Source organism: Lytechinus variegatus, chromosome 16 (assembly GCF_018143015.1).
Source record: "Lytechinus variegatus isolate NC3 chromosome 16, Lvar_3.0, whole genome shotgun sequence".
Taxonomy (NCBI): domain Eukaryota; kingdom Metazoa; phylum Echinodermata; class Echinoidea; order Temnopleuroida; family Toxopneustidae; genus Lytechinus; species Lytechinus variegatus.
Genome location: NC_054755.1, coordinates 5,302,082 through 5,405,498, shown reverse-complemented (window position 1 = coordinate 5,405,498; position 103,417 = coordinate 5,302,082). Strand labels below are relative to the sequence as shown.

Below are 103,417 nucleotides of genomic sequence, written 5' to 3'. Positions count from 1 at the left end.
ATGTAGGAAAGTAACATTAATTCATCTAGATTTCAATCAGCATTACAATACAGGAAAAACAGCCCCCCCCCCCCTACATTTCAATTATATAAATTAAGGTTAATCAGTGTGATTGCTACTCAATGTGAATAGTACATACGCAAATTTACAAGTGGAAACATGTATTGCATCTCCACTAACCCCCGGGAAAAATATCTACGACGAAAATCTGAGAAACTATTCTTCCTCCCAAAGTTGGGATCACCTGGATGTTTGCCCCTCCCCCCCCCTAAAAAAATTTGGAGGTGTCTTGGGCTACGACTCATGTCTTTCAATATGAGGGACGTGGGTTCGATTCCTATTTAGCCATGGTGTATTTTCCTTCAGCAAGAAATTTATCGGCTGCACTCAACCCAGGTGAGATGAATGGGTACCCGGTAGGAAGAAATTTCTTGAATGCTTGAGCGCCAAGATAGTCTGGCTAAAGCCGGGGTAATTGTAACAGGGCCCGCAGAGAAAATAATTTTCATAACTGAAGTGCATGGCTAATTATATTATGACTAGTGAACATTATTATTAACGAGCCCCTATCCTCCTTATGCTTAGCGACCCACTTGCTAAATTGTGACTATAGCGACCATCTTCTTTGATTATAACTAGCGACCTCGATGAAGATAGGCCCTTATGAATAGTTAACCTTATGACTATTATGAATAGCGGTCCTTATGACTGGCGGGTGGGGTGGACCACTGAGCCAAAAAGGCTGTGTGGGCGGTTATTGTATATCACGATTTAGTCGACTACCATTCTGTCGATGGTCGCAGCGGCTAATCAAAACGATATAAGTGATGGGAAAATTAATAAAATAAAATCAAATAAATGAAAATAAGAAAAGCAGAAGATGGAACCATGAAATATGATAAGTATCATTTTTCACTCTACATTAAAGTCGATTTAAGGTTGTTGTTTACTAATAAACTCAATAATAGTACAGCTGTAATAAAGAAGAAAATGTGGCCTACTTCATACCTGGGATTTCACCCATTTAGAATGAAGAGCGCCAGCTTAAGTTTAAACAAACGCACGAGTTGTTCAGAAACTTATCCAACAAAAAGAAAAGTTATAAAAAAGTAAGTAGTAAATATAGCTTTTCGAGAATTTAAAATGGGGTGAAAAACTAATGCACACTGAAAGAAAACCACTACACTTGCTCCAACTCACCGCATCACTGAAAGATAACTTACTCGGAGTTTTCTCTATTCCCAACAAAACATTGATTTGAAGAAAAAAAAACAGCATTACGCTGAAAGAATACATCAAAATTAAATGTAAGAATAGGTCTTGCTTCTTTATATGCACATTCTTGTTTGTATGCAAAGGATATAAACCAAATATGTCACCCACTCATTATTTATTTGTATTTTATCATATCAATATGAAATATATCGTTTTCTTCATTACACTCTAAATTACAGGGATTTAAAATAAGTCCAGATGGACTGTATTTAGGGACCAATCGATTTCTGGATTTACTTTTAATCCTAAAGACTTAACTTTAAATCTCAAATGATTTAAATTTAGATCTTTCGAGATTCAAAAATGAATCTTAAGGATTCAAACTAAATCCGGAATACGATTGGTCCCTAACTACAGTCCATGTGGACTTATTTTAAATCCCTGTAATTTAGAGTGTACGTAACAAAGTATGGTTCCTCTTTGACGAGTATCATTTTCGCTTCTATTGTGATTCAATTTAGAGTTTTCTAATTTTCAAATCTTGATAAATTAAGGGGGAAAAATAAAATTGACATAATTAAATACAAAATAGATAGTGCGCGTGTGAAATAATCGGCTTTCTCATTTGCATTATAGCGCACAAACTGTTTAATAAAAATTAAACAAAACTTTGAAATGTCATTACCTTCCTTTTACATCATTTTTTTTTCATGATATTAGATTTTATCAATATCCGCTACACATAAACAAAATATGAAAAAAGTCGAAGGTGAAAGATCAGGCCTTAATTTAAATTAACAATGACCTTATATAGCTGTCGTGAGTGGACTTGACCTTTAACGGTTAATCCAAGCAAGCCAACAAAGAGTCACGAACAGCCTTTACACCCTATCAAAGGTGTATAAGACTGGTACCTGCAAATGTGCTTCAAAAAAGATGGAAGAAACACGTAATGCCAAACAACATGTTTTAAAGGAGGTTTTAGTTGTCGCTGTCGACTGACAGTTAAAGTCCATGGCGTTACTACCTAAAGAAATTTGAGTGATTTGATTTTATTTATTTCTGCATTCAAGATAATATATGCAACATAACAATAAGGTGATACAATTCAGTTTCACAAAGTAATAAAGCAATAGTCATAATAAAGCAATGAAAAATAAATATCGACAAGAAGCAATATTCAATCGAAAGAAAATAACAGTTTAAATGAATGCAGGAGACCGCCATCGTGAGCGGTTAAGCTTGAAAATGATGGCGGCCTCGTAAATAACAGAGGAAGGGGGGGGGGTGGGGGAGGTGACTCAGGGGAACATGAATGAGAATTTATTACGTCATTCTCTCCGATCTGCCACAAATGATTATTACACCATCATATTGATAATGGTATCGTAATTAGGCGAGCCACCCTATATTTAATCTAGATTGTCCCTACAACAGTCTTTCGCAATCGACGATCACTTTTTTAATCTTATGACCAGGATGTGATAGCCATTGAATAGATGCCAAATAAGGCATTACATACCTAATCCCTCAACATAAAGCGATTCCTGATGGTTTCAATTGAACCCCATGAAACCCTTGTGGTAAATTGGCTAAGTAATGACGTGTTTGACGTCACAACAGCCGGCGGACGTAAGGTAGCCAATGAACGATTAGTTACCTAATAATAACTTTTTGGCAAAGTTCGTTGCAACTGGCGTCCAATATATAATAGGATATCTCTTCGTAAGTTACTATAACGTGATATAACGAGCAAGATCTTTGCTGTTGTTTTGGGTTGATTTTTACATTTTTGTGTTGAACTTGAAGAAGAGGAAAAAAGCAACAACATCAAGCTTGGTAGACGGTGTGACAATTAGCCATTCAGTCTAACATATAGGAAACTGAGAATTCAAAAAAGTAACAGGTAAGTGAGATAATTACGAGCAGTTATATCAAGTCAATCACTTTACTGGATACACATACGATTTTGGTAGTTTCATTTAATTCCCTTAACACATGGTCAAAGCATGAGCTGATGACGCTAAATATTAAGTGTGTACAATAGGTTATAACATTTATTTCATGGCGCTTGTAATTTTGTTACATCGACTGTATTCGTGGGATTAGTGGCAGGACCCTGGGAACGATTTTTTTTACTGGGGGTACTGATCTGTGAATTTGAAAAGAATATAATAGTTGTCACTACAAAATGGAGAACAATTTGGTCCCAATAAATTTGAGAAGCAAAGAAAGAAAAAAAAGTTTCGCTACAGCATTAACGTCCATTTCCTTGCATTTTTACCTATCTTCCAGAATACATGGGGTGCTGCCTATGGAGAATAATACACGCAGCACCCCAAGGAAATTTTTTGGGGGTGCTTCACCCTATAGCACCCCCGCTTCCCAGCGCCATTCATATCGTTAAAATAATCAAATTCAACAATATGAAGATATTTTCACACTGTGGACACCTCGACAGTGTGACTGTTCACAGCATGTTCACATGTTCACATATTCGACCATCACACTGTTGGAATGCTCATATTTAACGATGTGAAGATATTTTCACACTGTGGACACCTTGACAGTGTGACTGTTCATATGGTCAACCATCACACTGTTGAAACGCTCAAACTAACAATGTGAAGGTGATTTCCACACTGTGGATACATCGCGATCGACAGTGTGACCGTTCACATAGTCTACTATCACACCGTTGAAATGCTCATATTTAACGATGTGAAGATATTTTCACACTGTGGACACCTTGACAGTGTGACTGTTCATATGGTCAACCATCACACTGTTGAAACGCTCAAACTAACAATGTGAAGGTGATTTCCACACTGTGGATACATCGCGATCGACAGTGTGACCGTTCACATAGTCTACTATCACACCGTTGAAATGCTCATATTTAACGATGTGAAGATATTTTCACACTGTGGACACCTTGACAGTGTGACTGTTCATATGGTCAACCATCACACTGTTGAAACGCTCAAACTAACAGTGTGAAGGTGATTTCCACACTGTGGATACATCGCGATCGACAGTGTGACCGTTCACATAGTCTACTATCACACCGTTGAAATGCTCAGATTAAACTATGTGAAGATATTTTTACATTTTTGACACCTCGACAGTGTGACTGTTCATAGCGTGTTCATATCGTCGACAATGATCATATTATTGAAAGGCTCAAAACAGTATAAAGGTACTTTCACCAGGGACGTGAGTCCCTGCTTTCACTGAGTGCCATGTCTGATTTATATATTATGTTGAATCGTATGATGGTTTATTGGCTTCTTTGTGTATTATGTTCACATGTGGAATATGTAAGTAAAGTAATATTCAGATTGAAATTTAAATATAAATGTTTATCAATAAACCAGTTGATCTCATCAAAGCCTGCGAAATTGGAACAGCTGGATTTTTTTTACTGGCCGAATTCCATCTCGAAATTGATATATGTCTCTATTAGTATTACTGCAAGTTATCATTTCTATTATGGTATTTTTTGTTGTTGATTATCATTTTTATTATTACTACTATTACTATAAACATTGTTATGATTTCCATTATTATTATTTTCATCATCATCATTATCATCATCATCATCATCAGTATTTTTATCAATTATCTTGATAATGATCGTCGTTGCCATCATCTTCGTCGTCGCCATCATCTCTACCATCGTCACCAGCACCAGCACCACCACCACCACCATCATCATCATCATCATCATCATCATCTTCTTCTTCATCACATCACCACCAGTACCACCACCATCATCATCATCATCGTCGTCGTCGTCGTAATCATCATCATCATCATCACCATCATCATCATCATCACCTTCATCATCATCCTAATCATCAATACATCATAATCAGAAGTTTACTGTATTATTCTCAAACTCTTATCGAATCCAGCAGTCTGCCAGCTTCAAATGAAACATGATTAGCCTTCATGTAACTTGAAAACAAAAGTCTAAAACAATGAAATAATAATTGTAATCGTTTGTTACTGTGCAAACCATGTTAGTGTTTAGTGCTTACAATATCCGATATCTGGTCCTTGATTCGGCGGAGTTAAATTTTTGGCAACACTGGCGGATTTTTTTTTTTTGGGGGGGGGGGAGAGCAGTGCCCTCACAAAGAAAGGTCTAATTATTGTTAGAATTTCAGATTGAACTCCCATAAGAAGAAATATCCGGCAGTATAGGTCTGGACAGCGCCATGTGATTTTCCGTGTGATCATAATAATCGAGCAAATTAAATAGTACCATCATCGTATATCATGAATGATTTACATGTATGTCTACAAGGTTTATTTCCAATTCGTCCAATTTTTGCCGACTCGTCTACTAACATTTGGTCTACCATCAGTTCGTCCACTCACCACATGGTCTACTTTCATTTAGTCTAATGCAATTCCGTTTGATAACCTGTTGGTCCAATAGCTATTTAGTCCATATACCATTTGGTCTAATTGGACTGAGTGTTAAATTGCGCAAAATGAATGAAAATTAAATGGATATTAGGCCAACTGGTTATGAGACGAAATGGTGATTAGACGAAGTAATGATGGGACCAAATGGTTAAAGGACCTAATGATTTTTAGACCATGTGTTAATAGCTCCATGGTTAGACGAAATGTTGATCTACGAAATGGCATTAGACTAAATAAGAGCAGACCATGTGGTGAGTAGACGAGTCGGCAGTAGACGAATTGGCAATTTAGCATCCACAATTACTGAATTATCGTTTTGAAAGTTAACGTGTGGGAAAGGAAGAATAAAATTCAGTTTATCTGCCATTTAGCATTTTTATAGTGGAGTTAATCTTAATAAATGCCATCCACAAGTAGATATAATAAAACTGAAGCTTTGTATACTATAGAATAGAATATCCGGCATTTTAGACCCATAGCCTAGATAGAACCATTGCTTCCTGTTGCAGAGCCATGGTACTTCGTTGACCTCCGGACTTCCGACACTTGGTTCCTGGACGTATATACACAGTCAAGTAGTTTTTTTCCTTTTTAAAAGAAACTATAACACACAGTTATTCTAATACATTACCCTTAATAGTCATATCTTTGAATATTGTAATCTCATATGATTTTTATTCATCCGGGAAGAACGGGTTCAAATCTACCAGATTGTAACGCTTTCTTCTTAATTCGGTCCGGTCGAATCTCGTTGCTAACCGGACCCGGTGTATTACGTTGACACGGGGATGTCAAAAACATTTTCAGGAGAAAATAAAATGGTACTCATTGCCTAAAACGAAACAATTGCCAGCACGATAAATTTGGCGAGTGTACAAGCGAAAAAGTCCAGTCTCATAAACAAATGCATATTTTTTCTTAGGGTAAATATAGGAAATCCCTAGTTCTCCATGCGTAATGCGCTGCAATGACATATAATATACTTATGTCAGAAAGTATAAACTTGAAAACTGAATAAAAGAATAAAAACAGAAATAGGGTAGGCGGCTACGGGGGCCCCAGCGGTTAGGTTACAGGGTGAGCGAAGGCAGGGATGGTGCTACTGAGCCTATTGAAGTTGCCTCTAACCTGCGACGGGTTACTCAAGACGTAGTTATTAATTACGTAGACTATTCTAAGAGTGACTTTTACATGCCCTTATGATTTTCACCTTTTTTTATTTTGGATTTATCGTAGGATCAAACACCATGTCGTCGACGACATCATGTAGACAAGTATTCTTAGCAGTCTTGGCCATGTCCATGGTCATCGAGGCGTTCGCGGGACGAACCGACCCGGCGGTAACTGCACTTACCCATCGGGTAAATTACTTACAGCGTTATATGACAAGCACGCTGATGGGGAAGATCTCGAATTTGGAGAGACAAAATATAGCACAGGCCAAGTAAGTTTTTATATTTTTGAAAACAAATTGTGCAATTATTACTGTAATAGTAGTAAGAGTAGTATTATAGTGGTAGTAGTAGTAGTAGTAGTAGTAGTCGTAGTAGTAGTAGTAGTAGTAGTAGCCGCAGTATACTAGTAGTAGTATTTGTAGTAGTAGGCCTAGTGTAGTATAGTATGATAAAATATATTATTTTGAGAGTAAGACAATAAATAAGATGAAGAATCAGCAGCCTCATGTAGTTTTCGAAAAGTGATTTATCTCAGATTTTCTTTGAATCCTCCTTATTATGCACATCGCCATAACATTCTTCCACTTTAGTCACTCCTTGTAACATTCGATTCTTATTCATGATTATAGCGCCATCACCAGGTTGACAATGGATATGAATGAAACTGTGACGGAACTGACCCAAAGCAACGTTGAACTGAGACAGAAGAACGCAGAGCTTCAGACAATGGTTGGTACCTTTGAAAGGTTCTTTTCCTCGCTCTTGGTTGATAACCCTGATGCCTTTGACCCGACAAGAGGAGTTGTCGAACGAATGGACAGTCTGAATGCTTTCCTCGGGAACAGACAGGCCATGTTGGCAGGTACGTATAATGATTGCAGACCTTTCTTCCAAACAATATAAAAAATGATAGTTTGGTTGGTTGTCAAACAAATTTACCAACTACTGCTCCAAAAAATAAGCATGGGTGATTCCCCCAAATAGTTCTTAGAATAGTTTTCGAACTAGCCTTTTGATTTTAGCCACCTTTTCTGAGGGTACAGGCGTAGGGTGAATCTTTAATGACCCCAACCTCTTCTGTATTTGTTCATCCCTCGCCACCCATCCCTGAATGAAAAAAGTGAACAATTCAAGAAGGAATATGAAAAAGGAAATTATAGAGCCACCGAGAATTATAGTTACATATTTTAAGTGTCACAGTCTTGCTGAAAAGCAGTCTGTTTGACTGATTGTGAGTTTTATATTGGTTATAGTTCAAGCAATATTCCTCCTTTTGGCATATTGTTTTTTTAATGACAGTGCTATTAAAGAGTCCCAAAGACATGAAAGAGTATCTCTACCTATTATTAGCTCTAGTTTTAAAGGAAATGTTACATCTATTTCTACAGGACTGCGACCCGACCCAGAGACAGTTCCGACCAATGACACTGTTGACCAGGAAGAACTTGGGCGAGTCTTGACACAGCTGTCGGAGGTGAACAGTGGTCTTGAACAGAAGGTTGATAAACTTCAGAGGAGGGTGGACAACGGGGTTGAAGCGGCAGGAGACAGGGCATTAACCGGAGGAGCTAATGATATCCTGACTCTAAATCAAGTAAGAAAATCATTTTAAAAAGTTCTATTCGTTTTATTAGCTGTGGTATCTTAAGCATTGATAACTATTTTGTTTTGTATAAACCAGAACAGGCATGAGATATTTGATATAAATGAAATATGCAGAAGCTGCTAAGCTCGTAAACACACAACCATAGATAATGAGGAAATATAGAATGAACCTTCCGAATATTTTTCTCAGGAAAACCTTACATGGTGCCCGGCCTGTACTAAGTACTAAGTTATAAATAAATTATTTATCTCTGATACTGGTAAACCTGAATGGTGTTTTGAAAAGACATTCGAAAGATATTTATACTCTATTGGAACATGGAAATATTCAGCACAGGAATGGGCAACCAGTCGTGGGTAAAGCCATATGTACCTTCATTCTGGACAGCCTTACATTTGGGGAGTGTTCCATGAAAGGACTTATTGGTCGTTTTATCATGTTTATCCGACAAGTCCCATTTTATCCGAAAGTTACCATGGTTACCATAGGAACAGTGCCTCTCAGCCAATCAACATCAAGGGACAAATATCAGACCTGACAACTTGTCGGATGAAAATGTTGATAAAGCGTTCCAATGGGCCTGACCTAAATGGATTTCATTTGATTCTAATTAAGGATTCATCTCATGCTATAAATTTCTTTCATTGCTACAGGTTGGAGACAAATTAGTGGCTTTGGAAGCAGCCATCAGTGCACTTACAGCAACACAACTAGCTAAGGACGATGCTGACCGTCAATCAGGCTCACGGAATGTAATTTCAGAGACTGACCGAGCAATTCTTGAAGGCGATTTATACGGAACAGCAAGGGGTGTCACTAGTGAGTATAGAATCTCTGAACCTCCCCAAAAATACATATACTTACTATATTCTTTTAACCAAAATCAAAACTCTTGTCCGGTAAATTGAGCCTTAGTAAAGTAAAAAAAGGGACATAGGAAGTAAATCCAGTGGTCCGGACTAGAAACCATGTACATGACGTAAGGTAATAGTAAGGTTTGGTGAATCAATAGACGTATAGGACCACCAGCTATTTAGAAGACCTGATACTACAGCGATTTACTTTCAGTGTAAACACACTGTTTAAAACTTTAAGCACGTTGTTAAGCCTGTCACTCTAACAACTGCTGTTCACAATTTCAAACAAGCTGTTTACAGTTTTTAACAAGTTATCTAAAGTTTTAAACATGTTATTTAAAAAGGTTAAACAATTTTTAGAAAGTAAAACAATAGTTTAAAAGTCTAAACAACTTGTTGTTCGAGTGAAGGGCTAAAACAACATGCTATTTTTGAAATACGTTGTAGCTATGTTGTTAACATTCTTTTTTCTCTCAATCAACATTACCCGATGGCGTGTAGGTGTCCGGAAGTCTGTATTTTCAGTGGCCTTAGATCACTCTGTACTTGGAACTACTAGCGCCCAGAAAATGCCTTTTAACTTCCCTTATGTCAATAAAGGGAATCACTGGAATGAAACATCCAAAACTTTCGTCTGCGGTATCACCGGTTACTACTACTTTCACTTTTCGTAAGTTTTCATTTATCTATGAGTATTAAGTCCATTGTTTTAAGTTTTAAGTCCATTGAAAAAGGTCAAACGTCACCAGCATTTCAAGAAGCACCATCCGTCGAAAAAAACATCTGACAAGCAAAAAAGTATCATCAATATACAAATTCTGTCAGAGGGTACCCTGCCTAGGCAAGAAGTAGGCTGCCGCCTTAGCCTGGTAGGGATATCAACCTCTAAAAGTCTTATTTCACTAAAAAAATTGTTTGCTTGTTTGATGTAATGATGAAAAACTCTATTCTTTTGATATGCTTACTGACGAATATTACATTTGTCATTCGGATTACATATTTTGCGGAGTCTGAATACCTAATTTAGTTTAGGATAGAGCACATGTAGTTATAATCGTCAAATCATTTTCAAGTGAAGGAAAAGTAACTGAGAAAGTAAAGAAGATAAATGGCACAAGGAGATGAAAGGATGGGTATAAAAAACTAGTAAAGAAAGAAAGAACAAAATATTTGTTCGTGTATACAACATTTTTTTTATCAAACTGAGGAATTCAACTTACTTTCGGCCCGCCCTTTCCCCCACCTTTTCGTTATCGTCCCGTAATAGAATCTTTCGTATCCCATCACAATGTCACTGACAACACAAACAATGTGACAAAGTTACCATGGTTATAAACGCTTATGGTCTGGTGTTTACAGTGAAATACAAACTATTCAACTGCACTTTGAAGTATATTACTTTGCTGAAATCTTTTTAGTTTAGTGTGATTTTATATTTCGTTCTTTTCCCCAGACTGCGATCGTACGATTCTCACTACATGGGGGTGCATCTGATGAAGAATAACCAACCAGTCACGGCTGTTTTCACAGAGAAGAGCTCCCGGAATGTGATGGAGAGTCAGGGAGTCGTGCTACCTCTCGAGATCGGTGACGAGATCTACCTCCGTCTCAGTCCGTCTGAAGAGTACGCCGTGCATTCCGATACCTACAAGTACTGCACCTTCTCCGGCTTCCTCGTCTATAAAGGTCTCTGAAAGAGCGACGCTGCATGTCTCGGTCACGCCGGCGATACCTACTCCAGCCTCACAAAGATTTGCGATTTGATCCGATCAACCACAATTATGGAAAGCCAGCAACGCCAACATCTAAGACGCATGCTTATTCAAAATGTTGTTCTAGATGATGACGTTGTATACTCGATTGTCTATTTGATCCGGATGGTCCGCCTTATGCCTTATCCGAAGCCTTTGATAATTAAAAAAATCGGCAGCCAAATGGTTAATTTTCAGATTTGTAACGCTTGATGGTAACATCGAGGTCGGAGGTGCAACTCAGTGGAGCATTTCATCAATATTTTGATCCGACAAGTTGTCAGATCATACAACTTTCCTTGATTTTGATTGGCTGAGAAGCACTGTTACTATGGCATCTGTAGGATAAACATGACGTGTCGGATAAAAAGTCCACCAAGTTCAACGACGCCCCCAGATCCCCGGTTTTGGATGATTGTGTTCAAGAATTTTCTTAACATATTGCAGATCTGAAAACTTGATTTTATATGCGACTGATCGACGGATGGAACAGACTTTGGTAGTTCTCTTTCAGAGTTCATTTTAATACTTTATTTTTATAGAGTGTACAAAAGGCTTTATATTTACAATTTCATTACTCCATTAATTCTATGTAACTCCCACCATCGTTCATAATCCTATGGTAGTTACGGTAAATCCAATAGATTATCATATCTTATGCTATAGATGGGCAAACACATCTGATCATAAACATGATAAAGGCATTTTAGATAGGATTGCATCCCTGTGTGTAAGGCATGTACGGATGGTATAATACCTGTAGTTTCTTGTAAAAAATATTATATGGCTATACCTTGCCTTACATCTACATGCCATTCCTAGAATTAATGATTTATAGATATTATTAAACTCTCTGCATATAAAATAATCTACAGTCTACAATATACGTCAACCTAAAGTACATCAATGTCATTTGCGTTTGTCTTCTCGGAACCTCTGAGAGAAAGAAAGAGAGAGAGACAGTGAGAGACCGCATCTCATATACAAATATAGAAAAATTATCCTTTTTTATAACAGTAAGTTAGAGATATAATCTGATCCGTATTGTATGATGTAAACATTATCCTCTTCCAGATTATGCACGGCATATATCAGTGCCCGGTAACACAAAGATCAATCATTGAACTAATTTACGATTGATCATACACATTGAGCCTTAGAATCAATCGTAGAAATCGGTCTAACGATCAATCGCTAAGCTTCGTGTTACACACCCATGATGTGCCTCATATCCTCAGACTTGCTCTGCATTGCCTTTTCGGTCATACATGTGTATCAGCTCATTTGTACAAGATAAAATTTAGAAAGCTTGTATATCATATTATTGATACGAACGGTTTACAGTATATTCATTTCTTTTTCAAGGTTTTGACTGTAAATGCCCTTTTCTATCTTCTCTGTTTATAATAAAAAGATAAGAATAAACATGAAATAAAGTTAAATTAAAATAAAATCATTAAATGTTTCATTGTGTTTAATAAGACTAGTTTCTTGTCTTCCATTGTGAAATTGAGTCTATTACGTAAGATCCGATTTACGTCACCATCGTTAAGCCGCAAAAGACCCAATGAGTACATTCCCAGGCATGATTAATATTCAAGAAAGTGGAAATGTCCAGAAGTTGTACTTTACAAATTTGAATCAGGCTCGTAATATTTAAGGAGTCTACTAAATGCTCATGCATCGTCGACATCCACACTGTTATCGTGGTGCCCCAAACTGAAAATAATAATCACAAATAAATGACAGTGTGAAGTATTTTGGTCACCATATTGATAATTTTAATGAATCATTTAATTTTTCTATATACATACCATAATTACAAATACATGCAAGTATCGAATCCAAGGCCAACTGAAACATCTAATAATAGTAATTGGATAAATCTAAATGAGGGTTCATTGGGCAAATCTTTGAGTCTGTGTATGCTTCAAAGAAGAAGTCGCAGCCAGACTCGCATCCTATTACACTAAGGGAATAAAGTTTTGAACAAAAGCCGAGAACATCAAGAACCTCTCAAATGCAAGAATATTGAAATATGATATTTCTTTCATATAAATTGTCAGAGTGAGAAATCAGATACAAATCATGCAAATTGCTACCTTTCTTGCACAAGATATTTGAAAGTGCATATTTATACACTTTGCTTAACATGCGAGAAGTACAAGCGAATTTCTGAAACAAAAGTATTGCTACTTTTATTATTTTTCGTTTCTATCTCTCCGGAATGACATCAGGGGCCCGTTGCATAAAACTTTTTACCTGAGAAAAATCAGGTTGTTTTTACCGGAGTTTTTGCCCTGTGACAATGGCAGAAATCAGACTAACCTTAGTTTTCAGATTTTATTACAGTTTTCTCAGGTAAAAAGCAACAGGCCCCATGTGTTCGCACCTGCAGTACAAATATATAAGTATTCAATATTCAAATACCTTTTGATTAAAAGAAAGGTGAATTTTCCTCTTTTAAAATGGTTACCCAATGTTCTGGTGGAAACATTGACACTGTTGAAGCAAGTGTTCACATGATTAAAGGTTTAATACTGGGAGTATATCTTGAACAGAACTATCGTGTTTTCATGTACACCGATATTGATTTTTACAACATTGTGGGAATGGGGATTGATCTCGTGAATATCTGATGTATAGAACATTGTTTCAAAGAGCGAGATTAAGTCGATAATTGCTAACAAATCTAAATCATAGAAGCTACAACGTGCGACAATCATAAAATATCACAATTGGAGTGAAAATGTTTCTTAACATGATAATGGGGCAAGAGAACCCAAATAATGCTTTAAGTGCCTCGCGTCACGGAGACGTCATAAACCGTTCTTTATCACTGTAAGAATGAGTTCTCACGACATCTGGCACTTCAGAATTTCGTAGCAATTTGGGATATCAGAAAAGTTTATTAATTTTACACCATGCCGAGGAAGACACTTGGGATAGATAATCTGCAACAGGTTTCGCTTTTATATGCCGTTCGACTGACGCCGATTAAGTCTACCATTCTGCAGTAATCATACGTCGCACTCAATATCCACTGCGCTCATTCGGAGAGCACTCTTATCCGGGCGTCCGTTAGAATGGCTGTAACGTCGTTTCACAATCGAATATTCGGCATGGTCCAACGGGACGATCTCCCCAGGATTCCTTGAGGACCCGTGCTGATGCAAGCTCCTCGGCGCACACGACCAGCAGAGTATCCTCTTCAGATGACGGTTAAAGTTCGCGTCCGTGAGACCGTAAATGAATGGGTTGATGACGCTCGTCGCGATCACCATCAAGTCCGTGATGTCCATAGCGATTGAGTCATGGATACCGATTGGTTCTCCCTTGTAATTCAGGTATGCAATGTAGACATTAAACCCCCACCAAGCGCCCCATGTCAGTGAGAAGAGGAAAACGACGTACGCAACCATGCGCAGTACGCGGATCTTGCGTTTGAATTCCCAGCGCGTAAGGTGGTTTGATTCGCCGCTGACCTCTTGACCCCGTCGAACAGCGATGATGATGAAGACGTAACAGATGCCGACAGTGGCGAGAGGGAGAACGTAAGCGACCGCTGTGTTGACGATCACGACGAGGAGCCAAGATAACGGAGAGTTGGGGGTTTTCATGATCGGGTGTACGATGGGAAGAATGAAGGAGACTGCATGAAAAGAGAGAATAATTATCAATTGTGAAATAGGCAACAGATCGATTAGAACGAACAATAGGGGCACATTCAAGGTGAGTATTCCCGTCAGCATCTTTTCATTCAAGACAGTTTCATTTGTTATGATTGTAGTAGACGAACATCTGACTTATAGCTTATTGTATCTGTAAATTAGGTAGGCCTTATTGAATTTGTTAAGCTATCATAGGATCCGCCGAGGTGGCATTAATAAGTGTTCAAATTATATGCTGTCTTTGGCTTATCGTGTACATTAACATTTATCAATTATCAGCCATATCAGTTGGTGAAACGGGGGTGGGGGTGGGATAGCCCTATTTACCCGAAGTTGTAAATAACTCTCTTGCCCCTCTTTCACCTTTGTGCAGACATTTTCCCATAATTATTCTCGCTTGTCATATTGCTGGTGAGAATTATTGATAATCCACGGGAAGGGGGGGGGGGTATTTTTTCTCTCTTTGCTTGCCAATCATTTCTTAGTCATCATAGCCATTTATGGCGACAATTAGAACCATTTGGCATTGCGGACATTTTTTCTCTGTTTTCGTGTCAGATATATTATTTGCCAAAGAAATACTCCCAGATATAGTATATTTTTATTCGATGAGGATCGCCTTTTCGGTTTTGCTTGTGAAAATGTATTTGCCAATCTAATGGTGCAATCATCCTCTGTACACTTACCTATCCAGATGACAGCCGTTGCAATATGAGCTTTGTAAAAGCTTTTCTTCGAACGCGATTGCAGAGGATGGCCAATGGATTGAAAACGATCGATAGCTAGCGCCACCAAGAGTCCAGATGTAGCCAATATTGTCACCTGAAAAAAGAAGTTGGGTGTAGACAAATACGATTCAGTCAATGTTGATTCACGAAATGCGCTAATTCTTCCTTAAAATAAAAAAGGCCTTTACGATAAGTTAGGTCACTGCGCTTCCTCGCAACTAATGTTCCCACCCTGATAAATAAATATTGATTCAAATAAAGAAGGAAGCTAATATGAGAGAAGGTGAGACATTTCTGTATATTTCATTTTGCAATAATATTTGTCATCAAGAACCTAGTTTTGTTTGGCAGTCGCAGAACATTTTAAAGATAATTCAGTTTCAAGTTAATGAGGCTTCATAAAAAGTTTTCAATAACAGCAACGAAACAAGCGAAACAGAACAAACAAAGATTTTGCAAGCAACCATTAGACCAACAGAATCAACTTCAACACAACTCACCGTAAGGGCATAAACGGAGATCAAAGGCATAACTCTCAACTCACTTCCCATTCTGATAAATACTCCATGGTCAACGATCACGGCCAGACCGAATGTTGCCAGGAAAATGATATCCCGGATGGCTAGATTGGCGACGAATATATTACACACACTGTGCATATCCTTCTTGGGTACGATGTAGACGATGAGAGCGTTGCCGACCACGCCTAGTAGGACACATATACATGAAACGACTAGGACGGCGACCTCGAACTGTTGTATATGGGGGTCGATATCGTAAAGCGTGTCATTGCTTGAACATTGGAATATCGTGGCGTGCATACAAGCCATTGTAGATTTTTGAGACAAATGCAGACGGTCTTAGAAGAATGTTCTCAACACTTCCAAAGCACGGTGATCAACATCCATCAATATATGATCATGATAAACTTTCATAGAAAAGGAATCTAAAAAGAGAGTCTTGTTTGCGTCATCCGCTAAAAAATGCAGTGAGGCCAATTTTTATCAGATGAGTAAGTCCATATGCAATAAGATAATTACAATCGACCGTAAATAATAAATGAAAGCAATCTAGTCGCAGGATATCACTGTTAAATCCAACTAAACTTACGTCAACCAAACATCAAGCACGGATGTTGAAAACTCACTTGTGAGGGTAGGTAGGTATGTATAGGCCAACAATCAAACTCGAATCTCGCGACAAAAAAATGCTTAGGGTCTCTTTCGGTAGATCCGTCTTAAGTTGTTTATTGCGCATTTGAATCCACAATGTCATCACTTTGTTTACAGAATACAACATTCACGTGTATGTCGTGTATGTAATAAACTTTTATATATCTGTTGATGGGAGTAGTTACATAGAGATACGGTACCCTCACATTTTCAAAGGCTGGGTATCGATTACTGGTACGAAAAAAAAAAGTTCACCTCCGCTGGTATAGATCAAGGATGTGCCTTAAATTTCCTTGTATCAATCAGAAGATTATCCATGAATACGAAAATATTATAATTAATTCCAGGAATACGAAGGAAGGAACCACACCCTTAGAATACATCAAAACAGGACGTTCATGGAATTAGCTTTACCGTCTAAACCATCAGGTGTCGTGGCCACGTGGTCTAAGGCGCCCGAATACACCATGGAAGTCTGCGATTCGATTTAAATGCAGCATGAACATGTTTTATGCATTATTTAAACAACTTGTGGACGTGTTAAAAAACATCAAATTTTTTTCTGGCGTTTCCAATGGACGGAGCAGGGAACAATCATACTTTAGTTTCCTTTTCTTGGGGGCATAGTTCTCTATAATGTGAAAATTGAAAACAAAAATGATTTTCAAAACTTTTATATATGTCAATATTCCCAACAGTATTCTTTTTTCCATTCTTAAAATAATCAAATGATACTGTTGACGAAGAAAGAAAGATACATTGTTGACGAAGAGAGAAATATATATTGTTGACGAAAGAAGAGAGAACTATTGTTTGATATGTTTGAAATACTGATGCCAAACGAAAATGTAATATCATTGAAAGAATAAATACATAATGCATGTTTTCTTTTTTTTCTTCGTCAGCAATATTTAAATAAGTTTAATGCCGTCATCATCTTTTAAGCAATGTGTCTTTTTCCTTTCGTCACAAACCCATTAATCAATATTTTTCTCTCTCTATCCATCATCAATCTTTTGTCTCTCCCTTCGTCACCAATCTTTTAAATAATGTTTCTCTCCCCATTCGTCACCAATCTGTAAACAATCTATCTATTCGTCACCAATCTTTTGAGCAACATTAATCTCTCTGTCCCTTCGTCATCAATCTTTAAACAGTATTTTTCTCTCCTTTTGTGACCAATACTTCAAACATATTCTCTCTCTCTTCGTCACCAATATCCCCTTCGTCACTAATCTCATGAACAATATTTCTCTTCAATTTCGTCACTAATATTTCAAAAAATATTTCTCCCTATCTTCGTAAGCAATCTTTTAATCAATTTTTCTCTTCCCCTTCGTCAGCAATTTTAGAATGAACGTTTTCTTCCATTTCGTCACCAATCTCTTAAATAATATTTCTCTCTCTCTTCGTCATCAATCTTTTGATAAACTTTACTCTCTCTCCCTCTTTTCTCTATTTGTCACCAATCTTTTGACCAATATATATCTGTAGCTCTCTTCGACACGAACAGTCTTACTGTATGAATTAGACTGACAAACTTTCCGGACAGCTTGCACGTAACTTTATAAAGTTTTCTGTGAAACCTTCATCTATTCGTTACACATGAATCTCAGTGAACATAACGTTTAAACACTGATTGAATTGCGTCTTCAACGTAAATGTCTTTATGCATATATTCAAAGCAGAGCGAAAATCGCAAATCAAATTGTTGATTAATAGAATCTTATAAAATTGTACACTGTACCAGTGCTACATTTGCTCTGGTCATGTGACTTTGAAGTAGTAATTATCAGCTGATTATTACGATCGGAATATCACGCAGTCTAAATACACAACAATTATATGCAATAAATGATAACTAATTTTCTTTCGAATATCGTTTTGTTATCACAACCTACATATTGTTAGAAACAGATGAGTACATTCACACTATGCAAATATGCCTACTCGATTAATATTAATTTAGATTTTGTAGTTTGAGATGTACGGCTGTCATATGGCTCATTGTATGTACAAATTTCAAACTTTTGTATATATATATATAATGTTATTAGTGTGACATGTCATGTATTATCATTTCGAAATCTGATTGATTGATAATTTTCTTGATAATGATTGTTTTGAAGTAAAGAAAACATATAAAATTAAAGCTGTAAACATTGAAACTTATCATAATTAATGCTGCTTTTAGGATGTCCTTACAAAGAGTGGTGTTGTATTGTGTGTTAGGGCATGTACATGCCTTCAAAATCTTTCCTTGAATATTTTGTGTGTTCTACATATTTTCTTTCAAGCTTCACACTGAATTATAACACCATAATACCACTCATGGATATACCATACAGCAATACAATGTTTTAATGTGATTCGTGAAAGTGAAGGGGTTAAGACAAACACTTTCGGGTCTCGAAGTGGATATTTAATCCATACATGCCAGCAATAAAGACCATTGCCTTGGTAGCCGGACACCGTCTTACTGGTACACAGGGCAAACAAATTGTTTGAAACAACAAAGATACACGTACATAAGGACTGGTGGCGACAATGTATTCATACTGCCATCGCTGACGTCAGTCACACGAAATAAAATATATATGTTGTTAGTTCAATGACTCTGATAGACCCATGTCAAATAATTGACAACCTTTATGCAAATGGACTTTCAAAACTGTCAATTTTTTGTAAAAAAAATAAATTAGAATATATTTAAAGTACATTGTTTTATATAGTTGGTTAAAAACAACAAGTGCACACCTAGTTACCAAGAATGCAAATAGCATTTTCATTTATTTAAATGCAGGATAAAAGATCATTGTCGATTAAATGCCTTGGTCAGGGGCATAAGTGCCGCGGCCGGGAATCGAACCCCGGACTTTCCATGAATAATCAGGCGCCTTAGCCCCTTTGTTTCTATTACTTTGAATCGCTTTCACGCATAATACGAATGCGGCTTTGAGCAAATATTTTCCATTCGTATTCGAATGGATGAAACAAAAACCAATACATAACAGTAAAACTTTTGACGATTTATTTTCAAGACCAATTTTGTGAATATTTGTTTTTAAGAATGAATTTTATCTATAAATATTCGTGTAGCAGTATCATCTTGCATTCCCATTCCACAAATATGCATTGACTGTCGAGTCGTTTTTACTTCTGGATTTATTTTCTTTTTTTAGCAGATTTGAATTTCACCGATCGCCCTAACTCGTTATTGCATTTAAAGAAAATCGAACATTTATTTAAAGGAAATACATTAATTTTGTAATTGCAATTCGGAAAGCTTACAAGCAAAGAAAATACCCTGAAAACTCCAACCCAGGCCACAAGCAGAAAACAAGGAAAGGAAATGCAGTTATTCTTATTTTGGTATGGATCATGGCCAAAAAGTTTTTCATGTAAAATCGCCAAAACATCTCCAAAAACAACATTTTATTTCATATCGCCCATACCGTAGCAGTTTTTACATGTTTAGAACATGCACAGTCATATGAATCAGTAATAAAATGGAATAGCAAACAATACATACGATATATGAAGTACGACTTCCTTTTTTTTGGTTGGGGTTCTGTTAATGGAATTTTATTACTTTTCCATTTTGTTTAATGTTCAGACGTATAAACAGATTTCGCCAAACAAAGTGCATCCGTATGACCCGTCACAATTCTTTTAACGACTTTGGACAAATTATTGAAAAGTAGGAAATTTCAGTGATCATTATAAGAAGTAGGAATTCGCACCATCATTAGGCAGAACTCACTGTATTAGCAGATGATGACGTCACAATATAAGTGCTATCCCTGTCCATGGTTCCTCGTCTTTGTGGCGCCGAATCTGCGAACGGATGGAAAATTATTTGGATCAGATGCCGATGAAAATCCGGCGTGAGCATTCCATAAATGACCGGATTCAACGCGCTATTGACCGCGCACCCGATGCGCGCAAAAATTTGCACCATGACGTCATGGAATAACTTTTCCACGTGATCTTCTTGCGATCGAGGGCTCGTGTGATTGACGTACAGGCCGTAGATGAGCCAGAATCCGCGCGCGATGAGAAAAGTGAACACTAACATATTGACCATTCTGAGCATGCGCATGTTGCGTTGTTGCTGCCATCGCGCCACGCGACCGCCTTCGACCATCTCACGCTCGCGCACGGATCGATAGATGGCGATATGACAGATAGCCATGGCGACGATGAGGAGAGAAAAGAAGAACGCAGCTTGGTACAGGGAGATGCCCTCGGCGATGACGTGGGTAGTGAGATCAGATTCCAAAACAGCAACGATGACACCCCAAAAGAGAGAAACTGTTGGATGAAAAAAAGAGAACGATCACTTTGTAAACATTAAACGCATTTTGGCAAAATAATAGTTTCAATATTCAGGATGATTGTGATTAGAATTTTTTCCATATTGCTATTACCCTGATTACAACAGTATAAATCGTGGAATGACGTCATCGACATGTTATCCCATATTGATTGGTAGACAATTATTTTTCCGATTGGGAAATAAGATACATCAAACATTATGCCCGGACAATAGTTACCTTCATTTTCTTTGCAATACGTTCTAATAATACGCAGACATGAAACAAGTCGCTACTGATTGTGCTCGGGGTATAAGATCGCCAATTCAAAGTCTTTTGGGAGTGATGTATATTACCGTCACTTGCAATGATTTTAGCGCCATTATGATAAAGCATATGATATCTGGAGTATGGCAGGAATATCTACTTCTGCTCTTTCGGTTGGTGGTAATTCCTCTCGATGATTTACTACCAGTGTGAAATCACAGATAGGCGAATATTGTTGACCATGCCTCCCAAAGCAGTCGATGTACTAAACTATACCCAGTCAGTCAATAACGGTTTAAATTATTGCATTTGTGACCAATAAGGGCGCTGTATTACCCAGGTGAATTGCAAGAGATATATGTTCAATTAAACTATACTGATACATTCGCGGATTATACCACTTTAAATCTTTAAACATTAATTGAAAGGTAGTTATATGAACTGAAACATGTACCTGCTTCTAATTAAGAACAATAAGATATGCAGATGTGCTGCTATACAGTGCGTCCCACAAAAAACGAAACCGAGATTTATCGATGATTTATCATAACTTAATCACAAATACAATAGACAAAAGACCTACCATTTTAAAGCTTAGAATCTCCTCTTTCATCTGGAATTACTTAAATTATTTCTCATTCACGCATTAGAGATCAAAAATAATTTGAAAAGGGGATTCCAAAAAGTCACTTGGCGGGCCGTATCTTGGTTTTAAAAGAAAACCACATTTTTAAAATGCTCAATATCTGCTCTTTAATTTGATACCTCAATTACATAAAATGGTCAAAGAATAACAAAGTTATGGTTATTTGAAATAAGGCTTGAATTTCAATAATTTCATAAAATAAAGAGGTTTTACATGCTAGCGTTCAAACTCACTCGACGCTCCGTTTTGTTGACGATCAGCCATGCATTAACTCTTTTGTTACCGTGCGATAGCTTCTGTGGGAAACTGGTGAAAACACATTTATTTAATAAAATTATGGAAATAAAGCATTGTTTCGAGGGATCATAACTTTTTTACTTCTTGACCATTTTTTGTGATTAAGGTATCAAATAAAAGAGCAGATATTGAACTTTTTAGTCATATGACTTTTTTTAAAATTTAGATACCCCCGCCAAATGAGTTTTTGGCATCCTTTCTTTGAATTGTTTTTGCTCACGCATGCGTGAATAGAGAATAATTTAAGTAGTATCAAATGAAAGAGGGGATTCTAAGCTTTACGTTGGTAGGTCATAAACCATCACTAAACCTCGGTTTCGTTTTTTCTGGGACGCACTGTATAGGTGCTGGGACACGCACCCTAACACGATTTTCATGTATTGAAAAAAAAAAAGATTTTAAAAAAAATATTGAAAAGGAGGTCTGGGTCATATGCCCCTTTAATTTAATTGAGGACAATTACGTCACTGCTTGGTCATCTATCCCGCCCCATCAAAATACCTTGGCGCCGTCATATGCATACCTGTCCAAACAATAGCTTGCAGAATATTAGCGTTCTTGACTGTGCGTCGTTTCTTGTTCTCCAATGGTTTAACTATCGCCAGGTATCGCTGGAAGGCCAATGCCATCAGGGTCCCACAAGAGGCCGTGAATGTTAGCTGATATAAAACAGCAGAAGAAAAGAAAAAATGTTTCGTTTTGAAAAATATAAATTATGAACTATTTTGTTTCAGCAATAGAGAGCGAGTTGAAGGGGGGGAGGGGGTGAACCCAAAGATTGACACATTCAAGATAAATGATGTGTTTTGGAAAGCCAGATAATCAGTAATTATAGAGACACCAAGATCACGAGTTATTGATAGTTGGATTTAATTTCATCTTTTGGCGTTTTAAAGCCACCATCCTGGTGGCAAAATTCTTTATCTGCGTCACAGACTGTGAATGAAGCATCCCGGATATTGTTTTCATCTATTATTTTATTTAAATATTGTAAAAATCACACTTGGTCCATGGAACTTTGAATCGTGTCATTGAAGTATGTTTTAGACTGAATAAATAATGAATCAAACAAGTAGTAAATATATAGGGGGCCTATATACCGTTTGAACGAAGATGATGCCGGCCGACTGGCTCGATGATATATTCAGAAAAATATCGTGGTAAGCGATCACACCCATTCCGACAACATCGACCACGCTGCAGACGCAGAGGAATAGGATGTCGATGACGGCAAGATTGACGACGTGCACGTTATGGACCGTGATCATCTTCGGTTTCGTACATACGATGTAGACGATTAGGAGGTTGCCTACCAGACCGAAGAGGATGATGATGACCATGCAAGCGAAAGCAATGGTCGACGTCGTGTGCAATCGTTCGGCGAGTTCATCAGGGAGACTCGACATCGAAAAGTTGCACGAGATCGATAAGAAAACACGTGAGCAATCTGCCATTGTAAACGATTTTCCGTCGAATCGGCAGCAAAAGATAAGACTGCAAAGATGTATTTCAGTCTTTACATAAAACACCAATGCAATCGGTTAGCGAAAAAAAATCAATTTGATTCAATCAATCTAACCATTCCAGTCTGCTATCGCTTACATTACAACCGATATACCAGAGTAAAGATAATTAGGTAGGCCCATGCGTTTGATATGCGAACAAAGCTTGCAGGGCCTATGTACCAATATTTTAAATTCCGCTTCCTGCTATTTCACGAGAAATTTTCTCCAAATAGCGGCTCTCAATTAACAGACAAGTCAAAGCAGTATTTTTTTTTACCTCCACTGGGTTCTGCCTAGGTAGTCTCTTCTTTCTTTATATCACAAGGATACGTGGATCGCGTGTCAGACAAGGATGTAATCTGGAATGAAAATATTAGGTTGGAAATTAATACGGGGGAGATTAGGTATTTTCCTTTATTTCTTGTGTAAAATATAACGGCTATAAATCATAGACGGTATTATGGAATAATTATACACATTTTTTTTCGTGAGCTGTGGTAAACTAACATCAAATACTCGTAGTGTACGCAAATGAATTTAATTCCTGTAATCATGCTAGTGGCAGTGCTCTTGTAATACAATTAGACAAAATACCAATCTTTCTATTGGTCGTGTTTGATTGGTTTGTAATTCCACATTATTAGGCACTTGTTTGATAATCAACCTATTTTCTCAAAAAGTATTAAAATGATTAAAATCGTCTATCTTTGTGCTCGAATTAATCTTGACTTTGGTTTAGACTATTTTGTAATGAATCATCATCACAGTCGTTTCTGAAGGTAAAGATCCATCATATTCATTTACATTGCATTTCAAGGGGAAAGATAATAAAGTGGACATTTATTCATTCCTAACTTAAATAAAAAAAAAGTCGGAACAGTGTCCCGTTTCCCCCTTCCTTAATCTGGCTACTCCCGACAGTTAATGTACCAGCGTATTTACTGACCTATTATTCTTATATTTCGATTCAATGCGGCTTTGAACAATCAACAATACACTCTCTATAATGAAAAGGGTCAGTATAAGAAATAAGAGTATTAAAGCTTGTGTATAGTTTTGGTAAATCCACCAAAATGCACCTATCACTATTCCAATGCATTGCTAGCTAATATGAATGGATATGCCCTATAACAGTTATGATGTGGAGGATATGAAATGAAAATGTGTTTTACAGGATAAATTTTGCGATTTTACATGGAAATTTAACTTGATCGGGTCACCCGATCAAATTAAAATATCTGTGTGTTTTTGTCTTTCAATTAAATCCTATTCCAAATCATGGAATGGGCTGAAACTTTCAAGATATGTTCTTTGTCTGTAACTTTTGGATATCTAATCACTAAATTTAAATCTGATAAGTGCTTGAATGCCCATTTTTTAAAATTTAAAACAAGCATCGCCGAGAGAGGGCGCTATATATCCAAGATTTGAATATTTGAAATTTTCTCAGAGAAGTGCAGTTGGAAAAATATCTAACAGTCTCTACGCTTCAGTAAGACTGTCATATTAGATGATATTCGATTATCAATCACATTATTGACCCTTTACCAAAGCTATACACAGGCTTTAAAAAAACCCACCAATCTATTTACTAAGATACTCAGCTTTTTGTTCTTATTATCTGATATTGACGGCTGACATCTGACAAATAAGGATCAAACTAATCAGTTGTGTTGCGGCTTGCAATTTTGAAAGTGTTATTTCAAATGCTGGAAACAAAAATTCTTTTTGATCAATACCATTCAGATAGTTATTATGGCAATACTGGTAATTTCTCCCCACCCCTTCTCCCCCCCCCCCTTTCTCTCTCTCTTTCTCTTTGCACGCACTAGCACATTATCGCACGGTTCGCACCCTCGAAAGAGTGACAGTCGGTGGTATACAGTGCATTACCTGCCCAGAAGTTGAATTTAATATTTCATTTCCCCATGGGAGTTATCTTTTTCAACAAGGGAATACATTTTGCTCGAAGCACATGAAGCGCTGAGGGAAAAGATTGCCAATATTCGGCACAATGTAATACAATTAAATATAAATGAGATTAAAAAAATTCAACAATAAAAACAACGAAAAGGGGCAAAAACAATGAGGAACGAGCTACTTGAAGGTTTTGTTTTTAGAGAACCATTTTTAATTCATCAATTACATTTTATATCATCAAAATTCACAACGTACAACGTACAAAAAGCAGCATTCATTGCAATTTCTAAATTGCAACATATGTTAATGCAAAATGAAATACAAAACACAACAACAGATACTCAATGATACATGCAGTGAAAATAATAATCAACAGAGAGAAGAGTTGGTCAGACCAAATCAAATTTACAAGAGGATTTAATCCTCTTGTTTGACAGAATAAAATATTGTGCAGCATTTCTTTCACAAGATCGATTTTTCAGTTATATGCTGAAGCATCCTAAAATGATTGTCTAATAAATCAATTATATTTATAAATCATTGTATCATTATTATTATTTTTATTATGAAACAAGATTACAGAGTAATCTGTCATGATGAGGATCATAATTATTACACGAGGGCAGAAGCGAGAGACAACAAAAAAAATAACACGAATGATTCATAACGACATTTTTTTTCTGCCATAGAACTTGTCCCCCGTCACATAAAACTCATTGATTAGTAAGTTATGAAGCTAATTTTTATCATTGATCATACACAGTATAGTCAATGTGATCAATCGTACAGATCAGCATCAGAATCAATCATTATTCTTTATGTTAGTGGGCCCTGGAGTAGGTTAACGATGGTGTAATACCGTTTTTGTACATGGTTTGCCTAAACGCATCCGCACACCTTACAACTGGTCCACGATCCGATTATGGGACAAATCGCGCTTTGCTTATTTTCCTGAAATTGTGAATAAAATGTACCTTGGTTTTTGCAGTTCAAATTAACTGTAAGAATGCTAATATAAGAATTTGGAATATCTTACAAGCTTTTATTTCGGAGTAAATGTCAAATCGGTTTTAAATCTTTGGCAATCGTACGATTGATAATGACGTAATTACGACCGGACATTCAATTCGCTTTTATTCCGATAAGGATGGTGGCACAGTCATAGATTTGAAAATAGTATTCGTACGATGACTCAGAATTTAACACAGTAAGATGTTCCATGTTTAAAACATTCACATCAAATTTTATCAAATTTTATTCTAAAATCGAGTCCCAGACCAGTCGTAAGATGTACGGTTGTCTTTTTAGACCTGCATTTAGATCTACGCTTGATTTATTTTGTTCAATGTTATATGGCGCTTCAGGATTTTTTACCCATCTTACAGCCGTGTCAGGGAGGGGGGGTCGATCGGGGGTGAAATATCCACCCCCGTCGAGAAGATCTCGGCCATCGTTGGCGCGTTCACCACTATAATGTACACTTTATTCACACAATGATAATCTACCATTTTTTTTAGTTAAATAATCAAGAGAAATTGCTAAATGGTCTCAGTCATCAAACAGAGACCATCAGCATATTAATTTAAAGTTCAAACACCAAAGTGGATAAACTGGCATTCATATAGGAAAATTGCACCCATTATTTCAGCCTAGTCTCTTAACAATTTCACTACACATCTATAAAGCTTTATATAATAACACCGTAAATATATAAACTTTTAATCATTAAATGCGTTTAAATGAACTTTTGCTACAAATGTTTACAATTACAAAGTAATTTCGTTCATAAAATAATAAAACAAACTTTGTGAGGTCTCTCATTTTCATCAATGTTCCCTAGTTAATCATCGAAAGCACCATTATTTTCACACAAAATCATTCAATATCTGATAATCTGATATGATTATTACGAAAATATTATACAAAAGCAAAGTAATACAAATTTAGTCCAATTGTAGTCGTTGATTTCAGGCCACAATTCCATCTTTTTGTGCCTCGGCTGCAGCCACCATTCCACTGAAGATAGAATTTGGATTGCTTCGTAAGGTAGAAGGGGAATCGAATTCAGCAACCTGTGGGGGAGAAATGGACAATGAAGACTATAGTTACAAAAAAATATACATCACGTAATGAATTTTAGGACTTCATATCGAAATTTCTGTATATTCTTGATTTCAATCACAGAGGTAAATAAATGTGCATTTCCCACATTGTAAAGGAAAACCCTAACAATCGTAATGATAATTTTACTAATGATATACACACTACTACTATAATATAACTATACTACTACTACTACTACTTCTACTTCTACTACTACTACTACTACTACTACTACTACTACTACTACTACACTGCTTAATGTGAGTAACTCCAATAAGAATAGAATTGTTTAATTACCCTTCCATCGTCCATGACGAGTATTCTATCTGAGTCGAGTACTGTATTAAGTCGATGCGCTATAGTAAGAGTGGTACAGTTACTGAATGCTGTTCTTATCGTTTGCTGTATCAGGCTATCAGTGTCAGTATCAATGGCTGCCGTTGCCTCATCCAAGAATAAAATCTAAGTTTGGAAATGAAAATAGGTACAACTGCAAATTGAAAAAGGGTAAAATATAAACATTTCATTCTAAAGAATTCACAGACTCCCATTTCCTAGAGCTTAGAAATGTTCACAACTCAAAACATAATTTTAATCGAACTTCTCTATTTTCTGATTGTGTGAATTTCATGACCAATCACAAAAGAAATAATCCATGTCAAGTACCTATTTTGTTTACCTCAATTCGGACGTTCAATCTCTTATACTTGGTTTTATTTATTTATTCATTTATTTATTACTTCTTTATTTACTTGTTTGGCTAGATACATGTATTTATTTTTAACCATGACACGTACAAATTGTTGGAGCAATACCTATAACGTTCCTATCATCTAAGAATTTTTTTAAAGCTGATTAATATTCACTTTTTATAAAGTTTGGAACGATAAAATAAGTTAAATGAAATATTGTTAAAAGTTACTTACGACTCGATACACCCTTACTAATAATTTTTGACATCAATATTTTTACGGGTATATTTCAAAATATGTATTTATTGCAAATGAAGAAATAAGTTACTTTTGCAATGCCCTAAACAAAAAAAATCACATTCTTCATTTGGATCAATACCTTGCTATTTCGAAGAAGAGCCCTGGCCATACACAGAAGTTGCCTCTCTCCAACAGAGAAGTTATCTCCCCCCTCGGTAACGGGAGCTTCTAACTGATGATCGAGAACACTAATCTAAAAGAGACAATATAAAAAATAGACGAAAATGTGTTCATTAATATGATTTCCAATATTACCCCCTCCGCGGAGGTTCGGGGTGAGAAAACTAAATTTGATATCTCAATCGAAACCTCACCGACAGACACTTTCATTCATAAAAATTATCATGGCAATCATATTTTCGACCAGGTAAAATGCTAAGGAATCAAATTTAATACAACTTTTTCCCCGAGAAATTTAAAACAAGAAAAGACATGGCTCGCGAAAAAGATAAAGTCATGTGATATGAAAATAAACAAAACTTTACTACAAAATATAAAAAATAAAAACAATTATTTATATTTTCAACAAAACCCTACCTTATCTTTCATGTATGCCTGCTCCAGGGCCTCCCATAATTCCTTATCACTTCGCTCGTTAAACGGATCCAAATTGTACCTTTGATAAAAACATAAATATTAAAATGATTATCAAAAAAGACACAAAGTTTTGATAAGCGAGGGAAATTTTATCTAGTTATTTCATCATTATACTTTGCAACAAGTTTCTTTGAACATCTGACTGCTAGACCCCATTCTATTCCCATATTTCGCTTGCACCCTCTAAAGGTTGTAATTGGTTATTTATTTAAAAAAATAGAACGTGAATTTCCCCCTTGCTTGCTTCTCTAGCTCGTGGCCCTTTTCCCAGAGAAACCATGAGCTTATACAGAACACCACGAAAGCTCGGCTCGATATCCAGTCCAACCTCGTATAGCGCCTCTTTGCAATGCTTTGTTTCGGGTACAAAGCACTTCATAATCTGCTTCGGATGCTGTTCACTCAACAGCGATATCATTTCAAAAGAGACAAGTTCAGCGATAAAAACACCCCAAGCAGTGGGCTTTCAAGAACGATTATTAATGCCGCAGGCGTAGCTGTGCTGGACAAAATAATATTGAAAGTCGTCTACCTGACAGTCCCGATGAAGAGTACTGGGTCCTGAGGAATGATTGAAATCTTAGATCGTAGGTCGGTAAGGCCAATCGTACTGATGTCGAGACCGTCAATGGTTATCAGACCGTCATCGGCTTCTACGAGCCTGAACAACGCCACGCTGATCGTTGATTTACCTGTAATAATGAATTGATATCGAAATCGGTGAGATAGCTTTAAATGTTTGCTTGAAGCGCGTATTCGAGATGTCGGACTCTGTATATTGTTTCATTTGGGCTTGCTTTTAAATCAACGGGGAGAATCAAACCATTATTATTTCATTTGCAAGTACCAAGTGCCTACTGCAAAAGGGAAGCTTTAAAGAGACAAAGGAAGTAGCAGGAAAACAAGGATAAGATGAAGGAGGAAGAGAAAAAGTAGAGCAAGAAGAAGAAGATGGGGAGGAGGAGCAAACAGAGGAGGAGATAAAGAATAAGTAAAGGAAAGAAAACAAAGAACAGAAAATGAATGAGGAGATTTAGAAGAAAAAGGAGTGGTCGTTTTTTGTTACGGGTAAGAGTGCACCTATTTCTTTTCTTCACTTTCATAAGAGGATGATTAGGCATTGTCCTGTCTGGTACATTGAAATCTGTACCGGCATTTTCTGTTATATCGGTTTTGCATTGATTCGGATGCTTCATTCGTGTTTGATAAGAGGTGATAGCTCATTTGGAAACCTGACATATGAATCGTGATGTCATATTACAACAAAAAAAATTTAAGGTTTAAGAACGACACAGATGAATGTGTTCTTACCTGACCCGGTGCGACCAACAATGCCAATTTTCTCCCCGGCCCGAATCTTGCATTTGACATTCTTTAGAACCAGAGGGAGCTCTTCACGATATCTCATCCGATAGCTGTCGAATCGGATTGCACCCTCACTTGGCCAGTCCTTGGGAGGTCGGTTATCCGGCACCACTTCCGGTCCCTCATCCTCGAGGGACTTTGAAAGAAGAGAGAGAGATAGATTAAGAGACTTACGTCATGTATGACTTGTTCACCAATTTTACTAACATCAAACATAAAGATATTTACAAGTAAGCCCATGCCTGTGTCTGTATCAATATATTTTTTTTCAAATAAAGACAAATTGTAACATTTTAATTGAGGGAAATCAAATATTGGGGACCTTTTCCTCTAAGCCTATAAGAATTTCAGTTGTGAGAGGTATCGAAGAAACGATCAATTCCAAACCCAAATGCTTCTTTGTGTTTTATACTTGATCAAAGATCGGAAGTTACTAATTAATAAAGAAGACACTCTACGAGGTATACACTTACCCTGTTATATTCAAGTATTCTTTCTGCCGAGAAGAATCTTCCTTCCGTCTCAGCCAGTGTGCTCATTAAAAGCTGGAACATACCGGTCAACTGGAGGTTGCAAGAAGAAATGAGTAGTTTCCATGGTAATGAATAGTTCTATTGAAATACCCACGCGTACCAAATGAAATCAGGTGTGACTTAATAAATTTATATTGCACCCCGTAAATTATGCTTATTTCTGGTTGATGCTCAGGATAAAGTATCAACGAAAATAATAAAATGAGAATTAAAAAAAAATCATCAAAATTTACTTGTTTGTTGCAAATTTAAAGGAGGGGGAATGCACAGTGTCCAACAAACTCTTTAACTTCTATCAAAAGTATACAACATCTTTCTCTCCCTTTCTCACTTTCACTAAGCCCAATCGTGATCATTTTATTTTTACTTTGCTTTACTTTTTACCCCAACCCCGTAAAAAAAATCTTGGACAACAAGGGGTGTGATGAAAATGGGTAAAAAGAATTGGGATGAAATTGAAACACTTACGATAATGAGATGCGATGAAATAAAATGAAATGAAATGGAAGAAGCACATGGCCCATTGGCAATGCCCATCTAAATAGCATGTAAGAGGGCAAGTTCGCGAGGGCAGATGTCATCAAGGAAAGCTCTGGCAAGAATGAAAATGGGATGGGCCCCCGGCATGATTAAGAAGAAAGAAATGAAATGAAATGAAACGAGAGAAACACTGCATTTAAATGATTTGAAAAAAGGATTGATCTTAAGACATTATCAAGAACCTACCTGTATCGCGTACGAGATTGCAAGTCCAGCAGTCGACGTCGCAAGAGTACCTTTGGTCAGGACGGCCATGAGATTGGTCCCGGTGACGATCAGGACGACGAGGATCTCGAGTCGAGCTCCCGCCCATCGACTGGCCATACGAAACAACATCATCGGATGGGCGTTGACATCGAGAAGGTAGATGAACCTAGAGAGACGATTAGATCAGTGTGAAATCAATTCACGATAACATCCCGCTTTTATAGAGCGCTTAAGTTCATCGGAAAGACGTCTCTAAGCGCTCTCCAAAATAACCCCGGTCATCGGATCCTATCATCCTGGCATGCCCCTACATTATGTATGGCCTTTTTCCACTACCTAGCGAGCATTCCAATAAACCTAAACCTCAATTGCTACGTACACTACAAACGCATTCAAATCCTACTGGGTACCCATTTAACACTTGGGTGGAGAGTGGCAAAGTGTAGATTGACGCCTTGCCAAAGGACGCTATGAATGCCGTGGGGGATTCGAACACACGAGCCGAAAGTCAGAACCGCTACACCAAGACGCTTCCAATTGAATATTCAATGAAACATTGGTGTACACCATTGACAAAATTTCCGTTTGTATATAGACCACTAAGTGTTTCAAATTTTTTTCAATGTAAAGCAAGTGACAGGGTCACGGGAACGATTTTCTATGGGGGTGCTGACGTAAATACGACAAGCACAAAAGAAAATAAATCACTACAATATGCATATGGAGGAAATTTTGGTCCCGAAAATTTGACAAGCAAAGGGATTCACTACACAATGTTGGTAATTTTTGTTACATTTATCCATTTTGTCACACCTATCAGAATTCCAGGGGGTGCTGCCTATGGAGAATAACCTAACCCTCTTCACAAGGCCAGCCTAGTGACGGGCTTCCTGATCTGTAGGAATCTATTTCTGACAAGGGTTTTGCAATGTTCCAAGTTGCCAAGAGCATTTGCAATTACGTTAGTATGTAGGTTTTTTCAATGTACCGTTGTAGGAAGCTAGAAAATCACAATGGACTGAAGTAGGCCTAAAATGGCGGAGAAAAACTTTTCCTTTAAAGTAGCCATTAATGGCGAATCTTAATCAGATAAATGCTCCTTTATGTTCAGTAAGGTTCGCAAGAAATTAATTTGTAAGTTCATTTTGGATTCATCCAGAACAGTGGCGTAGACAGGTCCTTAGACCTGGGGGATGATCCCTAGCTGGGTCACATATATATATATATATATATATATATATATATATATATATATATATATATATATATATATATTATATATATGTATATACACATATATATATATATATATATATAATTAATATATAAATATAAAGAATGAAGGAAGGAGATAACGTACTCGATAAAAACAAAATATCATGGGCCAAAGCAGACTAGTTAAAGATAACAAAATAACACGATCTGCCTCATGGATTATCTCGTGTGTCTTTTAATCACTTTGCTTTCATGCTTTCAGCAATAAACAGGGCATCCAGTAATAAACAAACTTCCTTGCACATTTTTCATGGCAGTAATCTTTTGTTTGATTAATGACAATGAGTAAAGTTGATCATAAGAGAAATGTCATTTGTCGGATGTCTAGTTATCATCTTGGTCATGACAGTCCTGCTAAACATGATCTAGAATAACTAGTATTCCTTATTCTACTAGTATAGTAGTATACTCTTTTAAAAGTAGCGATATTGTTAATGATCAAACGAATGAATCAACAACTAAAGGAATAAACAAATAAACAGCCAAATAACTAAAAAATATCAATTACAATTATAGTAATAGGGGTAAAACAAAAAAAGCTCAACATTATATTTCTTATCCACGTGCAGATATGCGGACACTAAAATGATAAGCACACTCTGTTTAAAATTACCATGATTACAAAGGCTTGATTGAATTAAGTATGGAAATGAAATAAACCTCACCGGGTTGTCGGAAGTAAACTGTATAGATAATTTTTATCGCGTAAATGCGCGAGATGATTATGTTTTTTGTCAAAGGTCCGACAATGAACACGCTGAGGGTCGAGTTAGGCTTGTTCTGTGATCTTAGACCATAAATTAATCTTATCCATGGATTGATTCAATCTGCCTTCGTGAATTAAGGCATGTCTATATATTGGATGATTCTACCTTCTTTGAAAAGCGCAAAGTACTCTGAAAAAATTAGTGAAATAGTTCACTCTTTAAGGAGTGAATATATGAAAGAGTGAATATTGAGTGAAAAAACCTCGGATATCACTGAGGCCATCCAAAATTTGCACTTTCATTCCAGAATCATTCATTTACTAATTCGCTCCTTAGAGACTGAAAATTTTTACCTTTCCTTTGCAAAGTAGGGGTTGAGGACATGGCCAGCAGGGAAAAGGGTCAGTGTATGTGTATAGGTAATTTCTTATTAATTCGTTTGAACAGTGTTAATGTGTTATGAAAGCAATTGCTCTGAAAGGGAGTGATTAAGCGACACTTTCTTAAATCTGTAATGAAATATTTTGAACTTATCTCCTTTGCAAATACACAATTATTACAAGGAAATGTACTTGGTGAAACTCTGAATAACGATCCTTAAATGTATAATATGACGTAAGACAGTTGTTATTACTTAAAACTTGCAAGTTGTAAATGCATTATAAGATGATTGACTCTGAATAAAAGTCCAATTTTGATCATGTTTGTCATTGCTGTACGTTATGATTATTACTGCTATTATTATTGATTGATTTTAACTAGCATTCATTGCTTTATTACTGTATAGTTTTGCTTCTTCCCCCACAGAAACCTGGGGGGGATGATTGTACACACCATCCCCCCCCACCTAAAATTCTGGGGGGGGGATGCATCCCCCCCGCTATCTACGCCCCTGATCCAGAACTATGTTTATCTTATCTGAAATTTGACGTCAGTAGTATAAGGATGTCTATGATGTCATGACGTCATCGTCCATTTATGGACGATGACGTCACGAAGTGACGTCATGAAGCCACGCCCCCAGCATGACGTCACGAAGTGACGTCATGAAGCCACGCCCCCAATCTCTGACGTCACGAAGTGACGTCATGCAGATGACGTCACGAAGTGACGTCATGTTTATGACAGCATAGAGGGGCGATATTGCGAAAGGGTAGGGTAGACATGCCTGGACGGGAAGGGGTATATGACACCATAGAGGGGCGATATTGCGAAAGGGTAGGGTAGACATGCCTGGACGGGAAGGGCTATAAATAATGTATTACAATAAGAGGGTAAATTTAGCATGCAAGAAAGCTGTCTTTATAAAGAGGGGGAGAACACCATCGTTTTATACATTCATTCAGCAACATACACGACAGCGTACGAATATAATTACGGCTGAGCCAGAGAACTCTCAAGATGTCTCCAAAAACTGTCGAAAAAGAAGACCAGGAATGGTGTCAAATATTCCAGAACCAGGTGGAGAAGGCAGACCTGCTCTTGGTCATCGAATACATAACGATCGTGGAAGTATTCAGGGACCTGGCAAAATATCCCAGCACGTGGATAGAAGACATGGTCAAGGACAATCCTCAACTGAAAGTTCACCAGGCTGTACAATACCTGGACCCTCAAAAGGTGGCTCAATATTACCCTCATGTTGCGAGAGTAATGTGGTTGAAACCAGAGCTGATGGATCCCTGCCTCTTCACAGAGTCAGGTATTGACGACTTTATACGGGCAGAAAAGGATTAAAACTCGGGGATCAGTTGAATTGGTCCCTAAGATTATCCTTGTATGAAAAGAAATAACGGTGCAAGCCTAATAAACACCGCTCTTTTCTTAATTCCCCTTGAAATTGAATTGTGTTCTAAGATTATCCTTTTGGTCCCTAAGATTAATTAGGACCCACTTCAAAGAGGCAGGGTTTTCCTAAGAACAATATGAACTCCAAACCTATTAATATTTAAATTTGTTCCCAAGATTCGGACGAACTTGTCTCAAACTTTGTTAGGTTTATAGAACCCTTGCTTGGTTGCCTTTCCGTATTAAGCATCTATAGGCCTGGATTTGATTGTTTACCTCGTTGGGTTTCATGCGAATGTTGGTATGAAGAGTATCGTATCCATCAACGATCGATATTTTCTGAATGATAGGACAAGAATGGCGAAAAGCAATGGGTGAAGTTATAGAGGGCGGAGGAAAAATAGCAATTCATTCGTCAGTATCGTCATTTGGTTATTTTCTTCATTTTGATAATTCTGTCATTTCCTCATTATTTGTTGTTCTGCCATTTGCCAATCTGTCAATTATTCATTTTCTCGTGCTGCATTTCATCATTCCATCCTCTACTAAAGTACATTATTGGGAAAGGGACATATATGGGACAAGCATCCTTCTCTTCATCATTGCACAATTCGTCATACATGTCATCTTGTCTGTGTTATTTCGAAGCCATCGTTTTATATTTCGTTTCGTCATGCCGATCAGGCTATTGTTCATTTTCTCGTTCTGTCATTCGGTCATTCCGCCATTTCGTCGTTCGAATCGGCGTCAACGGCGTTGTTTCGTTACTAAAACTTCCCATAATAGTTTCATCGAAAATAAAAAAAAACATAAGAAAAAAACTAGATGTTCATAATGTGTATATACAATGATTTTTCATCTTCTACTCACTACTTATAATCATGTTCATATGTGCCAGATGAAACAACTATTAAAATGTTATAATATTGGAAGAAATATTCTCTCACCCCACGATTTAACCAAAACAACTTTGCTGCCTCGTGATGTTCACACCGATTTTTATTTATGGTCATGACACCATTATCTCATATCGTTTCACCATTTTGTCATTTGGACATTTTTATTTTATAGCAATGTCGTCCTTTAACCCCCTCATCATTTTACCTCTTTCACCATTTTCTTCATTTTCACATATCACCAGTCATCATTCGCAAGATCGTGTTTCCTTCCACTCCATCTAGACAAAGTTCAAGAATGAATCGCCACGTATATTTTTGGTCTCTCTATGACAACCAACATAGGTAAAGCACCATGGGGAAAGTTGGCTAAATATAATGAAGAAATTATGAAACACATACAATGCACAAACACCAAGAAACAGAAATCTGGGATAAACTTTGTTTTTTATTACTTTTTATTACACAGAACACAATGGCATTCACAAGTAAAATGGTATTGTAAAGGGGTTCCAGACACGTGTCAGTTAATTTAATGAATATGCATTTCAGAACGGACTCAACATATAGATTCCGTACAAAATCAATCAATGCAATATTTTAGTTATGAATTTCTTCGGTTCCTTCCATCTCATCATCATTATCCTCCTCTTCAGCTTGATATTGGAATAATCCATCGAACTTGGTTCCTTGTCTTGCTATGACTCGTTGTACTGCTTTCCGTACGTTCATGCCACTTTCTACTTTTTCCGAGAGATTAGAAATTATTTCCTGATTTGTGTCGTCTTCTTCGAGGTACAAACTTTGTCGCAAAAAATTAGAATAGCGGTCGAAAAAGATCCGTTTGACGGCCCACAGAACTTTCACATGAGCCTTTTCTTTGGCTTCTTCATCACTCATGCCCTTAGAGATGTATTTGTCGTACTTTTCAATCCTCAATTGCTCGGTAGCTGCCATCGCCTCTGCGTACCATTCTTGATAAGCTAGGTTGTCTGCTGGGTCGTCCATGTCAGGTGTCTCTGAATTAGAAGATTCGTCGTCCTCTGTATCATCATCTCTTTCTGAATGACTCGTTTCTACTCCCTCCTCATCACTATGACTGTCTCCGTTGTTGGAATCTTTATCCTCGTATTCATTTTCAGCATGTTCACAAGCATTGTCCATTTCAGGGTGTGCATTTTGTTGATGCCTTTTCATGTCATATTTACGACTATACGTTCTATGGCATAGTGAACAGCTGTAGCGCTTCGATATATCGAGGTTATTCATCCTGTTGACTTGATGGCTCCTAGCTCGCAAAATGAAAAGAAATGTCTGAATCTGTCCTTTTTGTATTGTTTGCAATTTCGTCTATGATGTCGCATGCAAGTAGGCTACAACATTGCAATACGAAAGTGTATAACGCCGTTGCCGGCGCCGCTACGGGATATTGGTTTACTGAACGCCGCTGGCGCCGAATTGAACGACGAAATGACGAAATGACCGAATTAAGTGATCCTAAGAGTTTTTCAGCTGAAAATTTATACCCTTTTTTCGCGCGTTTTTTTTCTTTATCTGTTTCTGTTTTTTCTTTGTTTATTTGTATAATCTTAAAACACAATTCAAGTTCAAGAGGAATAAAGAAAAGAGCTGTATAACATATTTACTCTTTGAAGTGGCCGGGTCCTAATCGTAGGGACCAAAAGGGTAATCTTAAAACACATTTCCGAATTAAGAAGAGATCGAATGGTATTAATTATTTACTCTTTGAATTGGCCGGGTCCTAATCGTAGGGACCAAAAGGGTAATCTTAAAACACATTTCAGAATTAAGAAGAGATCGAATGGTATTAATTATTTACTCTTTGAAGTGGCCGGGTCCTAATCGTAGGGACCAAAAGGGTAATCTTAAAACACATTTCAAGTTCAAGAGGAATAAAGAAAAGAGCTGTATAACATATTTACTCTTTGAAGTGGGTCCTAATCGTAGGGACCAAAAGGGTAATCTTAAAACACATTTCCGAATTAAGAAGAGATCGAATGGTATTAATTATTTACTCTTTGAAGTGGGTCCTAATCGTAGGGACCAAAAGGGTAATCTTAAAACACAATTCAAGTTCAAGAGGAATAAAGAAAAGAGCTGTATAACATATTTACTCTTTGAAGTGGGTCCTAATCGTAGGGACCAAAAGGGTAATCTTAAAACACATTTCCGAATTAAGAAGAGATCGAATGGTATTAATTATTTACTCTTTGAATTGGCCGGGTCCTAATCGTAGGGACCAAAAGGGTAATCTTAAAACACATTTCAGAATTAAGAAGAGATCGAATGGTATTAATTATTTACTCTTTGAAGTGGCCGGGTCCTAATCGTAGGGACCAAAAGGTAATCTTAAAACACATTTCAGAATTAAGAAGAGATCGAATGGTATTAATTATTTACTCTTTGAAGTGGCCGGGTCCTAATCGTAGGGACCAAAAGGGTAATCTTAAAACACATTTCCGAATTAAGAAGAGATCGAATGGTATTAATTATTTACTCTTTGAAGTGGGTCCTAATCGTAGCGACCAAAAGGGTAATCTTAAAACACAATTCCGAATTAAGAAGAGATCGAATGGTATTAATTATTTACTCTTTGAAGTGGGTCCTAATCGTAGCGACCAAAAGGGTAATCTTAAAACACAATTCAAGTTCAAGGGGATTAAGAAAGAGCGGTGTTTATTAGGCTTATACCGTTATTTCTTTTCATACAAGATTAAAAGGGCTCGGTAATTATACTTACTTATTTACTCTTACATTTTCCTTGTAGGGCGTTGTGTACGTTAGGGCTCTCCGAGCACAAAGCCCTGAATTCGTCTATAGATAAGGTCAACCCTTTTTTGCTGGGAAGTAGTTCTTTGTTTTTCTCGAAATATTCTCTCACATCGACGTATACACGTTTACGGTACATCTTAGCCACGATGTATTTAGGACGACCTCCTTTTACGCTGATTGGACGTTTAAGATATATCTTTGATTCCTCGTCGTCTGCAATGTTTTCTGGTTTGCTAGGCCATCCTGTAGACCCCGCCTCCTCTCTTCCAACTTGGTGATGGTTGGGTACTTTCATCTTTCTACCAGGAAACCACACCCCTTCTTTTCTATTCTCATTTTCACGATCCTGCTGTTGGTTCTGGTATTGCTGCTGCATCTCCATGAAAGGTTGTTCCTCGTCTATAAACAAAGGATTTTCGGAGAATAACTTATCTGATTCCTGTAGTTCTTCTCTTCCTACATCTTCGTGTACTTTCGAACTACCGTAGAAAGACGTGTAATTTCCAGCCATGGTTTCAGCCGTAATTATATTCGTACGCTGTCGTGTATGTTGCTGAATGAATGTATAAAACGATGGTGTTCTCCCCCTCTTTATAAAGACTTTCTTGCATGCTAAATTTACCCTCTTATTGTAATACATTATTTATAGCCCTTCCCGTCCAGGCATGTCTACCCTACCCTTTCGCAATATCGCCCCTCTATGGTGTCATATACCCCTTCCCGGGCGCGCGTTTCCGTTTTACACCCTGGCGAAGGCATTTTCCGGAAAAGTAGCCAAAAAGCGACTAGTGAAGAGTCTACGTCTTCGTTTGTTTACATTATCAGCTGGGCGCGCGATCCAAAGTCCGCACCGAAGTTATCCGCAGAACATACCGTACTTGGAAATGCAACTGAGCTTATACTTTCCAGGTTCAATACGAATGTTGCCTTGATCATTTGCCTTGCCGATGTCTGTCTTTCTCTCTATCTGTCTATATATCTATCTCTCAAATTCTATCTCTATCTATCTATGTAACTGCAGTATCTATCTATCTATCTATCTAATAATCTTCTCTGTCTCTCTCATTCTTTATCTAACATCTATCTATCTCAAATTCTCTATCTCTCTCTATCTATCTATCCATCCATCCGTCTGTCTTTCTCTATTTCTCTCTCTCTACCTACCTATGTAACTACAGTATCTATCTGTTAATTTGTCGCTCTTCTCTCTCATTCTTGATCTATCTGACATCTATCTATCTCTCAAATTCTCTATCTATCTCTCTATCCATCTATCTACCCATCTGTCTGTCTTTCTCTATTTTAACTAGAGTATCTATCTATCTGTTAATTTGTTAATAATCTTCTCTGTCTCTCTCATTCTTTAATTATCTATTTAATATCTCTATCTATCTATCTATATATCCATCTGTCTGTCTTTCTCTTATTCTCTCTATCTATTTATCTATTTTTTAACTTATCTATCAGTTAATTTGTTAATATTCTTTGTCTCTCTCCCTCTTTATCTAACATCTATCTATCTCTCATCTATCTATCTCTATCTATCCATCTGTCTGTCTTTCTCTATTTCTCTCTTTCTCTATTTCTATCTATCTATCCATCTGTCTGTCTATCTTGTATCTATTTATCAGTCTTCTATATCTATCTTTCGGCAGCTATAAGTGTATCAATCCATCAAACTTCAATTTGTCTTTCCATTATAAGTATCTGTTTATTTTGATTTTGTCTGCCATTCTATTCATTTAGTTAATAATTTATTTTTAGAAAAAAAAAAACTATCATAAACAACGCGACTGCAAAAGCATGTTCGGATTTCACTCTTGACTGCCGCTCTCTCTGTACATGAAGTGCCGAGGAACTCTGTGCTCTGATCAGTAACTGTGCAAATTGCATGTGGTGTGGTGGACTCGCCTGTGTCGCACGCTGCATGCAACCAGCGATGTGTGTAGACTCTTCACTAGTCGCTTTTTGGCTACTTTTCCGGAAAATGCCTTCGCCAGGGTGTAAAACGGAAACGCGCTTCCCGTTCAGGCATGTCTACCCTACCCTTTCGCAATATCGCCCCTCTATGCTGTCATAAACATGACGTCACTTCGTGACGTCATCTGCATGACGTCACTTCGTGACGTCAGAGATTGGGGGCGTGGCTTCATGACGTCACTTCGTGACGTCATGCGGGGGGCGTGGCTTCATGACGTCACTTCGTGACGTCATCGTCCATAAATGGACGATGACGTCATGACATCATAGACATCCTTATACTACTGACGTCGAATTCTGAAACCTCGCCCTGAGTTACTTCGAGGCAAGTGTTCAATACAAGAAACTTAGAGTGACAAGTGGAATGCCTCTGGCCGTCTCACCTGCATCACGCGGTTCAATATAGCAGCAGTGCTGACTTTGAATACTACTCTAACTCGCACAAGATGTTCAGTGATACATGGTTACTCTTATGTCCACTTTTTATGAACTAGACCAATAAATTTACAGAGATATGATGGTTGTTCAACAAAAAACCCCAACATGGCCAAAGTTAATTGACCTTACACAGGGGCGGATCCAGCCTTCGCCAATAGGGGGGGCCCGGAATTTTTTTCAGCCATATTTCCCCGATCGGCCGCTCGAATATGATTTTTTTGCCGGGATTTTTTGTTTCTTTGAAGGGGTAGTCCTAATGGTCACTTTTTAGCTTTATTCTTATGAAACATAAATGTATAATTCCATAACCCTTATTTATATAATGCGAGCGCGAAGCGCGAGCTAAATCTTTTGGAAATCTCATGTACTTTTTCCTAAAATTTTGAACATTCTGGGAAATGTTTGTCTTCCTGAAAAAAGAGATGTGTATGCAAGTTAATAATTACTACGAACGTAAAGAGTGAGCAGAAATGAAGTGATGGAAAAGGTACTGTTAAATACTTGCTTGCAATTAGCCATGAAGACGTTACACATTTTTTAAAATCAAATAATGCGAGCGCGAAGCGCGAGCCGAAATTTTTTGACATTTTTTACCTAAGGAATGAAAATTCTTAGCACTTTTTGTTAACAGAATATTTATTATTTATTCATGTTTTATTTAACAAAAAATCGATAAAAACAACAGTGGAGGGTAGTCCGGTTCAGGTAAAAACTGGTTTACAACGGAGCCCTCCACGAATAAAAGAAACATAAACATGATAAGAAAAGCAGAACACATACAAAGTAAATAAATAAATAACAGAAAATGAATAGGTATATAATTAAACATGCAAGCACGAAGCGTGAGCAAAAAATTTCGAGATTTAGACCTACTGAACAAGACACTCTATTCAATTAGTTTTGTAAATCATGAAAAGGATGAGTAAGTGGGGATCTTCCTTACATTAATAATGCGAGCGCAGAGCGTGAGCAGAAAATTTTTGTATACGTTTTGAACTGCTCAAAATTGTACCTGTTATGGACTGCTTGCATTTAGCCATGAAGACGTTACATATTTCAACATTCAAATATTGCGAGCGCGAAGCGCGAGCTGAAAAATTTTGACCTTTTTTTACCTGAATAATGGAAATGCTAAGCACTTTTTGTAATCTTGGAAGGACTCTAAGTATATAAACTAAACTTTATTGATGCGAGCACGAAGCGCGAGCGGAAAAAATCAGGAAAATTCATGTTTTGAATATCATGAAAAGGATAAGTTATTTATCCGCGAGCAGACACTTTTTGATATTGTGATCTGAAACTGGATAATGAATTAAATAGAGAACAATCTGCGTATCTGAATTAACGTGTGCTTTAGATTTCGACCAAGAATTTGGGTATTCTGAGTACCTTTCTTATCATGAAAATCAATAATTAAAAGCGAGCGCAAAGCGCGAGCTAAAACATATGATATTCCGATCTACAAAAGGGTCAATTTAAGCTCTGTATTGCAAACAATTTGTGGGAAAATTGTGAATCGTGATGGATGACAGTTAAAAAAGAGCTGATGTATTTTATTATTATTACTTTGAGTTTTTACATAGGACCGGGGCATTCTATAAGGGCATTATGTCATCATAAGAAAATGATGACTATCTTCCTACTTCTCTTCCTAAGCATGAGAGCGCGAAATCTGTTAATATTATGGCCTGAAAACTGGACATTTAAAGCACTTTTGTAATTATGCATAAAATGCACGATATCTATCAATGCGAGCGGAAATCGCGAGCCGAAAGTTTTGATAAACTGTCATCAAAGTAGTTTGATTTAGAATTAATATTGGGATATACATAACTCACTAATCAAAATGCTAGCGTGCAGCGCTAACTGATACGTTTTGACAATCTGACCTGAATAGGGAACTTTTTGAGAACTTTATGGAATACAGAAAAATAATAGGTACCTGACAAATAAAATTTTGCGAGAGCGCAGCGCAAGCAGAAAATGATAATATTCAGACCATAACACAGACATTTTTACAGAGCACTTTTTTAAAATCAATTTGTAAATCAAACAAAATAATGAAAGTTCAATTTCCCAGCTGAAATATGTTTTGTATGTTGACTTCAAAGATTGATATTTCAAGCTTCATATTGAGCAAGATATGCAAATCCCCTAGAAGACAATAAGAGCGCGAAGCGCGAGCGAAAATTTTATATCCTAACAAATAGATTTTTCAAAAAATTATTTTCAAAGTCTTCCCCTCATGTTATTTTATTCAATCATGTTCCTCCTCTTATGTTTGCCTTTCTTCTTTTCTCCTCTCTTTTCCCTTCCTTTTCTTTTTCCCTTTTTTCATTTTTTTGCTCCGCCAATAGGGGGGGCCCGGGCCCCTCGGGCCCCCCCCTGGATCCGCCTATGTTACATGACCTTTGACCTTGATCATGTGACCTGAAACTCGCACAGGATGTTCAGTGATACTTGATTACTCTTATGTACAAGTTTCATGAATCAGATCCATAAACTTTCAAAGTTATGATGGTAATTCAACAGATACACCCAATTCGGCCAAAGTTCATTGACCTTTGACCTTGGTCATGTGACCTGAAACACGCACAGGATGTTCAGAGATACTTGATTACTCTAATGTCCAAGTTTAATGAACTAGACCAAACTTTCAAAGTTATGATGGTAATTCAACAGATACCCCCGATTCGGCCAAAGTTCATTGACCCTAAATGACCTTTGACCTTAATCATGAGACCTGAAACTTGCACAAAATGTTCAGTGATGCTTGATTACTATTATGTCCAAGTTTCATGAATCAGATCCATAAAATTTCAAAGTTATGATGGGAATTCAACAAATATCCCCAATTCGGCCAAAGTTCATTGACCCTAAATGACCTTTGACCTTGATCATGTGACGTGAAACTCATGCAGGATGTTCAGTGAAACTTGATTAACCTTATGTCCAAGTTTCATGAACTAGGTCCATATATTTTCTAAGTTATGATGACATTTCAAAAACTTAACCTCAGGTTAAGATTTCGATGTTGATCCCTCCAACATGGTCTAAGTTCATTGACCCTAAATGACCTTTGGCCTTGGTCATGTGACATGAAACTCCAATAGGATGTTCAGTAATACTTGATTAACCTTATGGCCAAGTTTTATTAACTAGGTCCATATACTTTCTAAGTTATGACGTCATTTCAAAAACTTAACCTCAGGTTAAGATTTGATGTTGACGCCGCCGCCGCCGTCGGAAAAGCGGCGCCTATAGTCTCACTCTGCTTAGCAGGTGAGACAAAAACTAACGAAACTCACTTATCGATCATTTCTTTGGTTTTATCGTAAGCATGGATGGTCGTCAATCCCATCGCCGTCGAGCCGATATGTGAAAACCATGGTGATCGGCTAACGTTCTCGATTTGCTTCAGACTGTTGACGCCCCTCCGGTAGAAGTTCATGATGAGATAGAAGACAATGAGGATGGGGACGACGGCGGCTAGGAAGTACGGGAAGACCGCGGAGATGGTTAAGAGAGAGGCGGTGATCAACGAGAGGCTCATCAAAGACAATTCGAGGTTGATCGGGAGCAAGACGTCCACTGAAAAAGGAAGAGTGAGAAATGTTATTAAAAAAAAAATCGAGGATACTTAATGTCTACCATCAAAGAATTTAATAATCCACTGGGAAATATCAAAAAAGATTTTATTAAGGGATTCCGTGACAATTGCTCCCGCGACAAATGCTCCGCTCTTAATTCCACACACTAATCGAATGACTAACTTCAACCCTGGATTCAACATTATACCCTACCCGAAACCCTATTGCACCCTAACCATGCATTTTCGATGAAATAAAGCCTGGAGCAATTGTCGCAGGAGCAAAGGTCGTGACACCAGGCCAACTCACACTCATCCATATCCTTCGAGAACCTGTTGAGAATTCTTCCAGTCGGGGTTGTATCGAAGAAACTCATTGGACTTCTCAGCACTTTACTGAAGAGTGTGTTGTGTAATCTGGATGATGCTCGCATCGTTAACTTAAAAAAAAGAAATGATGGGATAACATTTTAAAATAATCTGGATGAAATTTAGTAATAACAGACATAATTTTCTATAATAGATATACAACGCTCTGAGGAAGAAAATTCCCGACGGCGGTGATGTCAATGGGATCAATTTTCCAACATAATTTTTCTTTGCCCGCTGATACCTTCTAGTGCTGTTGTTTGATTATTAATTTCTGTTTGGGACCATAACGAAACGGGACATATATATTTTATTGACATTGTCAACTATTGGAGGAGCGATCTTTGGAAGCCATCAATTAAGCATTTCAATCTTTAGACAGTAAAAATATCTGTGAATGATTTACAAGACAGGGAATATTCTACTTTGTGACCAACTGTTCGATCGAAGGCCTTCAGACATGTTTGTGTTCCTCGAAGAATATGTTGATCAAGACCACGACGAATAAAGTTCTACCATCTGGTATCGAGACTAGCCTACCAACAAATACATCAAACGTCATCCAAAGTGTCACCCTGATTTGTTCAATTATAATGTAAATGTGATTGTTTTTTTTTATATCTTTGGATTTTTTTGTTTACCTTTGAGTAGACAACGCTCTTGAGTAATGCCAAGATCAAGATGACCAACAATGATCCACCATAGATTCCCATGTAGAACCCTAATCTAGGATCATTGACGAGAGTTGGTATAGGATCACCCAGAGTCTCATTGTACTAGGAATAGTAAAAAGAAGGCAAATGGAATGATGATAACATCCATGACATCTTTGTTAAAACACAAGTTTATATGATTCTTGGTTTAATTTTTTTCTCTTTACAACGCTTCTCAAACTACCTCCGGCTCATTTTGCACGAATTACAACTTTCATATTCATTACATGCGGTTTTCATTAACTTTCGTGGGATAGTTCTTTCTAATTCGTGATTCTATAAGTGACAACTTTATATCAAAATGCAAATCATTTCAAACTTGTATTTAGTCCTTTGATTATAAGGAACAACATTAATTGTAATTTCTATTATTATTTTTTTTACATTGAATTTTGTCTATTCTGTCATTCATCTTTGCAGAACAAGACACGGAAAGAAAAACATAACCGAAAATAGGATCCATTTGAAGGACATGAACTAATAACGAGACTCACTGGTCTGTTCAAACTGGTTTCAATCCAATAACTAAGCCACCATGTGTTCGCCGTCAACAGACCAATCACAAAGAAATATGATACGACGATCACGATAGCATTAAAATATCCACCCATCGCTTTAATATATCCGTGATATGATTTCCAGCTCAGCTTAGCATCGCCAGTCTCCTCTGCCTTGGTCAGCTGTCCAACTGTAAGGAAACAAAAGTAAGCACGGTGTTTATGGAGAAATAAGTGAGGGGAGTGTACGAAATTCTTCATGGCACTAGCTTACGCCTTTTGTCAAGACATCAATCTAGAAATTCGGGGACTGTGAATCTTTTGCCGGATCTTTTGGATGGTGGCATGAGGGAGTTTTCGCTCTACGGAAGATTCAAGAGCACAGTCAATCTATTGACAATGCCCGTCATAAGACAAAGAACAGCTGGGCGGTCTTTTTCGAAAATTTGTGAACCGGAACAGCCGTTTCGTCCTAAGTTTCGAAGCTGACGAAAACTTGCAAATAATTATGTGGTTTGTCCAGGATCAAAAACAAAACTGCTGTGTTCCGACTGACTTCTTGCTTGTTCTCTGTGGTGAAGGGCATTTAGCATTATATCAAAAAGGATAATAGGAAAAACTTATTTCGCTATTTGATTTTCGTTTCTATGACACGAGACATTTTTATACCTGGATTAAACTTTAATTGAAAATATCGAAATCACAATGTAGACAACTAGTTAAAATGTGTTTCATAATGATGATATCAAAATAGATCAGAGACAATAATTACTGTAAAATAAAAGTGTTTCATCATAAAAATATCGAATTCATATCAGAGACAGTCATAATATTGTAGGTAAGATTAAAGCGAGACGATGTATATACCTTCTTCGATTGAATTCATACTCTCACCCTCCACCTCGCTAGTCACGCTTCGACTGATTGATTTATGACGACTGATCTGTCTGCAAAATTCAAAGACAAAAATGATGTCTATAAAATTGGCAATTTATGCATTCTCTCTACTTGAAGCTCTCCCCCCCCCACCAGGCCCTCATGATGATGATGGTGATGATGATGATGCACAGCATTTGTATACCGCCATTGGCGGCGGAAGCCAAAAATTTTAGGAGGGGACAACCAAAAAAATTTTGACAAGCAAAAAAAAAAAAAAAAAAGGTTTTCAACCCAAACAATTTTAGGGGGGACGTAGGAAAATAAATTGACAAGCAAAAAAAAAAAAAAAAAAAAAAAAGGTCATCAACAACAAATTTAGGGGGGGGCCGTCCCCCCCTCCTCAAACTTAGGGGGGGACACGTCCCCCCTGTCCCCCCCGCTTCCGATGATGATGCACCGCCTATGTATACCGCCATATATCTGTCAAAGACATTCAAAGGCGCGTTGGGAGAGCCAGCCAATCTGGGTCGCGTAGAAGGGCGCGCCAACAGAACTGTGACCCGCAGGTCTCTCCTCTCTCATCCCAAGATCCAGGAGGGAGAGGAATGGGCGAGGTGTTACTATACACGAGATGATGCGATGACGTGATAAAGTCCGTTACTGAGTGAGGAAATATCTCTCCTGGGGCCCGTTGCAGAAAGAATTGCGTTTAAACGCAAGCCAAAAAATAAATCGCAAGTCCCAAATGCGCGCTGATGATTGGTTGAAAATAAAGTTGCGCAAGATTTTTAGAGTTGCGATTGATTGCAACTCTTTCTGCAACGGGCCCCTGCTCTACCGGAGACAGTGGAACCAGGATGGGGGACTGAACCCCCCTCCCCCCTTCACCCCCAAACGCCGTTTTCAATAAAAAAAACTTAAATATTACCAGCGTCTGATCGTGCATGATTGTCTATATCCAACCACTGTCAAAAACGTTTATACTTCTGTCTAGGACGTCCTTACCGTTTAAGTCTTGGTGACATCGGTTCCTCAGGCTTCGGTGGCTCTTCTTCCTGTGGTTTGGTGTAATGCGCTGTGATGAGCCGAGCGTACTCACCACCCTCATCCATCAGCGTACGATGTGTTCCCTTCTCAGCTAGTCTCCCTTCTATCAGGACCGAGATCGTGTCACAGTCCTGAAGAAACTGCAGTGGTAAATAGGAGAAGACAAGAGTACTGACTTTTGGATCGGCCTTTGCCTCTGTTTCCCCATCCTCGATAGACAAGAGGTGACCACTTTGACAGGTTTCGGTTTTGCTCTTGCCTATTAGTTTAGGAATAAAACTGCTTTTATTAAATAATACTACGTAAAAAGTCAAATATTGCGTTTAGATGATGAGATATGAGGATGAGGATCAAAAGCTTATTGGCCAATAGGGCAATTAAATCGATCCAAGGGGCCGTTTCATTAAGCTGTTCGTAAGTTAAGAGCGACTTTAAGAACGACTGGTGAACCTTTCTTATGCGCTAAACCATCGCCAATGAATATACCGTTTACCACAAGAAAGGATCACCAGTTGTTCTTAAAGTCGCTCTTATTTTACGAACAGCTTTATGAAACACCACCCAGGAGCTTTACACACGGCATCGATGTGACGTTTACCTGTAACTGATGCGTCACAAAGAGGACAGTCTTATCCTTTAGGGCGCCCTTGATGCAGCGGTTGAAGATCTGTTCTCCGACGTGGGCGTCGACCGCGCTCAACGGATCGTCCAGGAGATATACATCGTGATCAGCGTACACGGCTCTGGCTAAGCTGATCCTTTGCTTCTGACCACCACTAAGGTTGACCCCCCTCTCGCCGATCTGAGGAAGTCAAGAAATATAGCAGTTGCTCTTAATGATATTTGGCAAAACCGACTCCCGACCAACCAAATATGTTAACCCGTAGACTACGGGAATTCTGTCATTCCCATAAACTTTGTACAGGCATCATCTGGTTTCAGTTGGCAACGGATTAAGTTCTTTCATTGACACACCATGGTGGAATTTTAGATTCGGGTTCTTTGGTGTACCGTAGCATGATCACTTCGATGAAGACTGACACAATCATTACATGCATTTTGAATGAACATCGCATTTGGTGGCTTAACAGTTAAAAGTGGCGAACAGTCACATCCAAAGTTGCATGCGTATGCATTTATAAATGTATGTTTAGTTCATATAGACATGTAGGTAGTTTATCGGCGGCAAGATTGTATAATTTGCAGACGATGGGAGGCCACATTGAAATACTTTCAACCATTGTTTAAAAAGTGGCGAATATCCATTAGGATTATTTTGAGTAAGTATATAAAACTAGCAAAAAAAAGCCATGATAAAAAATCTCACATTATCCTTTTTAGCAACATAATTCGCCAATTAGATCATCTACTAATCAATCAATGTATCGAATAATAATTGCATCACGTTCAACGTACAAATCCTGATAGATAAAGTAATCCCTGTAACAGTCATTAAAGCGAGCGTCAAGAGAAAATGAAAAAAAATCTATAGTGAATACCTCTGTCTGATCGCCATCCATGAGTATCTCCATATCCGTTTTGAGACTGCACGCGGTCAACACCGCGTCGTACCGCTTCGCATCCATTTTCTTACCGAAGAGGATATTGTCTTGTACCGTTGCATTGAAAATCCACGCCTCTTGGGCGACGTACGCGAATCGACCTTTGACCTTGCAACTTCCGCTGATCTTCTCCATTTCACCCAAGATGGCGGAGATGAGAGATGATTTACCGCTTCCGACCAGACCGCATACACCATTCAAAGTCCCCTGTACGAGTAAAAAGATTTGGTAACTTACGTATTCTATCTATACCATACATACATGTACATATCCACCTGCGTCTAAAACATATGAATTACTCGTCATTTCTTTTGTTGAAACTGTTCCATCCACAAATAATGCGAGATGATATGATAATGAGATGATAATGATATGAGATGAAAATAAAACTAACGACGTTACAAGCTTCTATTCCACTCTTGTTACTTCAAGAGCACTCGTAATGGACCTCTATACGAAGAGAAAACATGACTATTCATATTTCTTTGTGTTACTTTTTCATTTTCAAATTATTCAGTTCTTTGCTTTTATTTTCACAGGGAAAATAGCACGAATAATTCCTCACCTTCTTGAGTTTGAAGTCGAGATCAAAAAGAGCTGGTGTGATTTTGGCTGACTTAAAGCTCGATACGCCATTTTCCGAAGTCAGGTGGCCATTCGATGAATTAGAATGATCTGATTTTATACCTTTATCTGGATTTTGGAAAGAAAGAGAGAAGGGAAGGTGATTTTCGATATTTTTTTACCATCACCACTACTATCATCACTAATACTTGCATCATCATGATTATCAGGAATAGCATAATAATTACCAAAACTTGTATGCTGCATGGGATGGAGCCATGAACGATCGAACGCGATTGCTTTGTGCTGAATCAGTCTGTACTATATCGTCATCATCATCATCACCACCATCATCATGCACCATCATCATCATTATCATCATCATCATTACCACCACCACACCACACCACCACCACCACCACAGCTTCATTATATTCATCATCATCATCATCATTATCGTCACCACTCGTAACCACCACCGCCTAAAATGATTGTTCTGAGGAATTACACACCTTGGTTTTTACCATTTTCTACTCTCTTCTCCGATTCGTCTTTCCCATCTTTATTGTTGCGTCCCTTTCTTGGTCCCCTCTCCATCTCTTCTGAATTCTCAGTTTTGATAGCATCCCAGCCGAACGAACCACCTTTTATCTCCACCATGTTGTCACTGTCATCTTCTAGCACCTCGTTCGGCCTCATCCTTTCCAGAATCATGATTTCCTGTTAGTGACGATAATTTTCCTTGAATGGACTTATCAATTTATATCAGGATCAGATCTCTAAACAAGTCCCATCATTAGCATACATGTAAGTATATGTTATCAATGTTATTATCGTGATGAAATTGATAATGATGATGACGATGATAGCGACGATGGTGATGGCGTTTAGGATGATGGTGGCAACAATACTGATGATAACGATGGTAATGATAACAGTGGGGGTGATTATGACAACGAATGATTATGACGATTATGTTCAATAATATTTTTTTGATTATCATTGTCATTATTATCATCATCATTCATGTTATTACTTTCCCTTTTACTTTATTGTTTTTTTGCATGTATTGAATTGCTCTTGATGTAGAGTAATATGTTAAACTGCAGGGCGCCTTTGGAAAGCAGTTTTGCATAACTGAACAGGCCTACCCTGCAGTACAAAATAAAGAATACAAATAAATAGATAAAATAGATTATTATATCACCATCTCTATTGCAATTTCCCCTATACACTTATATATATTTTCTTCGTCGTCGTCTTCTTTATCGCAATTCCTTTTAATATTTTTTTTTTACATCACTTTGGTTGTAAAGTATTTGCACAAATTATATTTCAATCAAGCATGGCAAAATGGAATAGGCTCAGACCACTTCCTCGGTATCTACACATGGACTATGTAGAACATTATGTAGGTTCAAAGTAAAACGGAAAAAAATAATCGATTCACCCCCCCCCCCCCCAAAAAATAGGAAAAAGTGTTATTACTTGATATGATTTCATTTGTCATTTTGAACAACATAAAACACAAGAATATTTATCTGTTGTGGTACTTTGGGGTGGGCTGTCTGGTCATGGAACCTCTTTAACCCCCGCCCTTTTTTTACCTTTAGACGATGCAGGGCTACGTTAGATTCGGCTAACATCCTTACAGCAAATGGCGTTGGTCCCAGAACGACTCTCATCACATTCAACAGAGATATCAGCGTGAAAGCCTGTGCAGAGGGAAAAATACTAGCCGTGGTGAGTTACTTTCAGATATACATTTTATAGCAATGTGAGATCTCCTTGATAATAGTACGTTGGGTAGATAATATGGCATTAAAAATATTTTTTGGTAAAAAACTTTTATTTTAGATTAGATAACTATTATAGTAATAAACTAGTGCAGATTGGTGGTTTTTGTATAATACTAATAACAGAAATGATAGTATAGTAGTAGTAGTTGCAGCAGCAGCAGCAGCAGTAGTTGCGGCAGTAGTTGTAGTAGTAGTAAAATATATTTATGATAAATAATGATCATGATTAGGATTATAAAATTATTCGTAATAATAACAACATCAATAATAATATTGATAATAATTATCATAACGATAATAATAATAATAACAACATTAACAACAATAATAATAAGAAGAAGAAGATTAAAGTAAAGAATAATTATGAAACGGTGATAACAATACTACTACAACTTATGTTAATATTTATGATAATAATGCTGATGATAATTATAAAACTATTGAATGATGAATGAAAATATTTAAAACATAAAATGACAATGACGATTTAAAATATCACACTATATCATCAGATTATTGCTTTCAGCAGTTACCAATAAAGCACTCGCCTTCGACTCGTATATAGGCCTATTTAATATTAACGACACTATAAAGGAAAGCCACAATATTACATGTACGTATTTATGATTTCAATCAACTAAATTAAATTCTTATTCGTATTTAGTCATGGGATGTAATTTTCATTGTAATACTCTGACTTCTTTATTCCCAATTTCGCTGAGAGAGAGAGAGAGAGTAGAATAAATTTGCTCAGTCATCGTGTCATTTTGAACTTCGTTCCGGCCATAGACAAACATGGCGGCAGTATTTGTCGAACATTGTTCTTTGCCAGCATTTTCACAATTTTCATTCACTATACGTGTGGTTTCGATATATGGGTATTACTAATCACCATGTCACCTATACAATTATACAAGTCTGTCCTCTGTTGCATAAAAGTTATTATGGTGACTTTGTCATCCACTGGTAACTTCAAGGGAATACTAGATTTTAATTGGCTGATAAGGTATAAAGGTATACACATGGTGATGTGTATCTACCAGAAGAGTGCTTATAGTTTTTAAACTGAGGAAAAATATTGACTATCACCATGACAAAAGCGTTATCCATACACCCCTCGAATTTAGTACTTTTCGCGTCCCCAAAACATTAAATTTAACTAATAATCGCTTTGACTTTGTTTTTAAAATATTAAACTTAAGGATCAAAACAGCCCGTCCCTTGGGCAAATAACGAAAATCTGAGCAACGCATCGAGGATCACATATTCTGTCAAAAATATCACACGATTTCTTCCTGTTTACAACTGTTTTCATTCGTGTTATTTTTCCCGTTGTTCGTTTTGCCTCTTTATTTTGCAATATTCTGACCTCTTCTGTAGTTCTGTTTTATTTTTGGTTTCACTTTCTACGCATAACACGCTATACATTTCACCTTAAATTCATTCTTTTGCTATGTCTTTTTTTCAAATATCTTTTTGCGCTTGCAAATATATATATGTTATTTCATATATGTAATAATTGTATCATCACCTATGCATCACATCATCTATTTTTACGCTCTTATATTGTTGTCCTCTTAAAATTGTATGCCTGAACCAGAATTTTATGTTATTATGACAGTTTATAATCATTACAAATTCATTTTTGTACATTCATATTATTATTTATTATTCCTTGCTCCTTGTGAAAACCTTTTTCAATAACGTGATAGCAGCCTAATTCATTCAATTCATTCATTTTATAAAATATCTAGTGTACTTTCTTGCCAAATATTTGATTTTATGATCTTTTCTTATAACAACATAATTTTATACCATGTCACTTTTGTTATTCTGTTTGATTTACCGTATATGTTATGCTTCTTTCATATGTGTTTACTTTTTACTTTGTATTGTATATGGACCCCATGGAAGAACAGTATAGTCATGTCGACTAAACTGAAAATGGGATATCCATCCGTTTGGCACTTTTTTTGTTTTTTTATACGGAAAATAAATACTATACTATATCTAATTGATACACCTCTGTAAAACATACACAGTACAGAGCTGCCACACTCCCGGTAAACTTGCAAAGTGATTGAAAATTGTAAATAAATGAACCTATATGTATATGTCTTTGAAATAGACAAAACAAAAACTAAAACCATATACCAAATCAAGGCCATATCGCTCCAGTTAGGGCTATTCCATATGATGATCAATTTTATTTGTTCGCCCGACCTCCATTTTTCTCAAGTCTTACTTCACTTCATTAAACTGACCAGGTCATGTTCTCAGAGCATTACAGACTGTCAAAAGAACATGAAATCAAAGACAGAAAATTTCATGAAGATCCCACACCAGGCCTGGGGTCGGACGTACATATTTTATGGAATTGACATTTAGTAAACCAAACTGCACTGAAGGCCAACCTTTCATCCCAATCGTGGGTGGTCAATAGAAAACAAAAATCATGAGAGAATTACCGAATTCCAATATTTACTCAGTAGAGCACACGAACAGCAGAGCAAATATGTCGTCATGAACATCATATTCAGAGAAAATATTCTATTGATTGTTTAAATATTTTTTACCTCAAAAGGATCTGACCTCAGATACTCCTCATGTGAAAGCGGGGATCTAAAATACAGGTGGGGCCACTTGAAATTCCAACAAAGCGATTTAGTTGTTAAGCGCTTCGGCTATGTTTCATGCTAAACATCTTAAAAGATTCACTGTTGGTTTAAACGAAATGAACCTGCTAGTAACTTTTTTTTCACTTTTGGGGGCCCATTGGGAGTTTAGCTGATGTGATATCCCCATTTTACTAAAATTGCATAGATAGAATTATAATAATCCAATCCCCACCCCCTCTCTGACACACACATTCTCTCTTTTTCTCTTTTACTCCATTTCAGCACACAATGCGTCGATACCACTGACGCAGTCTAGGGTCAAAGTTTCTTGTGACCCTTGATACATGGCTTAAATGGTTACTGTCTAAGCAAAAGTAGGCCTACTTTTCTAAATAAATATGTTGAAATTCGTTGAATAAAAACAAATATATTTCGACAGTATAGCTATTGATGCAAGGAAAAAAAACAGGTTTACCTCCGTTGCTGTCATGGAGTTTCCTAAGGATATATGGATAATGATAGAGATGACAGCGGCGAGGCTCGGCACGACGGGAATAATGGAGAGACTAAAACTCTGAAGGACACCTGCTCTTTCCAAGAACGCTCTCTCCTTGGCACGAATAGCTGAAAACAGAAATTATATGTGTGTTATCTCTGAAGCTATCTTCAAGACATTTATGCAATATAAAGTTTTCGCACTGCAACGCAGAATGATCTAAAGAAACTAGAAAATGTATTGTCGAAAAGTGACAATGAGCAACCAAGAAGTCTATTTCGACAATTGGTGTATCAAAACGGCAGTTTCGTCAAGGAAAAACGGTATATTTGCAATTTTTCGTCAGCGCCGAAACTTACGACGGAACTGCTGCTCCGGTTTACCACCAAATTTTCGACAAAGACCTCTCAGCTGTTCATTGTGATATGACTGGCATTTTTAATAGATTTACCGTGTTCTGGAATCTTGTCTGCGCCTTGGTGCGAAAACTCCTTAATTACATGCATGGAGAAGACCCTTGATTTACATACTCATGCATGGGGGTAGTACTGTCAAAAAGAGCTACAACTTGTTGGTAACTTTGTTCGTATGGCAGTTACCATGGTAACAGGGCCCATTCTCATTAGCCATTTACAATCAAGGCTTTCATAATTGTTACTTGTTATTGAATTGATTATTTTGTATGATCAGTCATACAAAAAGAATGTGTCTCGTAATCCCATTACGTACTCGCAAAGTGGGACTGGATTTAGTAGAGCCCTAATCAAAAGTTTAACAAACAATAAGTCCGCATTTGATTTCAGTCTATGAAGATCACAATTATTTAAACTGATCGGAGATTATCCTTTACCTTGTATTGCCTTGCCGAAAGGCGATTCCCAAGCGTACATCTTGATGAGCTTGATATAGGTCAAGATTTCATTCATTTTTTGAACCCGAAGATCAACAAACTTGATGCATTTCATTCGAATCTTAGATATGATTCGACCAATGCCAGTCTGGATGGGGAGAGAGATGAAGAAAGAGAGAGCGAGGAAGAGAGATACGGAATATATTTGTTAACGTGGATAATTAAATAAGAGTAGTAAGCAGAAATATAAGTGAGAAAACAAAATAACTTCTTCCGAACAAGACTAATAAACCACTGATGGGGTAGACAAACAACAAAACATTCAGGTCGTCTGAAATACTTGTACGTTACACGGAGGAAATAGTTGGAGTTCTTTGGAATTATATGAAATTTGTTTTCCTAAACACAGAAAGAAATAAAAATTCGATTTGTAAGGACAAACTTTAAAACTAATATGTGACAGTTGTAATTTGTGATACGTTTACATAATTTAATTGTGACGCTTTATATATCACTAAATTGAGACATATTAAACATTAAAGACATATTAAAGTATCACCAATCAAAAGGACAGATCATAAAACAGCATCATTTGTATCAACCATACAAATCATCCCCTCCCTACAACAACAAAATGAGAATTGGCGACGTCACTTACCGTCAACGGCAAGAAGAATAAATATGTAATAATGGTACCGATGAGGGCGCCATAACCGATGATGATCTGGACAGCGATAAGGGCTGCGACGAGCATGACAAGTGACGAGATGATATAGTTACCCACCAGACATACGTCGTAGAGACGTTGACTGTCGTTGGCGCATATGTTCACGATCTGTGTTGAAGATCAGAGGTCCCGTTGCATAAAAAGTACTATTAATACTAACTCTGCCATTCAACGGTAACTTCCAAGGAATTCTTGATTCTGATTGGCTGTTGAGCCTAGTAACCATGGTAGTTAACATTGAATGGCACAGTTACCATGATGGTAACTTATTTGCAACAGGGTCCAGAAAGTCGCAGTGATGACGATTAAAGGGAAAGGAAGAAGTTTAAAGTGTATATGTTTTTTGTTTTTTTTAGGAAAGTGATTCATTTCACTTTTTGGTCCCTGCTACATCTATCTCTTCATCCCATTTCTCTTTTACTCACCCATTCATCCGTTTAAAAAGACAGATATTTCTATGATTTCTGTGTGCCTGATTAAAAGATGATCAAGTTGTTTTGAAGTTGTTTCACGTTCTTTTTCACATGCCGATATAACGGGTTGGACCTCTTGCGGGGTTTATTTCCCTTTTGACCACTGCCTTCCAAAGTTTCTTGGCATTAATCATTACCAGGAATATGGAGCAAATTATATCTCCGTTTGGCAACAGAGGTGTACCTCAAATCCCACTTCAGGAGGCAAGATATTTTCAAACTATAAAGAAAGAGTAAAAAGTTACAAATCGTTTACACACGATCTTTCCCGTCATTAATTCAGATTCAGATCAATGAGAATAGATTAAACAAATTCTGTGTAAATTTCTTGGAGTACCGTCGGCTCACCTCTCCAACGCTATGATCCTTCAAACTCCTCAAATTGGCCAACCTCCGGAAAGCAATCGTTAGGACTCCGCTGCGAAGACGGGTCGCTGTGCGACAGCTGAACGACCAGAAGAAGACATCGCTCATGATTCGAATGATGTTGAGAGCGAACACAGAGATGACGAGGACAATGCCGTACCATAATCGGTCGTCATTCATGTCTTCAACGTATTCGAGCAGCAGCTGGACGAACACTGCCTATAAACGAACCAATGAAGATGAATAGTGCGGTTGCTGATTGAATTCTTATTATTACCACCATCGTCATCATCATCATCATCATCATCATCGTCGTCGTCATCATCATCATCATCATCGTCATCATCATCATCATCGTCATCATCATCATCATCATCATCGTCATCATCATCATCATCGTCATCATCATCATCATCATCATCATCATCTTCATCATCACCATTATCCCCATCTTCATCATCACCATTATCATCATCTTTACAATAAATATTAGCATTCTCATCATCACCATCGCTACAATGTATCTGCCTAAAAACATCCTGGGGAACCGACGTTAAGGAAAACCGCGGAAGAACAATATGCATCAACATTAGCACAGGTTACGTTTAGGAGAATCTACGTTAGGGGAATTTGAAAATGTTAGAGGGCAAAAGAATTCTCCCTTACATTTGCTGTAAACTTTTTGTTGGCGGTGTCACTGCTGCTGTTACTACTTCGCCTGAAACAACTAGTACAACAAAATTACGACGGATCTTTGTTTTTTTTTCTAATAGATGAATGGGCACATACCGAGGTTACAAATGACGCTAAGGTTGATATGACGAGTAGAAGGATAGAGATGAATTGCCTTGTCGCGACGAAGCTAAGAGCTACTCGACCGAGCGATACATCTTTTTCTCCTTTCTTGGCGACTTCTCGCTGCCAGTACTTCTCTAATCTATAAACAAAGCCAAAATATAGTAATAAAGTAACTGCCAAAATCCTTAGGAGCAGAGGGTAATCATGCCGTGAGAGTTATCACTGAAACGATTTTAAGAAGGTAAATGTTTAGAAATAATAAGCTGAAAATCGAGTAATGCTAAAAAAAACAAATTTACATAGTGAATGAATCTAAAAACACACATTCACTTGTAATATAATATCTTGTGAAATAAAATTGATCTATTGACAGATTTAAAGTGTCTTGTTGATTGCTGAACTATATTGGCCAGGTTTTTTTTTCAGAAATCAATCGTCCGAAATAACTGGTATTCTGTAAGGAAAAGGGATGAGTGGGTAGGCCAATGTTTTTGGCGTTTGTTCTACATAAATATTCCGCGTTTATATAGCGCTCAATACATTGGGACGACGTCTCTATGCGCTTTACATAATATAATTATTATTACCACGGTCATCTGATCCTGGCATGCCCGCATACAGTGCATGCACATTTTCCACTCCCTGGGGAGCATTCCAACAAGAGTTCCAAGACTCAATTGCAAGGCATACTACATAGGCTTTCGCATCCTGCCGGGTACCCATTTAACACCTGGGTAGAGAGTGGCAAATTGTGGATTGACGCCATGCCAAACTACGCTAGGTCGTGGTGGGATTCGAACACACGACCCTCTGATTACAAGGCGAGAGTCAGAACCGCTACACCACGACGCTTCCAAATTGTATGGATCCGTGTGCTGTGAACATGGTGAGAGGGGCTTTGACAGATTATCTATGGGGCGATTATTTTCCAAACGACGATAATAAGAATAGGTAACTAAAGGTTTGGTGTTTTTATCATTGAATACCAGTTGGGCACGTGGCTGTGTTATGGAATAGCTCCACAAATTGTGATATTTACAAATGTCTTAACGTTTGCTATTTTACATCCAATATTGATGACAGGGTTGTGATTGTTTGGTTCTACACTGTAAAAACACCAGTGTTAATTTAACACCAGCCTGGTATCTACAGGTATATATATATATTGGTCTATACACCGGCATGACCAGAGAGGTGTTGAAACAACACCAGTTAAGAATCAAACCGACATTGGTTTAACACCAATTGGTGTTGCTTAAACACCAAGTTGGTGCTAGCCTAACACCAAAACCAGTGTTGTTTTAACACCTCTCTGGTGTGGACCGACATAGATACCAAGCTGGTGTTAAATTAACACTGGCGTTTGTTTGTTTTTTGCGGTGTATCTATCATGTATAATGTTCATTTAGCTTGATATTGTGATGAATCTGACCTTTAAGGTCTCTGTTGCGCTAATACGGATTATCTTATAGTAACCATGGTAACTTAGTATTGCTCTAAATAATAACTAATTTGCACAAATTAAAAAAAAATGATAGCTTCTCGTGTCTGTCAAAAACATAACACGGAAAGGGTCAGTGAAACTCGTAATCAGTATAGGTAAATATTTTGAACGATTCTTAATCTCAATATCAAATATCTCGTGGTACTCAAAATCGAAACAAATAGTTATTTCACATACAGATCATTATTATAAGGAAGTTATATTTTATCATTAGCATGAAAATTTAATAAATTTGGACGATGGATCTATTTCATCCTGTATATTCTTTTTTCTTCTTGTTGGTAGTACTCGCTAATTGTTTGTTTGTTTTTTTTATATCAAAAACTTTACTGGATATAAACTTTTATTTAAAAACAAACAATATTTTGTTTGTGACTTTCAAATTCAAACCTTCATCTTGAAAATTTCTTGAAATGATGTCTTGTTTACAGATTTTTTAGATGTTTCTTTTTCAAAAGTCTTTATAGATACATCGTCGGACCACATTTTGTGGTTATTCCAATCCACTTCAAAATTGAACTGGATTGGAATAAATGCTGTATCATAATGTTGATTTTAATGATACAGCATTATTCTCCTAAGATAGCCACAGCGGGTGTAGCGTGCTCTGTGTTCCAACAAATAAATTCCTTACAAGTCCCCATAAACCCCTCCCGGTGGCCTTTTCAAAAAAAATGTTTGTAAGTTAAGAGCGACTGGGTAACCCCGTAAAGATATATCTCTCTCTATGATGTCACACACACTTGACTAACTAGACGAAAATCGGCATGAAATTCCTCATCAAAACACGAGGTGCACATAGATAATTTGCGGTACTTTTGAGGTACATCGTATCCCTTTGAACTAGCGAACCTTCTACGAAAGCCACAATCGGCCTGTCGTAACTAATTGCGAAATTTGACCCCCCAAAATATTTCTACGATCAATTCGATTGCCGCGACTGATCTGATACGATCTGATAAGATCGCTACGATTACTCCACGATTAAGACCGCCCCTTGAATCATGGCGCACATCGTGACAGTTCGAACTAGGTATAAAGGAAGTAATGCCATGACTGGCATTCTAACCCATGACATTTTGACTGAAATACAAGAGTCGAATCCACAAGACCCTAACGTGCCCTTCCTGAAAGAAATCAACGAAGGTTTATACTTGCCGATCACCGTTATAGTCGCCCCTGTCGTAGTCTGAGATAGTCCAAAGGTCAACGTACTCTAGAGATCTTTTATAAGCCTTGTAGAAGATGGGTGACATCCAAGACAGCCAGGAGAATGAGATAAAACCAGCGTAGTCAAGAGGAGAATACTGCTCCTTACTGATGGGATGAGAGGAAGGAGGAATGGATGGGGAGGGGTGGTAGGAACATTCATTCATTTTCACAATGAAAAGATCACACGTTAAGATATGACATAACATAGAGCATCAGTATACTCGTCAAAGATAATTATGGAGAAGTCACTACAATTTATTGCATTGTTAGAGATGACTATCCAGAATGATATTGATAATATGACAATGATAATACTATTAAGAACAGTTCTTGGCGCATTATAATTTCAAATGTCTCAATGCGCGTTAGGAAAGTGTTTGAAAGAAGAAAAAAAGAGGGAAAGCTACAGGTAATGCTGTGATATATGTTTTCAATGCAGATTTGCATTGCCATATTGTAACAAATTGCCTTGAATAATGCAAAAACACTAAGCATTAAGGTAAAAGAGAAACTCGGTAAAAGCACGAAACATTAAGTAGGAAAGAGAAAGATAATTACAAAAGAAAGATGAAAAAGCAAGTAGAGAATAGAATGATGAAAGAATGGAAGAAAAAAAGGAGAAAGGCTTGAGAGCCAAATGAGCTGAAATATGATATCTCTACTTTTAGTGATTTATGTAACAATTGGATATCCATACTTAAACATGCACAACTTTAAACCTGAGTTTAAGTTAAACCCGACTTCAGAATACGGGCCAAACAATATTACACGAACTGTTTGTGGACGAAATGGGATTAGACCATCCGGAATGAGACAAAGCAGTCACTAATTTACCTTGGTCACATTTGTTCTACGGCGGCCGTATCCGGCGAGTCGAAAACAGCCGTTTTAACATTTTTTTTGTACTAGCTACATATAGGTGGTTTGAATAAAAATGAATAAAACGACTGATTTCGACCCGCCGTACGGCCGCCGTAGAGAAAATGTGACCAAGGTATTATAGCAGAAGCGGTTATAAACCAACCGGGGGGGGGGTGTTTCACAAAGATTTAAGTATGACTGTCGCACTTAAATGCCGTCGCGTACAAGATATGCAACGTGGAGTAGTGGTTCTGACTCTCGCCTTGTAATCAGAGGGTCGTGTGTTCGAATCCCATCGCGGTCTCGAGTCCTTTGGCAAGGCGTTAATCCACACTTTACCACTCTCGACCCAGGTGCTAAATGGATACCCGGTAGGATGTGAAAGTCAATATAGCTTGTCCAGTACTGTGTGCGCCTCACCGGCGACTGACTGGAATACTCCCCAGGGAGTGGAGAATGTGCACACATTGTGTGCGGGAATGACTGATTGAATCCGATGACCGGGGTAATAATATATCTGCGAAGCGCTTAGACACGTCGTTCCGATGTATTAAGCGCTATATAAAAGCGGATTATTATTATTATTATTAACGCGCGATCTTATTGATAGATACGCATTAGTGCGCGTCCTCTTGAGACGATCTGACCAATGCGGTCAAGCCTTTCATACCGTACGCAACCCGGTATTTAAGTGCGACTCTAAGTCATACTTAAATCTTTGTGAAACACCCCCCGGGTGACATGACATTTGCTCCTGCAGCATTTGCTCCAGTCTCAATAATTACGTCAGAGGGCAGAGGATTAGAGCTAGGATTGTAATGGAGTTTTTGGTTCCGAATGATGCAGAGATAAGGATTTACATATATTTAGTTTGGGGTTTAGGTTCCATCGGGGCTATTGTCACCAGGGCCCCGTTGCAGAAAGAGTTGCGTTTAAACGCAAGTCAAAAAATCAATCGCAAGTCCAAAATTCGCGCTGTTGATTGGTTGAAAATCAAGTTGCGCATGATTTTTAGAGTTGCGTTTGATTGCAACTCTTTCTGCAACGGGCCCCAGAGCAATAATTGTCATGGAACCACAAACCGGTGTATAACATTATTCAACCATGTTTAACCGTGTTTATCACTGTTTATTTACTGAGCATGTATTAATAGTATCTGCAGAGGCGTACTATCTCACGTTTTACCAGAAATAATTTCAAACAAAAATGCAAGGCGAATTTTATCCACACTTACGATGGCTTGAATCTGAACGGGGCAAGTAATTTGAGACCTTGTTTATACCGGAAGCCAGGCTTGTCCCCGTATCTCAGGTACGGATTGGTCGTCACGACATCCCGGTCATCGTCGTAGTCGTAACCGTCATTCGTCGGTTCACCCATCGATGCAAACATCACCGATGAACCCTTTTTGGATGCTACAAAAGGATCATCATAATAATTATGAATCTAGGAAATCTGTTCATCTTGAAGTTTTTTTATATTTATTCATCATGAATAAATCATCAGGTAGTAGTAGTAGTAGTAGTAGTAGTGGTAGAGGTAGTAATAGTATAGTAGTAGAAGCAGTAGTAGTAGTAATAGTAGGAGTAGTAGTAGTAGTAGTAGTAGTAGTAGTAGAAGTAGTAGTAGTAGTGGTAGTAGTAGTAGTAGTAGTAGTAGTAGTAGTAGTAGTAGTAGTAGTAGTAGTAGTAGTAGAAGTAAGAGTATGATTTTATTTACTGATCATTACAGCTCGTATAATTTCATGGGCTGAATTACATTCAGTTTACAAGTTTTTATTTTTATTTACTCATGATGCAATCATAATGAAGGCTTGGCCTTGGAGGATTATTGTGTGTGTGGGGGGGGGGGGCTGGAGGCTGAGCATTGTTGTAATAATTCATAAGGAAATTTGATATTCAAGTCATAACAAAGGAATACATAAACGCAAACATAAGCCATATCATTTACCATACCAATGCAACCCTATACATGCCTTATTATCGGTCGATTGATGTGCTGATGAATGTGTGTATGTGTCAGTGATTAAAGATGCTCAAACTCGAAGAAAATTATTGTAAGTTTTGACTAAAACTGTAATAATGGTCATCATCAATATTATCAATGTCATTACTTGTCTTTGTTAGCTTATCGATAACCATGGTAACAACACTGTTTGTTTGTTGTCATAACTCTGATTCTGCTGGGCGGCTGCGGCTCTATATCAATACCATGAATACTGTAATTCGTCTTGAATACGTTAGTAATATTCCAAACAAGAGAATATCACTCAACATGCCAAACAAAGTTTGATAATGATTGATTGCTGACAGGAATATCAAACGGTTATTTTTGTCATAGAGATGATATTCGTGTCTTTCTCTGTTGCGGCCGATGGAGGGAGGGGGTGGGGAGTTAGAGACAAAGCATTCAGCTAAACATTTTTTTTTTCTAAAATCGGAAATGATGGACTAAAGAAATGATAAATGTATACATCAAATGAGGCCCGACCCCGAAAGGAAACAGAAAAAGGTTAGGGAAACAATTGTAAAATAGACTTTATATGAAAAATTTCGCTCGCGCTTCGCGCTCGCATTGCCTGTGTAATGAATCTCATTCAAGAGGATTAAATTACACTTCCTATTATATCCACTTCTGAAATCAATTTGCACACAATGTTCGCACATCAAGCTTTCATTATTTTGTTTGATTTACACAAATTGTTATATCAAAATTCTCAGCTCGCGCTGCGCGCTCGCATTGTTTGATTTGTGAGATACCTATCTTCTTTGGAAATTCTTTCCAAAATTTGTCAAAATGCTCTTTTATCATGTCAGTATATCAAAGAATTAAGCTCAGATGCTTCGCACTCGCATTTAATTGCTTGAGACACACAGCTTGTTCTTTATTTAAATAAAAACGCGCTTAGACAGTCCATTTTCAGGTCGGAATATCAAAAATTTTGAGCTCGAGCTTCGCACTCTCATTATTTATTGCTGATATCCTCTTCATTAATCACTAAAAACAGTCCTAATTGAGTCCCTTTTCACGTTCGCGCTCGCATTGTTTAGTTGGATACTTATCTGTTTTTCATGATTATAAAAACTGCTCAGAATCTTCAGTTCTAAGGACATAAAATATCAAATAATTTTAGCTCGCGCTTCGCGCTCGCATTATATATTAAGACCACATGAGATACCTTATCTTGTTTATAACAAGAAAAACTAACATATATTTAAAACTTCAGTCTTTAGTTAGGACTACCCCCTGAAAAAAAAAAAAAAAAAATCAGATTATAGCGGCTAATCGAGAAAAAATTTGATGAAAATATTTTCGGCCCCCCCTATTGGCGAAAGCTGGATCCGCCCCTGTTCATTAATCATTTATAAAATATATACTGGCATGCTAGAGAACCATCAGCAAAATGACAGAGCTCTGCACCTTCAGAGTGAGTAGAAGAAGATCTGACAATCCAACCATTCAATGACCATCATGCTCTTCTCACAGACGATAATATGGTACCGCGTAAAATGTTTTGTGACGTCATAAAGACACTTATAGAGAATGATTGATGGTAGCAGAGGTCAACGCTGTCATGAACAAGACATACGTTAACATTGATTTGATTTTTAAACAAGATCCCACATGTTATGTCTTATCTGTCATATCTGTAATATGTTATAAAAATGAAGACCGGTAAAAAAAAATCGTGCCCGAAAATAATTATTTAAAGTTCATTACCGAAAAGTCGTCATATTTTCATTCCATTATTGTTATATCAATCTCTCCAGGAGATTCAGTAAGTGATAGTTCTTTTTCAATCATGTTATTTATATCTTGAAAGAGTCTGCACGAAATTGATTTTTTTTCTTCCTGTGCTTTTTTTTTATCATCCATATGAACAATATTAAATACGACATAAATCAAAGTTCATGAGTTTACAAGACAGACTTTTGTGATTTTATATTAAGTTATGCCTTTAAGGGATGGAAAAAGAATAAACTATTCAAACTATTCAAGAGCCAAAACAGTTAAAGGCAGAATGTAGTATGTATTTTGTATAGACTTCTTTCAAGCTTTATAATTACAAAAATTAATATATGAATGAATCATGATTATGTTGAATACACAACCTGAGAATTATCCTTACCTTGGTCATTCTGAATGTTTTCTCTTGAGTCGATCCGTTTCATTCCAACGAACTTTACCCCTGTAATATCAGCTAAAAATCCGATATAATAATAAGAATGATAAGAGTATTAAGAGTAATAATAATGACAATAATGATGATAATAATAATGTGTGTGGACTTTTTTTAAATCTTGCATGTATAGTAGTTATCGTTCGGCAGGCTTTCTAGTACCTCTCTCTCTAAAAAAAAATGCGTACTAAGCTGCAAAAAGTATGCAAAAAATGTCACTATATAGCCAAGTCCGCACTGAAATCTATTTGATAATAGTTAATAATAATAATAATCATCATCATATTCATTACGTATAAATATTGCAAATCACACACAGGTTACCGGTGTTCTCTGAAAAAACAAATTTTTACAAAGCATATAAAGATTGAAAATGGATTAGAAAAAACTGATATTATTTTTTTTCAAGTTCTACAGAAGGCTTAATCTTAGAAAGCACACAATAAATACTTTCCCCACACTGTCCATCATACCCTCTGCCCATTAATATTTTTCATACACCAATTTAAATGTTGACAATAATTTGGAGATCAATATAGACTACGACGGTGGGTAAATATAGGCTCGGGTCTTTCTGAGAGTGAGTATTCCCATTTGTGAATTTGGTTTGTTTAATGACAATGCTTTTTTTTTTTGGGGGGGGGGTGTTTAAATCTTAAATGGACCTATGACAGATCACTTGCTTTTCGAGTTCTTACTATATTTGACAATTTTTTTTTATACCAGAAAGCTACAAAGATTATATTCTGATTTTCAGACCATCACAATTAAAATCCACACAATAGTTCCAGGTCATACACATTGCTGAAATGTAGAAATGAACTGAAATACTGTCCATATGTATGTATGTATGTATGTATGTATGTATGTATGTATGTATGTATGTATGTATGTATGTATGTATGTATGTATGTATGTATGTATGTATGTATGTATGTATGTATGTATGTATGTATGTATGTATGTATGTATGTATGTATGTATGTATGTATGTATGTATGTATGTATGTATTCATTTATTCATTTATTTATATATATATATGTATATATATATATATATATATATATATATATATATATATATATATATATATATATATATATATATATATATGTATTCTATTTATTATCAGTAATTTTTATTTATTCTTTTTTTATTATTTTTAATGGGTTTTCTTTTTTTGGGGGGGGGGGCGTATCCCCCCTCCATTCACACAACCCAGTAAAATATCACGTTGATACGTCATTGCTTACAATGTCTGGTAGGCCTATCCGGGGGGGGGGGTAATATGCGGTGATTTTGTGTTAGGGTATCTTTACTTCTCAAAGTTACATTTTGTATCGAATACTATTTATTATATATCACAAGCTCTCTTTAAAATGCAGTGTCTTCCATCACTACCTGTAACTCTCATTCTCTCACCTATTTCTCGATCTCTCTCGCGGATGTTGTCTTCGGAATCGATCCTCCTCATCTTGACGAACTGGACGTCGGCGTCGGGTTGGTCCACGCCTTCATTCGAAGGCGATATCTCGTTCCCCGACATTACGAAACAGCCTACTCCAGAAGAATTGTGTGGATAGTCCTATAAAGAGGTTCATGAAAATAAATAAATTGAAATATTACCCACCTCCCACCTTCTTCGAAAGAGGATAAGACTAATTCCTCTGAATCTACAACGCTTTTATCATGCCTCATATTGAATATACCGTATTTTAGGCTAAAATATATCATGTATGAAAAAGTCATTAAAAATGAAATTTGTAATTGAACAAATAACGTGCATATAGTTCTGGAAGAAGTTAATGTGAAATCTGATAGATTGAAACACTACCAGACCCCCCCCCATCTCTCTCTCTCTCTCTCTCTCTCTCTTTACATACATGAATAAATGAATAAATTTGACTATGGTTCGGTAAATACCATAGAGGGTCACTGTGTTACGGTGTGTATTTAATAATGCACATTTCAAAATCTCACTATTCCCCCTTCTACCAATCGCCTTTCTGCCTAGAAAATACCCCTGCCTCAGCCATGTCAGCTCGTTATTATATTATTATAAACCTATTATTACGTCACTACGGAAGGAAGCCATTCAAAGCACCCGGATGTACCGTCTTAAAGCAGCTTTAATTACCTGGCATGACACTTCAGGATGGATAACCAACTAACCCCGGCAAATCGTGTGTTAATGACAAAGATCATCAAAACATAAAATCATTCTACTGAATATGAAGACAAAAAACATATAGGCCTAGGCATATTGATATGTAAAGGTATTTTGAAATGAGAGGGAGAGGGAAGGGATGGGTGCCACCTCCTGAAATTCTGAAAACGAAATTAAGATTTATTTTAGAACATATATACAAATAATGGAAATTGATTATCATCTTTTCCTAAAAGAAATAAAATGCCGATTGGTAAAAAAAAGAAGAAAGATATCTAGACGTCAGTTGAGGACTAAGCAAACTGTCATATGCCTTTAACATGTTTAATGATCGTATATACGATTCGGAAACATGACTTATGAAAAAAAAATATAATGAACTATGAGAATACATTTCCACCTGTTCACCCTCACTTCCGGGGGGGGGGGCACCACCTCGTCACTGTAGTGTACAACTTTACGACAAAACACAAGCCCCCACCCCGATCCATGCCGTTTGCACTTTCGTTACCAAGGTAACGTAATGTAGGTCGGGTTAACAAGGGTTATTTCACAAGAGTAATAAGAGTTTTATAGCTATGTGTGTACACGGAAATATTTATTGTGCTCCTGCATGCATTGAGACAAAATTGTTTTATTTACATACGATATTCAGGAGAGTATATATGAATAGATCATAATGGAAAGAGTAGACCTATATTGAATGGATTGAGGAAAACAAAAAGGTTGGGCCAATTACTGTTTAGTTCTGGCTGCATGGACTACTCTTGTGGACTGCATCAGGAATTTTACACTATAGTGTTGACTTCTAGTGGTTAATCCAGGTAGGGGCACATCCGGTCCGTTCCCCCGCCCCATTTTTTTGAGAGCCATGGCAAATATTAGTTAGGGGAATATGTCATGCATACGGAAGTGAGGAACATTTTTGTTTTTGCTTGTCAAATTTTCCTGAAGTAAATCGCTATGGGAGTAAAAAAGACTTTTTTGGTGAGGGGAGGGGGCTTGATATTTTTTTTCTGTACAAAAATGCCCCTCCCTTGGAAAATCCTGGATCCACCCCTGCATGGATGAATTTGGCGTTCAGCACTCTTTGTGTCATATTTTGCAATAATATCTTTACTTTGACTATTTATCAAGCAGTAATTCTATATACTTATATTACTTTTGTCTATCAATAAACCTGTCTACTATTTGCTAACTTCCAACTATGAATATCTTAAACTTACATAAATGAATCCAAGCGAATACATTCACGGATTCTATTTTATGTATGTAAAATGTGCACGAAAAGTAAAATTCGGCGCATAGATGGTGGGCAATGCCACCCCCCCCCCCCCTCCCCATCACCCCAAAAATTGAAAAAAATGAGAATGAGAAAGTAAGAAGGGTAGAGGAAATTGTGAAATATTATATCATTTTCTAAATATCGTCAAAATCTATTAAGAAAGTAGCTTTTCGTATAAAAAAATGACATTTTGCTCACTCGCTTGTAGCTTTTTTCTTCAAAATTTTGACCCATACACCATGGTTGGCCACTGCTACACTTTCGTGCACCTACTGTCACTCAATCACGTAACCCATGCTAATTATCATTAGCATATTGTCCGTATTTACTTATCTAATGACTGAACATTAAGCGAAGCTGGGAGTGAGAGAGCAATATTGGTGAATGATTTACTTTTGACCGAAGCAATAATTATGCTCTCGGTGTCTTAATTAAGCGTGATAAATGGACGACTAGGCCCCTTAACACGAATGTTAGCGATTAATCGTTAATTTGAAAGAACATTTCTGATTGGTTCCTAGGCAGTCTTCTGAACAAAATGCGCATGCAACGATGATCGTGATAGGCCATTTCATTTAACGATTAATCACTAACCTTTGTGTTACGGAGCCCGGATGAGCTTGGAAGAGGGAAAGTTCAGAGAAAATTATAGGGAAACGGAGGACTAAAATGATGAAAGGAGTGACTATAACAATACCATTATTGTACCTTCCTCAATTTATTTTGTTTGTAAAGGGTTTTTTAATAACATTGTACTTATAGACGACCATTTTTATATTGTTCTGTTGAAATTGAAATAAAACAATTTAAAAAATATTAGGGAGGATTCGTCCGCGATACATGGTGGATTCCAGAACACAGCAAATGTATTAAAAATGCCCGTCAAATGACAAAGAACAGCTGGGAGGTCTTTGTCGAAAAATTTGGTTAACCGGAATGGCAGTTTCGTCCAAAGTTTCATAGCCGACGAAAAAAAAATGCAAATATGTCGGGGTTTTTTCAGAATCCAGGACGAAACTGCAGTTGAGTTTTGATTCACCAATTTGTCGACAAAGACTTCTTGGTCGTTCATTGTCATGAAGGGCATTTGATTAAAATACACTGTAAAAACCGTGGTGTTAAAACTGACACCAATTGGTGTTAATAGAGGACCACACCCTGAGGTGTTAAAATTACACCCTAGAGATTGAACATAACACCAAAGAGTGTAAAGGTGTTGCAATAACACCTATAGGTGTAAAACTAACACCACCAATTTAACACCGGTGTAAAATAACTGGTGTGGTCCTCTATGTACACCGGTTAACACCACAGTTTTTGCTGTGTATGTTCTTGAATCCGTCGTATATCGTGGAGCGAACCCCACTCCCTCCCGTATCTATCTTAATTAAAATAGCGAGGATTGATCTTGAACTCAATAAATCTTTCTCAATCTGACAACGGGAAGTAGCAGCTCTTCGAAAGTTATTTTTAGCATGTACCCACGATGAGATCATGGACTAAGTGCATGATGAGGTAAACCATGGAGGTACAAACACAGACGGCACATGGATCCTTTAGACGGGTGCAATGGACATGTGAACTTTGAGAAATGATGAACAACTTGAGCCAGAAGGAAAAAGACTTACGCTTTCAATTTCTTATAATGGAAGTATAAACTCTCAAAAAAAAATGAATAAAATCCCCTGTTTTTATAATATGATACCATATAGGAGCGCTTTGAGCACCTAACAAGGTGGATATGTGCGCAATATAAATACCCTATATTACTATTATAATTATTATTACCAAGTATCAATGCGCAATTGAGTATAATTATGAACATAGTAACTGCGCTATATAAATGGACTTATTATTATTATTATTATAGATATAAAAAAATAGCACGATTTGAATAAGATTAATTTTCATTGCCTTAGAATAAGATTTTCAATCAAATTTTCTTTAATTCCCATGTTACTCTCTCTCATGCACCTTCTGTGGGGTTCCTCGTAACATAAACAAATGGGAAAAAATCCCTCCGAGAACACAAAAATGAGGTATGTAATGAACGTCTATACGTTTACAAAAAACCCTGACTTTCTGAAACTCTTAATTGAATAGGCTTTTCATTATGCTTTAACTTTGTTTCATCAAGATGGTAAATCCTTTAGAACTAAAAATCAGTAATTATGATGGTAATAATGGTGATGATGATGATGATAATGATAACAATAATAATAATAATAAAAACAAAAATTATAATGATAATAATAATAATATAACATTAATAATAATGATAATAAATCCACATGCAAAGTATCATCTGAATATCATTAAAGCCCCCCCCCCCCCTCCTCAATCCATCACTCTATAAAAGTACCTATTTTGATTTAGGAAAAAAACATGTTTAATGCGGCCAAACTCGATATAAAAATTTTGCGAAATGCTATAAGAAAATCTATCCAAGAAATATATATTCATGTGGGCCCTACCTAATATTTTACCAAACATCATAATGTAGATAAGAATTCCCTCTACCAATTAATTGCGCGAGAAAGGGGGGTGGGGGTAATCGGCTCTCTTTAGAATGTATTTACTTGCAATAAAAATTTAAAGGAAAGTTCACCACTTAGACGCAAATATTAACCGCGCTCTTGTAGGTTTTCCGGGCCGTAATCATTACTAGAGATGACAATAAGTGTACATATATAAATGAAAACTATGTAAGTCGATTCTTAAAAGAACTACTTGAGAAATGTGAAATGAAATTACATACCTAGATCCTGTAGAAAGGCATAAGCGAAACCATCCGACTCTCTTTCACCTTAAAAGAAATATAGACCCTTATTATATACCTTCAAGCGCCGGTGAATATTACCAGAGTAGACCGAAAAGTAATGGTATAACTTTCGTTATATTTCCTTGATGAAATATTTTGCTTCCCAGTATATTCCAAAATGAGTGATAGAGCACTAGGATATATAAGCTCTCATCCAGACAACCTTTTCTAACGATATGACATCATGAAGTACAGAAGAACATGGAGTTAGTCATTGTATGTCTGAGATGATGAAACAATGCCGAGTCATGGTTGTATTGCCAATATCCTCGCCATTCTGATCCAGATGCGATGGCGTGATCTTCGCCCATGACCGCCCAGCAAATATAAACAGTCGAGAGATGCAAGCAGTTGACTTGTTTGTGTAAGATATAAGCTGTCGAGTGAGAGCGCTGTTAACGGTTCAACATGAACCAAAGCTTGGTCTCACGCGAACCATGCGCGAACAGTATCATGAAGATGAAACCGGATGAACCTTTCGTTCTGAAAATGCTGCCTCGTCATGCAAAGAGATTCAAGTATGTGAAAGTTTCTGGATTCTTGTATTTATAGGTCAAGTGCACCCACACAAAAAAATGTTGATTTGAATCAATAGAGAAAAAATCAAACAAGGAAAACACTGAAAATCTCATCAAAGTCGGATGTACAATAAGAAAGTTATGACAAGCTTTCGCTTTTTTTTCAACAATAACAACAAAAAACACACAAAAAACGGTAATATGCACAACTCAGAAACATGAAAATGAAAGAGTCAATGATGTCCCTCACTCCAGGCGCGTCGAAACCGGGGGGGGGGGGGGGGGACAAGGGGGTACTTGCCCCCCCCCATAAAAAAAATCCTCGTAGGCAAATTATATGCCCTTTTTCAAAATGGACAAGTGTCTTCTTTCAAAATAAAATGTGCCCTTTTTCTAAATGAATATCTTTTTATAAGTAAAACATAATACATTTTAAGTAAAAAAAAAAATGCGCGCGCTTCGCGCTCGCATTCATTATTGTTTTAAAGTAAACTGCTTAGAATGTTAATTTTCATGTCTTATTAAAATAAATGTCCAACTAGTTTGAGCTTGAGATTCGCACTCGCAACATCTCGCCAGGATGCCTTTTTAACTGTAATAAGCGCCATATAATTGACCAAAAAGTGAGTTTTATAACTTCAGATTTGATTTTTTTCCAATCCGCTCGCTCGCTACGCTTTCCCGCAATAAAAAATAAAGCCTAAATATATATTTTGTCAGTCAGAAATCACTTCGAAAATGGTTTGCTCAACATAGTTACTACAGAACAAAGAACTTCTCCACGCAGATGATAATCTCATGGTGAAAATATCCGTTTGCACTATAATGCCAATTTTGACATAAATAAGTGCCGTTTTGTGGGCTTTGCCGCCGACCCGAATGAAAATTTGTTATGCTTCTCTAATCACTCTATCACAAGCCAGTCGCAGACCAGTCAGGTTGTAAGGTGTGCGGTGGCCTTTAAATGTAGATTCGTAGATAGATTCCTAGAATTAATAAGAAGCAATCACGGGAAAAAGAATACTTCAAAAAAATGGGAGAGTAAAGATTGAGGAAAAGAAAAGGTAAGAAAGGAGGAAAAATCGAAACGAAAAGAAAGAAAGATAAAATAGTAACTAGTTAATCGTAATAGACAAACATGACTGATCGCCATCCTACCAAACAATCAACAGCAACGTTCTCCGAGAACTTCTATGGATTAGTTTCTCCATGATCAGTAATGACCACTTGATGCACGTGATGGAGTCTTTTTTATTGCTTTCGAAAGTTTCATCGACCACTAGAGAGTCATAGCGCACAATCGGTCGGCTTGGAGTTTGATTCATTGCAGGGACCGCGGAACCGGGGGGGGGGGGCTTGGGGCTTCAGCCCCCCATTTTTTTTCGTCAAAACTGTGTACAAAAACGTAAAAATGACCATACGATAGTGATTTTTTGCATGGCCAGCCCCCCCCCCCACTTTGAAAACTGTTCCGCGCCCCCTGCATTGGTGTGACATTTCAATCGCCCGTGTCTTCGTTGTGCTTATGTAATGAGCATGGCCGTATGGAGAAATCTTTGGCTTGGGGATAGAACGTGTAAACTATTTCTAGAAAACCCACAGGCGAGGGAGCAAAGCGACCACGAGTGTGTCATTTGTACACTTGTGCATATTGTGAAGTAAAGTGAAGTTTTTTAGGCATACTTCTGATGAATTTGTAAAAAAAAATCAGTGAAAAATGTAAGTTTTCGAATTTTCGGGGGGGGGCTTCCCCCTGCTGGTTACAGCCATGGAAATGAGTTGAGTGCATAAATTACATCATAAATGCAGACGGAGCAACACGAGTAAAAAAAAATATGCCACTGGAACAGTATTGATCAAACCATTCCATTTATTGCATCCATGGTTGTCAAAATTGGCAGTTCAAACAGGCAATACGCATTACATTTTAGAAGTCATCATTTGTCAATTTCGAACATTAATAGTAACATACACAATATTATTCTTTTTCATAATCTTTGTTTATGCAACTTTATCTCACGATTGATTGTAATGAATAATATTGATTTGAATTGGCATGCAATTGCGTTAAAAATACATTCGATTCAATTAAAGTTAATTCTCCGACATGCAAGTTAATTCACTTTATTCACTGTATATCTCTTCGGACATGGGTCAATAATATTTACTGAATATCAGTAATAGAAAACCGACCATCAAGAAAACTGAACCCCTTTTAATTTAGTTACTTTCGGATCTCCCATTGTCTCATTCTTCAAACACTCCACTTCATCGTTAAAAGTTGGCTTTGAGTGTCTAGTTTGATATAGGCCTATGCAACTGCGTTCATTGTGGCAATCAGATATGCGTCATATACTTATACAAAAATTACGTTAGTTTCTATAATAAGACAAATGTGGGGTACTAAAGGGATGGGAAATGGAAGAAAATGGAAAGAAGGGTGAACATAACACGATGTTACCCTTGATTTTTTTTTCAATTAAGAAAACATGACGTTACTTTCCATACCAACAGGGAAAAGGTCACTCCACGGACTCTTAAGTCTATGGTCACACTAACTACTTCTTAACAATGATAACACAATAAAATAAACACAACCATGAAAACATTACCCCACTGAACTAATCAAAATGCAATAGTTAGGTTAAAGCCCCCGCACACATTACGACTGATCCAAAATCCGATTTTGGAAGAAATACGCACTTTGCTCATTTCTAAAAATGTGAATGAAAAGTAACATTTTAACTGAATTTCAAATAAACTGTAAGGCTACCAATATAACAAATTTGGAGGATTGGAAGCCTTCATTTCGGAGTAAGGGCCTAATTAGTTTCAAATCGTAGCCAATCATTAAGATTGCCATGACTATGATTATTGCTCGATATTAAATTCGCTTTTATTCTAATGCGGATGATAGCATTAAATTGTCACAGATTTGAACAAAGGCATTCGTACGATGATTTAGAAAATTACACAGAAGGATATTCCATATCTCAATATCACCACGAATTCTACTAATTTTTGTTCCAAAACTGGGTCGCAGACCAGTAAGCCGTGCGGTGTCCTTTATACTAATTAGAGACATTTAACTACACAATATATCAATATAAAACAATATAAAATCCTTATGAAAGAACTATAGAAATGAAAGGACGCCTATGGAAATATTCCATCATGTCCATCGTGGGCTATCCTTACAAGGTATTTTGACACTCCCAACTCATATTTGCGGGTTTTTTTTGCTTTAATACCAGACAAATGAAATCACTCAAGAACATTGACTGTATTCTTGACAATATACACCACTGGTGGTGTTATTTGTTCTTAAATTATTTTTTACAGTTTTAATTACCATGGCAATTATTGTATCCATTGTTTATTGTACATACATATTGAAAATGTTTCTTATTAGTTTACATTTTCATTAATTTCGCATAATTGTTTGGTAATTGTTCTTGATTTCTTCCGTTTTATTTCCCTTACTTTCTTTAAGTTGCTCTCATATTGGAAAGTTATTTTTGCTGCTCTTTTCTCATTTTCAATTATCAATACTGAATCTACTGAAAGCCGTTTCAACAAATTTCCTTCTAATTCGTCTTTAAACCCATATTACATCACAATAATTTTATTTTAGGAGTAAATCATTTTTCCAACAAATGTACTTTTTCAAAGCTTTCCAAAGCTAAGATCACTTCTTCATTGTTATCATGATTTTACCGTAACTATTTTTGTAATTTCTTGATTGTTTTGTAACATTTCTTTTTGTTGATTTTATGTGTATTTTTATGCTTTTTTTTAAACATATGCCAATTCAGCTGTAACAAGCTGCGATCATTTGTTCTAATAAAATCTTGAATCTTGAATCTCACTTGATATTTATATCTACCTGTACATTTAATTTCATTTTATTTTTGTCAAATATATCAAAACAGGACAAGAAGATCAGGACACTTTTTTCATCTTGGTCCTGTATCAAAGACATGATTATGTATACATACAGTTTTTACATGTCGTGCTTAATTCCTAAAGTTAATAGATTGATGCTTGTTTAGATCTATATATTAAGCGCAGCTCACATCAATGTTATACACGTAATTCAAACTGATCATAAGAATAATAGTAATAAAAGTAATAACAACAATGATAGTATTAATACTAATGATAATAATAATAATCATAACCATAAACTATGAGCTAACATTCCTTCTAATTCAGTTCAGTATGTTTTGGCTTGAGCAATTATTTTATTTCTTGGAGAAATAATAATATATCATCCAATGTTGTTGTCTGTGAGGTCATGAGCGAATCATCGTAATTCTACTTCATGATAGGATTGGTCTTTCTTGTCCATCGGTCCATTTTCTTGACTTTCTGGTACTCGTGATGTTGTCCCGTCGATCCATCGCTGGAAACACAAAATACAAATGAATTATAATAATAAAATTGATAATACAAACTAGCAATAATAATAGATTGATTTATTAACCGCATAATAGAAACTATCTCTATGCGCTTTACAATGTAAGACGATATTAACATAGGATAAAACAAAGTAATTGTAAGGATGCAAACTAGCCAAAAGATATAAATTACTGATACAGCGTGAAAATAAAACCAAGCATAATAAAATCAAAGTTGACATGAGCCATTTGTCAAATACATGTAGCATGCATATATTAATTAATTATTGTGAAATTCGAATAAACTAGCAATAAATGGATTTCAACATTGTCATATTAATGCTATTTATAAAAGATTTAGGACAGAAACGGGTAAGTTTTAAATAAAAATGTAAAGGACGTGTCGTGACTGTCGTCAGGAAGCCTGGCAAATAATTGCAACACTTTAAAAATTCAAATGTTAAATCAATATTTGAAAGGTTAGAGGAGTGACAACCTTTCCAAATGTTACATCCAACCTTGTATAAAGCTGAACCCGACATTTTAAGTGTTGGGTAGACGTAGAACCATTTAAAGTGGTAAATGCAACATTTAGAAAATGTTGTCACTCATCCAACCTTTCAAATGTTAAGTTAACATTTCTTGTTTTTAGAGTGAAGGTATTTGCTAATAAAACAGGAATTCTCATGATATGAATGCCTTAATCATGACCGTACGCAACGGGGGTGGAGGAATCCCCCCACGAAATTTCGAAAACATACTTTTCAGTGAAAATTTTTATAAAATTTACCAAAAGTGTGTCATGAAATATATTCTTTCCTCCATTTTTTAACGGAAAAAATAGTTATTGAATTATTGTGAATTAACATTAACACATATTTTTGTATTTCTCTATCATATAACAGGGTAGGTACCTGGTGCCTTATTCATACAAAATATATATCAGAAAATAACGAAGGGTAAATAAAATAAGAGGGCGATTACCTCCAGGAGTGATCCCTTGCTCTTGAAGACGAACTGGTAGATGAATAGGATGGGTATGGTTACCATGGACGAGAGGGCCATGGTCCACCCCATCATGTACCCCCACCAGGGGTATACATAATCATTTTCGTAGGTTAGCGGCTTGTAGTAGACTATACTAAACACGAAGATGGTCTGTGGAGTGGGGGAAAAAGGAAACGGGGGAAATGAAATTGATGAATAACAACAATAGTAATAAACCAAATTCTTCACCTATGTTTGTATTTAATTGAATCAAGTGAGAATGCGTATATTCGAATTTCGATAATTCATCAGGAACCCAGATCCATGACCACGTACGGAATGGAATGAGCAGACTCGACTTCTACGCTATGAATCGTTTCCCTAGCATCCCCCGGGATTTAGTGGACACTGCAGAATCCCCCTCCCCCACTCCTCTCCCTCCCCCTCTCTCTCTCCCTCCCTCTCTCCCTCTCTCTATATATATATCTTTCGACATGTTACAAATACAATGGGTTCAGTGTTGACCTTTTGGTGTTGGTGTTAGGTCAATTTCTACACGATTAATACGCCAAACATAAAATAATGATGGTCCCGAAAAGTCACTCACTAGTTGTTGAGATATCAATAAAATGATTAGAATCAGTTATCCAAACGATGAATAAGTTTTAGAGCTAGGGGAAACAATCCAAATTTCAACACCAACACCAAGGTCAACACCGAACTTAAAATCACCCATTGTCAGGTAATAATCAGCTGAATAAAAAAGGGGAGAATATTATGGAATGATGAGTCCGCCATTAGGAACACTTTCGTCTCGCAATTGATTGAGAGCTATCGTTATTCATTCTCTGAGGAGAGGGTACGTATTAGATGATGATAATGGCACACAGGTTTACTGTGTGAAGGAGCAATCCTTTAATATGCCAAAGCTCATCTACAAGATTATTCTACATTATAACTTAACCATTACATTGCTGTCGTTCTTCCAAACGGCATGATATCATTACTTGACTAATTACTTTCACTAAATACAGTCCACCCTCAGTTCAGCCGAGAAGAAAGAGACAAATCGTTAAAGCCTACCATGTATCATCATCTCCATGCACCCGCCGAACTCACCCCAGAAAACAGAGGTGTTATTAACATCCAGGCAGCAATCATGTAGGGTTTGATCCACCCTCTACCTATCATGTTGATGATATCTTGCATGTACCGTTTGCCACCTGGAAAATAAACAAAAAGGTGTCATGGTAATAGAGGGTACAGTCGTTCTTACACCAGAGACACATATCCGAAGTTTGGACGGATACCATTTCGTAATGATGACGACGATATGGATGACGGTGGTTATGATGATTTTGATAATGCCGACGACGATATTGACGGTGAAGAGGATGATCATAATGACGATGATGGCGATGGTGAAGATGATAATGACGATGATATTGATGGTGAAGATGATGACGATATTGATGATGATGATGACGATGGTGAAGATGATGATGGTGAAGATGATGCTGCTGTTGCTTCTGCTGCTGATGATGACAACGACGATGGTGAAGATAGTGGTGATTATTGTGACGATGGTGTAGATGATGATGGTGATGTCGATGGTGCTGCTGCTGATGATGACGTTGGTGGAGATAGTAGTGATGATTGTGACGACGGTGGAGATGATGATGATGGTGAAGATGGTGCTGCCCCCTGCTGCTGATGATGACGACGAAGATGGTAAAGATAGTAGTGATGATTGTGACTATGGTGATGATGGTGCTGATGATGGTGATTATGATATTGATGATAATGAAGACAGAGAAGATAATTTTGTTGATGTTATTATAATGATGTTGGTGGTGGAGTTGATTATGGTCTCGATGACAATAAAGATAATTCGCTGTAATAATGAAGTGCATGTATCTTCCTATTTTCACATTCCGCTACTTGATTGCCAAAAACATGATTTTTATAAAACTACTCGTAGGTTATGCATGACCTTATGCGCATGTTTCGTATGACGTTATGCACTGCGTTACGCACGACGTTACCTACGGAGTTACGTACGACTTTATGCACGACGTTACGCGCGACTGATTTCCTGTTTCTTGGTTACCAATTACTTTGATTCCCATCTGCTACAAGTTTAAATCTCGCCTTGGAGTAAATTTTTTCCGCAAGATTTTGAATGCAAAGTTTGATTATCTATTAAAATTTGATTAGGGATAAAGGAAATTCAATCCAAAGAGAAATAACGGGTGCCTCGAATGACACGAGAACAGGTCATTCGTAAATTATGACCAGTTTTATCAAACCGATTACGATGCTGGATGGAAAGCGGCAAATACAACTGCAGACTGGATTATGCCCCGCCTGCCAAATGATGATGGTGCTATGTCGGGGTCCAAACCTCGTCCCTCGTATTTCACAGTCCAAGAGCACACCCTCTCCACTGTTAATCCCGGGCTGTTAATGCTATAGCCACACCAGAACACCGAGTACAAACTGACCGATGGTTTGTTGTTGGAAATAATGTAAGACATTTAGTCAATGTGAAGTCGGTTTATCGTAGCAGTTACCCTCCTCTACTCTATAGATTGGATACGTACCATATACCCATCCTATGACGAGGCTCTCACAGAGAGCTATCCACAGAAGAACAAACCCACTCGATGCGTAGAAGTCAAACAGTTGAAATATGAACATACCACCCTGCGGAAGGAAAGAAAATCAAGGAATGCATTAAAGGATGCTTTCGACGGTTAAAAAATATAATAGTTCCGCCGGGTGTATCATTATTTCCGTCCTGCAAATAATCTTTTCGTGGGTTTTTTTTAATGACGAGAAAATACTCGCGTTGACAGACCAATCCAATACAATACTAGTATTCATTTGATAGAGCGCCTTTTTCTTTCGGTTACAAAGCGCTGCCCGCACACTATTCCATGTTTGAGCCACTAAAACAAAAGTTAAACACCTCAGAACGGTCAGCTTTACTGAACATTAGGCGTTGATGCATAAAAGAACGTACTGTTAGCTTTTAGGGACCATTTCTTCTCATCGTTCTCTTTTTCATAACAAGGAAAATACAGAGAGAGAAAATTAGCTTTAGATGTTAGAGTTTCCATTCAGATGTCGAAGCTATTCAGTCACCATACTTATCGCCGCCTTTGTTTTGAAAATTTAAAAGTTATATTCTCTCGATGATAATTGTCATTCGTTTGGGGAAGGGGGTGTTTTAGCCTTTAAAACTTGTCTTTAGTTCAAAGCCCAACCAACTTACGTAGGTGACCATGGGTATTCCGGCCATACAGAAGAATAGACAGCAACCTGCACAGAAGAACTCTCTTCTGTTGCCTTTCATCAGAGTCTTAGGGAAGATATCTACGATCGTCGTCACCAAGCCCTCAACGACCACAAACTAAAGAATGTGGGGGAAAGTTGCAAAAAGATTACAGAAGAGAATATAATAATATATCAATAAAAGGAGTTAATAATGGGAGTGGTTAACAAAAAGAAAAAAAATATAGGCCGATTGGGAATTGCATGTAACTTATCTTCATTCCCAGAAAGCATAAGTCCACCAAGTCAATTAGTTTAACACAATCATATTCATAGTTCAGTTTAGTTGAAACTGTTTAGTTTCAACTCAACTTTCTCGTAATTCCCCATTCCGAGAGAATTTATAATTTATGCTCAATGTGCAATTGGACATAATTTTCTTTTAAGTGGAAGGATGATTGAGAAGGGCATCTTATCCATATAATCATGATAGTTATTCACCAGTGACATGAATAATGCTTACAGCGTTGCGTGGGTATTCTTCTCACCAAAAATGCACCAAAACATATAATGGCTATTGTCGGTAAGTGCTTGCCATCGTCGTAAGAGCACTATCACCCTTGTTTAGTCCAGTTTACCATGTCACTTTAAAGAAAATAGGGTACAGTATTAAATATGACACCAGTTGGTCTCATAAGAATACCATACCCTGAGGTGTCAAAGTATATAGTGTACACATAACACCAACGAGTGCACAATGTGTATAATGTATAAACATATTGAACTAACACCAAGAATTTAACACCAGGTAATACGATATGTTTTGTGGTGTAATACTTATCACAGGAGGTACTCACTACGCTGTCTATACCGAGGAAGAGTAGGCATAAGAAAAATAGAATCGCCCAGAGAGTAGATAGAGGCATCTCAGTGATGGCTTCTGGGTAGACAATGAACCCTAAACCTGGACCTGCATCACAAGGAAAAAAAAACATTGGTACACTTAAAATTAAAACTATGGTGTTTTGGGAGGTCCGCACTCTCCTTTAAAGTGCTCCATGAACTTTGAATACAACACCAAATAGTGTAAAAATGTCAAACAATAGCGGGTGTTGAATTTGCACCATCATTTATCCCTGGTAAAACGTAAAACGTTCAATGTTGTCCGAACACCGACTGGTGTAGTTTTTACACCACCACTTAAAAGGACATACGAACCAACTAGTAGCCTTAATAGCCCCACCCCAAGTCCTTCTATCCGGTCAGAGTCATTACCAACAATGCAGCATTCTCAGCAGTGTAATCTTTAGGTCACTGGGTCAATCAGGAATCTTTACCACCTGGTTTGCCATATCCTATATCAACAATAATTAGTATTAAAAATAAAATGATTATATTTTACCATCAAACGCAGTTACTGTAGTGTTATGTTTTTTATTTTATGGCATTTCTTCCAGCATTCTCTTTTTTTTTTTGGGGGGGGGGTATTCCGCATACATGTTAGAGTGTTATGTATTAACTTATATTCACTAATAATAAGTAATTATTTGAAGCTAATCGATGAGGATGATATTGAAAACAAATACTATATGACATTCGTAGATCGATTGCAAAATGATCTTATCGTATACATGGTATACCTGACTTTGCGACCTCGCCAACTGCTTTTCCTTGCTTTCCCGCCATAAATCCAAGTACTGCGAAGATAACGAATCCAGAGTACAAGCTGGTTGCACAATTTGTCAAGGAATAGAGTAGGGTATCCCTAAATTGGATGAAAAAACACATCATGAGTCCCATTAAAAACAGCTTCGTTATATGCATGGCCGTACACAAGCACATAGGTACAGAGCCCACGTGTATGTGTATTGGTGCAAAATTATTTTGATGAAATTCCTTTAAATGTGTGCATCAAACCCTTCAGTTTCATTTGAATAATATAAAAACCGCCCTTGTGGTCAACAAGGTCGCTTCTCTCTCTCGCCTTTTTGTATTCTAGACAATTCAACCTCCTTGTCACCAACCCCCGGTACTCAAACAAAATCTGCATACGATCATGGCAGTACGGATTAAAAGAAACCTGAACTAATAATCATAAAGAAAAGAATATGCATATGTCTGCACGATTTCTAAATTCATATGCACCCCCCCCCCCCGTAGTCGTTATTTTAATTATTATAAAAAAAATCGAAAATGATTCCCTATTCTTAGTTTTTAAAACATCACCCAGTCATAGTGGGTTATTGAAAATAAGCCTAGGGTCACTTTACAAAACACCGACAGACTGAGCAGATTATCACGAATAACTTTTTAGCAGTTTTTCCTATTTGAAAATGTTTTAGATGACATGAATATCAAATCTCTGACGATTATTGGCATGGTGGCAGTCTGTCGTGTTTGTCAGCAAGCTGTGGTTTCCCAATTATGTCGGCTAGAAGATCGTTTTTTTCCCCTGCGAAGAAAGATTCTTGGCATAGTATAATACTTATTTGTTCGTTATCACCTGGTGTCAAGTTTGGGGTCGAAGTATTCAAATGTAAAAAATGGTTGTTACCACATTTTGTGAGCGTTACTGCAAAAACTGAGGACCATAAAGCCCCCCCGCCCGTCATCTCTATACATCTTTTTATTTTACAATGTTTTATGTTTATTCAGCCTGTATATGATATGTATTTGAACCCGAGAAAGAATCAGTTGGTGTTCGCTGATAGCTTTGGCTCTTACTGGTTCAATTAGGAATGTTAGTGATTGTGTTTCTAACCCAAAATATATATTGACTAAATGCTTGTTAAAATTGTGGTTGATTCAACCTACCTTTTCTCAAAATGGAACCCATATTCACTAATTATTTATTATGATTACACTTTTAGAAAGTTATTTTTTCCCACGTGCATTCTCCATAAGATGTACTTACACGACTTAGTTTATTGTCAATCTTCCTGTGTATTGTTATATTATTCCAAAACAATTTTCATCATTCGTTTTCTTTTAACGGCGTAGGCCCTATAATAATAAAATCTGAATATGCATCTATGATTTATCAATTTGAAGTCATAATGCCATAAACCATTAACAGGACGATTACGGTAAATATTTGATTACCATCCGTCACTTTATAGTCAAAATAATGATCTTTTGAGTAAACTGCTTACCTGACAAAATTGTGATTTCTCTTGTTGTAGCTTCCCAGTGCAACCAAGAATCCTTGTCCTAAGGTATTGGAATAAAAGATTTGAGTAGCAGCATCGAGCCATACCTGTACAAAAATAAGACATCATAACTTGTTGACTATTATTTATTCACGTTCATTCCTGCGTTTTATGACGTCATTGACTTTTGCGATGTTGATTTAAATCTACTAGTATTTATTTTAAGGGTGGGAAGCTCAAAAAGTTCATTAGATCTGAACTTGAAAACTAAATTAACTGATTATGGAAAGAATTTTGAAAATTGATTTATATTCTTTGGAGATATTTTGTTACCCAATGTATATATTTCTATAATCATCTAGATTTACCAGGTCCCGTATGCAGAAAATGAAATCAGACGCCCTCAACGACCGTCAGATCAGTTCAAGAAATTGCCATTAGTACCCCTCGGGAGGGTTTCATCAACATTTTGGTCCGACAAGTAGTCAGGTCTGACACCTTTCCTTGATTCTGATTGGATGACATGCAATGTTACTATGGTTAACTGTCGGATTAATCATCTGACAAGTCCTTTCATGAAATGCTCCGCTGAAGTTCCATCTACATTGCATAGACCATTTTAGTCATTTTAGTAGAAGTGATTAAGTTGATAAATGACCCAAACATGCAGAGTGGACGGTGCAGCGCTTTCTCTTTTATTGTATTGGAATTGACAGGAGGTACGATGTCACGAGTTGAACCTAGTCTGCTGGGCAAACCCTTCACTCGAAATAAGGGTCTGAATGTGCAGCCTACTCATGCCTTGTGTACTGAAGGTCGTATTGGAACACCAAGTTTTCTATGTGTTAGTCTTTGCGTGGAGGCACACTTGTTGATCAAAGTTCCAATGAGTGTCTGTGCCTGCAGACTAAGTTGAACCGGTCCTATTGCCCGACCACAGGACTTGATATGCGTTGCAGTGGTTTGGACCTACCTGACTGTCTTTCAGCTTAGATGTATCAGGTTTAAGATAGAAGATGATCCCATCTACAGCATTTGGTAATGTCACAGCACGAATGAGAAGAATCGTCAGGAGCACGTACGGGAATGGAACTGTCACATACACTACCTGGAAAAACAGATTTTTTTTTAAAATGGTTAATGGGAATTCAACCCACATAAAAGGCTGATTTTATAGGGTGCAGAAAAATCAGACAAGTACATGGGTGAAAGTTTTGACACGATTGGACAAACTTTAAGTGTCGTGAATTTTTATAAGTTGTAAAAATTGCTAATCCCTATACCCATGGAGACTTCAAATTGGCTGCATTAGTGATGTCATAGTATCGTGAGGCCGTTTATTCCAATATATAAAGTTGTTAAATTGTCGTTTCTTTCAAAATTTTGATATCAGTGGAAACTCTTGCAAATATCAGAGGTATCTACATTTTCTAATCTCGGATCCATTTCATAAAGGCTTACAACAAACTTATTTGCAGTTATTGTAAAGTTCAATGGAATCCTTGGTTGTGATTGGCTGCTGAGCCCTGCTACCGTGGCAGTGACAATAGATGCAAGTCTTTATGAAACGGACCCTTACACTCTAAAACATATCAGTAAACAATGACTAGTTAATAGGGTCATCTGGGTGCAACTGGTATTCTAGTCATATTTGACAATTTTCGAGTAGCATTTTACTAAAACATAGTTATTTCTGACTAGAATATATGTCAGAAATGTGACTATCAGTATCAGTGATTGCCATATCAGTTGCACCCAGCTGACTATACTGGTCTAGTCAATTTGACTGATTTGTTTTAAGAGTATAGGTACCATGGGTATGGAGTTGCTAATTCAGGTACCTGATTGTCCTTACCTTCCCGGATGATTTGACTCCCTTGCATATACAGAGATAGATAAGGAGCCAGGCCAGCGTGAGACAGAGGAAAAGCTGCCAGCTGACTCCAACAACATCATGGATACCTTCGGAGCGATGGATCTGGAGAACTTTACGACTGATCCAGATTAAACAATATGAAAACAAAAAAAGTGTTTTAATTTTCTGTAAAAACTGTCGTGTTTAAACTGACATTAGTTGGTGTTAAGAGAGGACCACATCCTGATGTGGTACAATTACACCCTAGAGATTTAATATAACACAAGAGTGAAAATGTAACAACCAAAGTTGTTTTAATAACACAACTAGGTGATAAACTTACACTGTCAATTTAACACCGGTGTAGAATAACTGGTGTGGTCATCAATGTACACCACAGTTTTTTGCTGTGTAATACCTCAGAGAATACAATTTACAATTTGAATTTAAGCGACGATGATATTCGGATAAAGTCAACAGGCATATTGTTAAGGATTTGCCAGAAAGGAAGTCATGAACGACAAAACAAATAGAGGAGGTGAAGATTCACGCGGAGGTCGGGTATATGTTTCAGCATCGAGGCACCAGCTAATTTTCACTGAACTTATTTTAATTATGTGCTACTTTGGTTCCGTATCGGACACAAGAGAAGGGGGCAAAGGAACACAGGATTCCAAGACTCCCTATCCTCCTACATTCTACACAAAGACTCCCTCCATTGGCTGATAACACGGCAACGTTGTGTGACGTTGCCGCGGTAAAACAGACCATGCAACGCCTATCATTTTGAAAGAAGCTTGTATCGTAGATCTTAACTTTTTATTTTTAGCACAATTTTGGTACGCCACCGTGAATCATAGAGATGTAGTTAAGTGAAGTCAACTACTAGTCATGTCCCAATAGCACAGACAGGAGGGTGTCAAGATAACCCCTGGGAGATCATCACCAGGATGTGAAAACAGAAAAAGAAATCATGTGAAACATCTCAAACGGAAACGGTACTAATTACATGTCCGTTCCACTGAGATTTGATAGAGCACAGCGATGAGACGGAAACATGAGAGGAATTACATATTTGGTGAGGAAAAACATGCTAGCAAGGACAAAGACATTATTAAAATCAGGCTTGTGGGGGCACGAAATCAATCAAAAGATCTGAGAGTTGTAGTTTCAAAATTTGTACTTATTGTCATAAAGGTCGACTAAAGGTGACCTATATATAGTTAGTGGTCATGTGACTGTTGATGTCGTTCCGGAATTATGGGAGGGGCTGATTTCTTGTTAGGTAACTACTTGGCTGGAGATATAGAGCTGTTGCATCTCCAGTGGTTTCGGAGAAGCCGGTTGGGGTAGCTGAAACTGCATTGTTGCAGGAAGATTTTCCTGGGACTTCCCGATTGTACATGTTACTAGGTCTCAGACTCGTAGAGTTAAAAACGATGATACTGATTCTGCTGATGTAGAGGAGAGTACTGTTACGAAATGTATAAGGGGGTTGGAAATTATTAAACCGCTATAAAGCAAGCTCGCACAGATCTTAATGAAATCACCAACTGTTCGTTTCTCCTCTCATTGATTCTGTATAAATATGTAAGTTCTCGTTAAAGTTCTTAAATTCCCTCTCTCAGACCAAAGTCTCTTCACGATAAATATTGTAGCTCGTAAATGTGTAAATCAGTGTGTAAATCTCTGCACGTGTCTTTGTTTTCTCACATATGGGGAGTAGAAAATTAAAAATGAATAGAACTGACTTTTAGGTTAGACATGTCAATTTATTAATAAGACGTTCGAAGAATAAGACACAATCCAACTGCACTCGATTGAGATGAGCTCCAAGACAAGTCCCAAGAAACTCTCCACAAACATGTGGAATGCGAATTGTCACCCCTTTTATGGAGAACTAAATCGAGCAAAGCATCCTTCAGCTAGTGTCTATCCTTCTCCCAAGAACGATATTTGTCCTCAGCTGAGGGTCAGTCAGGGGCTGCGCGCGACCGAGAGCCTGTCCTTGATGTTGCATAACACAAGAGCAGACTCTGTTGACGAGCGAGACCCCGGACTTATGCAAAACAGATCTGTCCTCAGCGTGAGGTCAGACTAGGTCGCACGCGACTGAGATCTGCCAGATCGCTTGGCGAGGCGGCACGCGACTGAGAGATTGGTCTTGTCGTTACGTAAGCGAAGCTTAAGGACTGTCGCTCGTGAAGAGCAAGGCCATATCATAAACAAAGTCTGACCTTTGCTGTGAAGGACGAGGCAGAACGAGATGTAAACAAACCGCAACTATGCCAAGGACTATGCAATTTTCTGACAAGGTCGAGGAGGATTTGATGACAAATTACAAATTCGTGACATAACTGATGTCTGGTTAGCTGAAACCTGTTCAAGGATTTAGATTGGGATAGTGGTGAAGGCTCTGATGCTACCAACGATAATTTGTTTAGTAAATCCTCCCTTGTACAGGCACAACAGGCAGACCCAGAATTGAAAAGCTTGTAACAGAAAGCATGTTCTGAGGCTGAGGCTGATAAGGTTCCCGAATGCTTTTATGTTAAAGATGGCATTTTTCATGAGGAAGTGGAGACCTCCCCGGAGACCAGCTGATGAAGATTGGTGTATAATTCACCAGGGCTTCGTAACACAAAGCTAAGCCGATGCATAGCAAATATAAAAGAACACTTCTGATTGGTTCCTGGTCAGTATTTTGAAACAAATGCGCGTGTAACCTTGATCTTGATTGATCAGTCCATTTAGCGACTGATCGCTAATCTTTGTGTTACGGAGCTAAGGTAGTAGTTTCTCTCGCTTACCACGCAGAGATTTTGAAAATCGCTACCACCCACAGATTTTGGAAATGGCTCATGAGTAACATATGCCTATGGCAGGTCATGTAGGTATTCGGAAGACAGAAGATAGAATTATGAGGCATTTCTATTGGCTAAGGAAGTGGTGCATTTTGTAAGACATGTCAAACATGTCAGATTATTGTTAAGGCACAGCCTTCTATCAAGCCTGCTCCCTTGATACCCAAACCTGCATTATGTTGATGAACCTTTTACTAGGGTTCGTGTTGATTGTGTTGGACCCTTACCCAGAACGAGGTCGGGTCACAGATTTCTGCCCGCGCTGTGATCAGAGCCCTGGGAACTTTTTTTGCCTGGGGTGCTAATGTCAATTGGAAAAGCAAAAAAAAAAAGGGGGGTCACTTCTAAATGAATGTGTTTTGGTTACCTTTTTCCAATTTTACACATCTACCAGATTACCTGGGGATGCTGCCTATGCATGGGCGGAAATCCAAGGGGAACAAGGGGGACGTGTCCACCCTACTCAAAATAGTAGGGGGACACAATATTATGTCCCCTTATTATTTGTGAAATGCATCAACAAAATCGAAATATAACATGCATTTTAGGACGAGATGACCTTACTTTGGGGATGATAACCTTTTTTTTTTGCTTATCAAATTTTCCAGCCCCTTGTCCCCCCTACCTTTTGGGAGAGATGTCCGCCCCTGTGCCTATGGAAAATAATAAAGGGCAGCACCCCAAGGTAATTTTTTTGGGGGGGTGCTTCAGCACCCCTGCTTCTCAGGACCATGACTGTGATTGGTTTCACAGAAGGAAGTAGACATTTATGTTGGGCAGTACCTTGCCATCTATCAAAATACTACCGACGCATCGATGATATTTTGATAGGTGGCAAGGTGACCTAACGGTCGTTATTCTGAAGTTAGGTTTGATTTAAACTCTGGTCTGAAGTTCTGGTTTAAGTATGGATAGCCAATTGTTACAGAAACATCTAACAGGAGAGGTTCAATGAATGAGCTCATTTGACACTCAAATCATTTTTAACTGTCGGGGACTGATAAAGAAGATAAATGTCTCCACCACTAAAGAATTATGAAAGTTCACGGTAGCTAAAATTTGAATAATAATAATAAGATAATATAAACAAGATTTTGACATCTTTGGCTTTCCATAATTTTAGCACAGAGTTAAACCATTGTCCAAATCAAACCAGTCTTTAGAATATGGGCAATTACAGGGGCGGTCCAGCTTTCACCAAAACAAAAAGAGGGGGAGCTCATTATGTGATTTGTTTGCACTAGGTATAGTTTTTTTTTCATCGTTCCGAACCCTCGTGACAAATCTTATCGGGAATGATCGAAAATGTTCGGAAATGAAAACCCTTACTTCCAAAACTCAACAGTCGGTGACGTGGTGGCATTGGGACATTCTTCACTCAGATTATAAGCCGATGTCATCATCGCGGTCGTGTCATTGAATCCGGTCATGTTGTAGTTTGTTCCGACGTCGACCACTGCCCCGTTGTCCATCCCATCGAAGCAGCAAACCGTGTTCCAATCGTTTGAGCACGTGGAGTACGGAAGTACGGCGTTGAAGGAGAATAGTAGGTAATATAGACCCCAAGCCATTATGACGACATAATAGGTATTGAGGAAGACTTGGATGACAAGACCGGCACATCCAATACCTGGGGAATATAAAAATTAATATCCTTTTGTATTCATTTACTTTTCAATCTCACGCTTGATAAATGGGTTTTCAATCGGCATAATACTTGCTTATTAAACACTTCTGAGGGTAATGATAATTATAGTGAGTATTCGCACGGGTAAAGCCCAACAAACACAGTAATTGATTTGATAATGCCCGTCAAAATAATGAACAGCTGTGAAGTCTTTGTCGAAAACGGGTGATCCGGTGATCATAAATGTAGACATCATAACATGTACAAAATACTTTGAAAAAAAAAACAGATTTGCAGCGAATTTATCAAGTGTTCCATAAGATTATCGGATTTAGGTGGTCTATAAAATATCGCGAATATAATATTTTTGGATTTTGGTATTTGATTTTCAATGATATATTCACCAAATTCAATTATATATTACGATGGATGAAATATTATAATGTTCATTGATATGGAAACCTACCCTTTTCCTATTGTATTATATACATCTATCATTTTCTACGAAGATATAGCCAAGAAAAAAAAAACAGAAGAGGGTGCATGCAAATTGTATCTAACTGCGGCATTAAAATGTGCAAAAATCTTCTCCGGGTGAAAACCTGAAAAAAGAGCTCACAATGCTTCATTATTTTGACGCTTGCAAAATTGCACCATTAAAGTCAACCCAGAACTTTGGTAATTTAGCCGACAACTACTCCAGTTCTACCAGAGTCATCACTCCTTTGTAATCTTACCTTTGAAAAGGGGGCTGATCATACCCCATGCCGTTACTGGTCCTTGCCCGGTGAACTGCCCCAACCCTACCTCAATCACCAAGAGGGGGATTCCCGCACAGAACACGCTCAGGAGGTAGGGGATCAAAAAAGCACCTGCGATGGAAGTGATCAAGATTTATGAAACAATACATAATAAGCTATTTTCCTAATTTACACTTCTGTTTCTGTTTGTGGTAACTCCCGTGGGAACTCGGCAGGACAACATTTTGCTGGTAAACGCCAAGCTGGTATATAACCAATTACCTTGGAAACATTTTACGTCTAGGTTAACCAGTCATAGCGGCTGACGTAATAGACAACAGATATCACTCTTGGGCCTTTTTATCAAAGTGGAGACAATGGCAGAGTTGGGATTCGAACTCACAGACTTGCGATTATGAGTCCAATGCTCTAACCACTGGACCACACGACTTCTAATTTCATTATTTGATTTGATTTGTCTCGTATTAATAAAACAAGTGCACACTTAGATACCAATAATGTGCATACCATTTCGATTTATTTGAATGTAAGATAAAAGAGCACCGTTTATTAAATGCCTTGCTCATCATGCTCATGGGTATAATGTGCTGTTGCCAGGCATCGAACCCCGGACTTTCATGATTGTGTCTAGTCAGGTGCATTTGACCACTAGGCCACGGCACCTCCACATAAAGTAAAACGAAAATACTAGTTAACAGCATATTCAGACAAATAAAAGCTATTACTCAATACTTAAGATTTGGACCCTTTTAGAAACGCGGTGGGAGTGATAGAGATTTATGAGACATGTTTGATTTGATTTGATTTCGTTTACTTTCATCTGTTTCACCTCATTTAAACAGAACATAAAATGGGCAAATTATTCATTTAACTAAGCAGTATATCATAAACTTATCGGACCGTTGATTGTTAAAAAAAAAAACGCTGTTTAAAATTTTGACCACGTTGTGTAAAAATGACCATAACTGTAAAAACAAGCTGTTTAAAAAACAATAAATTGTTTAAACTTTGTTTGGTTTTTAAATTTTTTTATACAACTTGTTTAACACTTTAAACAACTTATTTAAAACTTTAGACAATAGGTGTTAAAGTGACGGGCTGAAGAAACGTGCATGAAATTTTAAACATCATTTTTACAGAGACAATCATGGTGAGAGAGAAAGATATCAATTGGCAATATATTCAGATAATTAATACAATTAGTTAATGTAAAATGTGCGTGTCTTTAAAGAAACAGAGACAACGGTCATGTCGGCTCAGTGGTAGAGCGTCAGCCTCATGAACGGGAGGTCGTGGGTTCGATCCCTGGCCGAGTCATACCAAAGACTTATAAAAATGGGACCTTCTGCCTTCATGCTTGGCGCTCAGCATTTAGACTGGAGAAGGGGTAATAATAACATATTATGTTATGCAGGGCCCGCTGGAAGAGCAGTCTTATGATTGAAGTGGCTACCCTGGGTAAATAAAACGTTATTATTATTATTATTATTATTATTATAAACGAGAGTCCTAATGTGCTAAATTATTATGATGTTACTTATCAGACAAGAATGAAAGCCGTTCAACAAACAGAAGTAAATTGAGTCAATCATATGTTTTGAAAGTCAGTATGAAGAAAGGGGAAGAAAAAAAGTTATCCACATTTCTTTTTTTTTCAAACACGTTGTAGACCTTGCTAGATGATTCGATTTCATCAATTACAATTTGACAACAAATACGAAAATTTGCAGGAGGAAGGTGAATAAAAAATATTAATAATCTCAATAATATTTGGTTTTATTTTCAACCATGTTTGTAGACAATTCAATCTATCAGGGACCGGAAAAGAGGTTCGGTTTGAACGAAAAGTGAAAGGAAGTTTTAATTTCCCCTTTATATTTGGTTCAGAACACTTTGGTGATAGACTTCTTTGCTCAAATAAACAGTACGATAAAACAAAGTGTGAACTAACACCAGTGAAACAGCCCGATCAAAGCTATCACCATATTTTATCATTTTTATTCATTTTTTGTTTTCTGTTTGTTTGTTTCGTTTTCCTCTCTCTCTCTTTCTCTCCGTTTTTTCTTCTTGTGCTTTGTTTATCGGGGGGGGGGGGGGGGGTAGGATGGCTGTAGTGTGTGTGTGTTTTATATAACTTCCACAATTTATGTTGATTTATTGGTGTTGTAACGGAAAAAAATTCACGTTTAACTTAAGATTTATCTATAGATTAAAAGTATGTTCGTGTTTTTTTTTCTTCTTTGTGATTATAAGTTGTTAAACATGTTAAAGAAACATGTACAGGTTGATTCTTAGAATTACCTTTGAAATAATCATTAAAAATAAGACATAATCGTGAATTCTGATTCAATTATGTGAATGATTTCATGTTAGACATTATTTTTAACATGTTATGTATAATGAGGAAGAAATATTTTTCTTTTTTTTTCGAATGGAATATCCTCAATCGGTTTAAAGACCGTTTCGTTGATATGACTAAGGCACTAAGGGTGTTTCCTCATCAGGTGGACATCATGAGACAAATTATAAGAGTTCATTGTTTTGTCGTGTCTTGTCAAACTAGGTGTCCGAATATTTCACTTTGATAATTATATTAAACACACAACAACGTTATTTCTTTCCTGTCAAATTAATCATGCCAATTTTCGCATGACAATGATTATTGGAAATGGGAAGATCTTGTTAACCATATCAAGCTTGGTACCTTTTAGGTCGATATTGGGTGCCATCGTTAATCTGAACATTATTCACTGTAATAGGTGAATAAAAACAGGGGGGAAAATTCCAACAAAGAAAATACATTGCTGATTTAAAGTGGATGTAAAACTTGTGTAAAACCGTGCACATTAAATAAATAGCCCGTTGTTTAAGCCTGTCACTATAACAACAAGTTGTTTAAACTTTTTTGGCTATTCACTGTTTACACTTTTTGATCAACATGTTTAAAAGTTTAAACAATTTGTTTAAAGGTTTAAACAGTTGTTAAAAAGTTTAAACAGTTATTTAAACAGTCTAAACAGTAGTTATTAGCGTGACAGGTTTAATCAACGTGCTTAAAACTTTTAAACAACGTTTTTTCAGTGTGGCAGGTTGGTTAATAAAAGTAATGACTGTTAAAGCCTAACCGTGTAATCACAAATCATGCCTCCGGATTCTGTTATTGTGGAGGGGGGGTATTACCATGATAAATATGTGGAAAATATCATTTACGGCACCATAAAAGAAAAGTTGATTTCATTGAACATGAAAACCAAACAAGCATACAACGCTGAAAATTTCATCGAAATGTGATGGAAAATAAGAAAAAGCTATTACATTTTAGAATTTCTCATTTTTTCACAAAATAGTTGCATGCATAATAAGCAGAAGAGTTGACGATGTCACTTGATAACTATTTCTTATGTAGGCCCTATATGATTTTTGTTAATTATATTTATTTTTTGCAGATTTAACAATAATTGAACTCTTCATCGGATCGCACTGAATTACAATGTTGGCAATATCACATGTTCAGGGAGACATGAAACCCATTTTCACATTTTATTGACTAGAGGAGAAAATTGATTTTTTTCATATTTCTCTTTAATAATTTCTTCGAAATTTAAGTGAGTGGGTGACGTCTTTGGTTCCGTTATTTGCGTACAATCCATGATGATTTGAATATGACTGTTTTGTGTTTTGATTTTACACCCGATTTTTGATAACTTTTTAAGCGTTCCTAGGTTGATCTTCTCTTTAAAAAAAAAATATCAAATTCATTATCTTCTTGAGGCGGACTTGACTCTTGTACTTATAATTTCTCGATCTCTAGAGAAAAAAATATCTGAATGCACGTTCGGGATCTAAAGATTTCGCTTTGTGGTTAGTGACTAATTGTTATTCCCGGGTCTTTTACAAATATCGTCTGAAGCAAGATCCATTTGGTGATTGATTCGGCTTCTAAGAACTTGACATTATAGAACATAAAGTTCAAAATCGGGTAGAGAGAAGGGGTTGATCAGGAGAGATTAGGTTTGGGGAGAGGAGAAGAGAGGGAGGATGTTGGAGAGTGGAGGAGAAAAGAAGTGGACGAGAGAGAAAGAGTGGGAGGGGTGGGGGAGAGGAGAGGAGGGGCATGTATCTTTTTACACCATCTACTCTCAAGGAGGCTATTGATCATAATGATGTTGGTAATAACAATACAAAAAGTTAGAACAAGAAGAAGACAGGAACGGAATAATTATAATAATGATTATGATACTGATAATAAAAATATATTTTTGAAATAATGATAATAATAATAATAGTAATAATAATGATAAGCTTTTATAAAACGCTTAATGTGTGTTTGTGTGTCTTTAAGCATTTTTATAATAACTGATTTCATTGTTTTCTTTTAAGATATCTATGATTCATGATTATATTAAGTTAGTGAAAAAAAGTGAAAATATGAAATGTAAAGTATTATAATAATGTGATTTGAAATGTTAAATTGAAATGTTATGTAACTTTTTGTTCATGAAATCAGAATAGAAACATTATTCAAAACAAAAAAAAGTGTGTATGTATTTGTCAGACGTGTATCAATCAGATATGATTATTTATGTCTGGGACCGACCTTAAACGTCACCCATCCGAAAGACGTGACCAGGGCTCGAATCTCGAACCTCTGCATGAATTTGTAACTTTCCCAATGTAGCTTGGACTACGCGCGCACGCCACAACGCCCAGTCACAAGTACTTCAAAGATATGTTATTGGTAGCAATCTTTTTAATTTTAAAATTCAAAAATTCAAAAATGAATTTCAAGGAGGGACAAACAGTGGCACATCCACGAAGTGCCATAGGAAATGTCTTATTTTATTTTGTAGTTATAACCCGTTTTCTAATGTTTCACCTCTCCTGTTTGCATTCAAATTCAAATTCAAATTTATTTATTTCACTTCCATAAAAAAAACGAATTGTATACCATATATAAACATAAGTATTTGTATCCGTTGCAAAGAAACAAAAATAATAATACATATGTTATAAAAAAAAACACTTAGACAATTTGGGCAACACCTTGGAGGTTTCAAATAAGTATACTTTTTTTCAATAGAAATTAAATTAAGATGGAAATGGAGGAACCCACTAAAAAGCAATGCTTGTACAATGTGGGCCCCTCAAAAAATAGATAACACAAAAAATAACAAAGTACAAATACAGATATATGTAATCAAATGAGAAAAAAATAAAAATAAATGAAAGAGAAACAATGCCATGTTTTTCAGGAAGTAATGTTAACCTTTTACCTCCGCGATCAATCGCTGATTTGTTTGTCTTTTTTTTTTCCTTTTTAATGGGCCCCCCGCATTTATGAAATCCTAGATACGTCACAACGGCCCCTGTCCCATCCCTACCACTGTGTTCTATTGGCCTATAATGACTTCCCGAACCACTAACATTATAGGCCCAGTGATATAAGTTATTATAGGCATAGATTCACCAAATGTTGGATCAAAGTTACGAGTATTATGGTAACTTTGCCATCCATTGGTAACTTCCCAGAAATCCTTGATTATGATTGGCTGTTGATCATTTGATCATTGTTGCCATGGGAATTACCATTGGATGGCAAATGTACTATTATAATAACGTTTATGCAATTATGGGGCATAGACGTGATTAATTCATTTCAGAACTAGTGATGATCTAGTAATGTCTAGTGGAATGAAGACATGGTGCATTATAGGTAATCGACTGTCGCAGAGGAACTTCTTTTACGGTTAATATCATGCCTTTTTAGGGCTGATCTTCGAAAGCAGCGGAGGGAGAAAACCAGGAAGAAGAAGAAAAAGATGACCTCGAAGTTTGCTACAAGTGATGATAACCGTCTTGAAGTTTCCAAGCAAATATCACCAATTTAAGACGGTTTTAGTCGCAACTTTTCTGGCATTGTTCACGAGTTTATTTTTGAGAAGGAAAGTAAAATGAATAAAAAACTACCCCCCCCCCAAAAAAAAAAACACACACACACACACGCAAAGTTCGTTATTTTCACCGTCGGCTTTACGGTGACCAAATTTAAGATTTTTTTTACAATTTGTCAGGACAAATTTCGGGGACGATTTTCGTAAACTGGGCAACTTTGTCGGGCCAAGTCGGAGTCAACTTTTATGCCCATAATAAAGGATGGTGAAGTGAATGTTGCGACGATTACACATAAATTATTTTGTTAATAGGGCCTATTCTCAACAAGCTCTGCTTTACTTTAGGTTCCTCCACTTCGAATGTGGATCTTTAAATTGTTATTTTTGTTATCACTCATTATTGTAATTATATGACTATTTCAGAATGGGCTATGCTTCGTATTTGATTGATTCATGGAAGTTAAGAAAAATAGATCAAATGTAGATGAATTTAGTAAACATACATGTTGCGTTTGGAGAAGGTGTCAGACCCTATAAAATCAAAAGCTTATGACTGGATTTGCTTATAGACTCATATACAAGCCATTAAATGCAATATAAAGAAATGATGAAGGGCTAGAAAGGGGATTTGGAGAAGAAGAAAAGAAGGGAGGACATCGACAGGGGGGGGGGAGTTAGCGGGATTATTTTATCATCTTATCAAATTTATTTTCAATTGAATCTCGATAATGTTTCTTTGAACGGTAGGCCTATCTCAGTTGTCTATTATTAGATTAATAATCATGAATTCAACATTGTGTGTAGATCTACAAAGCTATTTAAAAGAGGTGTAAAGGGTTTATAATAGTGTCTTTTTCACTTGAAAAACTCACGTATATAGATATCACAAAGTCATGCCAGATGATGATTATTTCTGCGAGTGTGAATAAAATGGTAATGGAGACACAAACGGGATTAAGATAATAATTACTAATAAGAAAAAGATTGAGATGGGGAGAAAGAGAGAAGGTATATCAAACTAATAAGAAAATTACATTCCTTCGTTTTTCCCAATTCATGTTCATGTTACATTCCTCCACCCCCCCCCCCCCATTCATGCTCATGACCCCCCCCAAAAAAAAAAAAAAAAAACAAGCAAGGCATTTTAATCACATTGAAATAAATAAGATGCGCGCTCACATCCATAATTATGTTTTAGCAAACGTAGTGAAAGGGAAACCATTAGCATAAAGTAATACTGCAAAAATAATACAAATATAGAATGGGATTCGTCAGGCACAAAATACTGAGGAAATGTTTACAATGGTATCACTTTTTAAATTGATATATTATTTACGATAACAGATTCTTTTACACTATACGCCCCGGCAGCAACCCTGGGAATATGTAAAGTAAATGAAATGTGCGCCAATTACCGATGCAGAATCGACTTTCTGTTTACACGTAGTAAAAAAGCCGATTGTGTATCGGCTCGCCGCGGTTCTGAACCTATTACTTTGGTGGTGCAAAATTGCCGATTCTGAACCAGAGCCGATGCAAGTTAATCGCGTTTACACGGCTCGCGGTTTAGAACCTCGAGCCGATGCAAAAGCCGATCACATGTAAACACAGTAACTGTTAGTCAGAACCTGGGCATTCTGAATACATTTAAATTTTATCATGAAAATCAATAATGCGAGCGCGAAGCGCGAGCGGAAAATATTTGATATTCCTGTACGAAAAGGGTGAATTTAAGCACTATTTAAAGCACTGTGTGGGAAAATTGTGAAGTATATGTGGATAGCATTTAATAAAATGATGCAATTGCGAAGCGCTAGCTGATATTTTTATTATTTTGACCTAGGACCTGGACATTCTAGGCCTAAGGACATTTTGTCATCATATGAAAATGATGGCTATCTTCTTATTCTTCTTCATAAGCGCGATATGAAACTTGGCGATATTCCTCTCTTTAGGAATTCATGAAAATTTTATTATCATATTTATTAATGTATTAAGCCTAATGAGTGAGTGAAATTCGTTGACATTTAAGGCCTGAAAACTTGACATTTTAAGCACTTTTGTAGTAATTTATAGGATTTATGAGTTGATATATTTCTAACTATTGATGCGAGCGCAAAGCGTGAGACGAAATTTTTGATAAACTGTCATAAAAGGGGGTTTTAAGTATAGTTTGTGATAGATTTTAAAAATGTAGGCCTACTTGGCAAATCAAAAAATGCGAGCGCACAGCGCAAAAAGCTGCAAATGATATTTAAACCAAAAAACCGGACATTTTACAGAGCACTTAAAAAAATAAATTTGTAAATTAAACAAAATAATAAAAGCTCGATGTCCGAGCTGAAATATGTTTTTATATTTTTATATCAGCCTATTGACCAAGATATGTTTCTCACCGAACAGGCTATGCGAGCGCGAAGCGTGAGCGAAAATTAAATAAAGTGACATGAAATATATATTTTTAAATCAAGTCTTCCCCTGACCTTGATGTATTCATTCGTCTCCCTCTTATTTTGCTCTTCTTTTTTCCTCCTTTCCCCTTTTTTCCCCCTTTCTTTCCTCCTTTTTTTGCTCCGCCAATGGGGGGGGGCCGGGCCCCTCGCCCCCTATATGGATTTGTCGATCTTGAGTCGGTTTCGTTGGTCTGACTAGATAAGCATGCATTCATGCTGCGATTTAAAGTAAATGAAAAACATTAATTTATTACAAAATTGAGAACATTTTTTTTTGTCAAACGGTTACTTTCACCTATGGATTTTGTTTTCACAGAGGCTCCAGGAGTTGAGCGGGATCACGTGGGGTCATTTATTTTTTTTTTATTAAACAGAAGATGGTTCCAAAATGAAAAAAAAAATATTTTGAATCTATATCTACATGTAAAACAATCTTCAATTTATAGAATACTTACCCCCTCCATGCTTGTAGCACAAATAGGGGAATCTCCACACATTACCAAGTCCAACAGAAGAACCACAAAGAGCTAGAAAAAAATCCAACTTTCCACTCCAATTTCCTCTTTCAACTTTCTTCTCTCTTCTCTCTTCCTCTGTCTTCTTCTCATCCTCTCCGATGTCCCTTGTCTCAGCTTCCACATAGTCCTTCATCTTCGTGGTATATTCTTCGAGGAGTGAATAATGTCGAGAGTAGAGTAAAGGGGTCCCTCTCGAAGAGCAAGACTTTTATGTATATGGACGGAACAGGTTGATGTCGCTCACATTTTGCGCACCGCGAGTGCACCCCTCACTACCAATGGATAGACCCGTGGGCGGATCCGAAGCGGGACCCCACAAAAAGACAAAAAATAGAGAAAATGAAGAGTAGGAAGAAAATTTAATGAAATAAGGGGAGGAGACATGGACCTATCTATGGAGGATTATTCTATTGTTACTGGGGGTGCTGAGCATTGCCACAGCAACCCCAGTAACAATAGATTATCCTCCGTGGATAGGTCTATGGGAGGAGAATATTAGACCAGTTCGGAGTTACCTTATGGGCAATTTTGGTCAAATGACATTTCATTTCTTTCATTATGATACAGGCAGATAACGAGATATAAGCATGCCTTGCATAGCAGGATGCAGAAAATGTATAGACCAGGTGACTAAAATAGCGTACAATGAATACTCTATGAGGGCATTTGTTGCATTTCTGCTAGAAATGTATTAGGATGTTGTTATATCAATGTACTTAGCCTACTGTGAAATACCAGTCGCTAATGTGGTTTTTTTGTGCGGATCCGATGAAAAAGCCAGTTCAAAAGAGTTGGTGCTCATCTCATTAGATTTTAAACCACCATGTCACTTTAGCACAAATGACCTTCTTTTGAACATGCGCAGAATGGAACTACGAACTGGTTTTATGAAAAGTAAAAAAAAACACTTTCAGGTCACTATTTCGCTCGTGCTTCGCGCTCTCATTGCCCCCGATTTCAAGAAAATGCCCCGCTCTCGATTCGAATTTTCATCATTTTGGTTTTCTGTTCATGGTTACAAAGAATATTTACGCGGTCGCTAAGATTTTGGCCATGACAAATCCCTACGTTCGGCTTATTGCAAAGGTTATATCTGTTGCATCATGATAGTATTATAGTTGTCAGCAATATTTCCTAGTCCACACACTTAACAATCTGTTCACAGGAGACTTTGAATCACATTAATTCCACTACAATCTAATGAATATTTCAAATATGAATTTTGCTCAAAATTTAGAATGTTGCATCATTTTCCAGTACAATTTTATCTTAAACGTTATCTAAATTTTGAAAGTTTATATTGTGAAAATGTCGAAATTATGGGGAGTATAGAGGAAGAGAGGGGGGGGGGGATAATAGGAATAAGCTAAACTGCCCCTCCCCTTCCCTTCGCTGATAGGCACATTGCTGTTTGGCATTCTGCATCCGAATCTTCACCCAGAAAGAACAGTGTCCAACCCACATCGTAGAACACAACGTGAAAACAAATTTGGAGATCGTCTTCACATTTTTAAAATGCTCAATTTCCTCGATGGAAAATCCCGGCTACATGTAGATAAAGTAAAGTTTTGATCGTGGATTAAGTATAATTTTCACTACGGATATTTTCTCTTACGCTTTAATTTTTTCACCAGCATTTTACCTGTGACATTTTTACAAAGCCTAGGATATTTTTAGCAGGACACTTTCACCTTTCTTTTTCGAAACATTTCTCTTTTACATTTCCTTCTTACATTTTTCCTTCAGCATTTTCACACCTGATATTCAACTTATGATAATTTATGTTTTATACTGACATTTTATATTTCTGGATAGACTCCAGCCACCAGCTGATCTGTACACAAAAGATTTTGTTCTTTCTTTCTGTAACCAGTGGGTGGTGATTGCGCTGGCTCTCTTAAAAGTCTGCCGATAGAGGGGGTAGTTGTATTGCCGGCTTTGAGTACCTTGAGTTTGCTGTATG

General features: G+C 37.1%; 5 protein-coding genes across 7 annotated transcripts; 1 reads left to right on the top strand and 4 right to left on the bottom strand.

The window, feature by feature from the left end:
- Nucleotides 1-2,833: 2,833 nt before the first annotated feature.
- Nucleotides 2,834-11,205, top strand: LOC121429710. The gene is made up of 7 exons (XM_041626880.1): nucleotides 2,834-3,121; nucleotides 6,889-7,096; nucleotides 7,457-7,689; nucleotides 8,216-8,421; nucleotides 9,087-9,252; nucleotides 9,792-9,960; nucleotides 10,744-11,205. Exons 2-7 carry the CDS (start codon nucleotides 6,900-6,902, stop codon nucleotides 10,982-10,984), a joined length of 1,212 nt encoding a protein of 403 aa, XP_041482814.1. The 5' UTR covers nucleotides 2,834-3,121; nucleotides 6,889-6,899; the 3' UTR covers nucleotides 10,985-11,205.
- Nucleotides 11,206-13,925: 2,720 nt separating this feature from the next.
- On the bottom strand, nucleotides 13,926-16,733 carry LOC121429664 (somatostatin receptor type 4-like). Its single transcript, XM_041626815.1, has 3 exons — nucleotides 15,941-16,733; nucleotides 15,399-15,534; nucleotides 13,926-14,693 (listed from the first exon to the last, which is right to left on the bottom strand). The coding sequence occupies exons 1-3, from the start codon at nucleotides 16,268-16,270 to the stop codon at nucleotides 14,062-14,064; spliced, it is 1,098 nt and encodes a 365-aa protein (XP_041482749.1). The 5' UTR covers nucleotides 16,271-16,733; the 3' UTR covers nucleotides 13,926-14,061.
- Nucleotides 16,734-20,304: 3,571 nt separating this feature from the next.
- On the bottom strand, nucleotides 20,305-23,971 carry LOC121430005 (allatostatin-A receptor-like). Its single transcript, XM_041627274.1, has 3 exons — nucleotides 23,239-23,971; nucleotides 22,662-22,797; nucleotides 20,305-20,926 (listed from the first exon to the last, which is right to left on the bottom strand). The coding sequence occupies exons 1-3, from the start codon at nucleotides 23,590-23,592 to the stop codon at nucleotides 20,361-20,363; spliced, it is 1,056 nt and encodes a 351-aa protein (XP_041483208.1). The 5' UTR covers nucleotides 23,593-23,971; the 3' UTR covers nucleotides 20,305-20,360.
- A 2,466-nt stretch (nucleotides 23,972-26,437) lies between these two features.
- On the bottom strand, nucleotides 26,438-73,501 carry LOC121429715 (multidrug resistance-associated protein 5-like). 2 transcript variants are annotated; one of them, XM_041626904.1, is made up of 29 exons: nucleotides 73,093-73,501; nucleotides 68,305-68,467; nucleotides 66,831-66,902; nucleotides 63,936-64,116; nucleotides 61,787-61,945; nucleotides 59,116-59,263; nucleotides 58,309-58,545; nucleotides 57,419-57,595; nucleotides 56,761-56,908; nucleotides 55,890-56,038; nucleotides 52,605-52,712; nucleotides 51,510-51,717; nucleotides 50,999-51,126; nucleotides 50,371-50,640; nucleotides 49,470-49,673; nucleotides 48,830-49,011; nucleotides 47,813-47,892; nucleotides 46,943-47,136; nucleotides 46,377-46,511; nucleotides 45,677-45,806; nucleotides 45,086-45,368; nucleotides 31,880-32,066; nucleotides 31,094-31,183; nucleotides 30,567-30,756; nucleotides 29,788-29,947; nucleotides 29,196-29,274; nucleotides 28,738-28,851; nucleotides 27,964-28,128; nucleotides 26,438-27,635 (listed from the first exon to the last, which is right to left on the bottom strand). In XM_041626904.1, exons 2-29 carry the CDS (start codon nucleotides 68,426-68,428, stop codon nucleotides 27,531-27,533), a joined length of 4,407 nt encoding a protein of 1,468 aa, XP_041482838.1. In that variant the 5' UTR covers nucleotides 68,429-68,467; nucleotides 73,093-73,501; the 3' UTR covers nucleotides 26,438-27,530. The 2 variants fall into 2 exon arrangements, with proteins under 2 accessions (XP_041482838.1, XP_041482839.1); XM_041626905.1 differs by having other exon boundaries at nucleotides 51,522-51,717.
- A 4,027-nt stretch (nucleotides 73,502-77,528) lies between these two features.
- LOC121430366 (sodium- and chloride-dependent betaine transporter-like) lies at nucleotides 77,529-101,655 on the bottom strand. 2 transcript variants are annotated; one of them, XM_041627652.1, is made up of 13 exons: nucleotides 101,392-101,655; nucleotides 92,569-92,703; nucleotides 91,534-91,834; nucleotides 87,341-87,479; nucleotides 86,459-86,593; nucleotides 85,489-85,592; nucleotides 83,977-84,101; nucleotides 83,194-83,306; nucleotides 82,338-82,475; nucleotides 81,664-81,766; nucleotides 80,180-80,283; nucleotides 79,058-79,231; nucleotides 77,529-78,078 (listed from the first exon to the last, which is right to left on the bottom strand). In XM_041627652.1, the coding sequence occupies exons 1-13, from the start codon at nucleotides 101,585-101,587 to the stop codon at nucleotides 77,980-77,982; spliced, it is 1,866 nt and encodes a 621-aa protein (XP_041483586.1). In that variant the 5' UTR covers nucleotides 101,588-101,655; the 3' UTR covers nucleotides 77,529-77,979. The 2 variants fall into 2 exon arrangements, with proteins under 2 accessions (XP_041483586.1, XP_041483587.1); XM_041627653.1 differs by lacking the exon at nucleotides 77,529-78,078 and having other exon boundaries at nucleotides 79,151-79,231; nucleotides 80,144-80,283.
- Nucleotides 101,656-103,417: the final 1,762 nt, after the last annotated feature.

What these genes read in the sequence shown, in the direction of transcription:
- LOC121429664 (XM_041626815.1), bottom strand. Translation starts at nt 16,270, where the DNA reads ATGGCTTGTATGCACGCCACGATATTCCAATGTTCAAGCAATGACACG. An exon ending in TCTCCGTTTATGCCCTTACG is followed by an intron (nt 15,535 to 15,940) that starts GTGAGTTGTGTT and finishes TTCTTTTTTCAG; the next exon opens with GTGACAATATTGGCTACATC. An exon ending in AACGGCTGTCATCTGGATAG is followed by an intron (nt 14,694 to 15,398) that starts GTAAGTGTACAG and finishes CTTTTCATGCAG; the next exon opens with TCTCCTTCATTCTTCCCATC.
- LOC121430005 (XM_041627274.1), bottom strand. Translation starts at nt 23,592, where the DNA reads ATGGCAGATTGCTCACGTGTTTTCTTATCGATCTCGTGCAACTTTTCG. An exon ending in GCATCATCTTCGTTCAAACG is followed by an intron (nt 22,798 to 23,238) that starts GTATATAGGCCC and finishes GTTTTATATCAG; the next exon opens with CTAACATTCACGGCCTCTTG. An exon ending in GCAAGCTATTGTTTGGACAG is followed by an intron (nt 20,927 to 22,661) that starts GTATGCATATGA and finishes TTCATCCAACAG; the next exon opens with TTTCTCTCTTTTGGGGTGTC.
- LOC121429710 (XM_041626880.1), top strand. Translation starts at nt 6,900, where the DNA reads ATGTCGTCGACGACATCATGTAGACAAGTATTCTTAGCAGTCTTGGCC. An exon ending in CAGACAGGCCATGTTGGCAG is followed by an intron (nt 7,690 to 8,215) that starts GTACGTATAATG and finishes CTATTTCTACAG; the next exon opens with GACTGCGACCCGACCCAGAG. An exon ending in TACTACTACTTTCACTTTTC is followed by an intron (nt 9,961 to 10,743) that starts GTAAGTTTTCAT and finishes TCTTTTCCCCAG; the next exon opens with ACTGCGATCGTACGATTCTC.
- LOC121429715 (XM_041626904.1), bottom strand. Translation starts at nt 68,428, where the DNA reads ATGTCGGGGAACGAGATATCGCCTTCGAATGAAGGCGTGGACCAACCC. An exon ending in TTGTGACGCATCAGTTACAG is followed by an intron (nt 49,012 to 49,469) that starts GTAAACGTCACA and finishes TTACCACTGCAG; the next exon opens with TTTCTTCAGGACTGTGACAC. An exon ending in CAATCTCGTACGCGATACAG is followed by an intron (nt 31,184 to 31,879) that starts GTAGGTTCTTGA and finishes TGCAACCTCCAG; the next exon opens with TTGACCGGTATGTTCCAGCT.
- LOC121430366 (XM_041627652.1), bottom strand. Translation starts at nt 101,587, where the DNA reads ATGAAGGACTATGTGGAAGCTGAGACAAGGGACATCGGAGAGGATGAG. An exon ending in CCGACTGTTGAGTTTTGGAA is followed by an intron (nt 87,480 to 91,533) that starts GTAAGGGTTTTC and finishes AATCTGGATCAG; the next exon opens with TCGTAAAGTTCTCCAGATCC. An exon ending in CGTCATAGGATGGGTATATG is followed by an intron (nt 80,284 to 81,663) that starts GTACGTATCCAA and finishes TTTATTTTCCAG; the next exon opens with GTGGCAAACGGTACATGCAA.